Source organism: Haliaeetus leucocephalus, unplaced genomic scaffold, assembly GCF_000737465.1.
Source record: "Haliaeetus leucocephalus isolate CR32 unplaced genomic scaffold, Haliaeetus_leucocephalus-4.0 Scaffold184, whole genome shotgun sequence".
Classification (NCBI taxonomy): domain Eukaryota; kingdom Metazoa; phylum Chordata; class Aves; order Accipitriformes; family Accipitridae; genus Haliaeetus; species Haliaeetus leucocephalus.
The window spans coordinates 4,224,356-4,365,448 of NW_010972620.1; the positions used below are offsets into that span (position 1 = coordinate 4,224,356).

The 141,093-nt window shown below is 40.4% G+C and overlaps 1 protein-coding gene across 1 annotated transcript; it reads left to right on the forward strand.

The window, feature by feature from the left end:
• Positions 1 to 26,526: 26,526 nt before the first annotated feature.
• On the forward strand, positions 26,527 to 121,236 carry ABLIM1 (actin binding LIM protein 1). The gene is given in 21 exon segments (XM_010564719.1): positions 26,527 to 26,698; positions 29,301 to 29,410; positions 44,016 to 44,142; positions 45,776 to 45,869; positions 69,068 to 69,155; positions 73,791 to 73,862; positions 76,858 to 76,922; positions 83,593 to 83,688; positions 86,565 to 86,720; positions 91,530 to 91,565; positions 92,855 to 92,984; positions 104,792 to 104,839; positions 107,150 to 107,290; positions 109,495 to 109,586; positions 109,721 to 109,826; positions 111,996 to 112,057; positions 112,365 to 112,425; positions 113,423 to 113,430; positions 114,700 to 114,774; positions 117,807 to 117,887; positions 119,223 to 121,236. Coding segments are annotated over 21 exon segments (1,869 nt in total). The 5' UTR covers positions 26,527 to 26,591; the 3' UTR covers positions 119,337 to 121,236.
• The last annotated feature ends 19,857 nt before the right edge of the window (positions 121,237 to 141,093 follow it).

Below are 141,093 nucleotides of genomic sequence, written 5' to 3' on the forward strand. Positions count from 1 at the left end.
GCAAGGGCACCTCAAAACAGTATTTGATGGATTTCAGAGCATCAGTTTGCTATCCAGCACTTGAAGTGCTAGCCAGAGGAACAGACTATATTCAGGAGGACTGTATCAGTCAGTGCTTTCTATATGATAGTCCATTTACCATATAGTGTTAAAAGTTGATAGACTTTCAGAACACACCGTTATTTGTTGTTGAAATAATATACCTCAAGGAATTGACTTCTATACTGCAAATGTTTGTAAGGTCTAGGTGCCAACATGGGCAGTTAACCACAGGGCAGGGCCTCTGAAATGTCAGGTTTATCAGCTCTGTACATGGCAAGCTATCCTGGGAGTCAGGAGCCACGTGAAGAGTTACGTTGCTCATGAACGTGGCTGTCTAGTTTTACTTTAAGGCTGCGTAGCTCAGTCCTTAGAAATGCCAGAAGTGAGGGTTCAAGATCCTTGACTGAAGGGGAGATTCGAAGTGTGGGCGACAGAGCTTCCATGGTTTAAAAACATGTTTTTAGAGGACAGGTCTCTGCAAGGTTCTTGCACAAAACCCTTGGTGAGTTTGCTGGTGGTAACGGAGGGGAGATTTTCCTACAGATTCTGTTTTGAAAGATCTTTATGACAGGCCTATTTCTGTGCAGGCTTTCCCTTATTTTTCATACACACATCAAACTGCAGCAGTGATACATCATTATGAAGATACCAAAAGCTGTCTGGGAGACCACTGTCTTAAATAGGTCAGTGGTCCTCCTCAGATAATCTCGGGGTAAACAGCAGGAGAATTGCTTTTTAAAATTAGCATTTTTATATTGACTTACCTCAAAAGGGAATTTAATTCCTTTTACTGTACAGAATACTTTTGGCAGCCTCAAAAAGGAAGCATAGGGGAACTCTAGTTAGAGTTTGCTGCTGCTGACTGAAATCCCCACGTGGGTTGCTGTTAAGGTAGCTAAGAGGCCTGTTTGACGTTTGAGTGCTATTAAGGGTAACTACTACTCATCAGTAAGCCAGAATTTCCATGCTGTCTGGAAAAAGCAATTGCTTTTTCTGCTAACTTCAGCAACTTGCTTTCGTGCAGCCTTGAGGATCCTTGAGGATTTCGCAGTGAATAGTTTGACACTTCCGTTTATTCATTGTTTTGAGTAAGATTTTGATATGGACATCAAGTGATGTGTATGAGATGGGTGCTCAGAGTATTCTTAGGAGCTCTTGAATTTCTCACTACCCCTGCCTATGTTAGGAAAAAAAACCCAAACAAAATACTCTCTTGAAATAGTGACTGGATCTTCCTATGTACGGCTGGTGTGTTGAAGGCATAACTCAAAATTATTTTACCACTTACCAGGCTGATAAACAGTTGCTACATGTTACACACTTGCAGATGTTAGGTGTGAGAAACACATGCTTAGCATGATCCTCCAACTCCTTCAGGAAGGAGTTTGAAGGGTGAATTGACTATCTTGAAATACTGTCCCTTACTAAGTCGGTTGTGTAAGTAAATGCGGAGAACTTTTGCAGGTGTGATGAAGATCAATAAGGGTGTTCTCAGAACATTAGATAAGACAGTCTGGGTTCACTATCTTTTTATCATCCAATTTGTATCATGATCTGTTTCATGAAAAATTACTCTGTACTAATGTAGAAATATGGCAGACTAAATTCACTTTATGCTTCTTCCCTTTGGTTTGCTAACCACTCATCAGTAATCCATCTGTTAACAATCATGGTGAGTAATGCAGTTTTTGATTCAAAGACTGGCTTAGCTCAGTCAACATTTGTTTCACCATCATCTGTTTCACAGCACGTCTTAGCTTGCTGCATACTTCATTAAAAGATTAGTGCCTTTTCATTACTGAAAATAGTTTTAAAACTGCCTATTGCTTTCCCTGTTTGAGTTTAAAACAACTCCTGATCGTGCTCGTTAACAAGCTGTTCATAACTTTTCTTTGAAAGGATTATAATTTTTCTTAAACAGTAATTGTCATATATGTCATGTAAAAAAATAAATGCAATAATTTTGTCAAGTCATTTTGTTTCTACAGTATAGATGTTACAGAATGTGCTCTTGTTCACCTACCAAGTGACCAAAGGCAAACGTGTGGACAGACATGGTAGAAGTCATTGTTGCTCAGCAAATAAGTATAGTACTGGTGCTGTTTTAGAGAATGACAAATTCTTCTAAATAAGATCTGATGCTTTTGTATGGAGAACAGCATCAATAATACTGCTACAGTTTAACTGGATTGTAGAACTGAGTTAGCCGTAAGGTGTGTTTGTACCTGAAAAACTGAGAAAGTGCTCAGGCTCCTGATGGGTTTGAAGCAAGAGTAGAATATCCCAAGGTGCCTCTAGGTAGTTGGGCATAAGTGCCTACTGAAAACCAGTAAGATTTATGCTTTATCACTGAGAAACTGTGAAAATTGTACACTAAAGCTATAGAATACCAGAATCTGTGGTGTAATCCTCAGTGTGTCCAGATAAGGTTATAACCCTTAAGTAAATGTAACCAAATTTTCTTAATCTCTCCATTGCCATCAAAAGCATGGTAAGCTAGATCCATCAAGCACATTTATTTTAATCACAGAACAATCCCAAGATTTATTCTAGGACACAGACTTTTTGTGTATGTTGTAGAAGGTGATCACTTTTCAGACAGGATCAAGCAGGTGCTGGTGTTAAATACTTCCCTTAGTACTGAAACATTCATATGCATAAATCTCTATAGGGCTGAGGCCTTAGGCCCTGATCTTGCAGGCTGTTCTGTGGGGAATTGATTGCCGTATCAAACCTCTAGATAACAGAAGAGGGGTGGGAGAAGGGTAGAAAACAGCAGGTAAAATATAGAGAAAATATAGAGAGAAAGCGTGTTTCCAATTGTCTTTTAAAACTATGAAACATGTAATATTTTTTCCCCTGCTGTATTTTAAAGCTCATTATTTCCTAGCCTTTTTACACATATGTATGTATGTGGCACAAAGCTTTTTATTTTTGTTTGTAAATAACATAGGAGACTTCTCAATTTGTTTTCAAGTTACAGTTGTTAATATTTTGGGTTATTACCTGACACTTGTCTCTTAATTTTTTATTTCACTCTGTTAGCTGCATTAGTTCTATCCATGTGTTATGCATGCTTACAAATATTTAGGACAGTATTTAAGTACTGGCTTTCTTATTTAATATAGTGTATGTTTCATCTTTTCTTTTTAAAACTTGATTTCTGGTATTGAAATCTTTGCATCCTATTTTTGTGCAAATTAAGTTTGATATCTTTACTTACAATATTTTCTCAACTGTTTTCTTATTAACTACCCTAACCTATCATCCTAGTTTAACTAGTTAAACTTGGTAATGTCTTTATAGCTTATTTTTCCTTTTAAAGAATCTATTTCTCAAGATAGCAATCCAGCCCATTTCTAGGCTGGACATGTGCCTTGTCCTCTGCTTAGTGTTTTGTGAAAATCTTTTAGTTGCTACAGTACCTGCCAAGAGGTTTGGGCATATGTGGAGAGAATTGATACAAATCTGTTCATTACTATGTTGTAGTCAGCCCTACCTCTGGCCATGAGGTGCTATTTTGAGGATAGATACCTCTGGTGTACTTTGTTTATTCTAGCGGAAGAACTATGGCTGGGAAGCATACATTATGGTGATAACTGAGTAGGATACATCAGAAAAGTGTCGGTTTTTCTTAGGCCTTCTCTTTGTCAAACAAGTAGAGAATAAGACCAGAGACAAAGAACTGGGGGATTAGTAGTATTTCTTTCTGGATCTAAACCAGAACAGACATTGGGCTATGCTATCCATCTTTACATGGCTACCTTGTATAATCCAACCTTCTTTCCTTCACTGTCCTACTTCATAAGCTTTACCCTTCATCCCACCAGCAACCCATAAAAACGAGCGTGAGTTAACATGGGGGAGAGCAGCTGGTGCCTTGCCCTATCAGTATGAATGCATTGGCCAGCTACTATGCTCTCACATGTATGTGTGTACCATGTATCACCATGATTAGGGCACTAGCTTCTACGGTGCCAAAAGAGATACTGTCCAGCAGTGTTCTGATTGCTACTGTGGTCCTGTTTGCATCTGCTGTTTTCAGCAGCAGGCTAACTGTAAGGGGAAAATAACAATACTTTTATGGAAAATACCAGAAAACATTTTAAATTATGGAAAATAACTAGAAGTTTAAGATTTTTTCCTACCCTTTTAAAAAATAGCTACTTTCATTATATGTAGACAGCGAAAATAGTTTTAAGACAAATTGGTACACTGTAGGAGTGATACAGCTAAATTTACAGGAAGAGAGAGTTTTAAAATGATTCTTCAGATTATTTGAATTGCAATAATAAGAGCAAGCTACAGTCTAGGATTTTGCCTTAGGCTTTTTCATACATGTGTAGGCATGCAGCTTATTAGTATCTCTTTATGGGAGTGCCTCCTTCCAGGATATCCTGGAATTTCTGAAGATTCCTGTCTGATACCTGTGGGTAGTGACTGCAGTAACTTCTTTATCTGTCCCTGACAGCTGGGAGGTTTGATTTCAGTCTCAGTCATGGTTTGGTCACCTTAGCTGATAGGATTCTTACAGATTTAAGATTCAAGAACTGAGTCTGCAGATAAGCAAAATGACACTGCATTTTTCATCCCTTCTTCTTAATAGCTAGTTCAGTAACTCCTCAAGGCTCCACTGTGCTGGGCTTTTCCTCAGAGAGTGTACAGGCTATAGACGGACAGGCTTTACAAACCAGAGGTTACAGACATTCACCTCTGCGAGAAACACAAAGGATGGGAGAAAATTACTTCTTCTCCTCTCTTTACAAAGAGAGCACGGAGAAGAAGTGATAAGCCAGATCTGGTTCTTGAACTTGGTTCTCTGGTGTCTCTCTAGCGCCTTTCATCCCAGAACAGCTTTTTTCACAGCTTGTAGTCCTGTGCACAGTGCCTACCTGCCTACCTCCGTCCTGTCCCAAGCAAGCAGCTGCCCAGCTGGAATAACTACAGCCGCTTGACAGCATCGGAGACTGAGGGAGTTTTGATTTTGAAACCTTCAAGTTTTGAACTTCAAATCCTGTAAATTAATTTAAGAAATGATGGCCTCCAAAGCCATATCAGGTATTATGGAGAGAGATGGCAAAGAGCACTGTGGCCTGTAGGAAGATTTGGTTGCATTTACAGTCTTGGCAGTCTCTAGCACAGTCATTTTACCTTCATTCCCAAAAGCAGTAAGGAGTGAGGAAATCTAAAACAGGCTAGCAAAAAACTATGCAGTAGTTTCACACTGTTAAATCTTTGGTTTATTTTTCCTTCTTAATAGTCTTCAGACAAGAAAACACAGCAGCCAGTTTAAATTTAGCATTTCAGAGCGTGCTGTCTGTATTAGGCCACTTTTAAGATATAAAGGACGTGGCTGTGAAATCCTGAGAGTCCCCTTGTCCATGCTGCTATGGGCACAGTATGATCTCAGTGCTGTGCAAAAGAGCCAAGAGGTTGTGGAGCTAGAAGTCACAGAAGTTGTATATCCCAGCATGAAGTTTGAAGTTACACCTGCTACAACGTGGTTAGAGTTGACTGAACATAACTCCAAGTTTATTTGTGAAGGTAGGCATGCAAATGTGAAAATGACAAAAATTCACTTCTTAAAAGAACAATAGCCCTCCTGTTTAAATTTAGAGGAAGCTGCTTTTTACTTCGGTTTAGAGCAGAACTGAACCCAGCATATTTTGCTGTGACCTCTGATTTGTAGCATACGCATGGCAAGGCGTTTCCCAGAAGCTTCTTTCTGACTTCCAATAAAAAGCTGAAGTATTCTGTGGCTTGCAGCAGAGACATGGAGTCTTGCCAGCAAGAATCTGCAGCTAAGAGTCACTTAGCCTGAGTCTTTGGTTTCCTAACAGTTCTATGTTCACGGAGAGAATCATCAATAAGGGAGGCTGCAGTATTTATTTTCCTTGTTTTCTTTTATTCAGCAGCTGTTGCTCTTTAGGTAGTTGCTGTAATTTCCATTTCAGAAGGGTTTGGTATGAGTACTGCAGTCCTTTTTCTGGCTGATGCAGCAAAACATCTAATTGCTCTTAAACCTTTGTACAATGGTCTGCTCTGCATAAAGCACCACTGACAGGACAGTATTAAACTTTGCACAGCAAATTAATTCCTTCATTTTGCTCAGAAAGTGCCTTAGGTTTCTCATACAAACACTGGGTTGTTATTGGTCTTTTCTATCTCTTTTTCTTTTTAATTGTTTATTTTTCTTTGGAGATCTGAGATTATTTTGAGATGTTTTGATAAAATGCAGTAACAAGTACTCTCAAGCTGGTAGAGTTGCTTTGAATTTACATCGATACAGTGCAGTTGCAAAATTCAATGAAATGAACTTTGCATGATTCACAGGGGAATGTAAGGAATGACAAAAATCATGGTGATATGTCTATGGAGTGATGTTAGCACAAAGCAATACTCCAGTGACAAAGACTGTCTTCCTCATAGAAGAAGGTGCTATTGATGTTTGGTGTTGGGTTTTTTTTCCCCCCCCCCCCCCCCCCGAATTAAACAACATAATCCAGACTTTCCAGTTGTCCCAGTCAGTGAACATGTTACTCTGGGTAAATTGGATATTTAATGGGACATTGATTTGTCTTATTGGAAGCCCAAATGAGCTTAAGAAAGCATTAATTATTCATTTAAGCTGGTCTTGTAAGCAAGAGTGGAAGTCTCAACCTAGCTTGTCTTGAAAAGTTCTTCTGTGTATACCTCATGTTATACACCTTTACATGGCTCACCTTTACATCTCTCATGTATGTTCATTAATAAAGGAAAAAAAAATGTCTTCAGGCAGTGCCCAGCAACATTGCAAGTTAGAACTGTTATAAGGCAACCTGAAACTTTGGAAATTTTTATTGATGATCTTTTGTAATTAGTCTCCGTAAAATTGTAAAGACTATGACAACTTAGACTTCTGTAAGTACTGTAGCTTTCATAGTTAATCTTGAAAAATGCTGAAGGAATAAAAGTAAGATTAAATATTCAAAGAAATTGTTGCATCTGTTTGATCTGTATGCCTGCTTCCAGCACCCCTTTGTTCAAGTGTAGACACTGCACTAGTTTAACTAGAGCCAGTTTAAAAAATCAGTTCACTTAGTAGCCTAGGTACTTTTGATGGAATGACATTTGTTTGAAACTAGATCCATTGTGTTGGTAGGCGTTTGCAGCTTGCTGATGTGAGCTATGCACGTCTACTGGTTGGGCTAAACTGATATAAAATCCCGTCTTGACTTAATCTGACATGTAGACAAGTATCAGTTCACATCAGTATACTGGAACTGGTAAATACTTGACTTGTGTTCATATTGCACTACCCATGCAGTAAGTGTGTACTTTATGGTATGAAGACAATTGTGAGCCCTAGTACTGAACCAAGAATGTGTTGCTCTGGTAGCATCTCTCCCTCAGAAAGCTGTTAATTCATGTTCTTTTAATTTGGAAGACAGTCATGGTGTTAATATATTTGGATTTGAAACTTCATTAAAGGCAACACAGCTCCTCAAGTTAGTGTTTGTCCACTCACACACTTTCCAATGAATGCTGCTTCCAGAAATACGGCAGGTGTGGAATATGTAATCCGTCAGGACTGATTTACTGTCTTAGGTACTTACGTGACTCTTTCCATCCAAGTGCCCGGGAACCTTGTCATCTGTATTTATTCTCACAGTGGGGTAAGGCTAACAGTGCTGTTACACCTGGTTTACAGGCAGGGGCACTCAATACACAGAGAAACTAAAACATTCAGATAACCTGATTTTAAGCTGATAGGTTACAGGCTCAGAGACTTAGCTGAACTTCACTGTCTGACCTTAGTCCTTTAAGAGTTAGGGGCATGCCATGCAAAGAGCCCAGATATCTGTTGTGAAGCAGGGGTTGGAACCTGGGTTATCCAGATCCTGAATTAATGTCCTGTCACTAATTATACTGGCTAGTCTGTTACTGTCTTAGTCATGATATAGTTTCCTTACTGCACCACTGCTGCTGGTGCATAATGCCTGAGAATATATCCTCTAGCATGCAGTTGATATTGGGAGGGTTGGAGCAGGCAGAGCCTGAAATAGTTACTGTCTCAAGATATGAAATCCTTGTAAGGAGGTGAGCCTAGCTCCTAGCTCAGGGTTTTCAGACCCAGAGGAGCTCGCAATTTACATGTCCAGTAAGTTGGTTGGACTTCAGCCACAAACATTTAAATAAGTTGCTTGTAAAGGTATTTCTCTTTCTTCTTCTTTAGTTCCCTGTTCTGTCCTCACTGTTCTCTATAAAGGGTAACCTCTGCCACTGAGAAGCCTTGTGTGTATTGCATATATCCAAAGGAAGAAGCTTACAAGCAATTCCTTGCAAAAGTCAATTACTCAATCTTGACCTACAATGCTAAATTGAGGCCAGTAAGACAAGCACCATAATTAGCTTCACTTAAGAGATCAGTCTGGAAATAGCAACTAGCAGTATTTATATTCATTTAAATGGCTGTAAAGGCAGAACTGGAAAGAAGTTGTATCATTGGACCAGTCTTGAAAACATTTATCTACTCTCTAGTAAAGAGCAAAAACTTGTCTTTCAGATCAACAATGGAAGATCTGGATGCCGTCATGCAGAATATGTTAGGGTGTCTTCCACATGTGAGTTTGAGAGAGCAGAATTTTGTGGGTACAGATTTCATATTGCAGCATTTACATCCTAGAGAGCATTTGTCCAAATCCTTGATCCAGTTCCTCATTTGAGCAACTTAAAAATTCTGTTACCTTTTCTTCAGTTGGCATCAGGCCCATCTCAGGCTGTCTGGATCTGAGAGGGAATTTTCCTCATAATAATTTAATTTGCTAGCACTTGTCTCTATGTTTGTCTCTTATTTTCTTTCTTTCTTTCTCATTGCATAAACTATGTGTTTCCTTGGTTACAAGTTAATAGTTAATAGTCTTGTTTGGAAGAATAATAACTTCCACTGCAGAAATAGTATTGCATTGCAGGCTATTAGATGAGGTTCACTCAAGGCAAGGCATTTACTGGGCTCTTATTTAAATGGAGCTGCTAATTGAAATACTGGTTCATATTGCCAGCTGCATTCTGTTCACCAGTATGGGCTGAATAACTGCTCAAGGGAAATAGTTGAAATGAGGCTACCAGAGGAGGAGGTATTCAAAACTTTGAGCTTGAGTAGAATTCAGCCATTTTCTTTGAAGACTGGGGGGGGGGGGGTATGGGGGTGAAGATCAAAATAGCAGCTGCCATATTATAGTTTGGCTAGACTTACAGCAGAAATTATTGCTTGGAATATTTGTTATCCTCTATTCTTGATGCTGTTACTCCTGTAATCACATATTAGGCTTTTTTATTATTAATCTTGCATTTATATAATGCAGAATGATGACAGCGTTTCTTCACTAGGTCATTTATAAAGGAGAGTAATATGGAAGGACTTCATGAAGCGATGGGGCTTTTTCCCTAGAAGTTCATTGAGGAAGGGGAGGAAACTGGTGCAGTAAATATGAGCAAGGTATCCATTATGCTGCTGCATAAGCAGTAACCTGAAAAAAGGCATAATCCTGGCTGGGGAGATGTCAGGAGTTGATCAGGAAAGAAAAAGAGTTCCAGAAAACACCAAGATAAAATAATGAAGATGATTCCCAGTGACAGTGAGAGTAATGTGTATCAGCAGTCAGTCCTTTGCAGGCCAGGAAAAGCAGGACAGGAATGGTATAAAGACAGAGGCGTCGGTAGAGAGGTATGTTTTCTCTGAAATGTTCTGATGAGCATCACTAGTTTGAGAACAATATTACAAGGAGAACAACTTTCTACTGCTGGAATGGGATGTGGGAGGGAGGTTTGAAAGAACGTTGTTTTGTTCAGGAACATTCTGGGTAATATTTTCCACTTCAGACAGTACAGCTGAGACTAAATCTTGCTGTAGCTTACACCCATGCATTTCTATTGGGGCCTCAAGCTGCCACAAGACACATCTGAAGAGAATGTAAAACACTTTTTACGGAAGCCAAATGTGAAGCAATAAAACTTTTACTACGACAATGAAATATACAATAAAGCTGATAGAAACCTTTCCTGTTCCTATCCAAGCTCTGCTCAGGGCTGTGGGATAGCTGATCAATTACCACCACCTGGAAATTTGTTTCCCTGACTATATTGCAGATGCTTTGGTCATTTCTGTCTACTTACAGTATCTCTAATTTGCATGCAGAGAGTTGTTTCTGCTAGAATTAATGGGAGTAGAAACAAATAATGTTGGCTTCTTTTCTCTTCAGATGTGCTTTCCCTGTGTTAGGTATGTGCTGTAGCAAGATGGAGATATTTGTAGTTTGTATTTAATATAGTCATTTGCATGCAAAGTCAGGCTGCCTGGTTCATCTGGTTTCCCCAAACATGATTTGGAATTGCTTTCCTTTCATTCTTTTTGCTTGGATTGTATTCTTTCTTGGATTAAAATAACCCAGTTCTTGTTGCCTTGTGTGCTCATTGAATGGTTTGCACACACTCATGTTCTTGGAAAGAAAAGCTTAGGTATTCTGAAACACTCTGGCACTGAAAATGCAGAGGCAATTTTTGCTCATCTTTCTGTGGCAGCCTCAGTGGAAGGCGGTAGTAGCTGATGTGAATGGCTTAAACTACTGGTTTGTGAAAAGGCTATATTTAAAAAAATGGTGGTGACTTTTTAGATCAGTGTAAAATGTGAACAGATACATTTGTATCGTGATGAAAAGTGTCTGAGAACACAGATTTATGTCTGTACAGGAGAAAATACTCATTTTGTCTGGGTTTAAATTTTTTTTTTTATTTTTTTTACAGTGGCCCATCCTCAGGAGCCTCACCACCCCTCTGAAAAGCCAGTCATCCACTGCCATAAATGTGGGGAGCCATGTAAAGGTGAAGTACTCCGTGTTCAGGCCAGACACTTTCACATCAAATGCTTCACCTGCAAAGGTAAGACCTTGATATTCTTCTGTTAGAAATGAGTCAATTTGCGCAAATGTACCTTGAACCAGTGATGAGAGGTCACACTTCCTGCAGTTGGCCAATTACAAGATGTTTTTGTTGTTCAGTGTCCAAAGAATTTGTGGGTGGGAAGGGTAAAGAATGGGGGGTGAAATGACTGAATAGCACATGTACAAGCAGCAAGGTGAGCAGCACCACACATAACAAATTGAATATGCAAACATCTATGATTTAATTGAAAGGAAAGATTATATGAAATGTTTGATTTGGGGAGGGGTGTGATAAATTTGCCACCACTAGAAGACTCAAAATAGCACATTCTGCTCTGAATACTTATGCATTCATTCCTTTTCTTTTCTACTGTTCACTGGGTACAAGCTACACAATAGATAATTATACCTGAAAGAGATGAAAAAAAAAAAATCTTGGCTCTTTTTAATATTATTTTCAATTTTATTTGCTTCATACAGTTCTATGTAAACAGTCAGTTTCAGATATTTCCCAAATAGTAAATTAGGCCATAATTAGACTCTGGCTGCTTTGGTGATTTTTTTTTTTTTTTTCTGTTTGTTTGGGAAACAATGGAACAACACTAAACATCCAAGATGAAGTGCTTTATGGAGAGTCACAAAAGATAGGAAGACAAAGTATGGCCCTAGCAGCCACTGAGAAATCCAGTGTAAATATTTGACTTGCTTTCAAATGTTGTGTTGTATGTATTTCCTGTTATTTTCATATATGGGGCAAGAGTATGTTTAGATTATACAGTGTGATGGGGTGAAAAGGAATATAGCATAAGAATACTTAAGAAATTTCTGTCTTTTTGTAGTTTTTGTTCTAAGTGCTTTTTCAAGGATTTGAATAATCTAGATTATTATTTTTTTAAAACTGTTAATAGCAACCACTGCCTTTCATTAGGGGTAGTTATGAAAATTAAGCTCCTTTTAACTGAATCGATTGCTGAAAGTAAGTACCTGCCTTCAAAAAAACCCACCAAAAAACTGCTGAATACTGATGTCCAAGAGAAACACGCAGGGTGGTCACTGAGGAGTATGTGCTGGGGCGAGGGGGAGCCTTAGCGACACGTTTTAGGAGAGGTGCCTTCAGTGAGCGAGCAGCGCAGAGTATCGTTACAAAAGGGAAAGGAGCAGGAGACAAGGGATATCTATAGCAGCCATGCTGATACCGTGACCCTCAGAAAAAGCCGAGCTGGAGCTTTTAAGCTGAGTGGCCGAAAAAATTTTCTTTACTTGCTTTTCTTGTGGTTCAATTTTGCCTAAGTTTGAGAAATAGCAGTATGCGTGCTGACGTGCACACTGTGTATGTGTGCGTATCTATACATACTCGTGTGCATAAGTATATGCATACACGCACAGACGCTTACTGGGGGCCTCTGTTTTGCTGGGCCTTCAGTCTGTGGGGCTGGGCCTCCTCTTCCTCTGTGTGAGCCTCCCCCTCTCGCTGGGTCTGCGCTCTCTGGGCCTCCCCTCCCACGGGCTGGGATTCTCCGGGCATCCCACTCTTCTCGGCCTCCCACCCGCCGTGGCCCTCCCTGACTCCCTAGGTCTCTACCTCCATGGGACCTTATCCTCCAAGCCTCCCACCGCTTCAGGCCTCCTTGTGTGAGCCTCCCTCCCTTTCTGCCTCCCCCTCGCTTGGTCTCCCATGCTTTTGGGGCTCCCTGACTCTCTGGGCCTCCCCTTCCATGGGCTGGGATTTTCTGGGACCCCCAGTTTTATGGAGGGCTCCCATTTTTGGAGCCTCTTTCACCTGGGGGCTCCACTTCTGAGCCTCCCACTCGCTCAGTGCTTCACTGACTCTCTTATTCTCAGCCTCTGAGGGCTTTGAGTCTCTGAGCCTCCCAGTTTTTTGGGGGGCCTCCCAACAATTTTGGGCCACCCAACTCTCTACAAGCCTCCGCTGTGTGAGCCTCCCGTCTTTTTATTGGCTTGTCCTGCTTTCGGGCGTCCTACTCTTTTTGGGCTCTGCTCCCGCCCCACCCTGCAGTGGGCCTCCCCCACACACTCATGGGTCTCCCACTGTGCAAGTCTCGCCCCTCTCACTGGGCCTCCCCATCCGTGGGCTGCCATTCTCTGTGACTGTCCCTTCCTTTTGGCCTGGGCCTCGTAATTTTATGGACCTCCACCGTGTGAGCCTCTCCCACCCTCTGGCCCTGCCCGTCACCGGGCCTCCACTCTGAGCCTTGCCCTCAGATGTAAGTATCTCTATATTTGTATTTATATTTGCCTGAAAGAAGTAAGAAAGCTGCATGGCGGGCAGCTGGGTTCCTGGCAGAGCTTTGTCTCCTGTCAGGAGAGGCCTCCTGTCAGTCCCAGTTCTGCAAAAGAGTTCTAAGGTTTTGGGTTGTGGAGCCGCCTTGGGAATGGGGAGAGCCCTGCCCGCTCCTCGGAGCGAGGACCTGAGGGGCTCTCAGCAGCTCCAGCTCATGCCACTGAGCCCTCTGACCACAACAAGGACTCACTGTGGCTTTTTACAAAAAAGAGGCTTAATGAAGTGTTAAATAATGGTAAAACTACTTTTTCTGAAATCATCACCTGTGAAGTTGGGCGTTCTGAAGCAGGAGGCAATCCTGACTCCTTCATGCAGTTTCTGTTTAATGGACAGCAATACAGTTGGCTGAATTAAATAACCATAGTACATAGAATGACAGGTAAGAATATGGAGAAATACACAGTCCTGTGTGAAACAAGGGAAGAGTTGCATCTGTACAACCAGTGCATGCTGCCTTCAGTCCTAGCATAATGTAGGATAGATACAATGAAAGGGCTTCAGGCTTGAGGTGAATGTGGTGGAGCTGGTGGCAAACATGGAGAAAGGTGCTGGAGTAAATCAGAGTAATTGAGTAACTAAAACAGAGTAGCGGAATCTATACTATGGAGCTTTTTGCTTCCTTTAAAGCTAAGTCATGTTTTCTGAAAGTCCATGTCTAGCACGTATACTGCAGATCCAGATTTTGAGAAGTGCCTCAAGCCTAGTGCCTGAGTTTCAGTTACATTTTTCATGTTCCAAATACAGGTGGAATAGTATAGTAGTGTGATTGCTGTAACTCTGTTCTTCTGCTTCCTAAATAGATGGGATATAGCAGAAATTAGAAATACTTGTCTTCCGATGTTACTAACGTTTTTTTTAAAAAGTCACTTGGGTTATTTGCATGTTGAAAAATGAATGGCTAGAATCTAAGACATTCTGTGTTTTGTGTTACCTGTGTTTTTTGGTTTAATACAGCTAGATAGCTCAAAAAATACTGAACTTTCTCCTGCATATTGATGTCTTTCATATGTGTCAAACTGGAATGGTATCAGCCCATCATGGAAAGCAGAGGGGAGCACTACATGCACTATTCCTGAAATGCTTGGGGTAATGCAAATGCATTCGTCTTTCTGTATTACAGTTGCTGTATTTCAGGCAGTATTTGGTGTTGTATAATCCCTAAGCAGTTCAAAAACAGCAACGAGTTGTTTCTTCTACCGTTTCTGCCCAAAGTGAGTCGTGGTCTCAATTTATAGAAGACACTGGATTAGGGTGTTTCCAGCAGCAGACCAGCTGGGACCCTTTGAGTCATGAAGAAGAATGGTAATTCAGGCCAGGCAACAAACAGTGTGCCTGGGACCTCCCAAAAAAGCAAGGGAGCAGATGGAACAGGGCTCTGGAATTGTTCTCCTGCTGATGCACCCATTAATCTTGCTTATTTTGGGGGGTCTAATTTCTTCTTTCACTTGTGTTTTAGTTAGTTACTCATACACTGCTTTTGTGCTTTGACTATTCTGTTGCAAGGCTGGGTTTACAAGGATACTCCCCTGACCACCCCAGGGCAGTATCTAAACTCGTTGTGGCTTCTGTTTATGGATATATTTCCAAGCTGATGACAGTTTAATATTCTGCAATATTATTGACCTCATGACTGCTTGCATGAAGATCACCAGAGAAAGGAGAGCTGTAGAAATACCTCTCTCTGATGGAAGTGAAACTGATTTTTATCATTAGCTTGTTAAGGAAACTTTGAACTTGTGGCAGGTGACGGGTTGCATGTGTTCACTTATTATTTAGGAGAGGAGGGCTAACAGTGTAGCTTCTGCCTGTTTGCAGTATCTGCACATCCCAGTTTGAACTGAGAGGGCCAGTGCTGAATCTTAGAGACTTTTGCTGTTCAGTCAGTCTGCGCCTTATTAGTTGGGTTTGCCAGCAAGTGAGTGTCATCTTTTCTGTGTCCATTTGTCTTTCACGGAGAGAAAGGAACCTCCTGTGTACAGGAGGTTACTCCAAGTGCTGTTTCAAATCTTATACCTAAGCTGCAGAGCTTATTTATTGTTGGCCTCTCATATTTAAGTGAATGCAGTTTTTGTTTAAACCATATAGTTATTTACTTATATTGCATGTTGTCTGACCATATGGTTCATACAAGTGGGACACAGATGTTCAAGTAAATTTTTTTTTTCCTCTCAGTCTGATGGGTTTTTAATCTGACATGACTGTGACTCTACAGGAGATGGAGTTAGATCCCCTCAGTTTATACAGCATGTTGTTAGCTAGAGGAAACAACTGATACTGGGACCAGAATGTATCAGCTGCATCTACAGGTGGCTTGGTTGTCTTTCCCCTTTCTGTATACTAAAGTTTGATCTTGAGACTTCAACTCATACATCTACAGTGTGAAAGACTTGAACAAGCTTGTATTTGCCTGACTGCTGTCATACCTCCTGGAAATGTTTAAGTTTTTACCCATACACTTGGTCTGATAGTCTAGTGAAGATTTGGAAAAAATCCATTCCCTCATAAAGCTGTCACAGTAGTTGTATAGTAGCAGAGTTTCAGTGTTTTCGGTGTGATCCTGTTCTTACTTTGCTCTGTATGAGATTCCTTTTTTTTTTTTTTTTAGTTGTCATCCATGCTATCAACTTTGTGTCTACATCATACTGTTAGGCGTATTTGGTATGATCATAATCCTGCTTCCCTAGGTTATGTCAGAGATACATAGGCCCTCCGTGATTGCTTGGCATGCGTGTCAGTGGTCGTTGTTGCACTGCAGGAACATGGTGACTTAAGGCTCCATGCTGCATCAGCCAGCTCAGGACATGCTCATGTGTCATGTAATGTGATCAGACAGTCATCTATCCCTGTAGTTTGGTGCTGTGTCCATCTCTAGAATCTTTCTCAGAATAGAGTAACTGCTTCCTGAAAAAGATGACAAGTAAAACCTCCACCGATTGATGTGTTCCCGTACCCCCATGATAAGATGCAGCTAGCTGTTACTCTCTGCCTGTTGAGAACCAAGTGTATACAGCTGGTTTGTCCTATCTGCCTGGAAAGGCTGGCTAGTTCTATTTGTGGCTCCAGATAAGAGCTGATCAAAAAACAAAGAGCTGAAAATGGTGTGGCCTATCCCCCAGAAGGTGAGCTCTGCCAGCCTCCTGATAGGCAAAGAATCTCAGGCAGTCAGCAGCTGACTTGGAGCTGGAGTTAACAAGGGAATGATGGACAGGGGAGGGATAAGAGACATTTAGGAGTGCAGCTGCAGGAGCACTGTTCAGAGCAGTTGTCTTTGGCTGTGTTATAACAAAGTCACTTACCTTGCTAAGGAATTACAGTGTGTTACAAATGCAAGCTTAATTGGATTCTGCATTACCTCCAATTGTAATAAGTCTTAATTTCTATTTTACCAGGAGCACACTACTCTTACATAGCAAATTGCTAATGGTTACCAGGCAATGGAAGCAGCAGGCTGAGAGGAGGGAGGGTTAGATGAGGAGGTTGAAGGGAGAACAGACTAAGCTGGAGACTTCATTGTTTTACTTTTTGTCTTTAATAAGCATTGACATTAACAAGAATGAATTAGTAGCTTATAAAGAGGTAAAAAAAATTTCTTATAAGCATCTACGTACATGAATAACTTTTCTGGAAAAACTAAGGCTATTCACTGCAATGTCTGTTACATATGTAAATGTGTGAGGGATTAGGCCCTAAATTACGATATGCATGACCAGAGATTTTAATATCTCTATTTAAATTTTGATCTGATACAAATGAAAATTTTCTGTCATTGTCAGTTGATTACAGTTCCTTTTACCCTATTGCATGTACTAGGAGAGGAAACTTTGAGGCTAGCAAAACTGTTGTAATAAGACTTTATTATTAAGCCTGTGATTCATCCTCTGGGTTAGAGGGAAATGTTGTTTCAATACTCTGTATTGCTTAACAGAACAAGCCTTAAGCTTTCATAGTAACAAAGTAAAAGTTTACATAGCTTGATTTTGGTACATGTAGAGATTGGTTGCATTATCTTAACAAGGTAAGGTAGTATTTGTGGTAGGAGTATTTCAAATAGTAGACAGTGTCCCTGTTCTTGATGTCAAAAATAAATTGGAAAACATAGTTAGCTTCCATATGGTAGCCTAAACTAAAAAAAAAAAAAAAAAAAAAAGTAAATAAATAAAGTAATAAAATAAGTAACCCTGCCATGAGAATATGGATGGTGTCCTAAAGTTTTCTAGTCCTCACTATGTGGCATAAATGTCTGTAATGTGATTAGGCTATGCCAGGTGGAAATGTTTCACTGTGTATGAATGTTTTACATACTATAGCGATATCAGATATCAAAAGGCAATTGCCAGCTAATATTCTTGGTAATTATAAGGCAAAGCCAAGTCTTGGCATACAGGAAGCATTCCACAAACCCAGAGTATCCCACGGAGAAGAAACTTTTAGCTTCTATTAAAACATTGTTATAAATCAGCATAAAGCAGTTTCTTAATTATGGAACAAATGTACTCATTTTCCTCTTTTGAGGTAGCTGTCTTTGAAGCTTATTTGGGAAAGCCCCACATCAATATGTACTTCCAGGATCCTTTGTGGTATGTGTACGTTCCAGGCACGGGTCTGTTTCTTTTATGTGTTGACTTTTCCAAGGCTACAGCATCTGTAGTTCAATGAGCTTGACAGGGAAGGGGGAGGGTTCCTAAGTTTGGATTTTGGGATGCTCTGTAATCTTTGACTTTGAACTGGATCTTCCTCCCTTGAAGGACTGGGAAGAAGTTAGGGTCATGTAAGCAGACACTGTATCAATAGGCTGGAATGTGTTTTAAATTATTAGTTCTTTGACCTTTGATCTGTCATCAGATTCCTTCAGTGGCAGCAGGAGGAGGCTGCAAACTGGCTTCTGGGTAGTTAGTGCTATTAATAGTTAGGTGTCAGTGGATGGAAAGTTTATATATGAGGACATTCTTGTAGTAGATATCCAGTGCAGTGTTTGAAAAGATCTCTGCATTTCCACAAATACTTCTGACACAGAGACTGATCTGTGGACACAGTAACTGGTGGATAGAATGTGCTCCTTCCTGAGCATCAGGAAATTATACGAGATCCCCTGAAGCTCTGAATCACTGAACCAAAGAGCCTTCTTTATCTAAAAGCTCTCCAGGCTTGTAATTCTCTTTCAATATACCATGGTACTGTTTGCCCGCTTGTGAACTTCCCTTTTCAGCTTGGTTATTGAAACAGCCTTTAACATTATTAAGTCTTTTGATTTTTCTCAAGAGTGTTTGTATTTTCATTTTTTTCCTAAACCTGAGTATCTTGGCTTTCATTTACAGAAAAGGGCATTTCTAGTCATTAAAATACAAAACCTCGGAAAAATGTGAACCTGAAATGCTCTAACAAACAGCAGAATACAGATAAAAAGGACAGAAATATTACAATATCCTGGTTTGGACCATCAGGACTTTGGGGATCTGACTCAAGATCTTGAAGGTTTACAACTCTGCATCCTTTACCCATGGTAGAAAGTCCCATGGAAGGGAATGAGGAAGAGTAAGTTGAGATTTTAAGGGTGAAAATGAAAGAGAAGTACTTGTTGCTGAAGAAATTAGTACACAAATAAGTGAAAAGGCAAAAAGGGGGTCATGCTGTTATCTGTGTGCACAGGGAGACCTAATAAGGGACAGTGTGAACTTGTTTAAGGACAGCAAATCAGGTTAGAACAGTTTGGAAAAAACAGGGAGCAATGGGATTCTGCTGTTCCTGGGAAGCTAACAGAGGTTAAAATTTCTCCCATGACAGGAAATGGGATTCAGATGTGAATTCATGCATTCAGGTAGCTTGATATGAAAGCAAGCCTCAGTTGCAGCTGTGAGAGTAACTGCATATCTTAGCTGCTGTGTCTTGAAGCCTGTTCTTTTTCTTGCAGTGATGCTTATTGGTGTGTCACTTCAGGTTCAGGTAAGGGCCTGGGAAGTTTTCTGTAAGACAGGCTGGTTTCCTGCAAAATGACCCTAACCCTCCCGTAACCCATAAGCAGCAGGGAGAGCTCTGTTTCATTAGTGGCAGTAGCCTTTGGGATGGCAATGGGCTGCTTCAGAGGTGCAGCAGATTTTAAACTGTATCCAACCCCTTGGCAGCGAAAGCTGCCAGTCGGCCTCCACACTTGTGGAAAACAGTCTCTATAAGAATTCCTGAGGATCCCTTGCTCCTTGCTGAAGAAGCATGGTGGGTGAGGTGTCTGTGGGCTTTGACAGTAGGGCTCAAGCTATACCCATAGATCTATCGCACACTGCTCTCCCATCCTCTGAACCTTTCCTGCCCTTCTACTTGTTTTCAGTAGCAATGTCTTATTTTATTTGGGTCTTTTTTCCAAATTATTCTTTCCATTTTCATATAATACACTGAATTGTTAATTTTTGCTTTAGATGTTAACAGGAAAAAAATTCCAAGCAGTTTCATCCCATTCTGAAGTGGATCCTTGGTTTGCGCTTGTGGTTTTAATGCTATTAATGGCAATTGGTTGACACTGATCTTAGTTTAGTCGGGCCTGAAGTCTCTTTCATATAAACGTTTGACAGGGAATGAAATTAATTGCACTGCTTGGCTGATGTTGATGAATGCTGACAGATGCCATGTCAGATTTTAACAAGCTACTGGATCCCTTTGAAAGTACAGGGCCAGCAGGATGCTTTACAGGTGCTTGATGAGTGGTACAGAGCATCCTTATGAAAACATGGAAAGTTGCTTGGGTTTATTGTCAATGTATCTTTCATTTGCCTGGCTTGGATGAGGTTTATTTTTGTTCTATTCTTACATCCTTGGTTTGCTTATTTATAATCTTTTTAGAGAGATCTCTCATCTAGATTGTTACAGCCAAGCTATACCAGGCTAAACTTTGACATTTTTCCACTGTTTGCATTTTCTTCAAGGTTCATTTCCCACAGACCCATAAATGACTTTGATCTCCACCTAGTGCTTAGTTTAATGTGAAAGGTGTTTTAAATGGTTGAATGATTCTTGCCATTGTTTCCATCCTGGTGCACAAAACACTGATATTTCAGTTGGGAAGCTGTCACATTGCTACATTATATATGGCTGTAGTTTGCTTGCTGTTGAACTCAGGTACTAGCTATTGTCTGTTAGATTGCTAGAAAGACTGAAATATATGCATGTCAGGTGCGGACAGGAAAGTTTCCCTGTGCAGTGTTGTTGTTATCTCCAGCGTTAAGGAGAAAACCAAAGCAAGCTGACCTCGTAGGACTAAAGGCAGCATCGTGGCATTGACTGGGAAGTTGATTAAGTTAAAACTCTGAGCTCATCTGAAACTCTGTCATCACTAGTGGTTTCAGCTCAGTGAATGAATGCTTGCATTAAATGCTTAAAGGTTTCACTCAAGTACCCCACTGAGAATTACTTGTGTCATAATGACAGTGGCACTCAGTAGTCATGCAGGCAAGGTGTTTGAAATGGAGAGTCAAGGTTTTTCAAGGGAAGAGGAAAGGGGCCTGGCTGGAGGCTAGAGGATGCTTCTCAGGGGGATCCCAGACTGATTTAGGAGATGAAAGAAATGCAGCCTCATCTTTTGCTCAGGAGGTATTTTAGCTGCTAATCCTTTCATCCAGCTGGTCACTAGATAACAAAGCAGATTTTAACATCACCTGTATTTGTCCATGTATATAAAGCTCTTTTGACTTCCCAGGGTTGTTTTTAAAGAAGTCAATCTGTTGCAATGAGAAGAGATTCTAGAACCACTGGGAATGCTGGACACAGTTCCAAATAGCTTGGATCAAAATGCGTCTCTCATCAGTGTATGGCAAAAAAAATCTCCAGTGACAGGACTGTGACAAACAGTTATCAGGATCTCTGTTACAGCTTTTGCAAAAAGCTGTATGCAATTTCTTAATGGTGGCTTGTAATCTTTCTGCAATTGTGGTACTGCAACATGGCTTCTGAGATTTACTGTTCTTGTGGTCTTCTGATGATACTTTGACGTACATTCATTCTTTAAATGATTTATGCCATCAAGAAGTGTTGATAAGAGGAATAAAACAAAGGCAGAGAAAGACTTAGTTCATTTGAAATGTAGAAACTTAAAATTTTAATAAGAACATGAACCTTGCTTTCATCAGTGCAGGATTTGTTAAGCTCTCTCCTAGGCAAAAAAAACCCAACCAGATTTTTCCTGTGTATTTGCTTAGATGTAGGTGATAAACTGAAACATTGCCAAATTAGTTTTTACTTTCAAACAAGAAATCCATTATGTCCTAAGAAATAAATGTTATATGAACATTTCCCTACTTGAGAACAGCACCATTATTCTATGAAGCTTAGAAATACAAGAAAGGAATAAAACCCCAACAGGAAATTGAATTTGCACATTATTTAATGCATGGTGACAAAACAGATAATTAGACTTTTCTTAATGAATAGTATTCACTTCTGCAAACTGAGAGCCCATGCTTGTAGTCTGCTTGTGTGGTTTTGTTTCTTCAGTGTTGAAACAATTTTTCAATTTTTAATGAACGTCAACGTGGAGTTACTTTATGAAGGGCTTGGTTTTTCAACACTCACTGACAATAACCCTATGGAAATCCTACATATAATGCTCAGTAGGATCAAATTCTACTTCCATTCACTTTGAAAAAATCTGATCTCTTCATTTTCATCATCTGCATTAAAGCTTGGAAGTGACTCAGCTTAAGAATCGTCCTGATCCCTTGGAGATCCCAGGCAGCTGGATTACACTTGAGCAGCTACATTTTGTCAGACCCTGTAGCTTTGAGAGCTGACAGCAGCACTGACAGTATCTCCTACCTTTTTGTGCTCCAAGGATGCAAAATAGTAGCTCCAGAGAGTAGTTCAAGAGAGAAAAAGCTAGTAGGTTGGTGTTTTCCATACAGTGGGAGGCAGAACTGTGTTCCAGCTTATTCCATTCACAAGAGACGCAGAATCATCTGTTTGGAATATGAAATTCTTTCATATACAGACTCGGAGAAGAAGGCTGAGTTCCTCCAGGAGCTGTTGAAGATAATGGTTTTCTTTTTTCACTTAAAGAAAAATGCTGATTTTTTTTAATCTCTATGTTTGTGGTACCTCAGGGAATAGAAATGCTCCCCAGTGTCTCCTGTTTCAGAAGGGAGGTTCTGGTCATGTAAAATTGGATTTCTTCCATCATATTGAGTAGGAAGGGTCTTGGGGAAATGTTATTCTCCTGTAGAACTATTTCCACGTGACGGATGTTTACAGAATACCTCTTGCTTTTTGCCTTCTCAAGTATGATTTGTGCGTCACTATTGGCTCCACGAAGTAATTCTTTTGAAGTTGTTTTTCCCATCAGTATAGGAAAAAAACAAAAGAACATAATTTGATGTTTCCTATAAACTGTCGTCATTTTGGTACTAATTTTTCTTTGACATGATACTTGTATCACAGCACTTGCCTAGATCACACTATTAGGATTTATTGTACGTACGCAGCAATCACAGCTGCTTTCTCTTCATTGCCTGTGCTGTCTGTGGCATGAACAATGCTGGGCAGATGGTCTTTTTTTTAATAAAAACAATCACAATTCGTCATCCATCTTTTCTGTGGTATTCCTACAGTGGTCATAAATATGTGTGCTAAGGCAATATGTTTAAGCTTGAGGGGATTTGTTGTCAGAACCATGACTTGTGCACTGTTGCAAAAAGGAGAAAAAAAAAGAAAAGCTGTTTAAATCCCATCCTTGTTTGTACACCACATTGTACACCAAGTGTGGATACAGTCATGTTCATCCTTTCTGATTTGATCTCTGAGTCAAAGTGAAAGCAGCCGGCTGGAACAGCATTTTTCCAACCATGGATGTTAATACTCTGGGTGACCCTTGTTTCGCCCATGTACTTTAAAGCTGTGATTAGTGATAGGAACACGTGCTAAATTGACTGCAAAAATCTGTTGTAACATGGGGTTGCCAGGACTTGTCTTTAATTCGTATAGGTTGGTGTGTGCTTCGTGCTGTGAGTGTGCCAAAGATGATGCATCTGCTGGTGGTTCACATCATAAGCAGTTCTGGTTGTGCCTGAACTCATGACTTGCCAGTATGAGAGAATTTAACTCATTCTGAGTTATTGACAAAAAGAATAAGAGATTGGGTGGAAAGGAGACTTCCTAAAGAAAAGAGCAATAGAGGGAGCTTCTTTTTAATAATAGCATTTAGGGTCATTAAAAGACTTGCCAAATAATTCTATCCCCCATTTTCATCGCTAGACTTTAATCCCTGTGGCCACACAAAAGGGATAGAGCTTAATAATCGTGAGTGCATGAACCCTTCCATTCAAAGTTTGTAGTAGTTTTTGCAAGCAATGATCTGCCACAGACCTCCGTATGATATGTTGAAGCTGGATTTTCAGAAGAAGCTAGTACAGAGGTTGCATTGAAAGTTACTTTTGATCAACCTACCTCATCAGACCCATTGCCTAGGCAGGTAGAGAAGGCCATAATGACTAAATGAGTTTTTCAAAAGGTGACTCATTGGTAGAACTGGGGACCATAGTAAAGAGCCAGAGTTCATATATGCAGCTTCTGAGGCAGATCCAGCAGCATGCTGAGTGTCTTTAGCTTGAAGCTGAAGTATATATATAGACTTGGACGTTAAAGCTACAAGCTGAATTGCAAAGTGTAATTTAAATAATCTCATAGGCGCATGAGTACTCCATAGCCCTTGATGAAATTTAGCAGCTTCTGAAGCATCTAGTACTGACCCCACTCCTTGACAATATTCCAGTTCATACACTGTAACCACAGGATCTAACAGTCTGAATACTGAAGTAATCCCTAACAATTTTTAGACATTAAAGTAGAATTCTCAGTTACTCCATGATTTAACTGTAAGGATCCACCAGAGGTAACTTAGAAAACCAACCTGTTGTAACTAGGCTTAGGTTTCACCTCTGGAGCTCCGGTGGAAAATGACTAGATGGCCCACGACTCAGGAAGAGTCTAAGATGATGTGGTGTAGAGGTCACAGTATCTTCTGCCTAACGGTTACATGATATTGTACCATTAGTTTGAAAATAATTTTTTAAACAAAATGGACATCAGTAGAAGAAAACGGAAGAATGAAAGATGTTTTTTTTCTGGAGGTGTACCTGAAAACCAGCTTGGAGCATTTTGCAGCATTATAATAGAGCCTTAACAATAGTTCTCTGTAATTCTCCTAAGTCACTGATAATTGAGTTTTGGTTGCTTGTGGATTTAATGCCACCATGAAATGTAATTTGTTTGCACATGGAATATTAACACTGTTTTATGCAGAAATATGAAACCAGAGAAATGCTAGTACTGATACTGCTTTTATTGTAAGCTGCATTTTAGTGCATTCTGTTTATTGCTATTCTGTTAGTTATTGTTACAGTAACAGTCATTAGACCTCCAGGGCTTGGCAACAGGCAGACAGAGAATTTGCAATCCCTGCCCCAAACACATTGCAATTTTAGTTTTCAAGGCAGTAGTTAATAAGATATTAACCAATTATAATGGAGGAGAGAACGAATGTTGTGCATAATATCGTGCTTGGAATTTGTGGCAGAGAGATGAACTGAACTCAGGTCCCCTGAAAATCTTTCTGTATTTCATATTTTCATTTTTCAAGGACTCTGTAACTGCAGGGACCTAGAATCCTGCTTATTTATTTTTCCTTAATAATCAGAATTTCTGATATTCGATATTTCTGATATTTGATCTGAATATACTTGAATGTTACAAAGAGGGATGAGATGGAATTGCTTGCAGAGTATGAGTTAAGATAGCATCCTAGACTGCTGTGAAGAGTAGTTTCTCTTACTGAATTACACACAGTATACAGAGGAGCAGTAGGTGTGGCTGAAACCAAAATGCCTGGGAGCAGCCATGTATATATTTGTCTAAGAATTCATCTAGCAGCTCCTATTTATGCTTTCTCACTGAGGTGAATAAAGAGGACTTTTTAAAGCTCGCATGAAGCAAGTAGTATTTTTGGTGCTACTGTGGGATGTTAAATAGGTAGGTTCAAATCCTTTGTTCAACTCAAGCTAAAGCCAAAGTGTGAAATTCAGTTTCCCATCTCCTATGGCACTTTCTCTTCATAAGAGTTGGCTGTTATAAGATGGATTTCTTTGTCTCCTGTGTCGACCAGAAATGCCAATGTAATACTATGAATATTTTCTTAAAGCAAAACAGGCACCTGGTTTTGATGTGTTTTGGTTTGGGTGAATAAGCATTTAACAGTAGAAAAACTGCCAAGTCACAGAAATCCTTGGCTGGTCCTTCATCCTTTTACTGATATAATTTTTTTTCCCAATAAAGTTGTACATGACCACAAGTCTATATCCAAATATTAGAGTTGTTTATCTAATTCATGAAGTACAGGGAGTATAGTATGTAAAAGACTTAACACAAGATCAATGCAGATTAGGTACTCAAAGGTAATAGTAGTTCTTAGGACATTAATTTGTTGAGAATACAGGTGGGGAATACTCTTCCTATTGGCTTTATTCAGTGTCCAGTATACTGTTGTATAGTTTGGCTGCATGTATCATGAAATGTATATGTAGTGGAGATGTGGCTATATTTTTAATGCTTGATTGTCTTTTTTCACTGCAGCTTTCTCCCACTATTTATGTCTAAATTAATACTGTAAAATCACCCTGAAGATTTGAAAGATAATACTTTTTAAAGCAAAATGAAAATTATTGATGCAACGATGGTGAAGCAACTCAGTGTTATCTGAGGACTGGAAGAGTTAATCTGAACCATACAACATTTCTGAAGTATTCATAGTTTCAAAAACAATGAGCACCTTGAAAGCTTCTTAAAGCATGTGGTTGCAGGAAAAATGTATGTTAGTGTATAAAATAGTAAAATCTGTTGTATTTATGGAATCACATCTTTTCTTCTGCTCACCTCCAGTCCCAGAAGTCAAAGCAAGATTGCATTAGTACAAATAACTCTGATAACAGCATTAACTGGGTGATGTGAGGTAACTGAGGTCTTGGTGAGGACCAAGTACACGAAAGTTACAATAAAGTAGATTCCTCCAAGGAAAGTCTTTATTACAAGCTCTCTTCTAGCCAGAGAATACCAACTATCTCCTGGGATGTCAAGGCATGTAATGACAGGAGGAGAAAGCAAAAATCTGATAGAAGGAAGCAAGACCACCAGGGTCATCTCATTTGCCGGCAGCATAGGCTGTTGCTGACATCCTTAGTAGCTATATTTTTCCAATCTATCTGTGTGGTTTTTTTTTTCTTCCAGTGTGTGGCTGTGACTTGGCACAAGGAGGCTTTTTCATTAAGAACGGGGAATATCTTTGCACCTTGGATTACCAGCGTATGTATGGTACCCGCTGCAATGGTTGTGGGGAGTTCGTGGAAGGCGAAGTAGTGACAGCTCTCGGAAAAACTTACCATCCAAGCTGCTTTGCCTGTACTGTTTGCAAGTAAGTCATCCCTTTCAACTAACATGGCATGAACCAGTACAAGGAAAACAGGGAGAAAGGTATCACCATGAGAGACAAGCCTCAAGACACATTTCTCTTTGGGAGGCGTTTGGTTGGAAAAGATCTGCTGCAAGTCTGATTTTGAGGGTCTTCAAAATACCACTCATTTATTTGGAGGGGACACCTTCTCTGTTACATATAGTTCCCTGTTCTCAGAAAGTTACTCTCACATATCGAAGAATTGAGTATCAGGCTTACATGTTGAGATAATGGACATGGGTTAAGTTGAGTTCAGATGATCAGCCGAGCTTGATGGGAGAAATGAGGTAAAGCAAAATTCTGCATGCTACAATAGAGAAGTCATTTGGGCTACAAGAACAGTTAAACAATTGAAAACATACTGGAGACTCATTTTCATATCATGTAAGAACACATGGCTTTGGGACAACTGTGATCCCCCTCTTCTTCCCAAATGTTATTTGTTGTTCCCAGTTCTACAGGGAATAAAAAGAAGTTAACTGAGGCTGGGTGGATGGACCAAAAGGTGGCATTTTTAACTTGTATTTTTGTTTAAAGTCTCACTAAGATGTTAATTCAGAATTTAGGAGACTACTGGACAAATATTCCACATGCTCTCATAGCCTGCTCATTTGAGCAGTTCTATACTTGAAAATCTCAGCTCAGCTTTACAGCCTGAACTCAACCCAAAGTCCCTGTGCATAGTGTTCTCTATTAGCTGGCTGTAGGCACTGAGACTATGCTAGAATTTAGGCTGTCTTAGCATGTACCTTATTGCTATGGGGATCATGATAATATTTTGGATACACTAGGGGAAATAAAACTTCTGTAGGTTTTTATAGAAGTGGCACATTTTTATAGTAGTAAAAACAATCTTATAAAGCAGAAGTACAGTGATATTATGGTGCCATGATGATTCTACAGAGAGCCAACTGTTATGTGTGTAGTTACTATTTACTAAGCTGGAATTAAGATGGCCATCAGGTTGTTCATTTCTGCAGTTCTGAGCTCTGCAAATAAAACAGAAGTTTTCTTAAATAAGTTTCAGTGTAATGGCCGAGGGACACATAACAAGCATCACATAGAGATGTAGGTAGATTTCATAGAGAGGCACAACTCAAAAGACAGGACCTGTTCCTTTGTAGTCTTGGAGGGAGATAGTGGAGTTCTCTAGAAATCAGAATCTGACAGCAGTTGAATTGTCTGAAACTTAATGCAGGAGGATGATATGAACAAGAAAGGCAAGAACATACGTTCTGAGATATTACCTTGTTGGAGAACCCATCATATGACGTGCCTGAGTATTAGTGTGGCAGACTTGCCAGCTGCTACCTTAATCTTTCATAGCTACCTCTGATGAGTGGCACTTTGTCCTATAGCCTGGTATGTTTTTCAACACCTTTTCTATTGGAAGTATTTTGATAATTTTTCCGTTTGGTTTTAAAAAGTGTGTGAATTTCTGCATGTTGGTAATCATATGATGTGTATGTTTCCATTTTATTTTCCCAAGGACAGTGTGAAAGTAGATGATACAGTATGAAACATGACATCAATATTCTCTACATTGACTTGCATCCATCTTTTTATGTTGAATGAACAAAAGATGAGTCATTGGAATAGATTCATGAAATGCAGTATTGCTGCTGATTTATTTATGGCCCACTTAGGAATGGCAGTGGAAAGGAAACTAGAACAATGCCTTAAACATTTTATATTGTGGAAATGAGCAGATGTTCATTTGTTTTGGAGTGAGGTGTGGTGTAGGGGGGTCTGTACTCAGCAGCTGAAGCTACTTAGTAAAGGTTTGGAGTTACTAAACCTTCTCATTTTAGTGAAAAGCTCATAAAAAAACATTGTTCATCCTCTGTTTTATACACCAAATAAGAGTTAACAGCAATGTCAACTTCTGCCTAACGCATTTTGTTGGGTTAAGCAAATCCAACGTTTTGTTGGGTTCAGCAAATAATCTCAAATTTCTGTAGTGCATTCAGCGTTTACCTTTCTCCTAGCACCATCTGTACAGGTAGCAATTACTGGTGGTTCTGTAATGTAGATACCTATTTTAAATCTCTAGGAGAATGAATGTGGATAACATCTCAATTTTTTTGCAAACTGCTACATCCACTGTAAAGTAGTCATATATTTCATTGCTGAATACAGATGAAATTAGTGTATTTATGAGTGACTAGCTCCACATTCCTTCACTAACCTCAAGGCCAATTCCGCTTCTTCGAGTTCTCTTCTGTACCATTTGCTATCCACAACATCATGCTGAGACCATCATAAATGTAGCTGTTGTGTCTAAGCGGATTTCACTGTCGTCTACTCTTTAGATAAAGTGTGTTTGATAACTTTTGAAAACCAAAATACAAGGCAAGTCTAACCTCTGCTCTGCTTGCATCCGCAGGTTTGATTTCTTCCAGTGCCTGGCTTTGCCAAGGCCACATTGCAGAAACTATTTGATCTGAGTTTCTGTAAAGTAGTGATTGCACTGGCGAAAGGCAGCAAACTCAAGGCATAGAGAACAGAGGAAAACTTCTGGCATAACCTTTGCTAAAATACATTTTTCTCTTTAACTCTCTAGGCGTCCATTTCCACCAGGCGATCGAGTTACCTTTAATGGAAGGGACTGTCTCTGTCAGATGTGTGCTCAGCCAATGTCCTCCAGTCCAAAAGAATTGTCTCCCTCAAGCAGTAAGTATGCCATCTTCTTTCTGAAGCCTCTCACTTTCCCAGGTTCATCAGCGTTTGGTTGAAACTAACTTAATGCAATCTTTTCTTTTGTTTTGTTTTAATTTTTCCTCACCTTTAGAAATGCAAACTATCTCTGAGAACCATTGTTTTTTCTTTCTTTTTTTTTTTTCCCCTTCATTAAAAGTGTCTGGTACTACAGGTGGGAAAAGACACTTACACATTTCAATATGAACAAATGACTTTTCCCCAAAGACTGGATTTTTAAAAGGCCTGATTTTCCTTTATAGGCACTGGAAAAGTATCTAATTGATGAAATCTGAGGTTTCAGAGTTGATAGATTCCATTTTTTTCATGTACAATTGCACAGGTTTAAGTATTCAAAGGAGGACAAAGTCAGAGGAAATTAATTTTCTTGTACTATTTAACACCCTAATTTAATTAAATTATCCTTTAAAAGGAGTATCACCAGGGTTATGCTTCCAGTAGACTGATACCACAATGATACTGTGATCAGAACCTCAACAAACCTTTTTTAAAAAGAGAGAGAGCAAGTTAAGGGGAAAGAGAGAGAATGAAGAAAGTTTGGGAGGGAAATTAACTTTGTTTGCTGTTGGGTTTTAATGCTTTTAAAAAATAATTTGTAAATTACTGATATTAATCTCTGCCTCTGGTAGTTAATTTTTTTAAATCTTTGGGGATTTCTGATTCTTTCTGTGACTGCTGGATTGTACTCAACACTCTAATCTGTAATGATTTACCCAGTACAGTATTATAATTCAGAATGGCTAGAGATTTCCTTGGGACGCTAGGTTGTTTTCCACCAGTGTTGGTTTCCTTCAGGAAGACTCTGTGTATTTTGTACTGGTTTGAGATCCTAGGATTATAAAGTGCAATGTGAAGGCAAAGTTGGATAACGTTTGTGCTCAGTGGGCAAGTCAAGGGAATCTCAGGTTATCTGATTTGCCTGAGAACATGTAATCAGACACGTAGCAAAATGGAAAATGAGAGCTGTTTTTTTGTTACCATGCCTTTCTGTCTGTTAAGTGATACTTTTCCGCTGTAACTGTAGATTTGGAGCTGAAAATGCACAGGCCTAATCACTTAAGGAAGAATTTAGGAACGTGAAAAAAGCCTTACAAAACTTACAATCCAACATAGAGGTGTATGAGGTACTTCAGGCACCCAGAGAATCCTTCTGAGATAAAAGAATGATGTGGAAATTGTATTTGTTTGAATTACTGATATTTAGGAGGTATAATTGGCACAGAAATGCCAGGCATAGAGGTATTGGACGGTACTGATGTTCTTTTTCTAAGCGTGTCACAGCACTGATTCCCAAACAACTGGTGTTCAGTATCGAAGTAGCTGGATCACACTACATCTGGTTCTCAAAAAGTGGCGCACTCATCCAGCAGTGTGGCAGCTTCCTGGATACGTGACTCCAGGTGCCAAAATGCCTCCTAGCAAATGGTGGGCTGAAGTAGTCTGACAGTGAACAAGTGAAAGAGCTGGAGTCACTTCTTGATAGCCATAGTCTCTGCTAGAATTGAGTCTTGGGTTTCACACTGAAGCCATAGGTAGCAAGGATTATAAAACAATCTTCCCTGATACTTGTGATAAGATTTTTTTTTTTTTTTTTTTTTTTAAATCAATATCGGATCCTGCTGGGCAAACTGCCTTACCAGTACACACAGCAAGAGAGCTCCTGCTCTTAACAGTTTACAAGTACCTGCCACTGTGCATCTTGTACTTTTATGGATAAAGACTTGTAGAAAGCTATAGAATAGAGTTTCTTGTCATTTTAGAGCAAATGTCTGTCCAAAACAGACAAATAAAAGTGAGACCAGCATGTGTTTATAAGTTGAGAAAAACTCAATTAAAAGAATACTAATGAAGCGTCCTTTGTCTTCAAAGACATGCCAGCTACTGCTTTAGCTTTGTGCAAAAGTTGACTTAGATAAGGAGAAGTCTTTCTTGCTGGCACTGAAGAGTAAATTTTCATTAGTGTAAGCTGTTCCAGATTGCTTCAATGTCTCTCCTGCTGGCTGAATCAGACACATCAATTTTTTCTAATGCTTTGCCCTTTTTTGACAGTTTTGGTTTTTTTTTAATACAAGTTCTCTTAGAAGAGAATCTCATTCATGCTGTGCATCTATTTTATATCCTATATTGCTGTCAGTTTCCCCTGATTACTTCCAAGTAGATTATTAGAGGAGGCTTTTCTTAAAACAAAGAAAGTTGGATGTGAGGAAATTCAACAGACTGAAGGTCTATCAGGTTTGATTGGCTTATGTAATGTAAAAGGAAGCCTTCTATCCACTAAAATGTCTGCATTAATGTTGACATGCCATTTTCTAATGTCTGTTACTTCACATAAATGAAAGGCTTATTGACAGCTTTTCTTGGATGATTTCAAGGAAAATCAAATGCCTCTAAATACAGGGGTTAACATCTTGAGTAACATGAACCTGAATATTGTTACACTCTTTTATAGTGCACGCTAATGAAAGCCAGAAGCAAAAATACCGAATAATTAATTTCCCTTTTTTTTGTTTAATATTATTTGGGTCCGTGGTACTTATTTCTGTTATTTATATTAATAATTTATTTCTTTCACTGCACATGTATTACCTGGAGTAGTTATAGCTATTTTCTTGAAGAACCATTTCAGTGACTCCTTTTTTATTCTAATTTGCTAAGACAGTCTTTTTCAGTATACAGATGCTATAGAGTAATTATAATTCACAATTTAGTCAGCCCTGTTCCTTAGACACTGCTAGAAGTACACAGTGTACTAGGTTTGGGATTTTCATTCATTCAGCAGGAAATCTAATACCAAATACCTGTAAATAGCTTTGCAGACAAATGAAATGGATGGTGTTCATTTTTGTTATTGTTTTATTTCATATGACAGCTTGATAAATGAGATGTGATCTGTAAAGCAAAGTGACTGGGACAGATGTAGAGCAGCACAGAAGCAGGGCACAACTAGACAACACTGACTAAAAGTGTGATGTTGATGGCTTGGGTAGTTCAGGGTTTTCAAGATTCTGCCAAAGACAGAAAGTTATTTTCTTTGGAGCCCAATAAAGGAGTAATATAAGTAGTGTATCCTGGTAATTACTATTTATGTTTTAAACAGTGTCCACGTTTTGTAGACAACATCATGATTGCCTGGTTTGTACTGTTTTAAGCTCTTTCTACTTTCTGTTGTGTTTTAGCTACACAATAGCACACCTGTGTTTGTTACGGTCCATACTGGCTTTCCTGAGATGCAGTTGTACAGGCATCTATTATTTCTGAATTTTAGGCAAGACTGCAACTTGTGCGCTTGGCTATTTGGTGATGGGTGCCCTGCTTCCCCCCGCCTCCCCTCATTTTACCTTCTATTAATTACTGTCTCCTGTATTGTATCTCTCCTCCATACGTGACAGCCTTATTTCATTGTCCCTCAGCATTTTGTATCACGTATTCTGTAGACTGTTTTCAAAGGCCACCTTTAAAAATCTGCAAATTATATGGGGTTTTTTTCCTAATTTCGTGCTGTAATTTAGAGTGAAAAAGAGTCAAAGCCAAAGTCAAACTTTTGAATTTTTGTTGTTGTTATTTTATGTTGTTTGGGGATTCATGGTTCATTGTTTCCATGTCGTCAGAGGAATGTTTATCTAGTGGTTACTTCCCATGCACCTAGGAATTGTGAGTGTAGCTTTCTGGTTTTTTTCATACATATTTTATATATCAGAGTTGGTACTTAAATTTCAAGGGGCGGTTTTCTTCCAGCAAAATGAAAAAATAACGCTGCCGTAGCTTACTAGTATGTTGTGGTTATAAGCAAATTGAAGATGGTATGGTGCTTAGATGGTGCAGTCCTAAGTACTGTACTACTGCCTGACCCTTACCTATTGATGCTAAAGTCATTAAAATTAGAAAATTTGTGTAGTTTTAACTTGTATAAGGAGAAATTCAAGAACCTAAGGTCTTCCTAAATCCTTGTTCTTCATCCATTTTAGGGTTAGGTACCTTTGGAAGAGTAGTGTGAGAAGTGTGAAGGCACAAGAGGTGTCGTGAAAGGTACAGCTGAGAGCAGAGCAGCCATAGAGAGATTCCCCGCGCTTGGGGTGGGCGTGTGAGTTGGTGCCACCAGTCTGCTCTGGTGGAACTCGAACCAGCAGTCTTCTGGCTCGGGGGTCATCTTTGAAATTCTGAAGAGACTATGTGTCTTTGACCACAGTTTAATAAATTTCCCTCTTCCTCAAACAGAGATTTTTCCCTTAGGCATTCCGCTTCACTATTTCCATGATAAAGCACTTCAGTAATAAGAGTGTTATGTTACTTCCCTACCTGAGGTTGAGACATTTCTCTGTTGGTTCATTGTCTGGGTGCTGGTTAGGAAATTTTAGTTATTTCTGATACCTTTTTGCTGAAATGTTGGATCATTTTAGTGGTGTGCATGAACTAATTAAGAAATTGCATTTCAAATGAAAAGTGGGCTTTCTAGATGGATAGCAAAAAACTCCCTATCCAAAAGAAACTGAAGCGTTGCAATTACCTATCAAGAGTTTTCGTTTGAAAAATTAATCTTCTTTTAAAATGATGGTGGAGACTCTCACAGTTTCCTCTTCTTCAGTGAAATAGATACTTGTGTCCTGTATATGCCAAGATATCCAGTGATGATACTGTTTGGAAGGAAGCACGGGGAAGATATTTCAACTCCCCTTTCTTTGTAACAGCCTCTCCAGTGAGTTAAGAGCATTACAGTACAGCCAAGACGTGGACCAGAGTTTTCAAAATGACCAGTGTTACATGTGCGTAAATAATCTTTGGTGCAGCTGTTCCCTGACCAGCCGGCATCCACATGGAGATTTCACAATACTGTTTTGCATGTTTGTCCTTGTCTGTTTTGCACATTATGTTCTGGTTCAAAGAATGTAAGTTCTCTGGGACAAATGTTTTCATGCCCATCAGTACAGAGTCTAACAGAGTTACATCCTGGTTCACAACTGGGGATCTTAGCTCTATTGTAATATAAATACTGAGCTTAATGCTTAATGAACTTGTGGGAGAAAGGTATCTTTGTTAATTATTCTATAGCCATATCTCTTCAAATAACCTGCAGCTAAGCTCCCAGTAAATATCTGAAACTTCCAGCAAGGTTTCTGGTAATGTTGAAGTAGAGCAGAGCCAACATACCTTACCTATTGAAGAAAAAGGTGGCCAGGAAAAAATGAGAATCATCTTTTTCCTCACTGCCCCGAAAGTCGGGGGGAAGCGAGATTGTTTTTGAAACAATGAAGGATGAGGATGGAGAGGCAGCAAATTTGCTTTGCAGTCCTCCTTCAAAGACTCTCTAATTCTTAATGCAGTTTTATATTTGGGACATAAATGTCCTTTCATTAGATAAAGATATAGGTGACTGTTGCCAGTATTCAGAAATAATGTGTGTGCTGATTTATAGGCATCACAAACTTCTCCATTAGAAGTTAGCTGAGTGGATAAAATGGTTGCAAAATTCCTTTTAATCTTAGTTCTTGTGAAAAGTCTGCAGCTAGATTTGTGACTGTTTAGCCACATTTGACTCAGTTTTCGTTATTTTGTTCTTTATCCTTCTTTCCTAAGCTGTCAGAAAATTCCTTCAAGTCCATAGAAAAGACTTAAAAAATGAAGGGGAAGAGTTGGCTGGCTATTTGTAAGCAAGCTATCTGCAGTGATTTTTGGCTTTAAAGGATATTAAGCAACATCCAACACAGGATTTTGAGCTAATTCTTAGGAAATATCCTACAATTTCACACTGTGTGTCAAAGCTACGTAGTGTGTATAGGTATTGTACAAATACTTGGCACAGATGTGGACAGGCCTTAGTGTAAGACACTGAGCCCAGTTTTGGCTTAATACACACAATATCCATAAACTTCAGTGAATGCAGTGGGGAACTTAGACGGGCTCAACAATTATGGTTTTGAACATGCATTTTAAAAATGTAGTTTTTAAAATCCTCTGTATAATTTTGAACCTTAAGGGTTTAATATTTTTTGTGTGCTATAACACAAAGATTTTCTTGTTTCATAATTCCTGGCTTATTTGCTAAAGATACAGAAACACTCACATATCTCTGTGGCATTAAAGCCTGCATACCTATGTTCAGGTACTGGAGATTCAGTTGAGGATTTTGGGGACTTGACAGAAGGGACTCATGTCTTTTTTAATTTACCATAGAATAAAGACATACCACAGACATCATTGTGGATTGATTTCAAACACTGTGATTTAAATCACTGATTCTAATCATGGTTTACCTGAGAACCCAGGAAACCTTGATTAGAATAATTGATTTTAATCTTGTTTTACATTTAGATTTTTAATTATAAAAGGCTAATTGATAAGCATGGGGATATTCCATATCTGTACACATTTACTTAAACTAATATAGCTCCGCATAAATTTGTCATATTCTTTAACATCTATATTTTTCCCTAATGACTGTTTTTCCTCATGATTTACGTCAAGCTCTGTTTGAATGGAAATTGAAGTTTAATTAGAATGCATAAAATAGCATTGTGGATTTTTTTTAATTTAAGAAACTACCTGAAATCTGCTAGACACATGAAGAAAGTAAATGCATTAAAATATATTTTAATTTTGGAACTGCTGGTTTGTCAAGGGTCTGTAGCTTATAAAACTATTTACTTTGGATCACCATGTTTTTAAAGATTTTTAAAATGGCAGACGTTATCATTCCTGGTTTTGTTCATAGATAGGAAAAGGAAAACAAGTTTCTTCTCTCTGTTTTCAGATCCCATTTGGATTTTTAACTTGGATTTAATTAAAATTAAAATTTAAAATTCTGATTTAAAATGAAATAATTTATTTTTAAATATCAGTATTTAATTCTCCTTACTTTAATCTAAATTTGATTGTAATAACCTTGCAGAGCAGCTACATTTATGACTTAATATATTGAGCATACAGTGGATCTAAAATTATACCCTGCCTCCCTTTATTAAGAAAAAAATAAACAAATCAACACGCATGAAATGATACAAAATTCAGAGAAATTATGCAAACCCAAGCACAGTTCCTTCCTGGCAAAAGTGTTTAGATTACACCTAAGAATATGCAGCTCTTCCTTTGATAAATCCTTCCAATGATACAGGCCCATTTTTATGATTACTCCAAGAAGATTTATTCTTTTGAAGAATGTTTGCAATTTTTGAGGCATTTTCATCATTTGAATTGCTTTATTGGATTGATTTTAGTCCTCGCTTATATTTCATAACAATGGCTAAATTACTTGAGTAGCCTCCATTTACTCAGCTATTTCTTATTTTACAAGGACGGGTATTTTCACTGCTGCTTTATAAATTGCCTTAGATCCTTCTCTGGAGGTGTATAAAGCATTGTTATAGAGTAACTTTTGGGTGATAGAGACAGAGCAGCAACTGTATTAAGAATATAGTTGTGGCAGGGAAGGAAGTTTCTGATTTACAAGTTTTCTATCAGAAAATGTTCCTTCACAAAAATTGCTGTTTTTCAGGAAGGTGTTTTCAGTCCAGTTTGCCCATTTTTTTTTGTATACTTCTGTGTTACATGTAAATTGGGCAGAAACAATTATGAATAGACTATACGAGTGTACTAAATAAGTATTGGTTCTTATTTGTCTACGTGTAACCCCATCTTGAACTTGGAAACTGAAACATGTCCAAGTCCTTAGCTTTTACCAGAGAAGTACTAATCAAAAGGTAATTCCAAAGAACGTTCTAGGGAAAGTGCAAGAAATTGCTCAGTAAATGGGTGTTGCATGAGAAGGCATCACTAGCTTGGAAAACACAACTATAGGAGGAGATCCCGAGAGATAAGAGTATCTGGGAATTGTCATGTTCAGAAAGCCTTCCAGGTAGTCACTTAAAAAGAATGTGAAAACTGAATTAGTTGTCAGCTAGACCTTAGTTTGCCATGGGTTATCAGGGCATAAAAAACTTCCTAAAAGTTGTCATATGTTTCATTCCATGTGTTGGAGGTTGTACCCTGTTGGAATTGCTTGTTTTCCAAGAGTAACAATTGAAAATTACCCAAAATAGTCTGCAGATGAAGAGACACAATGTGCTATCCATGAGCTGAGTGTTAAAACAGTGAAGCTCGTTTACTAACTGAGCAACTCACTTGGGGTACTGTGACTTGGAATTGTGAATTCGAATTCAGCTGGAACCAAGTACTGAAGTGTGGTAAAAGAAATAACAGTGTAAAGACTAGCCTCAGCTTAGACATACCTGGCTGTGGTTTATCCATCGGAGTAGTTTTACAGCTGGGATTCTGGGGCTGCTAAGCTGGGCAAAAAAAATTTAAAAAAATCTTTATCTTTCCTTTACAGGACAAGTAAAAACTCTTCTCAGTTTGTAGCATGTCTGTTTATCCTTCCTCTTCCTATTTCATTCACCCTTCGGTTTTTAGTTCAGACACCTGTATGAAAGCTTGGGTTGAAGAAGGGACTGAGGTTGATGTTATGGCACAAGGCTAACCTGGTAGTATGTTGCTTGCAGGGACAGTTTGCAGGAGTAAGAGGTTATAAGGTCAATTGGTTTGGCCTCCTTTGGGAGGGAGGAATAGAAATATGTGGAAAGAAGGGAAATACCGTTTCTTTTTCCTGTGTAGAAGACTAACACAAATGCTTACATCAATACAGAAGGGAAAAATAAAAACACCTTTGATAAAATAATGTCGTGTTAACAAACTACAGTTGGGGAAGAGCATTCATCTTTCCAAATCACTTTAAATTACATCAGATGATGAAAGAGCTATTTACAGTAACAATACATCCAAGATATATATTAACCTGTTTCTTAAAAAGGCAAGTCAATGTTAGGCACTCACAGATGGTTAACAGGGACTTGTGTTGCAGGCAGAGAATGCCAGTTGTTGCCATTGTGATTTTTTTCCACATTTAATCAACTAAAATAATTTTATTTTCTTTATTTTGAATATATCAATTTTTCCAAACTTGCCATTTATAATAAACTGTCAGAGTTGTACTCCACTTCCCATGGGAAATTTATTTCCCTCTATTGTATCCGCCCAGCCTCTTATTGTTAGATTTCAGGAGTACAAGGCTGCCCGCATGGGTTTGTTTTGCCTTTAGCAAAAGGGCAATAGTGCCTTTTGTTCTAACAAACATTTCCCATCCTTGTGTTGGCAAAGAGGAAGGGTCTGGCAGCAGATTTCTTGAGTTACATACTGAGATCTAAATCCTGGATGTAAAATTCCCAATACTGTATGTCCTTCTCTGACTTCCAGAACTCATCACTGCCCTGATGATCAAATAGTTATGCTTTAAACTTTAAAAGCATTTATCATACTGTAAACCAACTAAATGAGTTTGTATTTTCAGCTTTGACAGAAATATCTGGATGATCTGGAAAAGCCTGCGTGATATCATCAAAACTTTTAATTTTAAAACAAGGCGTTAAAAGGCATTGCCTGATCTGTGGTTAAAGGGTGACTGAAGAAAAACTCTGATCTTCCTAACTTTATGAGAAATGATAATTGTGCAACCTTCAAATTGCCACAGAAGAATTATTGCAATCTAAGTTGTTTTTCAAGGTGGCTAAGAGTTATTTATAATTAGGGATTTCTTGACCTTGACTCCAGTGATAATATTTGGCTCTTTCTTCACTTCCAAATCACTGTTCCTTGTAACTTGCTCTTTAGGTCCAGCTATGTTTGACAACGTATTTCTGTGTAAGTTCAAAGAAAACTTGTTTGTTTCTTTTAAAAATTAAAAAAATAATAACAATAAAAATCCCCCCCATTCTGCCCTGCTTTACCTGTTTCATGGCAGAAGCCTGCTGGTGTTGTCTTTATAAAACTAATGTATCTGTGTTTTAGAGGGAGGGGAGCAGCAACAAAAGGTGTGTAATAATAGCATTACTCCTGTGACTGGTAGGGGTTGTGGCAGCTTCAGACTTTATCTAGACATGTGCTACTAATGGCCATCAGGATTGAAAGGAACTTTTTGGTAACTTAATTATGCATAATTAAGTCAGACTGCTATTAACTCTGTTCACAGAGCTAACCCTGTGTGGAGCAGAGTTGGTATGCTCATGCACATGACTTTGCATAACCATATGCATTAGGACAAAAGCAGGTAGAGAAGATTTCCCTTTCATAAGTTATATGGGGTGAGCAGAGAATGCGAGATAAAGGTGTATTTGCTAGTAAATTTTCAAAGCAATCCAAATGGGAGTGGGTAAAGTCATATGCAGTGTGGTTAGGGTTAATACAGCTGTATCAGCTCTGAGCCCACCATCTGTGCTGTGATCAGGGCTCTCTGCTATTGGCTGAGAGCAGGGGAGGAAGGCAAAGGAAGAAAATCCACCGCTTAATTTAGGCAGTGACGAATGGGTTGCTGTGCAGGATGCTTCACTCCTGGATGTCTGGGATGATGCAGACACTAAAAAGGGAAACGCGTTTTCTCATCATATATTTACAAGCAAGGTGTCATGTGTGGCAGCTCACCCTGGCCTACATCTTTTAGTGAGGCTGCTTAAGGTGCTTGGGAGGGGTAGAGGTCTTAATCATATATAATATTATAGTGCCATGCTACTTTCCCTTGTCCTGTCCCCCCACTTTTCCATGCTTTTGGGCTGGCTGACTCCACATCACAGCCCTTTTGTCCAGGCATTGGCATTTGCTTCTGTATCTGGACACAACAAATATGACACCCTTCTGGGCTATTTTATTCCAGAGCTGTAGCTTAAATATGTTAGGATACATCTTCAGATTGAGCAGGCCTAGCCAGAGTATGCAAAAGACACAACAGGTATGTTTAAGCATCTCTGGCAGAGAATCGTGTAAGAAGCTTTTGCTTGGCTAAAAAATGGTGCTGTCAGCTAATGCTGTTGTTATGAGAGAGAGTGAATTCAATTTTTATACACAATGTCTGAGCAAGTGGACATTGCTTGTGGAGGCTGCAGCTGCTGGCATCACAGGAAGCCCCGGGGGGCTGCACCATGATTTGGGTGACTATATTTCTAGTGCTCACAGATACAATCTTCTTTTCCCCTGCTTAGGATGGATTTTGTGGAATACATTATCTTCCTGACATTCCTGGATAACCTTCTTCTGATTGGGTCCTTATTGAAGTCATACTGCCATGCTTTTATTGAGAAATGCCTGTCATACAGCTGAAGATTCTAGGCATGGACACAACACATATGAACGTGTGTTACTTCTCATTTCTTCTAAGATTCCGTGCCGTGGAATGTCTAGTCTTAAGTCTTCCTTCAGATCAAATGTAATTTCACAGTGTTTTTTGTGGTATGCTTTTCTTTAGATCTTAAGTGCATATAGGAACTGTACTGCTCACTGCCTTTTAACCAGTACACTGCACTTTCCTCCTCCTCCTCTTCGTTATCCTGCCACAACTAGATGTGTGGATGTGCAAGGAATGTGAGTAGGGAAGAATTGGGGTTATATGACAGAAAGAAAGCACAAGAAAGCTCAGGGTCAAGGGATGCAGTCTGTTAGACCCACAGGTATGAAGCCAGAGGGAACCGTGGTGGGAAGCATTGCACAAAACTTGGGGAAGGGTTTTCAGATTTTTGGTACGTGTGCTCTGGCATATGGCTGTGGACCACTAGTCTTACCTCATGGCCCTTTTATTTGCAGCATGTGCTGGTTATAGGTTAGGCTGATGCAGATTGTGCTTAGTGTGATACTGAGATCCTGCCTGCATATATGTGTGCTGATGACATTCAGCCAAAGGCTTTAATGTGCCTCATGCAGGCCTGAGATCATAAATGGCTTTTATTTGTAGAATTTGGATGAACAAATGGTCTTTTCTTAGCCCAGCCCAGCCTCATTTGCTTTCTATTTTAGGACATAATGATAATTGCTAGCTTTTCATGTATATACCCAACTGTTTTGCCAGAGTTAAAATCAGGTTTAGTTAAAAGCCATCTCAGCCTAATAAGACAGTACTGGGCTATTAGTTTACTTTGATTGTAGACATTCAACATATCTGTGATAGTAGCAGAATGGAAATAATGATGTTAATTTACTCTTGCAAAATACCTCAAGGAACCCAGAAAGAGTAAGTAAATGTCGTTGTTGCTATAGAATAATAAAAGCATGTTGTCACACATGAGCACAAGAGTAAGTGCGGCAATACCACCTTTGGCTTAGAAAGAAGCAATTAAACAGGTAGAGATACTTCATGGATCCCTACTTCCTCCACATAACTAGTTTTGGCACCAACAGAGATGAAGATACTGGACTAGGTAGACTTTTTGTGTAAGACAATTTTTCTATTCTGACTGCTTCAGAAATTCAGTTAGAAGCAAAATTAAGTGCTTTAAAAATCTCTTTCTTGGTTCCATATCTGAGAAATTTCAGCTTCATGGAAGCTTCTTGGATAAAGCTGAAAAAAGGATAGAAAATACAGCAGCTTTTTTTAGGATTAATGCAGTAGGGAATAAATCACAGTTTGGCAGGACCCCAGGTCAGGAATGTGGAAGCTGGCACACTACGGAGAAGCAGTAGTGCTAGGAAGCTGAGAAATGGGTGCTGTTTAAAACTGCAGTTCAGCACCCACTGAGACTGGAGGAAAGATCCCATTTGTTGTCACAATCGAAAGGCAAATTGCATGGTTTCAGATTTAGCATAAGAAAACTGATAAGAGAACAGGCTGAAAGGGACCTCAAGAGATGATCTATCCTCCCAAAACCAAAGGCAAGATCAGCATACCAAAGCCATCCTCACAGATGTTTGCTTGTCCCCTCCTCAGCCCCGTGCTGGAAATTCCAGAGCCTCCCTTGGTGACCTGTTCCAGCCTTTGCTGTCATTACAGAGTGGCATGGAGCCCTGAGCTGGCACAGAAGAGCTGAGAGATCCGTTACATGGTGTCAGTCTTTGTCATTTCGTGATTTCAATTTGTAACATTTGTCCTCTAGAGCAAAGTCCTGGTATTAGGACATCTCAGTATTGCTTTTCAAGTCCAAGTCATGTCAGCAGTCTGTGACTTGCATTTTATCACAAGATACCACAGTGCTTAGTGCCCCCCCCCCTTTTTTTTTTTCTTTTAAGGGATTTGAGAAGAAGAACGCTGACAGAAAGAGGGATGTGCTGCAAATAGTGACCTAGATAGCAGGAATGCACAGCATGTATTTGGGGCTTTCTTGGCCCATTATCCAGGAAACAAAAGTCAGGCCCTTTAGTGTCAAAAGGAGTGACTCTCCTCTCATTATCAGTTGTGATAAAGAACTTGGACTTGCCCTTTTGCAAGGTGTGATGTTGCCTGGGCTGTAAACCCACAAGGAGATGAAGGTTTTCAGGCTGTACCTGTTCAGTCGGCTTGAGCAGTGCAGCCAGGATGATCTTTTTCCTGGTGCCTGGGCTTTAACTGCTGAGATTGCTCTGTTCCTGTTGGTCTCCCTTTGTTGCTATTTGTTGATGTTTCAGGACTGTGGAGAGGATGTTGCATTGACCAAAGGAACACCGAGTTTGGGGATAATAAAATACGGAAAATGCTTTGTTCCAGGCTGTCTCCTCTGTGGTTTCCATGTGTGCCTTGGCTGATGGGCATTCCCTTTCTGCTTCACTCGTCTTCCAGGCCTTCCCTTCCCTCAGTCCCTCTGTTCCCTGAGGCTGGGCACAGAAGCTGTAGCACAACCCTTGCAGTTCAGTGCTGTCTGCCGCATCAGTCCCTTCAGATCTTACCATGTGCTGAATTGCCCCTTACTGGGAAATCTCTTTGAGTATTTTATGTTTGAATGGAGAGGAATGGGAGCTTGGGGCTGAGCCAAAGATTTCTTATGTGACATGAGACATTGTGGCATCCTCTGGGACAGAGGGCATTCAGTGCTCCTGGCTTCAGGTTTGCATTCTGCCATCAAAGAGCCTTTCAGAATCGCAGCGAAAAGTGAGTGTCGACTACCAAGGTAGTACCAAAATCCCTGAGCGAGAGTCCTTATGCCGATTAGAGTCCATGAGAACTACAGTTTACCATACCTGCAGGTGGAAGACAATATGCCCTGCCACACAGCCTTCACTGCTGTCGTACTGCTGTCACCCGTGCCTTGGGCTCTCCCTGAAAAAAGGTCTCTCCTCCTGTTCCTGGCTGAGATGTGCCACCGCCCCTGAGCTGGGTGGACACATTGGGCTTTGCTGCCACCCAACGGGGAAGTGCAGCATCCTGATGATGCTCACTCAGGCCTCCTATATTTAGTTTCATGTAAGCAGTCAAGATCTTGCTAACAGCAAAACTAGAAATAACACTGATTACTTTAGAAGACAGCAACTTTTTGCAGTGATGATTTCTGTAGCTCGTTCCTAAAAAAAATCTGAAGTTTGTACAGAGCTTGCCCGGCAGTCTTTGAATCATAAGCAGCATGAAAAACCGAAGAGGTATTTTCCGTCTTCTACTGAGTGTGTATAGGATGCCGAAGACCGAATCTTTGTACAGGACCTGGGAAGTGTCTGAGGAAAGGAAGATGTACCTTTTTCATTGCTGTGCAATTCTCTCCTTTGGTTATCAAGCGTTGCAGTGGGTGTGTGGTTAATGAGGGTTAATGAACCAAGTAACTGACAACAAATGCATTTGTTTGTTTATTTGCAGATTGTGCTGGCTGTGGAAGAGACATAAAAAATGGACAAGCATTGCTAGCTCTGGATAAGCAGTGGCACCTTGGGTGCTTTAAGTGCAAGGCCTGCGGGAAGGTCCTAACTGGGGAATACATCAGCAAGTAAGTAACCTCTGCACCTCTTCTGCACTCTTGGCATGAGTTCTTGTTGCCAATGAAGAAGAACTTGCAGCAAAGTTCACCTTTCAAAATCGAGTTTTCACCACCTTTCCATATACACCAAAATCTTTGTTTCCAGTGAGACCTGAGTTGGGAAAGAGAAGTAAACTGAAAAGTGCAACTGAAAGGTGGTGTTTACTGATAGTAGTCTATATTTAATACCAATATGGAAGAGGATATATCTCCAGGTTCCCACAAAGGATTAGGTGAATTCCTGCATGTGTTTTCTGTGTTAGCCACATAAAGCTTTGTGTCATTTTGCCTTCCAATGTGTGATTTTGAGGAAAAAAAGTAGGAATTGACCTGGCACTGTGTTTCTTATCTCTATATAAGAAACTAATGAAGAGGGTTTTGAGTGGAAGGAAGTGTAGAGGAAGAGAATGGGGAAAAGTGGTGTAATGATAGAGGGAATGAAGATACAGTCTCTGTTTCCCCCCTTCAGGTATATAACAAAGACAAAAAATAGGGTAACAATGTATGTTTCACAAACCTGTCATTAAGGGTGTCGTGGTTTAACCCCAGCCAGCAACTAAGCACCACGCAGCCGCTCACTCACTCCCCCCCCATCCAGTGGGATGGGGGAGAAAATCAGGAAAAGAAGTAAAACTCCTGGGTTGAGATAAGAATGATTTAATAGAACAGAAAAGAAGAAACGAATAATGATAATGATAACACTAATAAAATGACAACAGTAGTAATAAAAGGATCGGAATGTACAAATGATGCGCAGGGCAATTGCTCACCACCCGCCGACCGACACCCAGCCAGTCCCCGAGAGGCAAATCCCTGCCCCCCCACTTCCCAGTTCCTAAACTAGATGGGACGTCACATGGTATGGAATACACTGTTGGCCAGTTTGGGTCAGGTGCCCTGGCTGGGCATGAGAAGCTGAAAAATCCTTGACTCTAGTCTAAACACTACTGAGCAACAACTGAAAACATCAGTGTTATCAACATTCTTCACATACTGAACTCAAAACATAGCACTGTACCAGCTACTAGGAAGACAGTTAACTACATCCCAGCTGAAACCAGGACAAAGGGTTGTATAATATCGAATAAAAAGTAGCATCTGTAATTTCTCAAAAGAAGTTCAGTGCCTGAGAAATACTCCTAAGATGACTAGTGTTTCCACTTTTACTCTGTTCCTTGTTCATACTAAAACACTATATAACCTTAAAAAAAAAAGTGACTGCTTATACTCTTGAATCAAGACTACCAAAGAATTTTTTGCTGAAGTGAACAAAAACTACCTGCCTATGATAAAGACTCTGATCTCTCATCCCCATAGACATAGTTTCACTGATTCCCTAGAATTGCACTGCCTGTAGGCGTAGAGAGTCTGTTCTAAAGAATGAGATTTACTTCAGTGGTTTGTAATGGATGCCTTTTCTTGATGGGAATTTAATGAGAATATGAATTTTTTTCTTCTACTACAAAATATTTCTCTTTAATTCTCTCCCATTTGCCTATTCCTGTGTGTAGGAGTTCCAGACTGAAGACAAGGGAAGAGTGTAAGTCATGCTGTAACCTGTTTATTAAAAGGTGGTTTGTAATTCGTGGATTTTCTTTTTCAGAGATGGTGCTCCTTATTGTGAAAAGGACTATCAAGTTCTTTTTGGAGTCAAATGTGAAGCATGTCACCAGTTCATTACTGGGAAAGTCCTAGAGGTAGGTGTTTTGTAAGCTAGAGTTTAGGAATTGGGCCATGCCCCGTTATGTCCTCATGCAACTGCAGAGAATACAAAAATTCACATAAGAAAGTTTTCTCTGCTGATTTTAGAGTGAAGTTGCTAATTTTCAGAAATACTTTCAGTGTTTTAGCTTTGCAGTCATCAGGAAAACTGTGATAGGGAATTAATTGCACTAGTTTCTATGGATCTGTGGTTTCTATGTTTCTCTTTTAATGGTGATATGCAAAGTCTATTGCACTGCTTATTCTGTGTCAGATGTGATATATTTATAGAGGTAATCTGAGTATTGGAATCACCTTTGGCAACCATAAGTTTGCCAAAACTAACACCGTGAGATTTCTCTTCTTAAATGAGGCCAGATGATCTGAATGATGCTGAGAAGGTGAGAAGGAGAAATGTGCTGGAGTGGTAAATTATATGTTCAGAAACAAGAAGGCAGAAAACATCTGAACCATCTCTTTTGTTGACTCTTAGTTGGAGTCCTCAGCGTTCTCATTGAAACTGACCAAATCTTTATAGAGATGTGTATCTTTTGTTGTCACTACTGGTCTCCATCTCCTATGTCTGTCATGAGTCCCCTTTGAGCTGAAATCCTTGAACTATGCGTGGATCCCTCTATGTCATCATTGAAATGTTTAAGGGGCAAAAATGCAGAGGACCTTCCTTGTCACACTGTCATTGAGATATGAGAAGCAAAACTGTTAACTCACTTCCTTGTAGGAAACTCTGTTCAATGGAAAGAACCTAAGCTTTGAGCCCAGGTCTGGAGCTGGGCTGTGTGGCTTGACTCCAGCTTTAGTGATTTTTAATACTCCACTTTTCCTGGGAAAAAAAGCCTTTACATAATACAGTTTGTGGAAGAAATGGGGAACCACAAAGGACTTTGGTTACAGGTGTATTTTGTGAAGAAGAAACTGGATGTACTGTATGTTTTACAGTGAATAACAGAAATAAACCTGAAAGTGTTATGGAAATAAAAGTAGCTGGAATTTGCTAGTGAATGTGTATTACAGGTTCTCTTCTTTGTGTCCCATCTGCTACAGATATAAGACTATGTCAGCAGTCATATGAGAAGTTTCAGGTTTGACATAAAGTGGTAACAGCTTGTGGTTTTAGTTCTGGAGGTTTCTCTGGCTCAGTATTCAGAATATTAACCAGGATGGTAGCCACCAAATGAGGGACTCGGAACGCATGTGGACACCTGGTGCATTTGTCACTGCATCTACTGGGAGGAAGTACAATTTTTTAATTAGCCAGGCTCTTAGTCTGCCTCCTTTGCAATGTGTATCTAGTTCCTTTAGAAACCCACATAGATAATTAGTGAGAACAGTCTGAGTTTTTCCTTGAGGAGGAAGGCTGTGTCCCTGGCTTTAATCTAGTGGTCTGCTACCATCTGCTTACCTATTCCTATCTACTGATGAGTTTTTCAGTTTAGTACTATGTATTGGTGGCACTGTAGTTGCATTCCAGTGCAGGAAGCACTGGAGGAGAGAAGTAATTGGATTTCTGAGATTGGGAAGCATAAAATAATTCTAAAATTATTTTAGATGCACATGATAGGTGCTCTAACCTACAAGCAATGCAACCTATTCAGAGGCATGGAGATGAAAATTATAAAAAAAGAAGGTTATTGGAGTCTGTGGAGAGCTGGGAAGAAATAAGGTATTCTTATTTGGAGCCTTTTGTGTAGTGGATGTGAATATAGCAAGGCTGCACTCATGTTATTCTTCCTAGCATCAGTGAGAAAGAAAACTAGCTTTTTGAGAGGATCATGATCTGTATCCTTTCAGAACTGAGTAACTTAAGACTAAGGAAAGATTAGTTCAATTAAACTAGGACTTAACTGTCCATCATAATCTAAGCTAAAGCTCATGTTATCAGAGACATTGTGTCCTGGGCAGAACCCTGATGCAGTCATTTTGGCCCCAAGGCTGCTTTCTCACTCCATAGTTCTTGCTCTTCTGATGGCTATTTATTATCAGAAGAAGAGGAACATTTTGCTGCAGCAATGAAACATGTCCATCCTCTTGCAAGGATCCACCTCTTCTTAAGAGTCAAAATCAGGTATAAAAGATAAAGATTTTTCCATTTGACCTAGCCCCTGCAGAATCAGAATATGCTGATGAATTAGAAACAGACCCTATGAATGATCTTATCAATATATGGAAATATTAAGCATGCTAAGTTCTGGGTAAGACTAGAAGTTTTGCTTGAGTATTTGTGGCTCTCATTGATAATGAGAGGCACAACCCATAATAATACAGTAGAGGGCAGCAGTAGTTCTCAATATGTAACTAAGACCAAACTCCTCTAAAGCCTGTAGAAGTTGAATTACTCATACAGTGCAACTCTTGAAGACTGACTGCTATCTGAAAGGTGTAGATTGGACAAGTCCTTAGAAACTTTCACCGAAAAAATAAGTACTGTGTAGTCAGGGAAGCCATTCAAACATTGGCTTAACTGCATTACAGTATGTATTAGCAGCCTGGATAGTATATGAATAGAGTTCTCCAGGTATCATCTGGGAATGCAGATGCAAGAGAGACATTCAAGCACTTTCTGTCATTAAGTGGTGCTTGAAAAGATTAGAAGATACAGGTGAGCAGCTAACATTCAATAATCAGAGCAATTTATCAGAACCGTGGGCTCATCCTAGAAACCTTTTACATTGTCAGAGATGCACAGTTCCAAAGGGGCAGTACTAATGCCTCTAAATTAGACTAAAGGAACTAATAAGTCAAAACTTAGGATGAGAAAGTCATGTGTCAGCATGTGTGTTCCCTTTGGGCAGAAAAAGTAGTCTAAAGGATGGGGTCAGAGCATGACATAAATTCTCTGGTAATAATGGAGGTGAGAGATTGGAAGCAGCCACAGTGCCATGGAAAATAATTCATAAAGCAGGATGCCACAGTTCAGGGAGGGCTGCAGACCTATTTGAGGCAGGACAATTAACAATCTCCTTATCTTGTACATGAAATCACCCACAGCCTTCCAGTACACCTGAAGTTTTAATTTAGATGAAGCTTGAAATTCTCACAGGAGGATTACTGTCTTCCGTTTTTGTTTTCTTTGGCAACATTTCTTTGGAAAATTTGGGTATTTTTGATGATCTGTTTCATGTGGGTCATCTCTTGTCCTGCTGCCTCTCTTGGGAAGGAAACTACATTCTTGGTGTGAAGCAGCACAATTATAGGAACTGTCTAGGTAGAGGTTATGGCATCACTGACTAGCCCAAGTTATCCTTACTGACAACCAGTGGGAGAGAAAACAAAACACTTTGTACTTTGCCTTTGTTAATAAAAATGGTAGTAGTAAATTCACTGATCAGTATCTTTCATTTTATTTGTCAGTAAAATAATTTGTTATGTCAGGAGCAGAGTGTACTATTTCATCGTCTTCATCCAAAGAAATGATTAAAAGAGATTGGAGGGAAGTATATAGTACATTGTATACAAACACTTTCTTCTAATGGATCAGAAGCGATGAGCAGCATGCCATTGTAGTGCTGCTTTATTTTCTGCTTATTGTTATTACATCTGGGACAGTCTAAAGAAAAACTGAAAAACTGAAGGGAAATGAAAGCATGAAAGTTAGCTTTGGGTTCACAGAGGCTGGTGGTATCTATTTTTCCAATAAAAGATAATTTTTTTTATTTAAAGAGAGATTCTTTGCAACATTGCAGGCTTTCAGCTCCTGCTCACTTTTGTCCCTCAGTGTGGCTTAGCACCTCTGAAAAATCAGGTTTTCAGTCTTCTGCAGTGAGCAGCCAGCAAGAGAGACAACCACTCCTGATGTGGACCTGAGTCTTCATCTCAGAAGCAGCTATGCTGTGCCCCTGGTAGGCACCCTCAGCAAAGCCTGTCAGAAAGGCCAAGTTTGAGATTCAAGCCTTGAGAGGATGGACTCCCTCCAACCATTCTGTAGAGGTGATCCCTCCCCTTTGCTCAGTTAGGAAATGCATTACTCAAAAAACAGTACTCATTTTGCTAATATCCACTTATCATGGAAGAATGCTCTTTTTTCTAGGCCATAGATCTAACAACTTTCAGTAGCCCTGAAAATATGAAAGAAAAATACCATGTGCATTTAAGTCAGTTCAAATATTTCTCATGTATTATTTGACACAGAACTTTGTGACAAATAGTCACAGATAATAGATGAGTGCATGCTAACACAATAAATGTGGTATTATGCAATATGAAATAGATACTGCAACTTTCTTGAGGATACCAAATACTTTAATACTCGAGTGTTTCAGGAAATGTTGTCAAGGCAACAGAGATCAGTGTTCTTCCTTGGGTTTCTCCAGCAGATAGGAATCTTTATTTATGAAAAATTACCCATTTTCCATTAACTCTGGTGAAAACGTTTTTATCGGGCAATAACGGCATAGTGAGAGTGAGGACTTTTACATAGACTTTCCACTAAGCTATTGTTTTCATAGCTTCAAGGCTTGCCTATTGAAAGTGCCCATCTGATCCTAATCCTGCAAGTTTCTGTGTTGACATGTGTAACTCCACAAATCTAAGTAAACTTCAGCATATATTTAGCTATTTGAAAGATGCTGGCCTAAATAATTTTTGTCTAATGTGGTTATCATACACAATATAACTATTCCTCCAAGGCTTAATTCAAAATATGTTAAATCAATGAGAAGCTTTCCATTGACTTCAGAGAATGGTGGCTCGTGCCTACATCTGTGTATTTCGTCTTTGCTTATCTCAAGTGGTTTACAAAACTTCTATTAGTATTCTTTTAGTTCTGCAGAAAGAAGACATTAGGGTAGAAACAGGTGGATATTTTCAATGAAATCATACAGAAAGCCTGAGAATAAGATTTAGGTCTTAATGATTTTCACGTTTTTTGGCTGTTACTGATATGAACAGGATTTGATCTCGTGACCTAGAGATAGAGATGTATATATCTGTTATCAAATTCCTCAACCATCTTGCTACGCTACCCATTTATGTTTATACTATTTGCTTAATATTCATTTGCAAATAAAAAGCCATTGTGTGGTTTCTCCTGACTGTGCATAGCTCAAGTTCCTGTTCTAATGGGCTGCTGCCTGCTCTGTGTTTGTTTCCTGTGCACTGTTGAAACTTGCACCCCACCTTGTAAGCAGTGGCATAACGCCATTTTAACAGATGGACCTGAAAAGAGAAATGCCAGAGCACCAGAAGGCTCCCTTGACTTCAGCCTGCAAGGTCAAGTTCTAAATGTGTTTTTGATATTGTAATTTATGCTGAGCTTCCCCTGATTTTAAAGAGGAGTAGTAATTTAAGATGTGGTATCTAATGTGAAGGAGATTCAGTACTTGTAGATACTGTTACTGTAATGTGCCAGCATTTTAAGGTGTCTCATCTGTGCTGCAACTAACTCTGAAAGATTTCAATTTTGAGACACCTTGACTTCTGAAGTTAGAAATAAATAACAATAATTAGGAGAGGGGGGGGACAGGACAGGGATGACATGACCAAACAAACAGTAAAAGCTGCTATGGTTGTGTAAAGAAACTGTATCCATATTTAAGAGGCAAAGAATGTGAGCCAGAAGAGCCTGTAAGTTTCTTCAGGTATTGTTTTCAGAGCTAGATTTAGAAACCTGTGCTGTCAGGGGTTCAGAGAAGTTTCTGCTGATTCTTTACATGTAAATGAGTCTAGACTGTTTTAAATAAATAAATAACAAATAGATGACAGAACATTGCTGGTTCCCATACTGTAAATTATTTATTCGAACAATGCCTGTTTATGTTGTTCAAGGATATGCCTTCTGCCAACACTTACCCATGCAAGCAACTTTGCTCATGTGAGTATTAGTATTCGGATGCTTCGGTTGATTGACTTTCAGGGAAGCTCAGTAGCCTACACGTTTAAGTAATTTATTTTAAGGAGATTTAGGCTCATAGCTTACATGAAAACATCACCATTCTCTGCAAAGATCCATGCAGTACAGAGTTTAGTTAGGTACTTCAGTACATTCATGCATCTGGTCCTGTGTTTTAATAACAGTACGCTTTCTAGATTGAGGAACCATGTAGAGAATCTCTTAAAACAGACAGAGATTTCTTTCAATTCCATTCAGAAATGTTAAATGAAAGGCTAACACATATTCTTCTGCTGAACAAAATACTTAGCAAGGCTCTTTTCATAGTAGTTATGCAGGAAGTATCACAAAATGTGTCATTTACTGGATTTTAATGATGGAGCCTGTACTGGTAGTACAGGTTGAGGTGATGTAAAAATTCAAACACTTTTATAAATGAAGCAATTGAGCTGAACAAAGACTGATGATATGATGGATCCAAATGGGTTTGGTTTTGGTAGTATGTTAAAGTTGTGGTAAAATAATATCCCTGAAGAATGTATTACCATTTTGTTTTCATAGCACTTGGTGTCTGCTGGTTTGGGTGTCTCACAGGCTTGGGAGAGTCTTTGCTCTTAACCATTGTCATCTTCACACACCATAAAAATGCAGGGGGAAAGGCTATGGAGCAAATGAGAAGAAGCAGTGGAGTTTAGTGCATGCTCTGTTAGTTCTGTGATTTGCTTTGTGTTTAATTTTACTGCTGTTACAATAAATGAGAAAAATGAACATGTTGTTTGAATGTCCCAGGTAAGTGATAAGAAAAAGCAGAAGCACATGATGTGATTGTTTGCCCTCTTAGTCAGATAGATATATACAGGCAGACCACAGCACCTTTTTCATTATGGAAAATACCTGTTGAGAGATCAGATAGGGCCAGTGCACAGGGCCCACTGTAAATTCATCAAATGTTCATAGAGTGTGTCTGAAGCGTAATCTCACCCAAAATGTGCAAATAGGAGAAAGGGATACATGTACCAGTGTGGGAAGTGGCTCCAGCACTCTGCCTGCATTAGTCTCAATTGGACTAGAATACAATCTCAGTGTAACTAAGTGCTTGTGACAAAACTAGACTAACACCCTGGAGGCTGTATAAATTCTTCAGAAGCCATGGAAGTAATAACTTCCAGAGAAAGAGAGCACTAATTTCATACTCAGGAGACACCTCTCCCCAAGGGAAAAATGTTCTGAGTTGTGTCAATGTCAAATAGTGACACACGAGTGATGAGAAATGGTCCTGCCCCTGCCTGGGCCGGTATTCATCCCCCTTTTCCTTTTTCAGAATGGGTTGGCCGAGTTACTGCCGGAGTTGGTTTAATGTGCAGGGAGGATTATTTGCTTGGTTTGGTGGGTGTGTGCAGGAGAGTGCGTGAGTGCGAGCAGAGGAGGAGTGAGACTCAGGGCTGGGTGCAGTTACAGGCACTTCACTGTGGGCTGGTTCAGTGAGAACACGAGCAGTCTGCACATCGCTTCTGGTAGTGCTCAAATTTGAACAGAGGTGGAGGGAGTCTGCCCGTTGGGCTGAGGAGGGAATGGACTTAGACTGAAGAATTATTATCAGAAGGTAAACCCTTTCCTGTGAAACTAGATCTGAACTGGAAGGAGTCATGGCTTGCTTTGGGGGGGGAGAGGGGAGGTGCAACTTTGTGATGTAACTGAATAGCTTTCCAGTGGTATCATAATAGGGTACTTGTACTTTTGTTCCTGTGCACCAGAAGGATTTTTTTAAAAGGCTGTGTGTAATTCTGTGGTTTAGATAAGGGGAGTACAGATAACATGTTTCTAAACTGCCAGGAAGAGAGGAGAATGGCGCAGAGCTTGGGCTGTTTCTGATTGCAACTGATTGCTGGTGTATGGAGGAACAATACAATTCTTCATCTCAAATAATTCTAGATATAGTTTTGTTGGCTCTTTTGATCACTTCTGGACATTTGTCGCATAGAAATAAGGTTAGAGTTTGTTTCCAGTTTCCCTGCCTTTTTGCTGAGAAACATGCTTTATCGGTTATGTAGAAAGCTGATTTTTTTTTTCCTCCTAATGTGGGGTTTGTTTGCATAAAAATGGGGAAATGAAAAGTTTAATAATAACTCAGGATATGGGTAAATGGTTCAGACAGATTGTCTATGTAGCTGAGTAGCAGCATAGATTTAACTTAATTTAGACTACTCTTCCCTGATGAAAAATATGCTAGTATAATTGCCTGGAACACCACACCTTGCACAGAGTCAAAAATCTAGAATAAATAGATTTCCAGAAAAAATAACGTACATTGCTTCATGTAAAAATCTTTCTAACAGGATTTTGGTGATTGCACGTGCCGCCTCCCCCCCTACCCCACCCCCTCCCCCCCAAGATTGAATTTGGCAAGAGGGATATCTGTAGTTGGGAAAGACTTGACATATAAAGATGACAAAAGAGTACCTGAAGTTGACAGAGCCCTAACAGAAGTTCAGTTGCTATGGCAGCATAATCACAAGGCATTAACTTCTCAGCAGTGGTTTGGAAACCATCCTTCGGTCAATTTGAACATCAATAGGAAGGGAAGGAATGTTAAGAGGATGTAGGGATGGTGAATAAGAAAAGCAAGTTGTAACAAGTAATTTAAAAAATAACCAATTAAAGCTTCCTTATTGCCACAAAGGGATTTGCGAAATCTTGCAGGTGCTTATAAGAATATGGCTTATCTGTATAAATTGCTTTTGTGAGTAGGTGCTGCTGATTAGGATCTATATTGCCTAGCACAGCATCTTTAGCCTGTACCTTTTTGATTTAGTTAAATATACTCTAGTGTGTTTCTTGCACTAAGTATTACTGAAAAACTTTAGCAGGCTGATCAAAATACTTTAAAATGACATTTCAGTAGAGTCATTTATATTAGTATAAAGTTTCTTGCCACCACCAGCAGCCCTTGTGATATATAGCCATTGCATGTATGCCAGTAACACACAACAGATACTTAAGTAGCTTTTTTATGTCTTAGAGGTGCATGTAACACACGCCAGTTTTTAGTAGAGGAGTACCTTACCTGCATGACTCTATCTTTCTTGTTACATAGCTGTATTAAGAACTCAGTTGCATGGTTGTCACTGCCAAACATGTCTTGTTCTCTTCTTGGAACAGTCTGCTTTAGGGAAAACTTGCATTGTGCTAGTGCTACCTGCCACAATCCCTCACAACAGCGATATAAAATTAATAGTGATCCCTGCATCAAAGTACTTACACTGAAAATAAAAGTTCCTCGGTGTCAAAGTCTCACTGTCAGTTGGGATGTAATGATAGGGGAATGTGAGAATGCACTCTGTAGCAATGTGGAATTATTTCAGCCAGTTATTTTTTGTTTCTCCCAGACCAAGATCACAATGAAAAATGGATTAAGTTGTGAAATACTTTTTTGCAGGATTGTGATCTTTCATTTTTAAGTCCTGCTTTAAGTTCTCCTATCAGTGGAAAGCTTGCCACTGACTTCTAGAAGAGCAGGATAGGACTTAGACCTGTCACCCGTAAAAAGTAATTGTTGGGAAGAATGCAGGAATAACATGTTTGAAACTTGAGAAGTGGAGAAGAACCTGTTGGGGCAAGTCTATAGCTGTCACCTGTTTGTAAGAGGCTCCATCCAGGTCTTGTGCTCAGGACTCAGTTCCCTCTCTCTTTTGTCTGCTTTGTCAGGGTGCTTTTGTGGGACGGGAGGGAAGGAAAGAAAAAGCAAAACCAAAAGATATGTCTGGAATCTTTAGGGACTTTGAAGTCCACAGAATTAACACGTGTGTTTACTGAGCAGGTGCTTTACAGATGAAGAAATATGATACACATGGGTATTTTGTGGGTGATTAAATGTTTGAAATGACCACCTGGAGCACAAAAGGGGTAGATTTTAATTCCATGCTCATGCTACATTAGAACATCATACAGGTCTAATAGTTCTTTGGATAGATATGGGATGTATGGCATTTATTACAAGCCTTTTTCTTTGTAAGAGGTAAAAATAGCACACAGCAAGAGATGCACCTTTTCATCACCAGCAACAGAGATACTCTGGCATTTCAACTGTCTGTGAAACTAGCTTGGGATGTTTTGTGGTTTGCAGAGGTCTCTGAAATGAGCATCATAAATCATGTGAGTATGAGTTAAAATGTTAAGAAATTGACTTTTACATGTAGGATTTGGAGAGAGACATTAGTTATGCATACAGATGGATCTGCTGTTGCTTTGAATTCTGTAACATAGTTGCATGTTGGCTGGAAAATGTTTTCTCCTAGCAATGAGGAGAGTAACAACGGAGGCAGTAAAAAACTTTAAGCAGACTCAGCAGTACCCTTGAACTACTGCTGTTGAGGCAACAATTGTGGAGACCCTGTACTCGGTTGAAAACTAAATGGCAGCAAATGATGTTAGGTATCCCTTTCTGCTTTATGTCCATCACCTCTTTCCTGTTCATCACCATAGTAATATGTTGTATCATGGTTATTTTGTTGGAATAGTTTTCCCTTGGTAACTAGAAATCTTGATTTTATACACAGCTGAAGAAAGCAAGGTAGGGAGTAAAATCCCCGTGTCTTGGCTCTGACAAACATACTCTAATGGGATGTTTATGCCAGCTAGGATTCAAAAGTATGCTTGCATAGTTTTGCATCTCTAATTGGAAATCACATGTATCAGCAGTGATAAAACTGACAAATAGGATAAAAAAATGGTCTTCTGCCAAAAATAAATGGCTCTGCTTTTAGCAGAGTACATGTTGGTAGTCTGATATTTATTCAAAGTTACTCTATTTGAAAAAGAGACAACTATTTCTCTGCACTGTCTATCCACTGGTTACCTTGAAGTCCTTTGATATTTCCATTTTAAATTTAATGTAACATAAACATTTTGGCCGGAATTACACCATGAGGATTCCTGAGAAATGCCTGGATGTAGTTAAATCCAGGCTCATAATTATATATGGGTGACTATGGAGTTAAGAGCAATGTGATTGGGAAGAAAAATATTTGAAGAAAATCTGTCCCTTTCCTAGATTGTCATCTGTGGCTTGTTGTGACCTCTTGCTGGAAGAGATTTCCAAAGGTGGCAGGTAGCATTGCAGTTAATCAAGGATAAACCCCATTCTTTAGACTTTTTAAAGCATGACAGTGACTTTTAGGATCAGTTTGCTACAAGAGCAGGCTCTAGTCACTAAAAGAAAAAATATTCCCTGTTTTCCTGTTAGAACAATCTGTGAGTCTACCAGGTACAAATTATCATAAATTGAGTGTTTCATGTCTACTTTTTCTTACGGGCTACCTTTGTTTTATATTCTCCGGTTATTTTCTATGGATGTACTGCGTCTGACCTCATGCTTAGTTTCTTTCGCCCCTCCTTTGGCCTTCGCAACTTGAACTGTTGTTCTTGGGGCACTCCCTCTGAACTCAATGCAGACGTCAGAATGGAGACCAGACTTTGCTAAATTGCATGCCAAAGGTTGCGTGGTTCCTGAAACAGCCTTCTGACAGAAAACTGGAAAGACAGTTTTGTGTTAGATGAACAAGAAAATCAGCTACAGTTATTTGGATCCAATGGTGCACTACACAGAGGTCCGGCAGGGCTGGGAGTCTGAGAATTTGAGTTCTCTGCTTGGCTCTGCTGCAAGCATTAATTTTGATCCAAGGTGAGTTGCTTAACCTCCCAAGCTCTCACTTGCTTCATCAGTTAGAAAGTGGTTTGCACTTGCCTACTGATTCGGTTAACAAGAGTTTTGCCTAGTGCTACAGTGACCTGTTTTCTCAACCTTCCCCATACTACAGAGCCCTGTCACAGTGCTGGACATTCTGGGTCAGTAGCAATTCTGGTGCTGGTGCAGCACACCCTATACCAGAACTTCTGGCGCTGCACTTGAACTCTCTGAACTACAAGCCACATCAACAAAGGCTCCCTTCTAGCAGCAAAGCCCCTGCTATACCAAGAGTTTTGCTGCTTAGCCAGGACAGGTCTCAGTGAACTGCTTTAACTCTACTGGAAATTTTTCCAGTGTAACCTTAGACTCTGACTCTAATTATTCTACTGGTTTGGTCCAGACCTGTGCTCCCTAGGAGCAGCCTGATGCATGTATAAAAGCTTCTCCCTATGTAAAGCCCATTGGAATGGATTTTAAGGTCAGAGGAACTGCTAAAATCATCTTGCTTGACCTTATCTTTTCAAAATCATAGAGCTGTTCCCTAGAAACCAAATGAAAGCTTATCCTTTGGGAAATTATCTTGCCTTGTCATGAAGACTGCAGAGTGATTGTAAGGCCAAAAATTTTCTCTCTTGCTGCTTAAATTACCTTTACTTTTTAGAAACTTCACCTCATTTTGAGGTTAAATTTGTCTAACTTCAACTTTTTGATGTTGCCATAGTTTTTTCAATGGGATTGGAAAGCTCATGCTCTTTTCTGCTATTATCTACTTTCTTTGCTTTTAATCACCTGTCTGTTGTGATCTAGCCATCTCTGAAGCCTCTCACTGAATAAGGGTTTGACTCTGAGTCCTTCAGGTTCACAGCTGAAGACTCACATTGTTTTGATGGTTCTCTACCTAACTCTATTCTGTAAATCCACACATATGCACTCATCAGTGTTATAATGGTGATGTTGCAGTATCTGTAGTCAAAACCAAAACCTTTCTTCTGCTTTTCCTTTATATTCTGTGTATACATTAAATGATCAGAAGAGCCAGCCCTTTCAGGTACTCTGGGAGATTATTAATGATGTTCTCAAACCACCTGCCTCAGTTGCTGTTGCCCACATGGCCCTCAATCTCACAGGGCCCCAGTTTCTTGATTTGCAGGCATATTACGTTAGACTGTTAAAACATACTTGTTGGGTTTACATAGCTTAAACAAGCATTGTCTTTGATTCATCAGCAGATTTCCCAGGAAAGGTTTTATATTCTTGTCTTGGCCAGTAGTAGAAGTACCTCATGCTGTGGGTAGAAGGAAGTAATCTCTGAGGTATCTGGCTCACCAGAGCCTCCCCTGCTAACACATCCATCTGTCAGAGAACTGCCTAGCTATAGTTTTCTGAAGGCTCTTAAGTACAAATTATTCAAGTCTCCCAATACGTAAATGTTGACTTATGGCAAACACTATTTAGATAAATCTTGCTCAATAAACAGTATCAAACAGGAAGAATATGTCTTGCGGCATCGTCAAATGCAGACCAGAAGGATACACCTCCTGAATACTCCTGCCTTTTCTGTGTTCTCTTTCATCATTTTTCATCTACTGCTCACAAGACATCTTTGCCTGATCTGTGATTTTTATTTTTTTTTTATTTTTTTTCCCCATCATGCTTTAATAAAGACTCTTATTGTCTTTAAACATGTAGCGCATAGTTATTTCTTTGGTGACTTTAGCCTTCTTATTGGTTACCTTTATTTCTAACTTAGTGACTTAGTCATTGCCTTTTTTTTTATGTTAATAGTATCTCAGTTCTTATAATTTTTCTGTGCATCAAGCATATGGACCATGATAACGTTTTTCTTTGTATTTTAGAATACAGGAGTCGGGACGTCCAGTAGGATGTCTTAAAAATTCCTGGGTTTATCCTTTTATGGTTACTTTAAGATCTAGGAAGACGTATGTTCCTTTAAAATTCCACATACACATGTATATGTATATGTATATGTATGTATATATAACACTGCTCTTTATTTCTGTCTGTCTACAAATGCAATCAAATCATGATCAGAATGGAGATAACTGCTAATTTTTGGAATTGCAAATAACCTTTTTATGTTAGGATGACATCTAGTATTTATTACCTGCTGTCAGGTACAAGGCTTTCTGATTTATGAAATAATTCTGTTGGTGTTTTTTTATGATACAAAGGAGATATGCTACTGACTTCTCTAGCTAAATTTCAGCAGGTTGAAGTCAGCTGTAGTTCTACTGACTGAGAAAGTTGTTTCTTATTAAATAAACTAGTAATATCTCAGTCTTCCAAGATACTTCCCATTGTTTTGGAGATATCATTGCAGTGCTGCAAATACAGCTTCAGTTAACGTGATCTGCTAATGCATACACGTCAAGCTCTGTTATTCGAAGTTCAGCCAGAGGGACAAGTCAAGGGACTAACAGTCACTTCATGCAGAGTGTTAAAAGGAGAAATGTGGTTGTGTTTCACTCTTGAACTCACATATTCCTGATAACTCAGTGGTCCTGTTATCACCTAATGAAAGAGAACATGAAGATGACTTGGAAAGTGGAATATTCCTGGTGTTACGGAAGATTGCATATCGTATGCATCCGGTACATAATCCATTCACAAGATTCCATGCTGTCCCTTGACCTGTGCCATGTAACTAACACTCAGCAGCAAACCAAGCTAAGGTCTTGGCTTTGCTTTCAGCAGGCTAGAGGCTGTAGCTGGAAAGGCTTTCTCGCCTTGCTGCAGAGAGACCGATCACTCAACTGTGCAGCTCAGCAGACCTACACAACACTCTCGGTAGTCAGTAGAGGTGTTTTGCTGGCTGGTTGAGGCAAAGTTATAGTTATGCCAGTATTAGGCTGTTTGAAAAGGCCCTTGGCACCATGGTGAAGTTACTGTAAAGTAGCTTTGCTGGTTGATTCTGGTTCCAAACTAATCCAGCAGTATGAACGTGGCTGTAATCAGGTCCTTTAGGTGTATTTTTTAATGTCAAAAATCCATGCCGGACAAAATGCATACAAGATAAAGGAATGTTTAGTTCTCTAATACTTTGTGAAGCCTAAAGATTACAGAAGATGTAGAAAGTCCACACCTGTACTTATAAACTGGACCTGTTCCAGCATTGTTAAGAAATAGAGGAGGGATTTGTATCAGGCCTTGCCAAATACTTGCTGTTGAGAAGTTCAAAATTAAAAAAAATAATCTGTACAATACACATGGTTTAAAAGAAAATTAAATGCTGGATGCTGGATTTTGCTCTCATACGCACCTAAATAAGGGTAATGAAGGCAGTGAATTCAGATTTGTATTGTAATTAGATTAGAATGAAACTTAATATATTCTAGTGCATATATTTCCTCTGGATTGTTTCTGATTAACTACATGTTCAGTCACTGGAATTAGGTTTCTCTGTGCATAAATGTAACCCAGGATCCTAACAGAGATGTTGCTGAAATCCTGGCAATAGGCAATAAAGCTGTGTTTGCTGTTGCTTTGCTCCTCTCTACTGACCACAGTATTCTAACCAGCCACTTTGCGCTACTGTGGGTACATTTCTTAGTTGAGTGGAATTACCTTCTTTGTACTGACCTCCTGCTGTTAACTGTGTAGCTAATGTAAGTTCTTAACGTTGGTCCTGTGTGTAGCAATAGGTGGATTTGCCCCATGAAGACAGAATGAATAGCTCCCATAAAGACCGTAGTTGGTAGTTAAGAATTTCACCTGTGTGTGCAACTTGCTCAACATGGGATGTTGCAGGAAAGTAAGAACTCAAAGCAGAGCTGACAGTGCAGTGAAAAGTAACTGCTAGGATCTTACTAAAGTAAGTCCAGTTGATTCTCAGCTGCCCTGAGAACTGTTTCTTCATGCCAGCAGAGCAGTTGCATAGCTGGGAATTTAGCCTGAATCGTTACTTGCATCTTTGCTATAAGGAAAAATTATATTCCAAGCAGCTAATAGTTGCATTGCTATTAACAGCAACTAATGGGTACAACAATAGTGTATGCAGATGGAATTAACACTGTGTAAGTTACAAAGTTTATTACAGTCCATCTCTTAAGGAATATATTAGCATGAGATTGGCAGTCACTGTTGAAATGCTGGGAAGTATTTTTGTATAAGAATCAGAAACTGGACATGAATTAACAGTGCAGGTGTTCATAGCAATAGGACAGCTGCAGTTCTGGCTTACCCAAGGCAGCACAGCAATCAATGGAAGACTCTGAGGGTCTTCCATGTCTCTTGCATGCACATTGTCATTCAGATTTACAGTCACGGCCTCACGCTCCATTTCCCACTTTCCCCCAGTCTTGTGTCTTGTGTCTTGCAGCCCCATCAGCCTGGGAACTGCCAGTGTGAGCTCTGCTTCCCGCTGCTCTGTCCTGTCTCAGCTTGAACAGAGGCAGAGACTGTGCTGAGAGCTGTTGCTATTGAGATGTTGTGACAGTAGTGTTAAAAACAGCTTTAGAAGGTCCTAGTTTTAAAGATACATATCAAACAATGATTTATCAGGCTAGAATATTTTCAGTGTTTAAATTTTGTTACACTTTCCTTCCTTTGGCAGTAACAGAGAGAATTGTGGTAGATTCTGAAGTCCTTTGGAAGCAAAGGATCTGCACAGATATCTGAGCAAAGATATTTGCAGTGACTTGCTACACAGACAAGAGCCTGGGAAAAATGAGTGGACAGTTTGGGTCAGGATGTTATTAGAGGCCAGTTTTGGTCTTCATAGTGTTTGTGCTGTTCCAGCCGCTCGTGAGATCACAGAAGCCTGCAGAGAAGGAAACAATGGAATTTGATGTTATACCGAACATCAAACAGGGTTGAAGGTTCTGTGACCTCTGCAAGTAATTAAAATAAAGCTTCGCTGGAAAATGGTAGGCTACTGCCACAGTTCCTGTTTTACAATTCACAACATTCCTTATGGGATTTCAAAGATGAGTCTGAGTTATTCTTTGTGCTGCTCCTTAGTCCTTAAGAGAGTTAAGAAATCAGGTCATTCTCCTCAGAGTCATGGTAGAACTAAATATTTGATTAGGTTTGGCCATCAAATGGGCCCATTATACCTGTTCATAAAAATTTAAAAAAAAAGAAAAGGGGGAGGGGCTTTTACTCTTAAAGGTACTCTTTCAACTACATAGCAGGTTTTGTGGTATTAAAATAGTATTAGAAAACTAAAGCTTTCTACATGTTTAATAGCTGTTTGTCAGGTGACTGCTGAGATATCTTTGAATGGAGAGTGAATGCAGCTGTGCAAATGTAACACAACAAATATGCACTTAATTGTGTCCTTTGGCCAGCAGAAAATGTCTGTTGGTAATTAGTTCTTCCTCTACCAGACCCACTGGCATGTGAGCTCTCCTAGCGGGATTCTTGTTATTGTTCTCTCTGGCTCTTGTTCACTGTTTTTCTGGAAGGAAGGACAGAACTGAAGGCATGAGTAATAGGAAATCTTAAGCTCTCATGTTCACCAAAGAGGAAAACATTTATTTAATCAGACTAGAGCTCTACAAGCACTCAGAGAATAAAAATTAGTCTTGTGGCAAGTGGGGACAGAGGGGATGGACTCAGAAAATACAGTCCTTGGCTTTTGAAGTACTATTACCATGGGGTTATAGTTGTATTTTATGCTGGGTATCTGGGGCATGTTGTATCAGCTTGCATGCAGCTGTATTTGTAGCTCCCGGGTTAGAATCGTTCTTGCAATATCCACCATTGCCTTCCTTGACACCTATGAGTAACAGCACAGTTTTGGCTTCAGGAGGTCCCCAATGGCATTTTGATAAAGTGAAGGCAAATGAGTGTTGTGCACATTTGTGAAAAGGTTGGAGCATCGGTGGTGTGAGAAAGGGTTGTGGAGGAGCTCGGTGCGTTGTGTTTAACTGGTGGTTCAAGTAGCACCCTACCTCCCAGCTTTTTAGTTTACCTTTTAAACTGCAAGAGGTCTCTAAGCTTGATGCATGCAGTGTGTAATGCAATGACTGTGTTCTGCGACCTTTCTCATACTGGACAATTGTACAGGGTTATTACCCCCCCATTAGAGGGAGCCTTCAAAGCCCTCTGTGAACAGTACACAGTGGCTTTCAAAATGGCATTGCAGACTGGTTTAATTGGCTGAGGAGGATTTGTATGTCCCAGTTGAAGTTATTTATGAGAATAGTATGCTGGAAGAAGGCTGAAAATTGATAGCTGCTGAATCTGAAAAGGTGATCTAAGGAAAATTTGGTGTTACTTATTTTTAACTATTATATAGGTCTTGGCATTGTTATGATACATAATAGAGCGTGTACTTTTGCTAATGTTACTTGGGACATGTCCTCTGCAGAATGTACACATCCAGCTCCCCTACGTAGCCCATCCTCCGTGAATCCTGACTACTGAACCTCTAACTGTCATTCCTAAGCCTTAGAGGAGAGGCGATTACGTGGATTTATTCTCAGGACTGGTCATTAGGAATACATTCTGTAATGGTTTTCCTTGGTAGTGTTTCTCCAAAGTATTTTATGAAGGACATTAACCTTCTTTGTAGATTGGGAATCTGAAGTTCAGTGTTGCTAAAGACTTGATTCCAGTATGTCTTGAAATTACCAGAATAAATAGAACCTTAATACTTTGTAAAATAATGCTAAAACCTATTTTCTTTACATGAATATGCATATAATGCACATATTGTGTATAGCGTATGTATTTAGTAGTATATAGAAAATAAATAGAATGCATATATCACTGGTCAACCACAGTTCAGTGAGACTTGCAGAACCATGGAAAGCTACTCAAATTTAACATCAGTATATTTAAATTTATAATTACACTTATAATATACCTTTGGCCACTGTTCCTTCATTCTGCAGTTCTAAGACTCTGGAAGTGTTTGGTAAATGAGACTATACTACCACTTTTTTAAATCTAAATTTTTCTGTCTACGGTGTTCAAATGAGATTTAATCTGAGAACCTACTTTAGGTTTGTCAGTGTGGGTAGAAGATAAATAGGAAAGTCAGAAGAGATTGTATCTTGTTATAAATTGATAACTGATGTTCTTTGCTTCTACTCAAATGCAAGTGCCAGCTGATTTAACAGAGAATGTATAGGCAGTGACAGTAACACGTAGGTTTAATATTCTATTTGACAAGAAACTGCTGTCAATTCATTCAATTCCATTTAAGAATTTGTATGCAAAGTAAGAGCAATAATGTTCAATATTATTTTGGTTGGTTTTAGCACTTCTAGCTAAGCAAAACCAGGGTATTTACAGCTATTAATTCAGCTTACTCAAACTTAGTTTAGGGACAGTCCTCTAAGGTATGGGTTATAGTTTGCACTTGATGGTTTGTTGTCCTAAAGACTTCAACTAAAGCTGAAATAATTCAGAAGAGATCATAAGCAATATGATATATCAAATCCTAGTGGCTGAATAGCTGTATTTTGAACAGAAGAGTGTTTTGTTTTTGCTGGCAGGGTGCAAGATACCACTTGAGAAGTCCTTGTGTAGCAAAGCTAACTGTAAAGGATTTCTGGACATGAAGTGGACTTGAGAAGGGGTAAGGAGAGCTAGGAATAGCGAGAAGGCAAGTGCCTTTAACCCTCTTGCACTTTAGCTGAAGGATGTTCAGGGCAAATGTGCACTGAATTAATGTTACTTGTTACTGCCAACATTGGATTGAGATAGAAACCTTACAGTCCACAGCACAGTAGCATAAGATTACAGGAAACTGCACATTGGACATACTGAATGAGGGTTTAGTAGCCTGAGAGCAAGATGGACAAGACCAGATGTCTAAAAAGTGGAATATTTCATCCCCTTGTAGATCAAAAGGTTTTCCTAATACATTGTAAATGACTGACTTTTAGCAACTAGTTTTCTCGGATGATAACAGCAAATCAAGCACAGCAAGATTTGCCCTAAGTTAGTTGAGATGCAGATTGTTTTCCAGTGCATACCCACTGAAGAAAGGCTTGCAATCCTGAGCCATAGAAATATTACTGAGATAGAAAACTCATGAAACTGGTTTGGAAGCATTCAGCAACAAGTGCAGCTGCTGTGATATGTAACTCCCCCCAAACCTCTCTTGTGCAGGATGTATTAGCACTTCCACTTAGCAAGGTTGTGTTACCTGGGGCGTGGTGGTCATTCGTCATCACTCACACTAGACTAAAATTTGGGAAGTTGTTTCAGCCTTGGGGAAAGATCTGATAAAATTGGTCTCTTTTGAAGAGACAGGTGTACATTGTTTAAACTGTATTCTCTTGACAGTAGCGTATCAGAAGTTTTTCCAGGAAAAAAATCTTCAGAGAGGCCACAGGTCTACACATAATATTGTGATGAATTCTGGATTTGTTTCTCCTATAAATAGCCTGGCTTTTAAAAACATGTAAACTGCTTATAGCAATTAACAGGCGAGTACTTGAATCTAGGTGCCCTTTTCTAAAGGATCCTCAAGAAAAGCTTTGTGTTGAGGAGAAAAATAAGTGGAATGTTTATCGTATGATCACGGCAAGTGAAAGACTCATCAATATTGGCACTAGATGGACCAGATACAGACCCTTTTAGGACAAAGTATGGACCAAGCTAGTAGAAGTAACTGGCCTGTGAATTAACTGCAAAACAAGGAACAGGAAACTCAGAAGCCTGGGGTAGGACAGCCAGAGTAGCTGTGCAAAACCCAAAGGATTGGCACCTTTTGCTTATGATAATGAAATGCAGCATTTGATTAAAACAGAGGTGCAATATGGCTTTCTTGTTCCTAAACAAAACCCACCCAACCAAAACAAAACCCTCAAAAAACCCCAAACCAAAACCACCACAACTCAAAGGCCAGACTGGAAGAAGAGAAGCTGAAACTGTATAGGTGTGAATGCATGATTTTCTTTGTTCACATGCCATGGTCCTTTCAATATAGATATCTCTGCTGGATCCTAACTGCCCTTCTTAAAACTACATTTGCCTTAGTTGAGCATCAGGGTGCTTGGTAGGGAATTATTTCTTTATAAAACCTACTTCATCTGGTAATACTTATGTACCAAGGTTTCAGTCTTTTGTGTCTGGGAATTTGGGAAGCATCTCAAAAGACACAATCGCACCTCAGATGGAATATCTCAGAGGTTAATTAATAATAATATAACAGGCCCTGTACTTTTTCCAGTTCAGACTACGTAGCTACTCAGCTACCCTACTGAATAACTTTCGAGAAGTTATGAATTTTATTTCAGAAAAATCCATGTGCCTACTGAAAATTTGAGCTCTGTTAAGCAGCAGCACAGTTATGCTGCAGAGATATTCTTTAGTTGGATGAGACAGGCAGAGCCCAGAAAAGATTCCTGTTTTATTATTTCAAATGTATTTTTCAATTATTGTCTTCCTGTTTAGAGAAGATCCTTTCTGGCAGTGATTCAGCCACCTTAGGAATTTTTTATATCTCATTAACTGGGAGCAGTTCCCAGGACATTAGATTTGCCATCATCTTTAAATCAAATACATCTGAAATCACTTGTGACAAGCAGCTCTGTGGGCCCCATTCTGCTGAAGAACTTCAGGAATGCTCAGAAGTTGGGATATTTTTTTTACTAAACACAGATAAAATTGCTGTTCCTCTGTATGTACAATATTGTTTGTGTGAGGCAGAAAGTACAGAAAAGGATGTTGGCTTCTGCTGAGTGCTGAGCTGTCTGAATTGGAGATCCATCTTTGAACCCCGTTCAATATTCACAGCCCTAAGCTTCATATATGTACAAGTACCTGTTCTTTGCACGTCTGCATTCAAGATCAGAGTAGCTGTGGTTTGATGCCAGCATTACATTTCAGATACAGTTTCTTCATTTTCTTTTTCTTAAATTCCAGTGTTGAATGGAACTGATGGGACACCTCAGGGGTTAAATAATTGCTAGAGTCAGATTGAAGAAGACAGCCAATAATGAAAATGATGAAGATAAGCATTAACTGTGTTTTTCCTTCTCGGTTCAATATTGGTTTTGTTGCTGCAAGTCAAGCATCAATTCTGCATTTCCTCCCTCATTAGCTTTTCTTCCCAGAATAGGCATATCTTGTAGTGACCTTTTCATTCTCCCTTTTACCAGAGCCCCTTTTTTGTCTGACAGGTCTAAATCTGCTGTGCAAAAAATAAATACTAAATCACATTAGTCTCCCTGTCTGGTGGATGCTGCCCTCTAAGGAGTGGGAATCAACAGCAAAGGCGCTCTCTGAGTAAGAGAAGTGCAGGTTTTTTGCAACTGAAGAGTGAGTGCATGGCTAGAATAACAGTACACTGAGACCTCTTCTCTGGCCTTGTATTGCTGAAATTCCTTGACAGGAATTGGTCTTAGTGATAATGAAAGATAAATAGTCATGTCCACAAACACCACTGTCTCTGTGAATAGCTGCCTTTCCTGACCTTCCCTAAAATCAAACCCAGGTACTGCACTACTAAGGAACAAATGAGAACATTAAAATTAAATGGTGCAACTTTATCTGTAGAAGGGCTGGATGGTAGACCTGGTTGTCTGGTAGTTGTCAGGTACTTTAAGCCATATACTTCATCATCTCATATAAATACTTTTAAATTCTAAGCCTGTATAGTCAATGTTGAATGCGAACCAAAAATATGTTGTTGTTCATCTCAGTAGACACGAGGAAAGGTTGAATTTAGTAATGTTACAGTCTCAAGTATAATGAAGTAGGAAATGGATTTGATGACATTTTACAAGTCAGCTACAGAGTAAACAGGTATTTTGTGCATATAACATCTCAGTTGATAGGGAATCTTTTGTGAAAAAGGATTTGAGGTTAACTTGTTTGGAAAGCCAGATACAATTTTAAAGACTTTTAGAATTCATTACTTGTCACTATTAAGGGGTTTTTAGGGTTAATTATTTTTTGATTTAAAAAGCCTGATGTGGTCATCGCATGCTTAGTTTCTGGAAATCTGATCAGCTTTGTTTTTTATGGGTATCGATGTATTTAAGAGAATGAATGGCTCAGTGGATTTGGATTTGCATAACAGGATCTAGAGTATTTAGCATCTTTACATCAATAGTTCAAATTCAGCTCAAGCTGTCTGTGCTAGTGTAGCCTCTCAAGTCAGGCATCTGTGAGTTAAGTTAGTTGTCCCAGAAGTGGCTCTAGAAAGCTCTCTCTATTAATGCTTATACCAGCAGTGTCAGGAAGAAGGCCAAGGAATGAAATGGCAGGTTGAAAACTGTCGTTCATTGTCTAAATTCATCCATAACAATGGAGCAATTGAGAAAAAATGTTTGACACAACGAGGAGGCAGCAGGTTTACACAAATATCTAACAGAAGTGTGACATTTGTTGCCTTGGACTGTTGGATAGACGGATATTTAAAAAGGTGTTGGGCAAATCATGAAGAGTAGATACATTTTGACATAGCCTCCAGTATTGTCTTGTTTCTTACAGCCTTTTACCCTAAGTAGTCACTGCTGGCCTCTGTTGAGGACAGGATACTGGACTAGATAGACCTCTGGACTGAAGCAGTATGGCAGATCTTACATTCTTGTCGCTGTTGTCACATCATGAGGGCAATGTTGTATCATAACAGGTGAACTAGAAGAAAAATGGCAGTGGTCTGTTAGCAAATAGTGAGTGCTCACAAAACAATGCAATGTGTTGGTCACTCATTTCCCGTTTTTATTTTTGTTTAGGCAGGTGACAAGCATTATCATCCAAGCTGTGCACGATGCAGCAGGTGCAACCAAATGTTCACGGAAGGAGAAGAAATGTATCTGCAAGGTAAGGATGTCTCCATTCCAAAACAAGAAAATTGGACTTCGTAATTTTTCTGTCACAGAGCTCAGGAGTTTATAAACCATCCCCATGTAATAAAGGCAAAGAGGACTATAGCCATCCTCTCTTCACTAGTGTTCTCACTTGAAACCCTTTCGTTCTAGTAGGTGGCCATAACAGTGGCATTGCAGTGACTCTACACCCTAGCTGAGACAGACTGTTTTCAAAAGCTGTGTAGCAAAAATGAAATTTCTTAGGCTGCCTCTGAATTTGGCATCTCATGGATAGCTTAGTACCCAGGCTGGTATATGAGATACCAAACAAAGTGAGAGGGTTTCCCCTGAATTCTGCTGATCAGTTTCTGGACCACACTCCAAACTGTAAAAGACAATGGAAAAACTTCCAGAGGCTGCAGTGAGCTTGTCTTGAGTCATGGCAGATCTCATTCCCCATGCGCATTGACATTGTCTCCTCTGGTTCTTAACCATATTTGCTTGCCTTGCCTATTTCCCTTTTATCTGGTCATGTCTCTCTTTTTATTCCCATTTACTTTATTTTTATGTCTTTCTACAGTCACTTCTTTCTTGTATGTTCATTTTCATCTTCTCTTTCTTATTAACAGTCTCACACTCCCAGGTATTGCCAAGCACATTTTTTTTCATGATCCTTTCACATAAAAAAGAGTGTGCTCTTTCCATTGCTTGAAAAGTATCCTTGATCTGAATTCCACCTACTCTCCCAGAAGGTAGCATGTTAACTATTAAGCTAGAGTTATTTTTATTACTTGCTGTAGTATTAATTAATGTTGGTAGAAAGATGTATAATACACATTTATGCAAGCCAGAAATCAAAGTGAAAAAGGCAGATACATGTTGGGATTTTATATATTGTACTTATGTTAGAAAACTTGCTTGGTATACCTGAAAGGACTGTAAAAGAGTAGGAAGGAAACAATGAAAGTGTGGTGGCAGCCATCTCTTGAAATTCTGAGGAGGGATTCCTTCTGGAGGAATTCCAAAATTAAGATAATACTGTTAAGGAATTCCTTTGAAGCTAACTTATTATTTTGTAGTTTGTCTTCCCTTGCAGTCCATCCCTCTCATCTCTCACTGACCTTATACCTTAGTCATCTTATTCCAGTGACGCACAGAACTGGATATTGAGTTGTGTAGCAGCTCTGCATTGCAAGAGCAAGGAGAGGCTGGAAGAGCCCTGAGTAGGAAGTACTGCTTTCTGATGGCAAATTGGAAAGACTGATTTGAAAGCAGCAGTTACTGCATCTGACAACTGGTAATCTTAGTTTCCTCACATCATAGTATGATAAAGTACAGACAGAGTTCAAGGTGAGCATCAGTTCATCCTTTGCTGTTATTAATAACAGCTGTTTGCAACTGAAGCCGTTTGCACCAGTCTAGCAGAGAGTGGGCGTTCATGTTGATTGGGCAGGCTGTAGTGTAAATTTCTGCAGATCCAAATAAGACAGAAGGTATTGCTTCTAGTTAAACAAGGCTAGATTTTGTCCTGGCCAAATTCAGGTGATGTGAAAGATGAGAGACACCTGGCTCCTTGATCTGCCATCGTTCTCTTCTTGGCTGTATCTCCCTTTCTGTGGTTGTGAATTAGTGTTCTTCATGCTCACTCTGTCTCAGAGGAGGAGCAGCCCTAGTTGCATTGTTTTATTGTCCACAAGCTGTTTTCTGACTAAATAATGTATTGCTGAGTGTGTTCCAGACTGTCTTGCCAAAGCTTTCCTTGCTGAATTCAGCATGCTTGTAAGTGTAAGGGACCTAAAAGCCTTTCCTGTGGAAAGCTCTCAGCTGAAATGTATATCCTGTCTCCATCCGAATTGTTTACCCTAGGGTGCAGAATAACAGCATTCCAAGCATTTCTCTGAAATAAAAATACAACACCACAACACTACAGCTAGAACAAAAATCACATTATTGATAAAATATATGAAAATAGGCAGCTTAAATCTCACTTCTAATTGTCCTCTCCACAGGATGTGAAAGCATTGCGTTGGTATTGCTTTCTATAATAGAGAAGCCTGTCAGGTTTGTGGTAGCTACTTGTGTTAGAAGGGTGTGGAAAACCTGCAAAAGGAGAACATGGGAAAACAAGCTGTCTATTTGGGGGCTTTCTATGTTAAGGATGGTTTGAATAATGCTAGCAGAAGCACTCTGGCTTTGCCCTGCTCCAACACAGGAAAAAGAAGCAGCATCAGAAACTTTCTCTTTCCCATTAACTTCCTAGTAATATATTACTGTATGGACTGCCCCAGAAGACTGTTGCTGAGCTAGGATGTTGCTCAGCATTTAAAGGGATGCTTCACTTGATTCTCACACAGGCTTTCAGCCTTATTCAGTGTGTCAATAATAGCCAGAGTTACTGATTTTTAGGGTGCTGTATATTGAAACAATGGTATGTGCAAAGTAAAAAGCTGAATAAATGAATGTGTTGGTTGGTGTCTGCCAAGTGAGCAAACAAACATATGTTAAGAATGGGAATAACCACAATTTGCTGAACTGTTTACGGTAGGAAAAAGAGGGACAATGCAGCTTGAGAATTTGCACTGTTCCAAGCATTTCCAAATTGATTGGCATGTTTGGATGAATAAAATCTACAAGTTGTAGGTGGCTCAGAGTTCAAGATCATGAAAAATATTTACATTTAACTTCTTAAGCCTGCTCTGATTGGTTTTTTTTAATTTCACATATTTCAAACCTCTTACTTTGTAAAAGAAAACTCACAACCATTAGCTAAGTTTCACCCTGAAAATGACATGCAGACTCTCTTGCATTTCTCATTCACTTCCAGCAGCTGCAGCATCCTCCTGGGGTGTCCCTAAAATTGTGCCAGTTTGTGCTAAATACTGCCCAAAAATGTAGTGACAGCTTTTTCTTTGATGGTGGGTATAGCTGAATGGAAAAGAATCTGAGGTACAGGGGAACAGAGATCATTTTTCTCAGGGTCACACAGGAAGCTCACAGCTGAATTAGAGAGTTGAACCTAAACCTTCTGAGTCTTAGTTCATCAGCCTTATAACATGAAGTCCCTTCCTCCTGAGTGCTTGGATCCATTTGACCTCCTAAACAAAAGCACAGGGCATGCTTCTCTCCTGATCTTGCAGGCTCTGTGGGTTCCTGGCTCTGAGGCTGCTGTTTGTTTACAGAGAAGGCTGTTGGTACACTTCTCCCTGTTGTCTGATGGTTTCCCCCTGCCAAATGCACAGTTTCTTCTTCCTCGGCTTGGACTCAAAGCCAAACATCTCACACCCTTGATCCAGAGTCACGGCGTTCTCTCCAGTCTCCTGAAGATGATTATACTGTGTGCTGCTGAGAAGTGAAATCATTCCTGCTGGTCTTTACTTCTGTACTGAGCCATGTAAGGGCTCGTTAGAACAAAATTTCCAGGGGCCCTGACCCGTACCTCTCCTGGGCTCTGAGGGTGGGGTTTCCTCTGACTGCACTTGAGCTAATAGTCACCAGCAGGAGACCTGGACTTTGCTGTGTTTGGTTTCTTTGTGGAGAGAGTGAAGAGGTGACATTCCCCCCTGCAGACAGACAAGGCTCTGTATTGGCTTTGCGGTGACTGGAATGAAGTTTGAATTTGACTGCAGCTGCAGTCAGTGTTAAAAATCAGCATTAGCTTCTGCTCCATTTCAACTTGGCTAATACGTGCCAGGAGCTTCCCAGCAGTGACCACAGTTTACACTCTGTTCCAAAGGAGAGCTGAAATGGGATGGAAGTGCTCCTTGCCCCTGACACTGCTCAGCCCCTTGGGGACAGCCAGATATTTCCATTTTTACAGCATAAGAGAGAATCCCACGTTTTGGGACACAAACAGCAGAGACCTTGCCTTTTTTAGTAGGATGTGTAGCTGGAATATGCCGTGTGGAAGTGCCAGTGCAACACATGCCACTGACTTTGCAGAGCAAGGGGTAGAAATGATATGTGTGCCAATGGCAAGTATGGTACACTGTGATCTACGGAGAGGCTCTTTCACATACTGCTTTGTACCACTTGTGTCATACGGGCTTCTCTAGCCCAGTGCAGTGGGTGAGATACAGCCCTGAGTGCTGCGTTGTGAATTTTCTAATTTTGCTTTTCCTGTTGCATTTTGCATAATTGCAGGGAAGAGGTGATCTGAGTAATGCTTTACAGTAACTGAATGACACCTATTGCTCAAGGAAGTCACAGGACTTTCCCAGTATTAATGGACTTATAATCAGAACTTCCTTTTTACGTGCAGTGCAGTATGTAAGGGGAGAACAAATCAGGTAACCATGGCCCAGTTCTTTTGCTCTTACCCTCCATCCTGCCCAGAGGAACCCTCTGTCTTTCAGTTCCTCCAGCTGGTGCTTACTGACTTCCTTGCTGCTTGAGACTGTTTGAGTTTTAATTAAGAATGTGTGCAAAGTGCTTTGACAGCCTCAGGAAGATGCTGCTGTAGATGGGCCAAGGATTTGAAATTTTTTTTTGTTTCACTTGTATTTCTTATGAGCTAGAATTGAATGTGAATTACTTGCATAGTTCATACACATTCACCATGCAATGAAGGGATTCTCTTTAATAACTGACTTGTCATGACCAGAAATCATCTGCTTTGCTCTGAATAAAGATGGTTTTTTTCCTCCATCAGGTTCCACTGTCTGGCATCCCGACTGTAAGCAATCCACTAAGACTGAAGATAAGCTACGGGTAAGCTGAATTCATGGCAATGACACACCAGATATTTTGCGCACACAATAATGGAATGTTGTTTTTAAAAGAGTGACTTTTTCCATGTGTTTTTCACATAGCTGTCACCACACTGGCAGAATAAACAGTGGAGGCACTTCTGAGGTATTGCTCTGATTTTTAGGCTCACCAACCTGCACATACCTGTCTCAGTGCACTGCCTTAAAGGTAGTGTAATTTACTGACATACAGACATTGCAAAGTCTCTAAGGCACTTCATATCTCAATTATTGTGAGAGAGACTCTTGAGGAGAAGATGTGAACAGGGCAAATGCTATGATTTATTTTAGTATTTTTGCACATCTGTGTAATTGCTCTATAGTTACCCCTGTTCTGCATGGTTATTTACAGCATTTAGATAATATGGACTCTTCTTCCTTTGCCATCCAAATAAACCTCAGCCTAAAGTGATCCTAATTTGAATGCCAAGAAGAGCCGCAGTTACCCTTGGAGTCACCTCAGCATATCCAGACAAACTTTCTGGATCAAATACTTGATGGCAGTAATGCTGCACTGATAAATGCTGGAGCCTGGCTTTTTGCATGCACCAGGCAATTCTAAGCCCATATTCACTAATTCATCTTAGAATCATAGAATCATAGAATCATTTAGGTTGGAAAAGACCTTCAAGATCATCGCGTCCAAAGATCATCGCGTCCAACCATCAACCATGCCCCCTAAACCATGTCCTGAAGTGCCTTGTCTCCGTGCTTTTTGAATACCTCCAGGGATGGTGACTCAACCACTTCCCTGGGCAGCTTGTTCCAATGCCTGACAACTTTTCGGTGAAGAAATTTTTCCTAATATCCAATCTAAACCTCCCCTGCTGCAACTGGAGGCCGTTTCCTCTCATCCTATCACTAGTTACTTGATAGAAGAGACCAGCACCCACCTCGCTACAACCCCCCTTCAGGTAGTTGTAGAGAGCGATCAGGTCTCCCCTCAGCCTCCTTTTCTCCAGACTAAACAGCCCCAGCTCCCTCAGCCGCTCCTCGTAAGACTTGTGCTCCAGACCCCTCACCACCTTCGTTGCCCTCCTCTGGACACGCTCCAGCACCTCAATGTCTTTCCTGTAGTGAGGGGCCCAAAACTGAACACAGTACTTGAGGTGCAGCCTCACCAGTGCGGAGTACAGGTGAACAACCTTCTGGACAATTTTCTCTTTTTGATGTCTCAGCTGGTCCTTTGAACTTTGCTAATTTTTCTGGATATGAATATTAGAGACTGCGTATGAATAAAATGTCTTTCAGACAAGGAAACTAAGAGGTACTGGCATGGAGATACCTAGGATATCCTGTGGGTTGTGTTCTACATGTGGCTTATTCACAGGAAGCCACGGTCTTTAGAATTTATTCAGGTGCACTGGTCTGTAAAACATCCCCTGCAGAGAATTTACTATGATTGTAGGTAATGTGCAGATAAATTTTTGTTGACCAGAGTTCATGTTAGTGTGGGCTCTGCCGGTAATACAGAATTATATTTGGCCCTAGATGGGCATGTGATCTAGCATGGCCAAGCATCACTGTAGGTACCATTCAGCATTTGCACATTGTTCTGTCCTGACTTTCCATAAGAAAATGGAAAATTATGCCGGACCGGATTTTCTTCCTCATTTAACAGTTTGAATGTAAGACAGTGTTTTGGCCCTGCTTAAGCGTCAGAATGCTTGTGCTTTGTAGTGAATAGTTGGGGTACAATACCTCCCTTTCACTTGGACCCAAGAATCTTATCAAAGCACTCCTGGCTACATTGTAGCCCTTATGAACATTCTCCAGCTGACCTTATAAATCAGTTGGCTTATTTCCATTCCGCATGGAAATGGCCAAAGTCCTCTTCAAATATTTACCTTTTTTCCATCACACATTCAAGCATGTCAGTCGTCTTCTCCCTCAGCTAATTTTAATTGAAGTGAGTGAAGTAAGTCAATTCATCCACCTGCAAGACTTTGCCTAAGTGAGTTCTTGCAGGAAAATGAAGTGAAGCGAAAGAATGCATATTAAGGGAACATCTGAGAAATGTTATGGCACAGCTATCCAAGGTTGCCTTTTCCTAGATGAGAGCTTCTATGCAGAGGTTTAATATCTTTAAAAAGCATTGACAAATACACTGTACTGTAGCTAGCTGGAGAGATGGAGAATTTTTAGCTTCAGCTGTCCATCACAGATCATCTCTATCTACTCCAATGCAAAGTCAGACACCTTATTTTAAAATAAGTTTGAGTTCACTTTGCTGACGTTGACACACGTTTCATTCTGCTGACTCAAATGAAGGCAATAGCAAACAGGTAGGTACAGAAACAAATGAAATGGGGAACTATGTGCTATTTAAACATGTCACCACTAAATTATGTACTTTGATTGACTTTCAGTTTCTTATGACACACATTTAGACCTGATGTGAGAATTGGAATCTGCTTTATGAGTTGACAAATATAGCCACTTTCAGGGTCAGGCCTAGATTTTCTGGTGGTTCTGCAAAAAGCCAGTGATATGGCCTATTTGCTCTGCTAAGTTTCCTTACCCTATAGAGCAAAACAAAACAAAAAGCCCTTTTATCACTGAAGTCACTTCAGAAGTTTTCAGCAAGTTCTGTTTTCTCTCAGTAACTGAATTGTGATATAAACTGATCGTCATTCTAGCTGGTCAAGATCTGAGAGGGAGTTCATAAAAACAATGGTTGCTTTAGATCTTCCCCCCACTGGATATTTGTGGAGGATTACAAAGCCAAAACAAGCAGAAAATAAAGCAACCATATATATGTTACAAAAATATACGTTGCTTAGGGGTTTTTTTTACAACTGTCTGGCTGTTCGTGATTCTGCAGGGATCAGTAAGTAACATAGATATTATAATGTACAGATTATTACCTAGCAAGTAGATATTAGTAATTTGGTTGAAAAAAGAGCTTAACCACTGAGCTGGTGAGACTGCTTTCCTTTTCACTCATTTTTCCCTTTTGTTTTTCATGACAGCATTCCTCATCTGAGTTCTTTTATCCAAAGAGTCTGGTTCTGCGCAGGCCACGCTCTGCAGAGGTTTGCTGTTGTGTTTTCATAGTGTTGATAATGGTCTTCTTTATTGAGAAGATTCTTCATTATTGTCATTTGCTGTGCTTGCTACTACTTCTGCCACACAGCTTTCCTGCTATCACTTGCCACCAGGGGCACTGACGCTGTATTTTGCATCATGTGGTGCAGTGTTGTTTGTTAACTCTCACATTTTTTATTTTGCTTAATGAAATGCTTTAAATTAATTTATTTTTTTTAGATTCAGATGAGCTTTGGGGGGCTGTAGTATTGTTCTTCCAGCATTACGGAAAGTTTTTCTTCTAAAACAAAAAATTGGAGTGCAAATATGAAGCAAATGAAAATGGTGAAAAGCATCTGACTTTAAAGTGATGGTTAAAAAGAAGTAGTTTTCATGAACAATGGCTCATGCTTTTAGAAAAAAAAATGCCATCAGTTAAATAAGTTCCTTTTTTATTTGTATTGACCAACTACACATGAATACTTTAGTTGAGAAAATATTTACAAAATTCCAGGTTTGGCCATGTTCTGTGTGCTGCCCAAGAGCATTTGCCCCTCTCTAATCTGGGGCACATCCACATCCAAGTTGGGAGATCCTCCCTGTCCTCTTGATTCTGGACTACATGTCTACTTTCAGACTTCCTTGAATTTGCTTTGCACCTACAAACACCACCCGCTTCCATTTCTTCTCCTTCAGGGCAGTTTATTCAGGGCTTATTACTTGTGTCTGCTGTGGGGGCACATGTGGCTGTACTGCATGCAGGCACACCTGAGGCAGCTTTCAGCTGATAACAAAGAAAGAATGTGCTGATACGGGCTTAGTACAGGCTAGTGGTGGGCAGACAGGCTGATAGAGTCCGTGCCACTGGATTTCCATTGTGTTTCCTGGTGCTGCCTTCACATCTCTAATTGCAAAGTAGCTGTAGTCATATTATCAGCCAGGGCGGGATATTTGTGTTAGATTGTGTTAGTCTGCAGGGTGGCATTATATGGTTGAATCCAATGCTGTGATTCAGTAGGAGTTAATGCAAGCCCTGTGCCCTTTGTCCAGCACAGTACTTCAGTCAGTTAACTTAGGATGTTGCAATGTATTAACCACTCTTGAACGCTGTGCGCTCTGTTAGCTACAGAAATATGTATCAAGAAAATACAGCTATAAAGATGTGTTATCAGTGCTCCTAAAGAGGGCAGTGTCTCTGCAGTCCTAGGCTTTATGGAATCGAGTGTTGGAGTCTGCGAACAGCAAACTGTGGGACCATCTCAGTCACCTTTTAGGCAAGCGTAGTAGCTTTTTGCATTTAGCTTAGCATGCACGAGTCTTGAGTTTCTGGTGCTGAAATCCAGGAGCCTTAGGATTAAAAAAACAAATCCTATCCCATGTATTAGAAAAATATGCAAGGCAAAATAGGAGCAGCCCATGTCAAAATAAAGGTATGTTCTTCTTGATTTGTGGACTGTGTAAGATACAAATAGCTTAGGGTCAGATGAATATACTCTTGTGTAAATTTAGTCAGTATTAAATTCTGTTTAGATTTACATGATCATTATACAAAGTGTAATTGAAGGCAGATTTTGGCTTCGAGTGTTCTTCTGCAGAATAGACACAAAGATACTATCATTGCTGTTGCTACAATGATGGGACAAAGGCTTGAATCTATGTGAAAATTGTAGGTTGAAAATTGCGGGGTGAAATCCTGTGAATTCTCTGAGAAGTTTCCTGTTGAATTCAGTATGTTCTGGGCTTCCCACTTTATTTTCTTCTGCTTTCTCCTTAACTTACCCTTGGTGAAGGCTACATTTGCATGAGTAGTCTTGTAAAAGTTTGTTTAGTAGCAATGTGCCTTCAGTGATTATGTGCTGAAAATTCATTCTCCTCTCTAGTCTTTGTGTCTAGAAAGGAAGAAAAATTAGTTGTAACCTATTAATATGTGTGTCTGTGTGAGTTTGAACTAACCTGTTCACTAGTTTTTGTCTTGATGCTTACATAGTGTAGGTTTTTTAGGCAGAGAAATAATGAATGCATGCATTAGAAGGAAACACTCTTGTAAGGAGAAGGGTACAGTTAAACTAGCAGACAGGCACAATGAATGCTGTAACACTGAGGTGCTTTACTGGTCTTGTACACGTCCACTGAAAATTACTGAAATCCGTAGGAAGCCTGTGTTTCATGAACCCTGGTTCCAAGTCCTAAATAACTGTAAAAACTTGCAGTTGATGAAGCAAGTAGTCAGAGTAGTAAGCGTTGTACTGAGAAAGCCAAATTCCTTGCTATCGCAAAATTGTGTCTGCCTAGTAGAATAAATTACATCCTAGTCTTCTATTAGTTTATTTTAAAACATGCTTCACTTAAAGCAGCTTCTGAGGTTTAGAGAATTTGCTTAAGCTATAATGTTAAATGTTATTAAGTGAAAACATATTCATTCTTCTGCAGCTATTATCACCGCCTTGCATAATGAACTCTATCAAAAAACTAAGGCAGGTACTGTAAACAATGCTGACGATGCCTTTGTTAAACAATAGTGCATCCATTTGGCCAGATGTTCTTGGGATCAGTTTTGATCTGGTTGCCTGCACTTCTAAGTTTTTATAGAGCATGATTCTGAACATCTGTACTTGAGAAAGCCAGAGCCACCACATTGTAGCAGCATCTGGACAATGTGAATGGCTCTAGCGTAGATTTTTTTTTTTTTAAAAGCTATTTATTTAGATGATGTGCCATGCATGATGACATGACAAACTGAGGTAAATGCAGATGAACATCTTAAGCTTTGCAATCTAATATTAAATAGAAAAGTTAATCATTTTGGGGCATAAGCATGGGTGACACGATAATTCATGTGAACCTGGTAGGATGAGCATGACGGTGTTACCTGTGCCAATCTGCAAATGAAGTTCGTAAAGAACTTTTGCACTCAAGACAAGTGCATGGAATGAAGAACAAAAACATAAAGATAAGAAGTCTGTGATGAAGTGGAAAATATCTGAGAAGTCTTGCAGATACTTTAGATGCTTTGTGATCTGATTCTTTTCTTTGGCTCCTTTAGTGACTTGCATGAATTTCTATTGACTGAATTTCTGTCGATTTTTTTCATACACTTCATAGACTTCCTGTATCTGGTAGAGAAATCCCATATTGATATATTTACTACTGTTACATCCCTTTGGGTGGAAGAGGAAAGAAAAAAAAGATGACTTTTCTACTGTCAGAAAATGTGGAGAAAGGCCATGCACCACAAGAAAAGAAAAAAAGATTAGTTGTAGTTCTTCATAGAAGTTTGCTTTAAATTTCTCTGCACAAAGGTGGCATTATGAAAAGCTCTATTTGAATCCTTCAAGAACAAGAACAATCATATAAAGAGTGTTCCAGATCTGTTTGTAGAAGAAGTAAGCAGCTTAACTTGTTTTGTTGCTGGGAGTGTAGAACAAGTGTCACAGGACTATTGTGATGGAAGGAAATACCTCTAAATTAATGCATTCATATTAAAGGATGTTTCCTCTAATTTCTTTACCTGTCTCCTTCCAATAATGTGTGCAAGAGATGCTCACATGGTATCTCTACTGAAGGTTAAAGGTTAAATCAGGGATAGCTGCTATTCCTGTTTTGCCTGTGCTCTGATCAGCTGTCCTCTAGGATGGAATTTACACCCCACTGCAGTTACATCAGTAGAGAACTTGACCTCAAGTGTCTCTTGCCACCTGCTTAAGATATAAAGTCACAACAGTGGTACACAGGGTCAGGGATTCTCGACTGCTAGTGAAGATGTAATGTACAATCTAATAAAAGCCGTACATACCCTGTCACACTTTTTCAGTCAGGAGCTATTATAGGTCTCTTAGGAGAGGAGCCAACCATAGCAAGTAAAAGTATGCCAGAGGAACAGCTTATATCAAGGAATCTTTAGTGTATATTTGTTAAGGCAAGCAGCACAAATGTTTTTAAGTACAATGCAGTTGTCTTTAGGGGAAAGTGCAGAGCTGTGAAGGATTCCAGACCATATGGGAGCAGCAGAGTAGGAAATAGCCATCTGTGATGGAAACAGCCTGTGTAATTCAAAACAAGAAATAGGGCAAAGTGAGGCAGGAAGGGTGAGAGGAGATGTAGAAGTTCTCTTTTTCATGCACTGTCTTCAGGGGTGTGTTGTGAACTTAAGCAAGATACAGGACTGGAGGTGAATAGAGGAGCCACAGAGTCCCAGGTCTGCTTGGATTAAGCTCCTCAGGAGAGGAATGGTGTGTGCTTAGGCAGTGGCTGGCAGGCTGGCATCGTGCCCAGGGAGTGTGGAGCTTTGCAATAGACGGAAGGTAAAACTGATGTAAGCAGGAAGAATTACAGAAAATACAAAACTGGTTTTAAAGGCTCATGTCATATCTGGCTCATGGCTGTGTTAATGGGATGGTAATGAGGAGCTTGGAGCAGAAACACAGTGAGGAAATGAAGAACAGATGCTACAACTTGCCAGTCCATCTGACAACTGCTCCTGTACTCCAGGGTTAAGAGCACCTAAGTAAGTTGTTAGTTAGCAGGATTTGGCTGAAACTATCTCAAGGTATCTAACTTTATTTAATAAATTCACTGAAGTGATAAATACAAGTGAATTTTCCTTTGCTGGAAAGGTTTTTAGCAGTGACACTAAGAGATGAGACTAAGGAGATGAACCAAGGGCTGAAAATTTCTTGTTTTCTGAAGTTATTATGAAAGATCCAGAGCAAAGAGCAACCCAGAGGTCCTGCCAGGTGGGAAGAAGCCATAACTGCCTCTAACGCTTGTTTTCCTACAACAGGGAGAATTGAGCAGACAGAACTCTTAAAGTATGTCTGCCAAAAGCCAAAGGTAACAGAGAAACCCCTAATAGTACCTCAACTGCTTAATACTGTTCCGTATGTTGTCATGAAAACAATTGTTTTCCATAGCAACTGCAGCAACATGTTACATGTGTCTCCACTCAAACAGACAGTGGTGTGAAATGGCAGAATGGAAGGGGGAATAAAGTGTTTCTCAACAACAGCCAGATTTTCCAGCTTAATTCTTGTAACATTTCCATGAAACAGGTGGTTGTTGTTGGTTTTGTTGCTTTGATTGCATCATGGGAGGAGCTTAAGGGCAGCTGAGAAATTTCTGTTCCTTTCTGGGATGTAGGAATTTGCAGCTACAGAGAGAAAAGGAAAGAAACACATAAAGGTCCAGCTGAGAAAGTGTTCTCAGACATGCTCTGGAGAGGATTTGTGATTGTGTCAGTCCATGGCCACATCTGCTCTCTGATCTGAACCTTCATGTTTTTTTTGGTGGAACATGTTCAAAGCCTTTATACCTCTGACCCTCCCTGAATGTGGTGATGTCATTTCCACAAATGAAGTCAGAGAAAGCCTGCTAGTCTTTGTAGTCTTCAGCAGTTTTTATATGGATGGTTCCAATAGCTTTCCTGGCTATGAAATAAAAGGTAGAAAGACTCTGAGGTCTGTTGAAAGATCCTTTCAGGAAATGCATGCTGTGAGATAAGAAAGGTCCAGTAGCCTTGCGTTCAATCTAGATATTTCCTAAGAAAAATCAGCAAGCCAGGCTGTCAAGCTTTGTTTCTCTTCAGTGTGTGCCTGAAGGTCCCTTAGTTCAATGTCACAAGCTGATGAGGTAAGGACTATTTACCAAGATTTAATTTTCAGTGACTTTGAAGTATCCTGCAGTAGTGTCATCGGAGTCATCTGCTGATACGTTGCTTTGTGATGGGATTTGGTCTTTGCAGTCAATTAGGGAGCAAAAATTGTTCATGGTTTCTCAGTTGCAAGTGGGATATCGTTGACTACTCTTCTGTGTCTGCTGTATGCCAAGTTTAGGAGTAATGGCCAGGGTAGCCTGGGTGATTTTTGATTGAACAGATGTTTTTCAAATTCACCAAGTTTTCAGGATCCCCACATCTCAGTGATAAGTCATTTTGTCTCCTCTCACAAAACTTTCCCCAGGGAATCAGAGTCTGTTTAGTCCTGATGAAGTGTTGGAAAATCTACTAAATGTGTAAAAGCACTGGCTCTGTAGGAATGTGCCTGTTCTCATGAATTTCAGTTTGTAAGACATTGTCATTAAACATCAGGACTTTTGCAGTATGGGGAATCATGAAATTTCAATCAACAGTCAAGCTTTCATGTTGCATCTAGATTGTGCTGCAATTGTAGGAACAGCTCCAAGCCAAGGATTTCTGGTCCTTCTACTTAGAAGGACTGAATTCAGTTCTGTATTTGTAATGGAAATCCAGTGATTGAACACCTGGAAAGTGATAACATGTGTGCTGTGCTCTTCTCAATGGTTTTGTCTGCTGAACTGCTGATACCTCTAGCTGTTTGTGAACTAACGTTTTGATAAAATGAGCAGCAGGACTATCCTGGGTTGTACTTTGTATGGCTACTTGCAGTGTCTCTGGCAGGTGTTGTTTGATTTTGTTCATTATTATTAATGAACAGTCTTTTACATTGAGTGATTCAGAAAACCTCTTTGCCCTCTCACAGCACTCCTTCCCCTACCAAAAAAAAAAAAAAAGCCTACTTGCCTCACACGATTGTGAAATTTGCCAGAATGCTTGCATTTGTGTCAACATTTTTTCCTAAATTCAGTTAATTTCAAGATGTATGCAGATTTCTTCACTTAAACCCCAAATTACCAATGTTAATGGCTTCAGGTTGCTCTGAAAAGTTACTTTTTGTTTTTCAGCCTACAAGAACATCATCGGAAAGCATTTATTCCAGACCAGGTTCCAGTATACCTGGCTCTCCAGGCCACACTATCTATGTAAGTATGCCTTCTGATGAATAAGCTGCCGATCCCTTGCTTGCATGTAAAATACTTCATGCTGAAATAAATCACTTTTATACTGATGCTAATGCCTTTATTCGAGTGGTTAAATTGTTCAGACTCTCGCCATGCAGTTTTTATAACTACAGAATTCCAAGAGCAGGGTAGGCCTTTTCCAGGTCACATTTCCCTTAGAAAGATACAGTAAATCTCTTGAAGTCATTTGGTGGTGTGAAGAGGGACAGAAGGCAGACAGGTCATCTGACTTTGTTAGGGGTTGTGTGAGGAGATGTGTGAACCTCAATATGCAGTTCTTGAGAGATCTGCTGTCTGCAGTTGCAGGACATGGGGAGGAGGGTCAGCTACACTAAAAGGAGCCTGGCTGGTACAATACCTTCCGTTTCAGAAGTCAGATGGTTTGGTTGTGGAAAGAAATGTGTTTTTTATTTAAGAACAAAAATGATACTAAGCATCCTTCTTTTACTAAATTAACGGTGCTGAAAATGCAAAGCTATTGATATACTATTTTATTTGTGGTTACCTGAGATGTAGAGTGTTAATATGATTCCTTCAGTAATTGAGCCTCCTTTTTCATTATTTTAGAGGATCTCTTTCACTTCTTGGCCTTATTATTGGTACCTTTTGAGCCCATAGGATCTTAGAAATTGAAATTGGAAATACATCAGCAGAAGGTTGTCCCCAAATTTTCAAAGGAATAATGTTTTTCTCCTCTTTTCATACCACTTTTCCAGGCATTTCAGTGTTGTAAATGTCAGTACCTTTTTTTTTCTTGGCAAAGAAGTCCACAGGGTCAAAAAAAAAAGTCATCTTTTGTGGCTGTACTAAGCTGGTTCTAAGGAGGAAGAAGATCAACTCAAATGTACTTGGGTGAATAACAGAACAACTCAGCCTTCTCAAACTTGCTGTATTTCCATGCATATAACCTACACTTCCAAAAACTCACATCCATTTAAGAATTCTGTTCCTTGAAAGTCCATATAACCTTTGTTCTCATATAAAGCATGCTCACAGATAACCTGCACAAAACCCAAGGTAGAAGTGGAAGATAACAGCTAAGGAAGAGAATCACAGGAAGACAAGTTAGTGAGAGAGAGTCCCTTATGAGGGGAGCAAAGATGAAGGTATGCTGGGAAGAGGCAGACCACAGGGCAAACTTTCTTTTCTGTTACCTATGCATAATGCTGAATCACTGACTTCACAGATAGCCTTAGGATTACATAGGTAAAAATGTAGTGTAAGACACAAATTTATCAGTTGCTTGTATAATAATGCAGAAAAATTACCAAAATTACAAATCTCGAGTCCTGAGTTTGAGTTAAATACTAGTTCTTCAGTGCATTTCAGCAACAGCAACAAAAATTATCTGATACATTAAAAATGTTCACACTGCAAATATCAAAACACAGAGCATGTCCTGGAGAACTGCTGGTCTGCTGGTAATATCAACTTCATAAGCTGTAGGTTATGAAATTTAACTGCTGCTCAACAGCACAGTCTGTAAGGGCAACATGGTGGCCTAGACCAGGGTCTACAGAAATATCTGTGGTAATTTATATTGGATTAAGAATATCCAGACATATTTGCAGCTCATTAACAGACTGTGGTAAAAATATTACAGAAATAACATGCCTTAATATACCTACATATTTTAAGGGTTAATTCGCTTAAGGTATTTTGTTATATCTGGTGAATAAAAACTGAACAGATTTGAGGCTATTTTTAGAACGTGTATTTCCTAACTATTTCAAACCTTACTTCTCTATCAAAAAATGTTTTGTGTTGCTTCTGATTTATGGCATTGCTTAAGAACCACCAAGACCAGTGGTTGTTACGAGAGCTTGGGAAGGCAAATGCACTTTACTCTGAAAATACTAGGTGCTAGTACTCAGCAAGAATGGAACTGAATGTGAGTAGAAACAGATCAGCCTTGTTTCCTTGTGCAGCTTGCTATGAATAAATAAAATATCTAGTAGAAGAATTGAAAACCAATTTGAATATTCCCTTTTAGTTTTAATCATCAAATCTGTTTCTGTAAGGTGGGTAAGAATATATGAGGATTTTTTTAAAAGCCTTTTTTAAGTAAGGAAAGATATTAGCTATCTAAACTATATGCAAGGTCTCTTTCTAGCTTCTTCTAATGGGTGCAGCTGTCTTTGGAACTGATTTCCTACTTCCATTTTTTAACTAGTCAAGAGGTCCTTGCAGTTTTAGTGGAAAAAATAGTCTATGTTAGTACTATGTAGTATGCAGTTAGTAAGCAACATATGCCTTAGTCAGAAGCTTGGGTATAGGTTGAGCGATGAGTGCAATATAATAATTTCAGTTGGAGTTCGGACACTCAGTCCTGACAAATAGTCCTGCTTGCCTTTTTATTTCCTTGTAATAAGTTTTATTTCCTCTCATGTGCACAGTTATAAGTTGAATTTCTGTCTGTGGTCTTCTGCATGGAATCCTCTCATAATCTCTGTAATCTGCAAACTAAATTGACGTTATCACACATTTTACATATGGGGAAAACAAGAGCAGAAAGGTGAAAATACTTGCCTGAGGCCACAAAATGAGTCATTTGCAGAGCTGACCTTTACAGCTGACTACGGGGGATAAGAAACTTTTGTATTAGGTCTGTATATGCCATGTTCTTTCTTTCCTAAACTGAGAAAACACTGTGTGCTTTTGCAGAGGAGGCTTGCTGGAGAAGAACAAGATGCAATCACTTCGCAAGTAGAGTGCCAGAAAGGGTTTTCCGTAGCAACAGTGTGACAACAAATACACAAAAATCATAAATTCTGTGTAAAACAAAAATTACCAGTGCATTTGTTTAAGTTAATTTATCTTCTGTCTTTGACCTTCAGGCAAAAGTAGACAATGAAATCCTTGATTACAAGGATTTAGCAGCCATTCCCAAAGTCAAGGCCATTTATGACATTGAACGTCCAGACCTAATTACTTATGAGCCATTCTACACTTCTGCCTACGAGGACAGACAGGAGAGACAGAGTCTTGGAGAGGTAATGAACCGACAAGCAACTCATTCTGCTATATGCTTTATTCAAAGCCTGCTTCGCTTCTATCCTCTTTTGAAACAGTTTCTAATTGACACTCCTAGATATTGTTGCTGCTGCTGTTCACAGTGCTTTTTGTCTGTTTGATCTGGGTTTAAATGGGAACAATCATGATGATGCCTTGTGTGAAACTGCACAATTAATCACACAGTTAAACACCTACGTTAACACGAGCCACTGGCAGAGGAATGGCGGGGGAGCAGGGGGAGGCTTGCAGGCTGTCTGTAGGTGCATTCTTGTAACTCACATGGATATCCTAGTCTTTGGGTACAGCAAAGTCCAGAATGTGAGGCAAAACCCAACCTCGTGGTGTGTTGTGGAGCACTGATATTCACAACAGAATATGAGGAATACAGGGCAGTAAAAGGATTAAGAGCAGCGGGATGCTTTCTCTTACACATATTGAAGGGAAATATATTTCCAGAGCACTTTGCTAGACATACTGGATAAAATCTGAACTGGGTCAGAATGAAGTGCTCTTCCACCTGGGATAGCAAGTTAGTTGTGTTATGTAAATAGCTGCCTCACATTTAGTAAGGATTCTTGTATCCTGCAATGATGGAAAAAACCCCTATTTAATTCATTCTCTTTAATTTGTATTTAAAGATATCTTTCAGGTTGTAAGGTCCCCCGGTTTTCTCAGGTGAACTTCCATAGCTGCAATTACTATTTATATGGTTCCAGTGCAGATAGTGAAGCAGGTTTTGTCATGTAATACCATCTGACTGTAAATCAGACTTCCTGAATCCAAACCTAAATAGACATGGAAATGGATTTACTTTCTTGCAATCTCAGTGACTTTACTGACTGTAACTGAATGGAGTATGAAGACAAGCTGAGGAAAAAGGAAGTACAGTAAATCATTCGCACCAGTGGTCTGAAGATGCCCAGATCAGTGACTGATAATCTGCTTTCTTAGCAAAGTGTTCTGCCCACCAACAGATCAGAGCTGCCTCCGTTTTTCTCCTTTGTTCTTTAATGTTTCATAGGGTTAGTCTTTTGAATTGTAACATGAGTTGGAAATTCAAGAGACTGTTCAGCTCAGGAATAAAATAAGAGATTAACAGGTCAGAATATTACACAATTTTCCCCCTCAAATTTATGTTGGTAATGAATCAAGCTGACATCTGGTTCAAAACTACTGTGAGATTCATTGGTGACCTCTGACCAGTTCCAACAGGCCTGACCCATTCCACAAAACCCTCTACAAACACAAGTCTCTTGTTAGTCACAGAAGAGGAACTAATTAATCTCACCCAGAGAAGGTGAACTATTTGTTAATCCTGAAGGGGAAGCTTCTCACTTGCAAAGCAGTATGTTGGAACTTGTCTGCTGTTATGCTTGTTCTGGGGATAAGCAAAAGCCTTTGGGGTTTTCTTACCCCGTATTTTCACCAGCATTAAATCCAATTAATTTCTGGTGACTACAGAAATTTGTTCTGGAAACAGAAGGGCTCTCACCTTCTTTTCAGAACATCTGGGTTTTCCACCCAACGCTACTGCTGCCTTCTGTCACCTTGGGCAAGTTACCTCACCTCTTTGTACCTGTTTTTCCTCCCTTCCCTTGCCCTAATGAGAACACAAGCCCATTGGGGTGGAGTGATCTCTTACTTTGTGTTTGTGTTGTGGTAATTGAGTGACAACAATCTTGGTACATCATACATCAGTCACCATCATCTTTAAAAAGCAAAGGAGGTGACATGTTTAGTCATGGCAAGGACTTGCAGACTTTGAGTGATTTAACCTGCATTCTTTTTGCAAAGTGTGTGTATGTGGTGGTGTTAAATAAAAGGGGACCCTGAGTTTAAGCTTATACACTAGAAATGCCCTTCACCATGATTTAAAAAAAAAGGAAAAAAATCACTAAACTCGGCTAAGAAAGATTTCTGGTGTACAAGGGAGATGTGCAAGAGCCACCAAATTCAGTACTGGAGACAAACCTTAATTACAGGGAATGGGCTACAAGAAAATTGTATACTTTAGCCATAGAAAGTGAGAAAACACAGCATGAGACTTTCTTCTTTATTGCAATGGAAGGGAAAATTTCTCACTCCAGTTCAGTTAAATCCCAGTCTTGTTTTTCTGGAAGTCTGTGATGAAAAATGTTTTCACATAGCACCATCTAGTGGGACCAGGCATTTTAGTTATAGACCCACCAGCAGTTAGCGGGGGAAGAGAAAAGGAGCTCATGAAGAGGTGGTTTAGCTTCTGAGATAAAAGAGATTAAGACATATGAAATGAGATCTGTAAATAAATTTTCTGCTACTGAGGCTGACCCTTAATGTAGTGATAACGTTTCCAGAAACTGTCAGTTACTCAGGTTCTTCATGTCCTATAACTTCTGCCCTGCTAGCAGCAAACTGATTAGGACTGAAATTGTCTTTTCTCAGCTCTGACTTTTGTTGCATAAATAATGAGAGAAGCAGCGTTTTACCTGCATGTCCTTTGTTTCTAGTATTCTGTCTGCTGAAAGCACTGAATGTGTGTAACAGCTTTCAGTAAACAAGCTGTTGTAAAATGAGAAAAGGATTTTTTCTAATGTGATGCATGCTTCAAAGTGGAGCATCCTACCTGGTAGTTCAAGAAAAACACAGTTAAAATGAGGTTGGTGTGAAATGCTGGAACTTGTGTTATAAAACGACACCTGTAAAAGTGTGCAGAAATTTCCCAGAGCACAAGAAGACCTGTATGACTTAAGGTATTAGAGCAACCCCATAGATCTCAAAGTGGTAGAGCATTGAGCCTGTTGCAGTGAGTAGAAGTTTTACTGTAAATTTAGTCAGAACAGGCTCTCTACCCAGACTTCTTCTTTTCTCTGCCTCCCCTCCGCCCCCCCCCCCCAATCTGGAGTCATCACTCTGTATTTCCACTGGCTTACTATTCTGTTTCTTCTCAGTCAACTCCACAGTGTATTTTGAACTACGACTATGACTAGTGTAGACTTCTGTGATAGACCAGATTTTAAAAGACCTCATAAACCCTGAAGAAACAAGCGTTCCTTGGCAGACTCAGAGTCTGAGATACGGCAGTTCACCTGTGCATGATAAAGCAGTAAGTTGGCTGCAGAGTGTGGTTCCATTTCCTAAAAAGCAACAAGGTGATGTCAGATAGTGATGGAGTGAAAATACATGAAATGTTAGTCATGGATTCAGCACATTACTTTCTGGGATGCCTTCCCAGTCTTAGATTCCTGTCACTACCTTTTACAGTAGTCATTACCTTAGCATCTAGGCAACCACAGCAGATTATGGAAATTTATTTACAGTAACACATAAATTACTAGTAGAAAAATGTGGGAACGTGCATCACAATATGTGCTTTTTTCATTCATATTGAAAGTTTTAGATTAGCTCTCAGGTTTTGTGGAGAATGATGCTACAAAGCACCGTATACGGTATGTTTCATGGGGAGCAAAGTTTTTATAGCTGCTGCTGTTAGATATATAATGAAATGGTGGTTTGCTGTATAGAACTTGTGCAGTTAAAAGGATTAAGGAGGCAAGAACGTAAAAGACATTCAAGGCTTTGGTGGAAAGAAATGAAAGCAGTCTTTAAAAAGCTTTATGGAAACTTGCTGAAAAGGAGATGTTCTATACCCAAATAAAAATGTCACTCCTTTTTGGATACTTTGCATTCACAGTGTCACCAGCTCCATGAGAGTTAATGGTCTCTCAATGCAAAATGTATAGCTGGATATTTATTACCAGAAATTCTGCATATGTTTTACACTACTGCTGTTGTACAGTATTGCAATAGTTGGACCAGAATCAGCAGTTCTGCTTCTGAGACATTACCTTAATAGTTGTATCGTTCTATAATAATTGTGGTCTTATTTAAAAGCATAATCTTTTCCCTCATTTATTATGGCAATTAAATAATATTGAAGTTTAGTGCATAAAGAAAATAATTAAATCCTGATCTTCCAGCTTCAAATTGTCTTGTGATTAAAGGGCCCATAACTGGTAATTATACATAGTCCTTATTCTTGTTTGTACCATCAACGTATGCATAATCCTATGTTTGATTTCTAAAGGTATTTCTTGTCTCAGTTTCCCTATCTCTGTAATAGAAATTTTTCATAATATTGTGCGTAATATTTCTGCCTGCTGGCCCTTGCGCAGTTCTTTCAATATACATGCTTGTAATTCCTGTCTGTTCTCCTTATGTAACCATGGAAGAACACAGAGATTAAAAGGAGATCATATCAAAGAAATGTTGATCACAACTACGTACTCCTTTGCATGGGTATGAAATGTGAGGCCTTGGGGAGAAGCACATTTTTGCTGGAGTATGTGTGCTGGAGGAAAAACATGCTTCATCCTGGAAGTTGTTCTGTATTTCTGATTTTCCTTGCAAAGCTCTGAGTTAAGATTATTTACTTTTGATTTCCACTTTAAAGACTTCTTCATAACAGGCATGGTTATTAAATTAATAACCCTTCTGATTTTGATCTTTACAGCTATTTTTTAATTACCGCAATGATTAGATGGCTGAGAGATGATGTTGCATGATATTTGACCAAATTAATCATGCTTATAAAGATTCTCCCAGAAACTTGAATTGCTTCAATGGTTTATGGACCAGTTCCAGAACAATTTGGAAGAAACAAGTTCCAGTGCTGCACTGGCCTCAGTAATTTGTGCATTGCCATTTTACATTGCCATATGTCAGTGTATCTTCAGCAATGTTTAGATTACCGTTTTCTGGCCCACCACATGCAAAGATGTTTTGCTAACCTTATTTTTATGTCTTTGCAGTCTCCAAGGACATTATCACCTACCCCTTCTGCAGAAGTAAGTTTGGTGGAACCTTTGGGGGAGCAGTATCTTACTGTAATTAGAATTACTCACTCCAGCAGGTGTTGAGTTTGTTATCAGTCTGATCCATCTCTGTTTGCCACACAGACACTTTTTCTGAATATTGAAAGTTAACAAAAATTAACTCTAAAAAGAAAACATTACGTTCTTATTGACAGATTGTACACAAAATGAAGCTACCTCTCCTACCCGTTTGTTGTTTATAAAGCAGAGTAATTTGTCCAGCAGAGGTCACTTCTTGTACATTAATCCTTCTTGTGGCATAGGCAGACTCAGATCTCAGGAGCTGGGTGATTTACATGAGCTAAAATGCTGCTCTAAGCATCTAAGTAATAAGCTATGTTTGCTACTAAAACATTTGCAGTTTTGTCTTGAAGAAAGCATAACTATGGTTTGGTTTGGTTTCGCTTTTCCCTAAGAGTTAATTTGAACATCACAATAACATGAAACATTTGGAAAATCATTTGTCAGGATACAATAGATGCCATTGCAGAATAATTATCATTTTGGGGGGGGGAGTGTTGTTTATTTGCAACATAAAAGTTGTAGTAGTTGTTATATGTTAAAAAAGTTACTTAAAATTTCTTGTAAATCTTCATGCATTAACATCAGTCCTGCGCCTTTTGTCCTGGTTTGGTTTGCTTCGTGGGGCTTTGGGGGGGTGGGGGAGTGGGTTTGTTTGGTTTGAGGTTTTTCTGTTTGGTTTTTTTTTTTAATTGGCTTTTTTCCCCCAGGAAACCAAGTAAATTGATTTTTGCTATACAAGAAGGTGTCATGTTTTCAGATACAACGGGAATCTAATTTGGATACTAAATACCTTTTGATGTAGCTAGTTGACACATGTGGTAAATGAAGCTGCAGAGAGCTATGTGCTGCAGCTATTGGATTCTTGCTGGTCTCCAAGTTAGCTAGATGAAGGCTAGCTCATGTATCTTGTGCAGTATGCTGCAGGAGAGATACTCTGAATGCAGCTTCTCTTATAGAGTCACAGGAATGTGGGCAAATCTGGGATTATATAGAATTTAATAGAAATTACATTTGGAGTTGGAACCTTCCAAGACTGAACTCTGACCCAGACTATAAAAATGGATTGGAGTCTTTGGAACAGATCATTAGAGAACAGTAATAATGCAGTAGGTTGAAATCTTACGGGATTTTGTTATTTCAGTAGCTTCTGCTGATGTCTTCAGATCCATGAAAGTTAAGTGCTGCTAAAAATGTGTAATGTGCATTTACATTTATTAGTGAATGCTTCTATTCTGCAGGGTTATCAAGATGTTCGGGATCGCATGATTCACAGGTCTACTAGTCAGGGCTCCATTAATTCTCCAGTGTACAGTCGTCATAGCTACACACCCACCATGTCACGTTCCCCTCAGCATTTCCACAGACCTGGTAAGGGCAACTGCATTAGAAGTATATGTAAAACTATTGTTTCTTTATTATGTCGCTTAGTGGCACAGTGAAGCACCTGTTTCTCTTAGCAGTGAAAATTAATTGAAAAATTGTTCCATATTTTAATATCTCCTTTTCTACCTGTTTTTTATTCGTGATTGATGCAGTCTTTTGTACTAGGCTGATGAGTGTTTCTTACATCATAAATATGGATCTTCTGGGTTTGTTTCTGATTAATTATTTTTTAAATCTTTGTATGTTTCTGAAAGCAAGGAAGTATTTGCAGCAGCAAATCACAAACTTCATTCTGGAATTTGAGAAACTTATCACATATTGGAAACAAAAGTTATGGCTTGACTACACAGAAGTTAGTAATGTAGGATTCCTCCCCCCTAAAAACCAATTCATTTAAAGCTTGGTGCAGCCATAGAATATCAGATTCAGCAGCAAAACCCCCAGATATTCCAAATTGCTAGTCATTTTTTTAAACATAGATTCATGGTTCATAAGATAGATTTCTTTAATTAAAGCCATAGGCAACTGCCTGGGAACATTTAAAAAACACAAACTTCATTTACTGGTTTAGCAGTGATGTGCAAGTTCTATGTACAATATAGAAAATGTACAGGTCATTCAGGTTCCCAGCACGTTCAAAATTATTGGTTGTGTATATAAAAACAAGATATGAAAATGAACTGTTCATGCACACCCAAATTGCATAAAAATGTATCTCTAAATGCTATTCATTGAAGACTTTTCAAGACTGATTTTATTGTTTATGGTAGTGAATTAAATCTTTGTGATCTGCTTTTAAATTAAGCGATACAATCATGCAGTTTCATCTTCCTTGGTGATTACAGCTGAACAGTTGGGATGCCAAAAGCCCATATACAATAGGAGCTGCATTTTTAAAATTAAAGATTTATAATAGAGCCACCACTGTGGAACTTGAATGCTGTAGCCATTTCCTAGTGGGGGTGGACTGAAAGCAGCTAATTGTGTCTGTCAGTGAATGCCTTATTTAAAGGACCCAAGGGAGGTGGGACAGAAGCAAATTGTGTCTGATACTTAGTGCTGACAACATGACTGTGTTTTAAGATGACGTTACAACTGAAACCGAAAGAGACTTAAAAGCATGAAAAAGCTGCAAACTTCTGTCTCTTGATTCTGGCAATTCTGAGGGAATTTTTCCATTTGTATCAGTTGTATCAAGGATATGAACAAATCCAGGCCCTATTCCACACTTTACTGTAATTTGAGTTTTACTGTCTGTGTTCAGTCAAGGACCTTCCCCAGAAGCAGTCTCCGTTTATGTAACTTGTGATGGGCAGATGGGCTCAAGCCAGAGTTTGGATCCAAATGTAAAATCTTCAGAAGTTCACAGCCTGAGGGATTTTCTGAGAAGATACTTGTTCAAACTTATCTCTATTCAGATGATCTCATCTTTGGCTCACCTGTTTCTGTTTCTTATATGACACAGAATTCTGTAGAACTCATCATTTTCATCTTTGCTACCCTGCTTTGGGGTAATTGTTAATGCTACTTTATAATTTTCCTGCAGTAGTTATTCGTGTTGAATAATAGCACATGTATATTTACCGTTTTTCTCCTAATGGCACTTCTTATCATCATGTTATTTGCAAGAATAATTTCTCTGTGAATAAACCCAGTGGCCCGAGATAACTTCTCTTTGGCTCCCGGTTAGCCCTTAAGAGAGAAGTGAACCACTGTGTTGATGTTGTCAGCATAAGGTTCTTCAAAAATTTGAGTGCTACAAGTTTTGAAAAAGTTTGCAGCCTTTTCCTCCCACAGTGCCCTAGCTGATGTTGGCAGCATTTTTGGAATGTCTTAAAACAATAGAAAACAGCTTGCATGCCTCTTGACTAACATTTTTTGGTCAGGCACTTTTCAAAACAGCTGCTTTCTTAACTAATTGAGCATCAATGTTTGTGATGTTTGCATGGTGGTATCAGGCTACTTTTTGGTAACAAGGCATAGATCAGAAGCTCATTAAGCCAATAAATGTTATGCTAAATTAGTGACGCAGTTAAAATCTGAGCCTCTCTTCTAATATTTCCTGTAATTTTGTCTAACATTTATGAACCCTTCGGTACGTCTTTAACCTTTTTTTTTTCTCCTTCCTTCTTTTCAGAATCCTAATTGTTCAATGCCTTTTTTTTTCTTCCTTTGAAGCCTCCTTCCCTGCCTTTCTCTTATTGTTTTTCTTTGTTTTCATTTTGTTCTGCCCCCCGATTCCCTGCTGCCGCAGAGCTGCTCTCTACTGGTGTGCAGCGGTTGTCATACCTGCGCACTAGCAGTCTCAGCTCCTCTCACCATGACTCCCGCCCCAACTCCCCCTTCCGACACCACTTCATCCCCCATGTCAAAGGTAAGGAGCCAGGCCTCCCCAGGGAGTACCCTCCAGGCTGGAGATTTATTAGCCTTCTGTCAAAGCTAATAAGGTGTATCTCCGTAAGGTTGTCATTGGCTGTATAGCTGAGCATGCCTCGAAATGTGCCGTTACACTTAAAACTACGTTAGAATAGACATAATGTCCTTTTTTCAGAGGAAATATGTCATTTCTAAGGGCCCTAGTTGAAGAGTCATCAAGCCATTACCTATTAGAAATATACAGGAAAGCATTTTCATTTACTATTTAGAACCTATATGTGTCTAATTTAGCTTTTTTCTAAAGCAGTACATAACAATCACTACAGCAGTTAGCATATCAAATTTAATTATTATTTCCACATTCATAAAATATGCATTTAAAAATTGACTACATATACTGCCTGGCTGAGAACAAGGTGATCAAAAATATGGAGAAGGAAAAAAAAGAGTTCATATAAAGATCAGTGGCAACAAGGAAGTTAATAATTGTTAATCCCATTGACAATAATTAGTGCCCAACAAAGTAAAATTAAAATCTCTAGGCCTCTCCTCAACTAGTGAGAATCAGCAGACTCTACTGAAGGCAGTAGAGTTGCAAGGATTTACACTACCTGAGGATCTGGTCATTTCTGTTTTTTTCAATCTGTTATTTTCCATGGTTTGATTTGGGGGAGGGTTGTTCTTTCATTGTGTTCCTTCAAGCGGCTCATTCAGCTCAATATGCTTTTAGTTTTGTTTCTTGCTTTCTGTGAATGTGGTTTTACTTTTATTTCTATTGGAGCACTCTCTGGCTGTGCCATCTCTTCTGTTGGGGAGAAGGTCATAGCTTATATAACCTACAAGAGCTCAAAAAGAGACAGTTGAGTAAGTTGAACATAGATTCTATTCTGGCACCACTGATTGATGTAGATAATCTTAAACTGGAGATAATCAAAAACAGTTGCAAAGAAGTTGTTGCCATGAACTTTCAAGAAATGCTAATACATCTCAATGTTACAACTCTTCAAGCATTCCGATCACCATTACTAATTTTACCCCTGAATTTTCTTAGACGATTTTTGTGAATATGCACTTTCAACTTTCCTATTTTGTCACTACATAGAAAAAAATCTCACTTCAAACTTAAAACATTGGGACCCTTAAAAATAGATACACTGCTCATTTCAGCATGCAGTTAATTCATAATCCTTGCAATTTCAACATTTCTTTGCTGTAAATACAAATCAATGCTCACACTCTTTCAAGTGGCATTTTCATTCTTTTTCTGTTGAGAAAATAGCTTCTTCAACAGATAAATCAGAAGAACTATTGGAAATCCATGCCTATTGTTTTCAGATTTCAAAGAATTACCTGGCATGTAGATTAGGTATGTATCTCAGTTATTGGTACAAAAGGCTAAGTGGGATTATAAGCACTGTAGACAAAGGGGTGGGTATGGTTCTTCTCAGATATGTCACATAAGACATTGTAAGAATCCGTGATTTTCTGAAAAGAAACACTGCAGAAGCTTCAGAGAAAGACCATCAAATAATTCTAAATCTCACAGTGAAAAAGTTATGGCTGTATTAACACTATCAAATGGAAGGATTTGGTAGTGATTTATTCAGTGTCTATGTACCTGTGTGGTAACAGAAGGTTCTCCCACATAGCAGGCAAAGATACAATAAGATCCTATGTTACACTTAAATTAGATAAAAATCATCTTTATTTCTATGACTTGTTTAAGGTGAAGATAAGTAGCTACTGAAACAGCTTAGGAAAAGCTTTTGTCTTCCCATTAATGCAAAATATTGAAAGGTACAAAAGGTCAAAAGGCCTGAAGACCTTTGTAATTTTTCCAGCATGTTAAGTGATCAACGAAGTGCTCACAAAACATTAGATGAACAAATGTTCAGAATGTTCCCTAAGTCAGAGCAAGCTCTGGCTTGTCCTCTAAAAGGAATATGATGGAAGATAGTTCTTAATAAGATATACTCTGAAAGTACATATAGTGTGTATATGCGTATATGTACCAACAGTGCACATGCACTTAAAGAAAGACAAGATGATAGGGAAGGGACTGGTAATATTTTTGTTAAACAAACCTCTCTACTATTGCAACTTGTAGGTGTGTTTTCATAGGAAGGGTTAATACAGCTTGTTCAGTATATAGTTCGAGGGGGTTGTGTGTTTTTTCTTTTTTAACATTTGAGTAGTGTTGAGTGAAGTCCAGTTGCACTATATTGTTTGTCCTCTTCACTACTTCATGTTCATAAATAGGTATTTTGTTATCAACTGATGAGGTTAATCTGGGTTTCCCACATGGTTCTTCATTTATCCTCCTTGCATACCACATTTGTCCAAGTACCCCCTTTTTATGTCTGTGTGGCAGAAAAAGGAGATTATTCTGGCACTGGCTGCATCTAATGCAACTCCTTGATATTCTTATCCATAGGGGTTTGTTTGCCTTGGGTATTCTAGGCGTTTGTTTTCAGTTTAAAGAACTGCATTATTTTAGCTTGAGAATAGCATTTCTGTGTCTACTAGGGAATTGGACCCTTGTGAATATATCAGAAATGAGAACTAGAGCACTGTCTGGGATTAATTAGACGCGATAGATACATTTGCAGTGATGCAAAGAAGAGGCATCATGTGATCTCCTTTTTACTTGGTCAGCGTTTCTCAAAGCCACGTGTACTTTTAGCAGGAAGGTGAACTTGGTGTAAGTTTGTAAGAAAGATTTCATAAAGCTATAGTTCTGGGGTTTTTTTTCCTTTAGGAGTCAGATAATATGGATCATGCCAAACGTAATTTCCAAACAGCATAATGATAATGAAAGTGGCATATGACACGTTACGTCTGTGTTATTTTGTATCATCAAGCCACAAAAATAGACATTTAGACCAGTTTCAGTGAGTTTTCATAAAACATAATGTTTAAACAAGCGTAATGCTCAAGCCTTGTAGATCAGGCCAAATGTAAAGAACTTTGAGGAGTGAAAGGGCTAAATATGCCTCAGAAGGTCTTAATCAGAGTTTGTTGATGTAACATGTATGTTGAATGAGCTGGAAGAGGGTGTAATATGCATCAGCTCAGACTTCATTTAATCTCCATTGAATTTGGTGTTGTCTCAATAAAGCACTGTCTCTGCTATGAAAGAATCAAAACAAGTCCATGAACGAAAGAAACCCTGACCCTGCTGAAATCAGAGACAAAACTCTCATTGAGAGCCAGGATTGCATCTCACATGCCTAGAATTTTTCAGAGGCATTCAAGAATATTGCAAAGCCCCTGTAAGACTTCCATGTAAAAAGAGCTCCGAAGTAATGTGTATTCCTCTGCTCACAGACCTTCCTATAAGGAGTCTACCCACCTTTGTAGTGATTTTGGGCCTTGGTTTTCACAGGTTCCTGCTTTCTTTCCCCGAGGCAGGTCTCTGAAATCAAATGCTCTCTGTGTGTGATCACTATTTCCAGGGTTTTGTGGATGCAGCTGAAAGCTCTGCTCTGGAAAACAGACGTGCTTTGGCTGTTTCATGACTTTCGGTTTTGTGTGGGAAATAAGGGCTACACATCTGGACAAGATGATGAATGATATCATTCAGAACAAAACTTGAATAGGACTTAGGGTTTCAGGTGGTATTGAGCTCTTTTTCCTACGTGTATTCAGAAAAAGAGCAACTAAATTGCAAGTTGACAGAAGGCTCAGTGTTGGTTGCAAGTTGACAGAAGGCTCAGTGTTGATTGCATATGGGTTTTTTGGCCTGATCCTGTGAACTTACCTTGTGAATCACACAGTGAGCCCAGTGGTGAACACTTCAGAAGGCAGCAGGAACCTGCATTACACCGTGCTGTGTATAGGCAAGCAGTTATATTCCTGACTGCTAGGGGAACCTGCTTAACAAATCAAGCTATAGAAAATGGGAACTACCTGGTGGAGCAAACAGAATGAAAGAAAAAAAAGGCTCTGAATTTCACTTCTGAGGCTGCTGTGTTAAAGTGATTGATTTTTACATTAAACTTACTCTGTTATCTCTTAAAATCCCCCACCCACCTACACACATGCATTCAACTTCATGCCAGGGGTGTGGGAACCAGTTTTTCCTACAGTGTTGGCGAACTGGAGTGCTTGCTGCTTTGTGGAGTTAACACTAGTTATGGCATATCTGAGATAGTAAGAGAGACTCTCCTGTGCAGGCACAGCAAGGAACCCAAATTCAGAGCATGCACAGCCGCTACTTTTATGTAAAGCTGCAAGCAGGCTGGCCAGGAGGCCCTGGGAGGCAGGTGCAGGCAGTCTAGCAGCTCTGCTTTCCTGTGTGCATATGCACATTCTACAGATGTTGGCACTGCTTTCATAAAAAGTGGGTGATTTTACAGCTGCATCTGAAGCACTTAAGCCTTGTTACAAGAGTGGGTTCCTCAGGGATGGTCTAATGAGAATCTAAGTAGATGTACCATTCCCTCCCACAGTGGTTGGAGGTAATGAGACTGCCATCCTAGAAAGTGTAAAGGAGAGTCATTTGTCAGTACTAGTAGGAGTCATTACGAAGAGAGAGACTGCACAGGAACCCCAGGAAATACAAGCCAATGGAGACATTGATAAAGCAACATGTGCGGGATTATACCACGCTAATTGCCTGCCTGGTACTGTGTGCATTGTACAACATTACCAGTTCTCTCTAAACAAAATATCTATGTACAGATACAAGATGAGCAAGCGTATATTTATGGGTGTGAGCATACTTAGTTGTGTCTAGTTGAGATAAAGAGGGGGCTATAGGAAGGATTTCTTCCCTGTATTTGTAGTGGTGATGATAGAGGCATTGTAAATTGAACACACTCACATTTTGACTGCTAGTTCCCAACAGGTAAAATGTATTTGTGACTCCTCTGTTGTGACAAGTCCACAGGTCAATAAATCCCTTTTGATTCTTCCCTTTCATTGAATATGCTAATTGCTAATGGAAGCAGAAAGGCAGAATGACATGTCTTTATAAAGGCTATAAATTTTAGAATTAACTATATCTTGAGGCCATCTCAATATTGATGGTTTTTTCCCTATAAAACAATGATTTTGCTGAAAAGTAACTTAAATAGAAGCAAAAGACATAAGTAAAATCAGCTTAACCAAGTTAGGTGTTTCACCATCACAGTATCTCAAAGGCTGGACAAGTAGAACTCAATATTGGAATTGCCAAGTAAAGGACCATAGATTGAGAAATGACAATATTGTTTTAAATAATTGTTCATACTGCTTTTCAGAGTTAGTAAACCTAGCAATTACTGTCACCTGGCCAGAAGCTCAGCATTGCTGTACCCAAAATAAAAAAACATCATCAACTCATGTGGCTGAAAGAACATCATGTCATTTAGGGCTGAACTATCCAAGTGGTAAATGAATTTTGCACATGCATTCTTCTGGACGAATTTTTTACAGCCAAGCCCCCTGAACTGTGCATGTAATTTTTAAAACATGTGTATGCAGATGGATTAACTTGTGTACTGGCAGAGGCCTCTGTGGCACATCTCTCTCAGTGAGGTTTGTACAGAGCTTTTTGTTTTTTCTCCCTTTTGGTGCCTTTTAGATTGACAGATGACCGTTCAAGTAAAAGAGGAACTTTTGTGTAAAGACAACTTCCTTTTTCCTTCCCCCTCAGCCTACCTCCACCCCTCTGCCCCAAATATATAAATAAGAAGCGTGCTGAGTCCAAGGCTTTGGGTCCTCTAATGGGACATAGGAAACCTGCAGCTGAAAGGAGGCCTGCAGTTTCTTTTTTGTTGTGTTTTATAGCCCTCCTGTACTTGTGTCATCCTTGTCCCCCCATTTTTTTTCCTTACTCTGTTAATCAGCTTTTCTAGGATTTTTTAAGCCATTGCGCATACCTGAAAAATGGAAGGGGTTTGATGCTCCCCTACTTCTCACCATTGTGGTCACCCATACCCATGTAAAATAAGCACCCATGTGGACGGTTTTTGCTTGCATGAGTTTGCACTAGTGTGAAGAATGGGACAGAGTAAAAGGCAGCAACATTATTTTGTGGTACACACAGTCATGTGTTTGGATATCTGGCTGTTAAGCCTTGATACTTGGGGATCAACCAGCATGATTCTGCAGCAACCCTCTTGCCCTGACAGACATGGGAACTTTCAGGGCTGTTGGATTGCTGTGGTGGATTGTTAGGAGGCAAAGAAATAGTCCTAGTAAGAGCGATCCTACAAATGGAACAAACGGTGTGCGCAAAATGGAACTTAAGTTTTAGACATTAGATTCAGATTTGCTAAATCAGCAGTGGTGAAGTATTGTCACCAGAGCCAAATTTGGCATTGACAGAGATTTGGGGTGGCATCAACGATATGGGCTCAGCCACCAGATGGGCTGCATTACTTTGCAAATGATTTTGCCATATCAAAAATTTCCTACCAGAGAGCTAAACCAATGAAAGAGTGTAAGGAACAGTTTTGCCTTTTGATATGGGCCAAGTGACCTAACAGCTGTTTTCCATCTCTAGCTTCTGTATGCTTTTGGTTTAGGGAACTGTAGTAACTGCCAGCATCTGCTTCTATCTGCTTGGGAGTTGGTTTCATTTTGGGTTTGCGTATCAGCTGCTATACTTTGTGTCTGTAACTTTTAACTTCAAATATGAGTCTCCGTACTAAATCATTGCCAAGTAACCTTCCATTCTTCTTTTCCACGCTGCCCATCTAATCACCAGCTACGAGCACACAGCTCCTGCCTGCATGCCGTCAGAATGAGTCTGAGCTGCTCAAACCTCAACTCCAGCCTGAACATGAATTTTTGTCTCTGCAGGAATATCAGGGGAAAAAAGTCACCAGGGCTACCAGTTCTCGTTATTGTTTGTATTTATATTTTTGGTTCAACTTCTTTTCTCCCTGGACGTTTTGATTCCACCAGTTTTGTTTGGGTTTGATTGGGCTTGCTTTTTTTTATTGCTCTCCCTCTTCTCATTTTGTTTTCTCCATTCTTTCATTGGAGGCAATGAGCCGTCCAGCGGTCGGAACTCCCCTGTCCCCTATCGGCCCGACAGCCGCCCTCTCACTCCAACTTACGCTCAGGCCCCTAAACATTTCCATGTTCCAGGTAGGAGCTGGCACTGTATGTGTCTCGGTGTCCTGTCACAGTGTAGAATGTAGCCTTTGTAACTTCTGTCTTGTCTCCATTGTTTCACGCTGTTTACCATGGGGTGCACCCTTAGGGTTTGGAACTGTTCCTGGGCTTGCTGAGAGGAGTAGTGCATTAAGAAATGGGGGGGGGGGGGTTCATTGTGATTTTTACCTATTCTGTTGTTCAGGTATTTCACTGTTAGAATGCCTTGGTTTTCAGGGTCTGTCGGTGGCCTGTGAGCTGGATATGAGCTATGCAGGGCTTGATTTTTCTCCCAGTTGCACCAGCTGAGCACCAGCATAACTGCTAACTTTGGAGGAGTTGGTTTTGAGTCACATGCGGAAAAGAGTTGACCAGTGAGCCATTACATATGTTTTTCATTCAGATTGTTGTAACTTCTTTCAGTCTTGAACCCAACAGTTCTAGTTTAGTGTTTCCTTTTTTTTTTAAAGCAGATGAGGATGTTTCTTTACTTGTTTTGTGCAATGGCTTGGTGTCCTCAGAGAGACCTGCAGATCCACAAGGATATGTATGCCTTAGGATGCCTTTTCTATAAAGGGCAGGCTTTGTTTTGAAGTGAGCTGCACAGTTCTTCCAGCCTCTGAGAAGATCATCTGTCTTGGATTTTGATGGGATGAGGGTAGGGTTTGTCCCTAGCGTTGTGGACATGCATCTTCTAACTGCATCAGTGCTAGCTGAAAGCTTATTGTACCCAGTTATTCTTCAGGTCCCCTTCAGTCTAGTATCCCTTCACACTGCCAGAGGTTACTGCTCTTCCTCCTTTCCTCAGATCTGGCAGATAAACTGTTTGTGGGAACTTCCCTTTAAATAAGAGTGACCTGGCTTGGCTAAAGTAGGCTGTTTTAACTGCTTAAGCTAACCTGGCTCACTTTGACTTGCGTAAGCTAAAGCTCACTTACTTGCATGAATAGCTCTGAGTAATAATCTCTAGCATGGTGGGAGAGCTGTCCTCTTCAGCTGGCGCAGTGCAGCCACAGAAGGAGCTGTGTTCCTGTCCTCCTTAGAGCTTTCTGGTGTAGATGTGCGCAGAAGTACTGCATGACTACCCTTGCAATGTTTATACCTGTTTGCTGGTCAAGTAGCCATAACAGATCGCTAGCAAGACACCTCAGTGTCTTTGTGTGCAATGAATTTGCCTGTTTAGTCAAGGATGTAGGGTTCTGCAGAGTAAGATTTGCCTCTGTTTCAATAGAGTTTTAAAGTTAGCTTTCCTTAATGCCAAAGGCTAAGTTGTCTCCTGTAGCACTTTAATTGGATCTGTGATAACAGCATGTATTTCTAAAATGCTTTTTCATCTTTCATTCTAATATAACTGAAAACTTTTTTCAGGCAGTATGAAGTAGCAAAATGGGTTTCTGACATAAATTTTCTAGTTCCCAGCAGCTCATTTTGGTCTTCTAATAAGTTTTTGACAGATTTTTGCACTGTAGCACTGATTTTGGATTAACTTTTGTATTTGTGGCTGTGCCGAATACATGAAGTGTTGGGCCTGGGTGGGAGGATAGTTTAGAACAAACTGGTTCCTGTCTTAGATTATTATTTGTAAAAATATGGTATCTTTAGATATGTTGTAGATTTACTGCATTAAAGTTCTGGGAAGTGCTTTTATTCTGATTTACATTGATAATGTGCAACATGGTAGGCCTTACAAAAAAAAATCACGAAAAAGAAATAAAATCTATCCTTGTGGTTTGAGAATTAGTAGTCTGTTAGTTAACAGTGCATAAAGCATCCCTTCGACTCACTGAAGTATAGCTGTTGTTGACTGTTCAAACCAGTGTATTAGGCAGCCATTTTGTTCTCTGGATTTTTAAGTGAATTGTAGGCTCACTGCATTCTCCTCTGCTCAATCCAGCCAGTCAGATGGAAAGAAAATTGAGCTGTTATGACTGAAGCACAATTTTCCACAAAAGTTATTTGGGGTAGTTTTCCCCAAATGGCTTGTATCTTCACCATTGAAATGTCTTGCTTGTTTGCATTTCTTCTCTATCTTTTATCCCACCGATAATCTTCTGAATGTTTAAAATTAATGGTTCATGACTTGGATGCATCCACATGTTACAGAATCAGCTCCAAAGGACTTCATACCACATGTCTTTGACTTTTCACTTGTTCTTATGTTTTCTTTTCTTTAAACAATCTGATTTTGTATAATACTAGAAATAGCTTTCTGGCTTTTTCTTGTGCTACATCCTTGATTTGGTCTGTCTGTTGTTTTAGTGTTGGAGTTATCTTTATCTACAACTGAAGTAGTTTTCATATTCCCATTTTTCTGTTTCTCAATTTCACAGATCAAGGTGTCAACATTTACAGAAAACCACCCATCTACAAACAACACGGTAAATGATCTTTCCCTTCTTATTTCAAAACTGGAGTGTCAACTAAATTAAAAGGCATGCAGACTAGTGAAAAGCATTCAGTTTTTACTTTGTAAGCATAAAAAATTAGTAGTCCAAGCTTGAAACAGCTGTTATTGCATGTCCTGCTGAGTGTTTATGTTTTAAAGCATGTTGTTTCATTTGGATCATATGGTTTAAATCTTGGCCATGTTGATATTAATGGCAAAATTGCCATTAACTGGGATTTTCCTGTCTCTTTAGCATTATGATGCCTTCCTGTATTTCACTTCTTTAAGTTTATGTTTTCAGAATACAGGTATTGATCATGATCAATGTTAAAATGGATTAACAACAGACTGTTCTCTGACAGGGACTTCATGGAATATCCTTATTTTAAACAGACAAAGTATAATAATTTATTTTAACAGCAAAGATGGAGATGTTATTATCAGACTGGAATTCCCAATGTACCTGTGGCTTTAAATAAGAATCTTTAATTGTTGAAGATAATACAGGTGACTTACCACTGGCAGGGCTATTTTGATTGTCAAGCCCTGTGATACAGCTCAGGTAGTACGCTGTACTTGTTTTTCCAGGTGTTAGGATTCTGAGTTGGACAGTAGTGTTAGTGCTTTAATCTTTTCGGTGTAGACGTCATTATAGCAAGTCTGAAATGACGATGATGGCAGAAGCCCACTGCCTTGCCAGTCTTCAGTACTGCAGAGCAAGGTCCCCCTTATAACGGAGTGTGTTCATTCTTCCCTTCTGCTGTGAACAGAAAACTTTGAATAGGAGATGATTTTTATGTAGTGGGGTGAAAGAAGGATGACTGCTTTTTAAAGACTGAGTTTGCATCCCTTTGCAGACCCTTTATCCAGTGAAATGTATTTAGGGTTAAGTTGCAAATTAGCAGTACTACAGGGTTTAGATGAAGGGTTGGCTGAGAGCCACTGAGCTGAGATGATTAGGAAAGCCCAGGAAGTCCATTCTCTAGTCAGGAACAAGCATTGCAAATAACACTGCTGTGGTATTTTGTCAGGGTTTTTTCCTTTTTTTTTAATAAGTTTCAAACCATATGCTAATTTTGGGAAAAGTCTTAACATTATTTTTGTTTATTTTTATGGTTTTAATGTATCTCCTCACCTCCCATTAACATGTGAATGTTTAACCACTGACATCACCAATTCTAATACGTAAGTACTGTTTGAAGTCATGCTTTTGTAAACTCTGACCAGCTTCCTCCGTACTTGCAATTATGCTTAGAGTTTCCCAGTCATAAAATGCTCAGAATTCCCAATGATACCTAATACTGATGTTCCTAAACTACCCTGAACATGTTGGATGAGCAACACAGTGCTTCACTTTGTTAACAGAAGTCTTTCTGTTTAAAAAAAAAGAGAAAAGGGGAAAAAAAGTCCAGAATCCTTCCTTCTGATCCAATAGCTTCATATAAGAGAAGGTGATCTGAGCTAGCAGTTTGCAGATAAGATGTAGTTAAGGCTGGTTTTAATGTAAATTGAATCCTGTTGGAATTTATTTTTTTATATGTCAAGAAGTGAAAGCCATAATGCACATCCTCACATGCTTTTAAGAGACTTTGGCTTAGACTGGAATCTTAAGTGGATGCCCCACTGATGAGATATTTTATTGGTGAGGTTCATTTCATTGCAAGTGCCTTTCCCTGCCAAGTTGATCTGAATGGAGTTTAGTATTTATTAATAAATTCACATCTGCTTTTACTACTACTGCATGCTAATAAGCAAGGGCATGCAGCAGAAAAAATCCACTGGTTAAATAAATATATTTGTTTCAGATTTATTTTTTTGTTTGTTTTGCAGCTTTTCACAGAAACATAGGAAATAATTAGCATCAGTAGAGCTAAAATTAGTGCTGTTCCTTTGACGCATTTGTTTTCTTGCCCTAGAGGGAAGGCAGATCAGTACATATATCTGGTTTCATCTTCATTAATAATCAGCTGTCCTTAGGAGATATTGGCAAATACTGTTAGACTGAATTTTCTCACTCTTGCCTAATCATTCTAACACTGTGCAACCCTAGTAAAATCCAAAGCTGATTTGAGGTTATTTTGGGGGTGGGGATGGGGGAAGATAGGAGGGTTTGATTCCAATCTATTGGCAAGAGAAAGACATTACTTTCCTTCAAATTGCAATTAGAAAAGCAAAACATGAAAATGTTTGCTTTTGAAAATTAACTTCTTGTAAAGTATAAAATTTTGCCAAAATAAGGACAACCTTTATATTGGTACAGATTATTACATAGCTAAGTTCCCTGATTGCCATCTAGATGCAGCTGCTTTGGCAGCACAGAGCAAGTCCTCCGAGGATATCATCAAGTCCTCCAAGTTCCCAGCAGCTCATGCACCCGCACCCAACGAGATACCAAAGATTGAGACGGACCACTGGCCAGGTCCTCCCTCCCTTGCGGCCATAGGTATGCAAAAAAAAATGATACAAGCGATGCGGCTTAAAAGGTACTGGTAACCAAAGTAGATTAATACTGGAGCTGTAAAAATGAGTAGTGAAGATTGTGTCCACTCCAGGTGTTTACCACAAAGTGCAGTTCTTCTGGTGAGACCTCTGAGTGTCTGTGAATTTAAAACTCTTGAATAGCGCTGAGTAGAAGAGGTTTTGCTAAAGGGCTGATCACACTGATACTAACCTATAGACAAATTATGTGAACTGCCATGCAGTAGCTTAAAAAACGTGGTGTGTCACACAAGCCTGACTTCTTTCAGTCATTGTCTATTTAATCTTTTAGTCCTAAACTAATAGCAAATATTCCACAGAAAATATGATTGCTTCCAACAAGAAGCAATGACTGAAGTGGAAAAATTAATGGACTAAAAAAGTCCTGATTTTCAGAGTTACTGTTTCTACAGACTGTATTTTTCTTCTGTGTTGTAGCACTACAGGTATCTTATTTTCTTTTCTTTAAATCATGTGCATCATCATTTTAAAATTTTTTTTGGTTTTGTACTTTTTTCTCTCTGTTAATTTTTATTGACCCCTATAGCATAAAATAAGCTATCTAACCTAGTTCCTTTATGAAGTCATGTCTGAAACACTGAACGTGTTGCCTGTTTCAGGTTTCTCTGAAGGAGTGTATGGTTTTCATCGCAATGGGATTTTTGTAGAAGTGCTAAGAGAGGAGACAGAGGGTGGGAGAGCTCAATGACCAATTGAAGGGGCTGCTTATGCAGCGGCAATTTTTTTAAGATGTCCTTTATATAGGATTGCAACCTGACAAACATTACAGTCATGGTGATAACATCTACATACTTGAAAGTCTCCTGACAATGCTTGTGTTAACTACAGCATTATTATGTTGTATGTCTGAGGTAGAGCCTTTGTTGGAAATTTTGGCTCTCAGCTCAGTCTCTAGGCAGTGGATGACAACTTTTAATTGTTTCCAGTAAAAGTACTTTGTATATTGGCTATCAGGTGATTTTGTTAGAGAAACTAAACAGGACTGGTTGGACACTATAAAGATAAAAATGTGCTCATGGAAGTATTTTATTCAGAAATAAGACGGTATCACACAAGATTGATCTCTAAAAAACAAACCCACAAGCCCCAGGTTTTTCAGCTTCTTGTCTGATTTTCTGAGTGTGATATTTTGCTTACAGAGCTAGAATGAGCTCAACTGTCAAAAAAAAAAAAAAAGAGTATTACTGCCACTGTATTGAAAAGTCTTGCAAAAGCCTGAGACACCAAAAAAAAAAATTTAAATACAAACAAATAATTTCTCCATAACCTTTTGTCTCTCTCCATATTAGCATCAATTTAACTGCTGTACAAAACATTTAATTGATATAAACCTTTCTGATACTTTAGTTGCACAATTTAGTTTTCATTCAAATAAAACACTCAGTTTGTCTAGCATAGGGTTGGTGAATATATCAGGATATAGCCTGTGTGGAAAAAAAATACAACTGCTGTCTAAATGCTTGCAGCAATATCATATTCTGTGCACTCATGGGAGTGTCCTGGTGTCCAAATTGGACTATTTCTTAAGAAAATTCAAGAAAATAAAGATTATTGAATAAAAAGTAAGGAACTAAAATGTAGAACACCTGTGTCTTAATTAACTCAACTTTATCCAATGGATCAAATCAGTTTGCTTCATTTTAGACTAAAAATAAGGCCTTGTTTATTCCAAATATGAGTGCCCATTTAGGAGATTAATGTAGTTTAATTTTCCATTTGAAATATTAATTCAGATTTACTTTTCTGAGTCTAGATAGAAGTACAAATGTAAATCAGACTTTATGTTTCCAGCCACTGATACAGTTACTGGTGCAATTAAACCCCATGGTTCCAGAACTAGCAATCTGAGCTCCTTTTTTCTATTACATTGATTCATGTCTTTTGTGTCCAGGACTGTTTCTTGGTTTGGAACTCATGTGCGGTTTAACTTCTTAATGTTATAAGAAGCCTGATAGCCATAGGGCAGGCTATTTGAGTGAGTTTTATTAAGAGTGAGTTTTGAAAAAGTCTTTTGAGTCTGTAAGAGAATACTGCTTTGTTTATACAGTAAATCAAACTGACCAGTACTTTGAACTAGCATTGAAATCTTCAAGCTGCAGTTGAACTGATACACAAAGCTCTCTCTGTACTGTGATTTTATGGAAGCAGGAGCTGACATGAGACGCAGATCAAGTGGAAGAGAGGAAGATGATGAGGAGCTACAGAGACGCCGGCAGCTGCAGGAGGAGCAGCTCATGAAGGTGGTTATAAGCTTGTCTTCATGCCATTTCTGAACACCACCCAGAAAGTGCCCCTTTGTTTTCTGCAAGCAATTTCTACTAATGCCCTGATCAGCTTTATTTTATTGATTTTTTTTTTAATTGCCATTTAATAGCTCAACTCTGGTCTCGGACAACTGATATTGAAAGAAGAGATGGAAAAGGAGAGTCGCGATAGGTCAGCCCTTTCTGCCAGTCGTTACGATTCTCCAGGTAATACATGTAGGCAATAAAGCTAATAATGAACAGTGGATAATGAACACCACATATACACATATCAAGCGGTCTCCCAGAAGAGACCACTGGGAAGACTGCTTCGTATGTGTATGTGTGGTATTCTCCCCTCAAAGAGTGGCCTAATTTATTAGCTGGTTTTGGTGACAGGAGGAGTGTTGTGGTTGTTTTTTAGTTAGAAGAAATATGAGGTTGAGAATTTTCAGGCAATTTTGAGGAGAGAGATTTTCTAATATAGATAAGCAGTGAAGTAAAATATTCAGTGACTATCACATCACACATATGCTAATAGGCTGGGTTATTAAATTACAATAACACGTTTTGCTTAAACTGGTGGTTCCTATCACTGTTTAATCTCTCCTCCCAGGGACAGAAAATCAGCAACATTTACCAATGGGGCTGCATATTCTGAACACAGCTAGTGTTTTGACCTTGGCTGACATTCTGATTGGGTGTATTCTGTTCCAGAGCAAAAGCACAAAAGTCAACTTTGGTTAATTGGTGGCTCAGATTCTTGGCCTCATTGCAGATTTTGATATACATCTGTGGCCTTCTCAGATCTCCAGAGAATGGTTTGAGGGTTTTATTTCACTGTCTTCATCCCCCTGCCATTTTAGCACAGCAACTGTACTTTGAGCCAAGAAGGGACAAGATGAGTCTCTTTGGAGTCATCCACTGGAGTAGCTGCCAAGCAAACTAAGATTTCCTTGTGTTCCCTGTTGCATAAGTGTGTTGCCTCTATTTATGGTCTTGGAGAGGATGTCTGTGGCTCTCCCTAACTATCTGTAATTCTTACAGGGCTGGAGTCTACCTGCTCAACTCAGAGCTTATGACTTTTTTATTAACGTTAGCGCAGGTTGGAGAACTCCTTTATTGGAGATGTGTCCATCCCTCTTTGCAGTTGTAATCAGTGCAGTCATCAGTTGCCTTTTGTGGAATCAGTGGTACCTTTCCCAAAGCTGCTTATTGCTGGCAACATCAGTGCCTCAAGTTCTACATTCCATGCCCTTCTGTCATAAAAATAACATTTAAAAAACCAAAAATTGCATTCCTATATGGAGGATCTTGTCAGAAGGAGCTGTATTAACTCTAGAGGTGCTATTGATCATTATGCTGACAATCCTTCTATTTATACATCTTTTTATCTGTATTTGAAACACACCCTTGACATTCCCATGTTGTCTTTGTCTTGCTTATGCAATGTCTGAGGTCGGTGCAAATACTAAGTTGAATGCCCCTACATACCTTATTTCATTTTCATTTCAGATGAAAGCAGGGGTCACAGAGCTCTGTTGAATCATGTCATGTTCTCAGAAGTGTCACATGTGCAGGATAACTATAATTTTGGATCAGAATGCCAAATTCTCAAACTTGTTTGAATTCACTCAGCACTGCCCATTCTGATCATTCTCCTGTTGAAGTCAGTACCAAAACATCTGTCAATTACAGTGTTACAGGACTAAAACTAATAGCCTTTTCTCCTTTGTAGAAAAAAATAGCAAACTGAAACATCTGAATACAGAGAGGATGTAGTACGCTAGTCATATGTATCTTGGCTTGTGCCGTAGCAGAAGCTGGGAGCATGAGTCCAATAATAGTTGCAGTAGAAAGAATAGAAAGGAAATTCATGAAAGGTTCAGAGGGTATAATGATACATAAACCACGTGTGCCACTTATGGGAGTGGAATTGAATGGACCTGCATGGGAGACTTAACAGGGAACCTATCCAGTCAAATACTGCTGATCTTAGATTCTCCTTGTCCTTTACCTTGGTCCCTTTATAAGATGCACAGCAATACTTTATCTAGCTAAGGACTAAAAAGTTATTTTGCTCTTTTTTCTGATCCTCGAGTGTTACTTTCAACTCAGTGGAGACCACTTTGATTTTGAGCCTGGCAAAATCACAGTGTCCTTTCTTGATGACCTACCACCATGGCATGATAAAGCTGCATGTAACTTTCAGAATGTGTGGAAGGTTGTGATGTGTTTGGGGCTGAGATGTTAGTTTCTTAAAGTCAGTGTGTCTTAGTTGGTTATGTATATGCTTAGTTCTTTTAATTGTGGTTTTTTTATGCCAGTTGATTCCTCAAATGTTATTGTTTTTGAGTTTTCATGGGATGTCTCCAGTAAAAGATTTTTCCCTTCCTCATTCAACAGCACATGCTTCAGCCTCCAAAACCTCTTCTCTCCCTGGCTATGGAAAAAATGGACTTCACAGGGTAAGGAGATGGTGATTTTGAGAAGCAAAAGTGGATTTAATTATCCATGGTATTTATTTCCATATTAACTGTATTGGATTTTCAGTTTGATCAAGGTTTTTTATAAGACCATCTGAAGTCAGACAAAACTTAATTTCCCTTCCCACAAACTATATTGTTAAAAAGGCAAGAAAGCAATGCAAGAAACATTGTGAAAATTGAGGGGGAAATAAAAGGCTTAAAGGAATTTATTTCTCCCCATATACCAACCTGCTTGTGAAGTCATGAAATGTGAATTTATGTGCATGTCCCTCTTTTCCTGTTACAGCCGGTGTCTACAGATTTTGGTCAGTACAACAGCTATGGGGATGTGAGTGGTGGTGTTAGAGGTAAGGCTAACTTTACCTAAAAGAGGAGCCTTTTTAGATGCCACTTCATTGCTGAACATGTTTGATTATTTCTGCTGGTTTATTTTAAGGTTGTGGATGTGGTTACTTTGCATTTTCTCAGTACATTGTAGCTTCCTCTGGTAAACTCAACAATTAACTCAAACTCTGCAAATACCTGTTAAAAAGTTTGGGTTTATTTTGATAAATCTGCTATGTGGAGCTGATCCTTGTTTATGCCAAGGGAGTGCTTTAGCATTGGTGCACATGGAAAGCAGGTAACATGTATATTATCAGGAATATGTACTGAGTTCTGTTGTGGTGTTTTCTTTCTCTGAAAATTACCATCCACTGCACGGTCTGAAAGAATGTGCCACAGTGAAGAAAGGAGGATAATGCCTTCCAACCCCTGTTGCTGCTCATGATTTTCATTATGACTTTGAGCTAGGTATCAGTCATTGCCTAATAAAAACTGACAATTAATATTTATGAAAGTGATGTAACTTTGAGAGTTAATGTTTTGAAATGGTTTGAGCTGAGAGAGAGGGAGGCTAGTTATCACCAAAGTGAGATTGATCCCGATCATCTTAGATACCCTATGATCAGGCATCTTCTGTTGCTGCTTGCGTCTCTCTATAGGCTGTGGAGGAATCTAGACAGCTACCTGATGGAGAGGTTAGGTGAGGTGAACCCTGCTCTACACATTTGAAATTTAGTTGACTATTTAATCACTTGATTATGGTTTTGTTTTTCTTAATATTTCAAAAGTGACTTGATTTTCCTGAATGAGAAGCCTGCTCGAAATGAAAAGGGCTGCAATATTTGGAGTGTTTGACTCTTTACAAAGTCCAAAAGTAGGAAGGTTGCTGGCCTTAGAGAATTGGGTGGGATTTTCAAAAGATCAGGTGAACCAGAAGACACAAGGATTATCTGGTAGATTGTGACAGATTCCTGTTCTTCCACACTCTAAAACTGATGAGATTTCTCTTTTGCTTTTCAGATTTCCAGGTAGAGTACAGATTTTCATCAATCAACTGACAACAGAACTAAAAGCATCTACTTTTCTTGTCGAAGTCTGAATTTCTGCTGCAGGGAAGGGTTTCTTAAGACAATAGCTTTGATTTTCCTGCATGTTTAAGCGTAACCACCAATGTAGATTCTTATCAACAAAAAAACAGGCACAGCCTCAGATTCTTCTTTGTTACGTCCCCAGAGCTGGGTTGAGACAGTTCACACCAGTTCTGTGACTTGCTCTGTAAAATCCACTGTCTGTTAATACATGAGTTATCTGTAATAGTCCTCTCTGGACAGCTGAGGGTGGGTTTATTTCCAGCCTCTCATACCGACCCCAGAGACATAAAGTCTCTTCTGGAGGCAATTTTCTTCCATACCAGGAGCCTTAAACTCCTCATTTTTACTCTGAAATTTGCCCTCCAGACAAGATGGCTGATCAATAGTTTTCTACAGTGCTGCCATTACAGATGAGCCAGTAAGAGGTGTGCTTTCAAATATAAACCCTTTTATTCCAAATCCTGTCTGCAGGGCTTTTTCCAGAATGATTTGAGTCTGGATGGCTCCTTAGCACAATCACAATATAAAATGGCAATTTAAGAAAGGGTTTAATTGCTTGGGTAATTTTGTTAATGGTGTATCAAAATCATGATGATTGGAAAGAGAATAACATTATGGGAGGAGAGAGGAGTTGTCCATGTATTGCGCTCAAAATGTTCTGTCATTAGGAACAGTACCTGTGTGAAAACAGCACCTTTTTACCCTATGCCTGTTTGTGGTTGTAGTAAAAATGTCCCGTTATAGAGACAAAAAAAAAGTATCTCAGCTGATACAGTAAGTGACAGGAAGGAAAGCCCAGAGGTGTTAAGAGTGCTTTGTATGTTTTTGGGTGGGATCTGAATTAATACTTCTGAGTATTTGTCCAGAGAAGAACCCTACTTAGTCACTGGGGTGGGAAAGGGCCCACCGCTCTCTTGGGGTCCAGAGGTCTGCCTGGGAGGTGATGTTGGTAGGCTCAGTGGGGAGCTGTCGCTAGCCTTAGCAGTGACAGAAGGCTGTGGTGGCAGAGAGGATCGAAGGATCCCTCCGCATGCCTCACAGAAGTAGTAAACGGTAGCCATGGCAATGATCTATATGATAAGACTAAATATTAAGACTTGAAGGAAGTCTTAGAGTGAAGTCACCTTTGTTTTCACCGCTACTTGAGTGCCTTTACCCTCTGTGTGTGTAACCTGTGTGTCTGATGTGTACCTGTATCTGATGCAGTCCCTTCCGGATGGTCATGTCCCTGGAATGAGAATGGACAGAGGAGTATCTATGCCTAACATGTTGGAGCCAAAGGCAAGTGCAGATGTTATTCACTTTCCTTCAAGACAGTGAAGATTTGACTGTGAAATGCAGATAAAATATGGGAAATATCTTAGTTCCCCTGTTTTTCTTTACCTCACCTCAGTCCCTGCTCCTTCTGTGCCAAACCTCTCCTTTTGTTCTGGACTTTGCCTGTTACAGATGTCAGTACTCAGGCAGGCTGAGGGCAGCCCAGGTGTGCTTCTTGGGTTAAGGAGGCTTTTCTAGAGACAAAATGAAAATACTGAAGATGCTCAATAGCTAGTTCTCTGTCAGGCTTTCACTAGCCAAAACAGGAGGCCAAACTTGATGGGAAGGTCTCAGATCTGTCAGGCTGGAAAAGTGATGCAGGATGTTGTGGCTCACAACATGCTGTTGAGGCTGTCTTAATTTAAAAATTAATGAAGTACATGGATCTTTGTTACAAATTGGAAGTTAGATACCTACATGTCTGTCTGGATCTGTTCTATAGCTCTCAGCGCTGTTAGCCTGACACCTTTCAATAATGTTGAATTCCCTATATAAGAAATTCCTCAGGAGATTTATTGGAAATAGAGGCAATGTCAGCTGAATATAATTTAAGATATAAATTAAAATGGGTTTGCAGCTATGTCTCAAGATGTCTGAGTCAAAAATGAACATAGTATATAGAGGGGATTCAACCAGGTCTGTGTTTTAAATCCAATAACTTTCTCTATTGCTGGTGAACCTTCCGAGAAATCATGATTTTGCTAAAGTTACAAAGATCAGCATTTCTGCAGTTGAGGAGCTCGTTTTGCAAACCAGATTACTACTTGTGCTTCCGAGTCACCTCCAGACAAACTGTACAAAGCAATAACCCTAGCTTTATGAGCTGAGACCCCAGTACAATATATATTAACAAGTGTTTTTATATATTATATAAATAAGACCTTGGGGACATCCTCAACTCCTGAGATACTACTTTTTATTCCAAATAATTTCTTTTTCAGTGCAATAGAAATTCTTAAAGCCACTACTGCTGCTGCTGCACCTGGTGATTTGGAGTGTTATTTTGGGTGACAAATTCTGTCAGTATTATTAGTGATAAAATTTATGGGAATTTTCCTGAGACAATAGGTCACTTTCAGTTGATGTTTATAAGGGTGATGCCAGACCTTCAGCATGTGTGAATTGGCAGTATTTTTATTCATGTCAATGGTCCAACACCAACTTAAACCTGATAAAGTAAAAGAAGCCAACTCAAAGTCAGCATGAAACACGTGAAAATCAGTAAACTCAAGAATGACCAAATCTTACCAAACAGTTCTCCAGAAAGGACAGAATTTGTGCATCCTGCCACCCCAGATTGAGACATGCCTTGTTGTGAATATCTAAATATAAAATGTACTTATGACCGTAGATTTTGACTTAAATTCTGCCTGTTTAAATATGAAAAGTTACATTTTAGTTTCCTATAATGCTGTATATGGTAGCCATTTCCAGTATCAAACATAAACAATGTAATTCAAAGTATAGGCTTAATTGTACAATTGTGGCAATGTCAGAATCTCCTAAGAATCTTATCTTACAATTGGTTTGTAAGCACACGTTATTTAAATTATTATTACTTACAATAAACTCAGTGGTGTGTTCATTGATGCCTGAATCTTATTTATTATATTTCTGAAAAGTTCATTGGGATAATTGTTGACAATGCAATGAGCTTAATTGCCTAGTACTGCACAAAAGTTGATTAGGTTCAATTTCATCTGATGTTAAAACAGTTGAATTAGTAGCATTTGATAATAGCTCAACTATCTCTCGAGGAGAGTTTTGGTGTCTCACTCTTGTTCCCAGTGGGCAAGTAAAACAAGACCCATAAATAACAGTAAAGGCTGAGCCAATTGCCACTGAAGTCTGCAGAAAAACTTCATTGACTTCAGTAGGGGTTGGACAAGGACCTCACTGGGAATGCTGTTTTCCTACTCGGCAGAGACATGCAATGAGAAGGGCTACAGAGGGGCTCTGTCAGAACGTGAGCTCTCCTAAGTCATTCCAGGCATTTATGGAGGTGTCTGCCCGAGGGAAAAAATCCTAAACCAGAATTTTATTTGCCAGGGATGATTACAGAAACTGATTTTAAGGCACATGGTTTTCTGAAATCCTTTCTAAGCAGCATTGTTTCTGTTGGATTAGACTGATTTGAGACCCACTGACAGTAAACATTTTACTTCAAACAAAGAACCTGTACACGTAAAACAAAAGTAAAATCATTTATGCTTTCAGGAATAGATTATTGGCCAATAACTGATATGTTTAAGTTCTGGACATTCTTTGCAATGTGAAGGGAAATCAAGGGGAACGTTAATGGGAAATGTGCTAGAGGCATACTTTTCTGAAGCAGATGAAGGTGCATAAGAAAAATATGTCTACAAAAGTATCTCCTTTAATCTATGTATGTATGGCACAGCCAGCAAGCACAGTGGGCAGTTGTTTTAATTTTTTAACTATCCAAAGAGGCAAAAAAAAATCATGCAATGACTTCTATTGAATGCCATAGCCCACATGAATTAATATCTTACTTGTTTGGAGTTGCTGCCTTTTTTAATGTACTTCCATCTATTTCATCTTTTAAAAGTCCACTAAGTGTCTGTTTCCTTAGAGCTGTCCACACTTTGGCAACCATCAGTTAGACCAGTAAGTGAGAAATACATTTACCTTAATAAACTTACACATTGATGGCTGAGAAGGTATATTGACTAGAGAGGACTCTGTCTGACCAAAGCCAGCTGATGTAGTATATACACGATAAAAATCAGCAGAACGGACAAGTACATAGTGGCTCTACAATATGAGACAGTTTGATACTGAACAAGTTCTAGCTATGTCCAGATTGGCTTGTCTTTTGTGCAACTTTAGGAAAAAAAAGAAAAGAAAAAAAAGCTGTGATTTCCTTTGAAAAAGAAAACAATGTTTGTGTGGTTATGAAAATGAGAGACATTTTGTTCTTTCTGCTTTAGAATATAAATACATCTCTTTCTTCCCCTTTTATACATTGTTAACAGATTTTTCCATATGAAATGCTCATGGTGACCAACAGAGGGCGAAATAAAATACTAAAAGATGTAGACAGAACCAGGCTTGAGGTAAGAGAAGCAAGTTCCTAAATGCTCGTTCCTGCTGAAGTTGTTTGTTGTTGCACACTTGAAAGCTCAAACACTGAAGTGTGGGTCGTTGTTAGACTGGGAAGATTTCTCAGCACTAAGCAGGGAAAGAGGAGTCAGACGGGGGAGGAAGCAGCCGCATCTCCACAAACAGTGCTGGGCCAGGAGTCCGACATCTCTGTCTCCCTGCTTATGGACTGAGCTTCTCACAACCCCCTTATGTTTTCAAGCAATTAATTATATACTTGTAAATTTGTTAAAAAGCCCAAAATTGGGGAAGTGCTTTGTAGTCATAGGATCCATGTTGGAATGGAGCAATACTTTCTTTGATCTTGGATCATCTCTTAGCTAAGAGTCAGTGTCAGCCATCCTGGAGGATCAAAAGTCTAACTTTCTTTAGCTCATCCATGAGTCCTGTGAGTTAGTTAGACTGGCTGATATCCAAAAAACTGAGGATTTAAATCTCTGCCAACAGATAAAAATTGTTTACAACTTTGTGGATCAGAAAAACTTAAGCAGCCCAGTGGAAATCTGGGGATGTTTAAGTCATTTGTAGTTAGTTAATCTTCTGTGGAGGTGAGTGGAAGGGGCCACAAAAATTTGGGTAAGTAACCATTTATGCACATTTTATGCACTAGTAGATACGTGATCACTAATCAGAATTCGACGGTGTGTTACATTAGTGCCACAGGGAGACTCTTTCCCCATCCAGTGCACTGTAAAGTGGCTGAACAAGAAGTAACTTGTGCACAAGACAGCACCAAAAAATGTTTCATTGGCAGTAGAGAAGTGTGCTGGACAGTTAGTCTGGCCAGACATCTTCCTTTTCAAAACTTTAAATGTAGCATGTCAACCTGCAGCCCCTCTGCAAAGCTCTCCTGAAACCCAGTGTCTGTTTGAACTTCCAGATGTAAGCAGAAGTGACTAGCCTAAAGCCTGGGACAGGGGCATGCAGGAGCTGGTTTTGTTCTCTGGTCTATCACTGCTTGTTGGGTGACTTCAGACAAATCATTTTTCTGTCTCTTGCTTATTCAGCAACTGAAATAGTTCTTCTGATTTCCTTTGCAAACTTCTCAGACTTAACAAATTGCAAAATTTTATTGATTCGTTGAGCACAAGAGTTCACGAGGACTTGGATATGGGTATTGCCAAAGCAGCATTATTTCCTGCAATGGCTCTTACACAGTGATAGTGACATTAAATCCCTAAGGCACTCCTATCTCCTGTTGTGTGTCTTTAGCTTTGACTGACCATTGCCTTTTCTCCTTTTTTTTTTTTTCCCCCTTCCCCCCTTTTTTTTTTGTGGGTGTTTTAAAGCGTCACTTAGCACCTGAAGTTTTTCAAGAAATATTTGGCATGACGATACAGGAGTTCGACAAGTTACCTCTCTGGAGACGCAACGACATGAAGAAAAAAGCAAAACTCTTTTAATCTCCCTTTAAACAAACCAACAAAAAATGATATTGTATTATACAGTCCAAACTATTTGGAAGCAACTACTTATCCACCAAAAAGGGAAAATCACATAATGGCACCTCTGTACACAGCAATTGAACAAGATGAACATTTGCCCTCCTGGAACATAGGGAGAAAATATCTGGGCTCAGAAACAACAATGATAGTTTTCAGAGGTGTCGACCTGTTACATGATATTATACAAGATAGGAAACTGTTCTGTTCTTCTCCCTCAATGATATTCCCTTTACTTCTCTCCACAATATGATGGACTTTATTGCTAGAGCCAGGAAGTGCCCTTAGGATGCCTTGTAGACTAAAGTAGTTGTAACCACTCCAAGAACTGGAAAAGAATATATATATATATAAAAATATATATATATGTATGTGTGTTTGCGTGTGTGCGCACATGTATTTATAACTATCCATCTATCTATGTGTGTACGTGTATGTATGTGTATATATGTGTATATATATGGAGAGGAAGATAGATGCTCTGTAGTGAAGGAGAAGCCCTTTGTAACTTATCTACATGGTCACATTAGGTCTTTCATGCAACTGTTTCTTAATTGGCACTCTTTTGAAATGGCATCTTCTTCATGTGATACAATCTGCAAATGTGGGCACTCTGCTCACTTACAGTACATACCAGTTGAATTTCTGGAAAATGGACTCCTTGTATATATTTGCTAGAATATAGGAAGTGAATTGCTGTGTGTTGTCAGTCTTCCCTCTTCCACACTTTCTGCTTGAATTAATAAGGCTGGAGCTTAACCAGTCCTTTGAATAATTTAAGATCACTTAAGTAATGGGAATGGTGGAGAAGAGTCAGTTTTCTTGTAATTCAGTCCAGGAGATGGGTGGATGGGGGTGGGCGTGACAGAGTGAGAAAATGCTTATTTAAGTGTGCCCTGGTTCGCACCCAGAGATTTCGGGACAGACTCCCTGCTAGTAATTACTAGTACAGCTCATCAGACTGCAGTGGAGTCGTAGGATTTTACATCAGCAGGGAAGATGGTTCTCTGCAAGCTAACACACAAATTCATCCCTCTTAGGGAGGAATGTTTATGAATTAAAAGGTACCATCAAGGTGCCATGCTCTGCCAATAGAGGCTTTTTGATTAAATTGCAGTTGCTGTTGTCAATATGGCACAGTGCATGGGGCCAAGCACTCTTTTTAGTTAATGTAGTTTTTCACTTGTGCTTGGAATAGAGGGCACAGGCTTTCTTTTTTTTTTTTTCCCCTCTTTTGAAGTGTCAAAGCTCCAGCCTTGGTTATTTTTATTTCCCTTTGTGCCTGACTTGGTTTTTGAAGACAGAGTAATCATGCAAGACAGTTTCTGAGCTGCATTGAACTCCTTATTGCTTTCAGTCTTCTTCCAATATGCTGCAGCTTAAAAAAACTGCCTGTATATACCTTAACTGCTTCTGGGCAAGTCCTATACAGAGGAGGACATGAGCACCAAAGTAATTGAATTAATTCATTGCGGCTGCAAGGTCAGCTTTTTCTCTTCCTTGGTGCTTAACTGCCAATGTATACTGCACTAATGAGCCTGTCTCCTGATATGGGAGAGGGTCATTTAGGTTCTGTGTCTGTCAAAGAATATCAAGGTTTCATTTTTAATGCAGAAACTTTTGGCACTGGAGACATCAGAACCTTTGTATTTTCTGTTATATGAGACATTGGTGTTAAAATCTGGAAGTCAGGAAGGGGAAACAGTCCCGTGTAGTTGTGAGATTCAGTACGACTGTGTTGAGCTCTCTATATCCCCAAATGGCATTTCACCATGAAATGTGCAGGACAGCCCAAATCCTGCCTCTTCTTTGCTGGTTTAGGAAGTCCTGTTGCAACAGATCACTGTGGTTCCTTTGATAAAATCTGAGTTGAAAATTCAGTATATAAGAGACAGATACAGGGGATCAGCACCTGCTCCATGTCCCTAGACATAAGGGAATGGTGAGTCTATGGGACAAGCTGGAGAATATGCTACTGTGCAGATACAGCATCACAGTTCCCACTGAACAGAAGAAGCCCTCAGTGAACACTGTGACACACTCAGTTGTGAGTAAGCTCTCTGGACGTTACTGAGATTGCAGCAAGGATCAGTTCAACATGTTTTCCTTCATTTTTCAGAAGAAGCATCTGAAAGGGTTTTAGAGAAACACTGAGAAGTAAATGAGAATGTTAGGGGCACTGGCAGTTTGAGATGCATTTTTAAGTGACTGCTGAAACCAAATCCATACAACAAAAGAACAGCAGTGTTTTACAGTCACAGGCTTTGAGAATGCTGGAGTCTCAGAAATTCAGTGTTTGTCACCTGCAAGGTGTGGCTTAACTTTGAGATGGCTTAACTGAGTTTTAGTGCACTTAAATATTAAAATTCTCCAAATTTTGCCAGCCCACATCCTACAGCCAGTACTGTGCTTCTGCCTCTCAAACATAGTAGGCATCACGGGTCTTTTAGCCCAAGTCACCTTGACAATAAACCTTTTTGATCTGAAGACTTGCTCTCTCAAGGATGTGAGCTGCCGGTCTGCGTTTTTCTGTCCCCATCTCTAGATCACTATTGAATTTCTCACAGCATATATGAATACAGTACACAGTCATTTCAGAAATGACTAAGCCAGGTTGTTTTCTCTCCTCTCTCTCCTCTCCAAAAGAAAAAAAGAAAGAAAAAAAAGTAAAAAAAAAACAACAAAAAACCCCAAAACTCAACCTCCTAGCCTGTGAAGAATGACAGGGTAATTTGTATCTGCTTCATCAACTGAGAATTTAAAACTGCAGTTGTGGCTTGGGAAGGAATGAAGAGAAGCCAGTTCAGATGCTGCAGAAACAATTAATCTCTAACTGGATTTTTGGGCCACTGCTGGTTCACATCTCACTGGAGTGGAACATAGTCAGTTCACAGCCCTCTGCACTAGACTTAATACTGCATTATTTCTGAGTAAGAACACGAAGAGTTTTTTGAGCTTCAATTTCATGCCTATAGTTAATTCCCCTTAATTATCCCAACCATCTACATGTAGACACAGCTGAAGAGATCGCCTGTCCATAAAAACCATGCTGCATCCAGCCACAGGGGGTGTGTGTTTTCTGCAGTGGGCTTAGCGATTGTCACTGCAACATTTTCTATTCTTTCATCTGGTCTTCCCACCTAATAAAACCAGAAATGTAGCCCCAGGGAGAATTTTCTGTGTAAGCAGTGAATCATTTTCCTAGTTATCTATCGAGTAGCACTTTCTTGGGCAGTTCTTTGTAATTCTCCTCTTCAGTATACCCTTGAGACATGTTAGGGGTTGGACTAGATGATCTTTAAAGGTCCTTTCCAACCCAAACCATTCTATGATTCTGTGAATATGCCTTAAGTACATGCTTACATTCTTCTATCTCCTGCAAAGCATTTGAGCTTCTGATAAAGTCCCATCAAACTCAGTGCTGTCAACAGAATGTCATTGCTAAGAGGACTGAGAACTGATTGCTTTTGTCTTGGTTTTTCCCCCTTTTCTGCTTTAGGAGTGATGTAAGAGCAAAGACCTGTCAAAACATTGCAAAATAACCACACGTGTAAAATGGGATTATGTACACATGCAGGTTCTCAAACACAGGTGCACATGTAGCACGCACACTCCCCATTTGGAGTTGAGATACTATGTGAGTAGTTAACCTGGAATTTCGAAATAGTATGTAGTGTTGAATAGATAGTGGTCCATTAAGTTAGAAAGGTTGTCACTTCCATCTGTGCTTGTATCCGGGGGGCTTGTGGATACCTGAGATGTACTGAGTGTGCAAAAGGCAGGGTCAGTTTCCCACATCATGGAAGTGCCAGGTTGGCCACAAGTGATATCATTTAAAAGGCCTCCTTAGGCATATGTGACCATTTGCAGCACCCATCCCTGGCACTGCTTAGATGGAAGGGTAATACCCTGTGCAGTAGTTTTCATATTAACAGGGAATCCAGAGATCTGACTTACTCGGTTTTGTGCCCGCTCCAGATACTGGTCTGATAACTTCCATATGAACAAGTAAAGAACTGGTCTGTGTTACAGTGGGAACAGCTGGCCATACCCTCTATACCCATGCCTTAACTTAGCATAAGCTCCAGCCTACCGTGAGTCAGAAGTTGAAATAAATATGTTGTTCATCATCTCTGACGATAGTAGAATTAAGCCAACTTGAAGAGCAGATTTGGAAATTACTAAACTCTCCACTATTTCTCAATGAAGCAATGTGATCTATTGTGGCCTCAGTTCAGGAACAGCATCTCAACTCTGCCAGCGTCCTATCCCAAACCTGCTAAACTTTCTGTACAACTAGAAGAGTTAAGTTCTTGTGAAGTTTGCTCACAGAATTTCTTTTTTTTTTTTCTTTTTGTTTATTATCATCTTATGCTGGTGTCATTTAAGACAGGTTTTAGAGGCATCTCAGAAACATAATTGTTTTCAGTTTGGTAAGTAGCCTTTCATTAAATATGGCTTGTGATGCATTATGGACATAGCTGCAGTGTGCTGTGAAAGGTTAGACTAGGAGAACAGTAAGTTTCTTAATAGCTGTATGTGGGACAAGATAGCTCTGTGGCTCCAGTAGTGCTTTTATTTCTGTCAAGACAGATGTCATCTCTCCTTACAAAGTCCTATAGTCCTAAGTCTGTGGGCCTAGCACTGAAGTGCTTGCTGCCCTTTCCCTGTTGCAATTGGGAAATCCTTTCTCAGCCGTGTAGTTCAGAGGTCCTGCTGTTTAGGGGAGGTCATGAGGAGTCTCTTTTGTAAAAGTTTGTTATGGTGAAATTAGACACATTTTAAAGTGAAATGCCTTTCTGCAAGCCATGCTTCTCCTGGTCAGGTAATATCAATGGATGGAGAAGGATTAAGTTCTGGGAAGGAGGAGGGCTGGCATACACTCATTTCTCCAGCGTTTGCCAGGGTGGTGTTTAGCAGACTTAGAGGAAAATGCGGGCATGAGCCTGCGGTTCCTATGTCAAATTGTGGGGAAGTCAAGTTTGGAGCCCATGGCTAACAAGCATCTATACTGACATTAATGGTATGAAGCTGTTATAACAAGTGACAGAAAAATTAACTTCCAACCCAGTAAAAATACAAACATCCTCTAAACTCCTCTTGGAATGACTTATCTGGGCTCACCCTGACTTAGGAGGAGATCTTGGCATATTTGGGCCGTGGCCTCGTAGAGCAGACTAAATGGAAACCGGCCTTTCTCCCACTCCACGATTCATTGCTTTCCTTCAGAATGTGTTTGTGGAGGAGGATGTCCACGTCCTGGAAGTTACCCATGGCAGTGAAAAATACCAGTCAATGATAACAATGATGCAATAGAACACGTGTAGGAAACAGGAAAATCAACTAATCTGTCCTGAAAAGCCACTCATCTTTCCGTGTCAGAGAGACACTTAGGGCTTGACTCCACAGCCCCCTTCCCCATTCGGTTAGCCCCAGGTCATGGTCCAGTTCATGCCCTGTCAAACTTTTTGGCCCTGTCAACACACCTGCTAGAGTCCAGCGTAGTCTTCAGGGTAGTTGCATAGCAAGGGCTGGTCTTGACAGTATGTGGTATGTTTTTACCCCATTGCTATGTAACGAAGATCTAGAGAGAGCTACTGAGCACTGTGATAGTAGTACAATGCGCCTTTCTCTTTTAATTTAGAAACACCCTTATCACTGTGGGTTGCAGGACTGCTCTGGCTGGTGAGTTTTGCCTTGTGATTTCTCCCACACACCTTTTTTGTGCTTAATAAAATAAGAAACAAAAAATCTATCACAACGCAAAGATACAGAGTTTTTAGTCAGACAACTCTGCTGGCAAGAGCTATGTCATGCCTGTATTTGGCAGGGAGATAATAAGTATTATTAATTTTAATGTAAGCATCAGTGCAGGAAGTGGGAATGTAATTGGCCATTAATGTTGTTTGCCTGTATGCAAAATGAATTATTTGTTGCCCAAAGGGCTTCCAGCAGGGAAATAAGATTTCTGCTAATGATTTCCTAAAAAATGCTTGTCCATGTGAAGAGATAATACTTCCACGTGCATTGCAGTCTTTCTTTTGAGGTAGAAAGACATGACTGAAGGCAAACAGTAACCTGTTTTGTCAGGATCACCACAGTTAATACAAGTGTTGCTCCCAGGACTTGCAAAGCTGAGTCCCATGGGACTTGCTCCTAGGCATTAGGAAATGAAGCATTTCAAGCAGCAGAAGCAGCTACGGGAATTCCAGCGGTGCCTTACCAGGCTGAGTCTCTAGCTCCCTTAGGCGCTTTGACAGGTCCCACTGGACACTTGCCTGGGCTTTTGTCACTGAACACCCTCCAGAAAGCACTTCCCTCCAAATGCAAAACACTGCAATCAGTGGAGCCTCTCACTGACATCTGCACGCTTTGGAGCAGGCTCTTTCTCAGCTGGCTAGCCCAGGTAAGTCTCTGACTGCTGTGTATGCCCACAGCCAGGAGCTCTGTATTGCATTACTGGATCAGTCCTGTCCAAGCAGTGCGGCTTGGTGGTTGCTGACAACTCTTCCTGTAAGGGGGCCTTACAGCTGGGGTCTGGTTTTTTTTAAGCTTTGGAAACCGAAACTAATTTTTCAAAGGTATATTTCCCTTTAAATCAGTAGATTTTGGCAATAGGATTTTTTATTATTTTATTTTTCTTTTCTCCTCCCTCCGCATGTTACAAACCAGCGTTTTGGGGAGGTGTCCCTGTGTTTTCCATTCATCTGTGAGACAGCTCTCTTTCTGAGTCTCTGTAAAAGTGAATCAATGTCTTGTCTGTACAGTAAGTCTGCTTGTAAGCATAATGAAAAGTTGAGCTGGGTTGCTGTTCTGTACAATTAGTGTTTCCACTGTCATACCGCAAACAGCACATATTGCACTTCTGTGCCACTGTAATCTGCATCACTGTTGTATTCAAGTCAATGAATAAAGTTTGGAGCTTTATTCTTAATTGCTGGATTCGTGTTGCCTCATTTATTTGGCTTTTTTTTCATCTTGCAGAGTTATATCAAAGTCCTCTTACAAAACAGGATGTGCTCTCAAGAAGGAGAGAGGTGAGATATGAATTACCACAGCAGGACAGATGAACAGTTACACAGCTTCATTGAAATTATCACAGAAGGTTTGAAAATGGTCACAAGGCTTCTTGTAACTTTGTCACTAGAAATAGATATTCATAGAAACCATGTAGGAGCGTTAATTTTGTGTGGTCAGTTTGTGGTTTAAAAGGACCTGAGGTATCAGCAATGTCAGCTAGGACATGTTGTTGCATCACCTTCATAGGCTAAATGGTTTCCTGTCTTTATCCTTGCGAGTTCAGCTAAAATTTTAGTCCCTGACTTGAAAACATATTTACATGCATAGTATTAAAGTTAGGTGTTTGCTTAATTACCTGGAACCTGCCCAGTCTTAGTCTGGGTGTAGAAGGTAGGGGACGATGCCACTCAAGGAAATAGGGCTATAAAACACCTATGAATGTGCTGAACGCCTGGGTCTCCAGCAGACCATAGTAGCAGCAGACCTAAGCACGCTGCACCTCAGAGGAATCTGTACCAATTCCTGTCAGTACGTCAGAAGAAAGACATGTCAAGGGACTTCACTCATTATTGCATGTAGATATCCCCTGGAAAAGAAGCCGCTCATACACAGCTCTCTAGATGACCTGCTGAACATCATCGCTGAATTAATTTGAGCCTCCTGCAGTTATGGGACCTGGAGCAACCAGAGCTGGAGCCTCATTAGGATTGGCCTCTGGGCTTGTTAGTTAAAGGGGAGGAGAGGTGTGGCGGTGTTACTATTTGAAGTGAAGCCACTGGGGATCCATCCTAAAAAAACCTCAAAGGGGGTGGGAAAGAATCGTGCCTCAGGCTGTTGATGATGTGAGCTGCAGCCCTCTGTTCAGGGGCAGGAGCGATGCAGCACACATCTTGCGCAGCGTCCTTGAGCCTACAGAACGCCCCTGCAGCATCAGGATCTGTGCCCTGCAGATAACATGTTCCCCATCTTCTCTTCTGCTCCTCAGCCCTCTGAGACTTATCCCTGCCCTTGCCCTACCTCGATACTCTGCACAGGTTCTCCCTCACAACAAAGGTAGAGGTTTCCCCAGGGTTTTACTGCAATATACTGTGTTGAGTATATCTAAGGACTGAGTCTCAGATGAGATGGGGGCTCAGGTTCCTGCTTGGAGAGCAAGAGGTGGGGAATTCAGCACCACCATGAAGTTGGCCTTTAGCAAAGTTCATATCTGCCCCGTTCACTTCCCAGGCCAAGCCTAGATTTTTGTTGTGTTACCTGTGTGCTGGAACTTGCACAAGAGAAACTCTTTTGTGAACAAATCCAGCAAAGCGACCTGGTGGCAGTTAGATGCTTCCTCTCTGTGGATGGCTTACTCCAGAGATTGTATTTTTGCTGTAGGTGGGACAAAATCAAATCAAAATCAGAAAATCAGATTCATTTATTGCAACTGCTGGAAATACAACTCGTTGAGGGGCAGAAGCACCTCTTCAGTAGAGTGTTTAAACAGAAGTTTTTTGCTATCTATATTGCTGCACTGCCTCGCTGGAAGAGCCCTAATCCTGAACTGGACGATCTGTATATACAGAGTGGAGATGATCCTTGCGTTGCACATTTAATTGGCTAATTTTCAACAGGCATGTAGGCCCATGGACTTCAGCAGATTGGCGCATGTGTTCCAGTATTCCTCGATTCCTCGTTACTCTGTTTTCTCCGTGTTTACAGATGTTTCCTGCCAGGCCACTTCACAGCCCTCAGAGCTGTCAGACCAGGTATGAATGAGGCCATAATGACCCATTTTCTATCCTCTTCTTTTCAGGACCAGCACTGAGAAACTTCAGGTTTTCTAGGAAACCGTAGCCTCTTGTGAGCAAACCTTGGCTGACAGCACTTGTTGCTGTGGATGTTACTGGTGGGGAGTGCTCGGCAAACCTGAGCCAGAGGAGTTAGGAAGACACAGGGACATTTTTGAACATCTGCCTGTTAGTCTGAAAGGCAAACATAGAGTCCAAGAGAAACCTTCTGTCAAAAAAGTTTTGCGCTGCTTATTTGCCCTTCCCCTGGACAACCAGACATCAGGGAGATGTTTCCTTGCTGCTCAGCAGGGCAGGACCCCATTCCCTGCCTGCCAGCCTGCAGCCCCCAAGCACTTCCATGTTAGGTGCTCCCCAGGCATCTCCTGTTAGCCTCCCTGGGCATCTCCACACAGTTAGGGAGTAGGGAAGGTCTGTGCATGGAGTATCTGCTTAAAAAAAACACAAGTATAGGTCTAGGATTTGGCCTCGGAAATTTTCTTGAAAGTTTCCCAACCATGGAAGAGAAAAAAAAGTCTCCCTTTTGAATCAATGTCACTTACTCTTGAAAATCCACTGCCTGAGTCTCGGCTCCTTCCCTGTAGCAAGTTACGGTGTCGTGCCAGCCCTAGGACGTGTCCTGCCAACCCAAGCTCTGGAGCTCCTAAACAGCAATCCCCCAGCTGGGGATCTTTGACCCAGCAGCGTAATGGAGCAGTTGCTCCATTACAGCCTTCCCCAGCACAGAGCAGTTGGGAATATTATCGCCGTGAACGCACTCCTGTGTGTAGAGCAAATTCACAAGGATCTGTTGCAGTCATCAGCCCCACAGTGTGACAGTGCCAGCCAGGCTAAGCGCATTTTTAATTTCCCTCCAGTTAAATACACAAGCCCAGTGAAATCTAAGTCCAGAGGTTTGGGGATTTTTTTTTTTTTAATTGTTAGACCATTTTTCCCTCCTCCCCTCCTCCCCACAAATAATGTGAGGTTTATGACCCCTGAGTAATGACTGTGGAATGCACTGCATCCTACAGCCATCTCAAGGCATCTGGCAATGGGAATCTTCACAGCATGTCAAAAATACACAGATAATACCACTGTAAATAGCTCAGATCAAAACAAGTCAAATGTCAATGCTAATTTGCTGTCAAGTATATAGCTCAAGACCACTTCCTCCTGCAAAAAGAGAAACCCAGTTCCCAAGTGTGACTTGCTCCCCACCAAAAGAAGCTTGTTCTCCACCAAAAAGCTCCCCAAACTCTGAATGAACAAGAGTGGGGTTTTTTTTTTCCCCTTGCTGATTTATTTTTCTGTAGCTTTTGTGCCTGTCTGCTGCTGAGTCTGAGGCTGGGAAATGAAACTTCAGTTTTGCCTGCCATATTTCTATTGTAAAAAAGGACTCTTGGGAGAGATATTTACTGTTTTCTATGGCTCAGTCAGAGGGCGAGAGAGAAAACTTGTTCCAGGAGTTCCCATTACAAAGCATTTTTTCACATAGGCTCACTTTTATTTTTTAAGGAATGGGAGATTAAAGAGCCGGCAGCACTGGAACAGGAAGTTTGCTGTACGTCCAAAGGTCAGGTGGGTCTCAGACAGCCACTGGTTCCAGCTCTCTTTTATATACACGCTGCAGACTAAAATGTACATCCCGGACTGGATGTCGTCGTGGTAGTGATGGGGGCCCAAGGGTTCAGGGGGAAAGAAAGAGAGGGGGAGCCGGAAAACGGCACAGCGCAGCCTCTCCTTGGGCTGTGATTTCCTAAGACAAAGCGCTGGGGGGCTGTTCAGCGAGCTTAAGGTATTCCCACGCCCCCACAGCTTTTTCCTGCCATCAGATATGTCAGCATGACTGCTTGTGGGGTCGCTCTCAGTGACATTCAGGAACTGATCCTGCTTAAAAAAACATTTTTTACTTTTTATTTCATCACACAGAGTTGGTTTTTTTTTTTTCCTTTTTTAAATGGAGTCAGTTCCCTGCTTTGATTTAAGCATTGGCCTCACAAAGCAGTTGGGCTGGCATGAAAAATGGGGTGGGCACAAGTGGACAACGGGGTCTGAAGAAAGAGTTGGAGCAGAACACATTAGACTGCCAGGGATATTGCACACTTTGTGTCATGAAATCACAGTCTCGAGTCCATGGCAGAGAGGGCAGGTGGTGGCCCTCCCTTAGTTCCTTCTATTCCAACAGTACCATCTCACCTTCTATTACTAAGTAGTCAATTAAGGGTATAATTGTCTCCAAGGCCTTCAAGGTTCACACTGCTGGAGTCAGATGTTTTTGCAAAGTCAGGAGTGTTTCAGCTGTCACCCCAGCATGAAAGAGGGAAGCAAGGAGGTGGACTAAACCCCACCTTCGACTTGCATCCTCTGGAGGAGATGGCTGTTCTGCTGGGAGAGTAAGCCAGGTGCAGACTGGCCCTGCTTGGAGAACCACTGTACTGGCATGTTATCCTGTGTCCTGAGTGTTCCACTTGCTCCAGGACCGTGCTCGAGTGCAAGGCGATGAAATACCGATGTCTTTTTTTTCCCTTTGGGTATTCCTCGTTGTCTTGTGGCTGGACAGCAAGTCAGGAGACATAAGTTCAATGGTTTCAGCTTTCTGAACTTGGGCAAGTTACTGAAATTCTCTACACTTCAGGTTTCCCTCATACCCTTTGTGGTCTGTTTTTGCCAGAGATAGCCAACATGTGTCCCATGGATCAATCCAGTCTGCAAGGCAGGTTAAGCCCCGCTAAGGCCTTTGGTTGAACAATGCGTCAGCAAGTGTGGCCAGAAGCTTTTGCCTACTTCTGCCACTTGCCGTGATAGACTCTGGTCAAGAGGGGACAATGCAGGCAGGGTCTGTGGGCCAGAGGGCTAAGGCTCACGTTGGATAGTTAACTGTAGAGAGCGCTGAAGATTTTGCATTGTCCTTGCATTACTGACTCTGCAAGTGTCTTTGCTAAGCTAGAGAGTCTCCATCCCCTGTAAGGCTGGGGGAGCGACGGCCTGAAGAAGGGTGTTAGAGTGGAAGGAGAATGGGCTGAGTTCTGAGGGCCGTACAGTCTGTGCTAGGTTCGTGTTCAGGGCAGAAGATGGGATAGAGCCTCTGCTAGGCACGCTTGCCTTCGTGGGTATTATAATGTCTTTGCTAAAACTGTGGCAATATTGTTTGGATCTCAGTCCGGAGAAGATGGTCTCTACAGAGTACAGCCCTTCTTACTGAAATTCTCAGTCTTCATAGTTGGCAAGAATAAGGGGCTGGATGTAAATTAATAGTGCATCCCTGGGCAGCCCAGTGAAGAAACATCAAAAGGCAAGTCAGGTCTGGCAGGAGCAGACTGACTTGGAGGCTGACTCTGCTGCTGGGGGTCTCCACGCTTGGGAGTAGTTCCGTGATCTAGTTCCTGTTATTTGGGCTGTCCCAGCCCCCACAGCACCAGGTATTGGAGAGAAGAGTGGATGGCAGGACCAACCCTCTCTTCAGGACTAGCCCAGTAAGGCTGCCAGAGAGAAACGGCGCTCCCCCTTTGGGCTGACTCTTCTGGGTTTAGGCTAGCTACTGCAGAGAAGACAAAATGCAGCTGAATCCTTTCAAGGAATTCATTCACAAATGCTTTGAGGTCTTTATGCGAACCTAAGTGTTTGCTGTGAAACAGGAGACAAGATAATAATCGAAACAGGTTTTACAATGAATGAACTGCTGCTGAGAAAAGCCTACTTTACAGCCTTGATACTATGCTGGATGTTAAATGACTGCCAGGAGCAAACTCTGTGGTACCTCAGTTAGCTCTTACCCTAATTATCGTTTACAGAGGAGTCCCAGCTAGATGAATGCGGACTGCAATATAAAAGACTTAAGTAAGATTTACTGATGTGACTACATGAATAATTCCCCTTGCAATGATGCATTTAAAAGCACAGTTATTGTGGGAGGAGGAAAGCCAGTGTTTGATATTTTGAATCATTTAAAAGCGTGTGTTTTATGTTTTGGCTTTTGCTGTTCCCTCTACCTGCCCCCCTTCCAAAAAATAAAAAAAATAAAAAAAGGTTTAATCCTCTTACTGGCCAGGTTTGTAAAACAATAGTAGGTAATTGAAAATAAACCTCTGCTGAGGCCAATAGATACTGGATCTAGTAAATGGTCTGCCATGGTGCTCAGGCAGCCCTGAGCACACCACTTCAATGCTTCAACATCGCTCCGAACTCTTGGCACTCAAAGTTTGGTTTTTCCGTAACTAACTAATTGTTCAGCTTCCTGAAAAGCACGTTTGTGCTCTTTCTCCCTTGGGAGCGATCCCAGCAGAGGACCCTCCGGAGAATTTTCCTGTGTTCTGCCAGTTCGAGCGACAATGGAGTTACCACCAGGGCAAGCAGATCACCCATCTGATCAGGGGAAAAGCTAGCTGAAAACCTGACCCTGTGAGGGAAAAACGAGTAGCTTTTCATCATATCAGCAAGCCCGTCAGCCTTGACGTGCAGCCAACCTGTCGCCAGTGCTGACATAAGGGAAGGGGCGAGGGAAATTACCATTCAGCGGCAACGTGTTTTCAAATAACTTGCAAACACCTCTGGCGGTGCAAGTCGGTAGACATGTAAGCTGAAGCCACAGCTGCTGCTCTCCTGCCAGGCAGCCCTGGCCCTTCCCAATCCCGCCGAGGCCATGATGGAAGAGTGCCCTGAGCCACCGTGTCGGCGGGCACAGGGAGGGCTCTGCCCCGCGCCCCGTCCCCGTGGTGACCGCACTGCTGAGCCACCTGAGTCTTCAGAGGAAATTGTAAACCATTCAGTGAAGACTGGGGTCAAGAGTGAGCCTTCAGGAGAACATCTCCCTAGAGACCATCTTGCCCTAGTAAGGGCTAATGCTGCCCAAAGGATCCCTGCCTGGTGGGGCTGCCCCCATTCTGCTCTTGCCACTGGAGTCACCTCCCTCCAGGAGGGACATTCCTACGACTCTCCTTTCTCCACAAACCCTACTCCCCTTATCTCATCTTTCTTTCCTCAGTCAGGCTGTTACATACGGACAAACTTGCCCATTACCCTGCTTTATCTTTGCCTGGCAGACTCCTAGCAGTCTTATGTCTGCTTCCACAGGTTTGGCCTTGCCCCACCATAGTTCCACCAAAGCAGAATCAGCCCTTTTGCAGGTCCTGGTATTCAACTCATTCTTCTCCTCATGGGGATACCCAGGAAGGTTTACCCAAAATTAACTAAACTAAATTTACTAATCACTGCCCCTCCTGGAGTTATTTCTCCTTCCCTCCTTCTCCTTTTAAGCTTCTATTTATATTCTCTCAGTTGTCACTGCCAGAAGATTTCATGTGAATACATTAGGCCTTTTCAAAAGGAAAGTTCGATTACAGCGATTTTTCTCCCCGTAGGACACGACAGCTTCATCGTTCATAACAGAGCAATACACTATAACTTCATTATAGACGGCATGAAGCTGGCCTTGGTGGTTGAACTGTGGTAGCTTTGTGCTGAGAACGAAGTGCCACAACAGCGGTAGTATTTGGTGGGTGGCCAGCGAGAAGCAAGAAAAGAGCAGAACCTGCACTGAACAGGCTCCTGGACAAGATCTCTTGATACAACTTCAGTACCGACAATCACCCAACAGCAGAAACCTCTTCCTGGTAGCAGGAACCCACATGTCCCCTTACTCTATCTGCTTGTGGGGAAAGGTATGGTCCAAGATGGACCATATGCACTTGTACCTTCCACCCCACATCATCTGCTCTCGCTGCGGCTCTGTGCTCCCTGGGGATGAGCAGATGATGGCTTGAGTATACAGGGTCCTCAGGCATTGCTGGACACTCTTTGCTCCTGCCACTTGTGCATGAGGTGACTCACACCGTTCCCTAACTTGGCCGGTAGCGACCCTAATGTCCTGTGCCCCTGGGCGGCTCTCCCAGTTGCTCCCCCCCTCCAAAAAACCCATTTCTGGGCACCTGGCCTGCAGTGTGAAACAGCCTTTGTGTGATATTTTGTCAGCTACAAATAATTGAAAAAGGCCTACATAAAGTCCTAATTGTGTCACAGAACAGGCTCTTCAGTCATCCATCTTCCTATTAAACTTGTGAATTTCAGCTACTCAGCCCTGTTGGAGTTATTTTCCCTTTCCCCTCCTTCTTTCTTTTAAGCTTCTATTTATATTCTCTCAGTTGTCTCTGCCAGAAGATCTCATGTGGATACATTAGGCCTTTTCAAAAGGAAAGTTCGATTACAGCGATTTTTCTCCCCGTAGGACACAACAGCTTCATCATTCATAACAGAGCAATACACTATAACTTCATTATAGATGGCATGAAGCTGGCCTATTTAAACAGAATACTTAATGATAGTCGGGAAGGCAGGAGAAATTCAGCTCCACCGGTCTATGTGGGAAAAGGGAAACTGCATTTTTTGGTATTTACTGAGGTGGATTTCCTGACTCTTAATTAAATCTCTTTTCACAGGGACAAAAAAAAAAAGAGAAGTGGAAGACTCAACTGGCATGGGTGAGATCTGTTACCTGGTAGTTAATTCCACTTTGGTAGGTAGTTTGACATACTCTAACACCTAATATTAATAGTAGATGTGGGGGCCAGGAAGGAAACTTGGACTCCTCCGTAGTACTTAGCCCCCACTGAAATAAACTGCAGTTTGCTGGTGCTTTCCTGTACAGACCACAGGTTCTCCTTCTTTTCCCTTTCCTTCATCAGCTGCGCTGAGCTCAGAAGCATGCTCTGTGTATTGACTTCAGCTGAGTAGAAGTGGTTTAGGCCTAAAGAAGAGCTGCAGCCTGAAAAAAACCTCCTTTTTGGGAGAATGCCAGAATAAATAGCATTCTGTGGGCTCACAGTTGATATCAGACCACAGTTTGTGGTGATGATGGGGGAGGCTTAAAAAAATCCCGGTGAAAATGTAGCAAGACCTAAAAATTAATGTTTTCCCTTATTTTGATAAAACTCGTTTTTCCTCTTGCCTGGGTAAGTTTTAGTGGTGCTGAAAGGCGCCAAGAGTTCAGCTCTGTCAAGGCAAGTCCTCCATTGACAGCTTGATACTCCACACAAGGTTTTTTTGTACCAAGTTGGGAGAGATTTTGATCAATATTAGCTTACTGGTAAAATCCATAAGTGTGGATGAAGTTTCTAATATTTGTTCAGCTGAAAGCCATGATTTCCTATCCAATCCCCTCAAAAACTAGGACCATGGCTAGTTTTGTATCAGAAACCTGTATCAGAAACTCTTAGGAAGCTGATAGCCACGTCCCGCGGTGCCTGTGAGTGTTCCATGCCGAAATGCTGTGTATTGATACCCTATGAGGTCTGCTGGTGTGAGCATCCCCATGTGGAGTTGGGGGGGGGGGAACAAAGAAGGCTTTTTACTTCTTCTACTGGTATTGAACATTGTCAAAGGAAAGCTGAGGGGCTTCTCTGGAGAGGGGAGAGGGTCTGAAGTGGAAAATAAGTTTAAGGAAGAAATGGCTCCAGGAGGAACAAATGCCCTGGCTGTTGAGCACACTGTCTGGTCAGTATGTCTCATGCTTTGGCCAGAAGAAGGTACTCTATCTGTCAGGGGAAAGAAAACAATTCATGCTATTAGAGCTCCCTGTAATTTGGTCTAGAAGCAGTTTGGACTCAACAACTGAAAAGGAAATGTCAAAGAATGAGAAGCCAAGAGAAGCTCATCAAAAAGACATCTGGTCCTGCTGTCCTTAGTGGGAAATCCCCCCCCCTCCCTCCAGCCACCCTCTTCCCAGCCACGCTCTTTTGAAACAGTTAATGTCTGAGAGAATCTGAAACATTGCTGGAATGTATCAGCCATGAAGCTGTTGTATAGCTGAGCAGCTAACAGCTCTGGTTTTGTTTGTGTTAGGGGTGATTGTCTTGCCTTTCATCAGTGAAAGTCAGAAATGGTGGACAGAAGTCAGTGGAGCAACACCAGTGTCAGGCCAGTTTAAGCTGGGGGAGAATTTGGTCATCTCTCTTATGGCCAGAATTATGAAGCGCTTCACAGGGAAGCAAGAAGACCTCAAAAGGGACATCCATAGACAGGATGCTTGCAAACCTCGTAAGGTGAAAGATTCATGTCCTGTCCTTCTCCAACAGAGCATTCACTCCTCTTGCACTGAGCAGCTTTGTTTGCAACAACCATGCCGTCCCAGACAGTGACCCACCTGCCTCTCTGTTTCTTCTGGCCCTTTCTTCACTGATGGAGCCCTGGTAGGCTCCCAGTGCCTTCCTGGAACCAAGGAACTAGCCTGGTCTGCTATAAAGCACCCATAAAGGTTATTTCTGGGGAAAGATGTTTCACTGCTCCTCATGCTCTTGAGCTGGTAGCCTGGGATCCTTAACACATTTCTGCAGTAAGCCTGTGGCAATGTCATTTATCACAGCTCCTCTCTCAAAACCACGTTCTGGGGGCCTGGGTGGCCTAGGGCTTTGGCATGGGATGTGGAGTCCTTGACCACATGAATCAGGACAGTTGGCGGAGTCCAACTATTTAGACCTCCCTGGGGAATAAAGAGAGGCCTCAGTGTTCAATTTCCCAACACCAACTGTCCCCTTCATCCCCCAAATCAGAAATCCTGGAAGACAGGCAGGCTTCAGCAGATCACGGGCCAAAGACACTGGTGGGAGCTCCATAAACACACTGAACTCCTGTCAGTGTCTGCTCTGTGCTCCTGGCTAAAGGGAAGATCAGGGAGGACTTTCAAGAAGACAGGTGAGCTTGTGACTGGTGATCCCTCTTAACTAGTCCCAGCTGGGTGGTCCCACCCACCTGCTTGTGTGGACATGTTCAGGTGGTCTCCTCCTTCCTTCCAGCTGCAGGTGCTCACCATTTACCTGGTCCTGCCTCAGTCCTCCCTGACTCTACTGTGGCCCAGCTTGGCTTTCTCAGCTGGGAGAAGAATCTGCCATTTTATTTTTCCACCGTTTCATCATGGAAGTTGGTCCAATAACTGTGAAAATTATACTAGGAAGAGAGAGATCATTTGGTCAGAAGCAGGGGGAGGAGAAAGAGACTTCCCCCTTTCAGAGACAGCAATATTGTTCTGCTGGCTCAGCTGTCGCTAGGTCCGCAGGCTTCATTGCCGTTCAGAGGGATCCACATAAGGACAAAAGTAATTCCCCCCCTCAAATTATGGCCGCATTACAGCCCAGCATTGTGGCCAGGGGTGTCAAAGAGAAGAAGACTTTGGCTTCCTCGTTCCTTGGCATTTTGCAGGACACACCTCAGCTTTAATCTCAGCTCAGATCTGTCACAAAACCCACCTCCGCTCAGATCTCTCATGTCAACTGCTCTGAAATAGTTTTATGCCTGCTTGACCACAACTGTCCACAGAGACATTACGCCCTTATCTAAATGGGTACCTGAGATGATATTTGGAAGAAAAGAGGACACCGGTGCACCACCGTTGATCTGAGCACATCTCACTGCTAACCCTGGTCTGCCAAGCCATCTTCTTTCTCCATCTGTCCTCCAGGGACCTGCACACATGGAGTATTTGGCATGGCTCCCCATCTTTCAGGAGCTTAACAAGACTAAGTTAATTTTACTTCTGACTGAGCTTGGTCTTGCTGAGTAGACTCCTGAACTAGGTTTTCACAGCCTTCATAAGTGCATGGGGAAGAGAGAAAGAAAAGCCCTGTGAAACGACAGATACCCTTCGTGTGTGGAGGAAATTTCTACCAGCTGGAATATTTTCCCTGAAGAAAGGCAGAAGCCTGACCACTCTGGACTGCTGCAATTGGGATGATCAACCTCTGGGAGAAAATACCCCAGAGAGCAGATCCGCATAGTACACGTCAGGTGTGATTCTTCGTGACAGTCTCCATCAAGCATAACTTCCCTGAAGTCGGTGGAGGGCACCTGCACACAAACTCTCATGGTAGGATTCCCCCCAGCTTTCACAACGGAGAGGTCAATAACTTTCACCAGACTTTGACTCATGCTCAAACCAGGGAATGAGCAAGTCAAATGCAACCAAAGAGAAGAAAGGCATAGCAAAGATTTAGGCAAATATTAGACACTGAAGACTTTGCTGATGCAAAAGGTAAGTGTTAACAGCAATGATATTAATGAAGCAAGTACACCCGCTTAGTGTCAATATTTGGGGAAAAAAGAAAAGCATTTAGCATCACCAGTGGATAAAAGAGAGGATCAGGATCATGCTTCTGCACAAGGTATTTAGCAAATCATTGTAATTTTTTATAGAATTTGTTTAGGCTTCTAAATTTATACTTGATTCCTTCTCTGTTTCCCAGGAAGCGAAAGTGCTAAAATGACAGGATTTAAGGCCAGACAAGCAGAATCACATGAGTTGAAAGCCACAGCATGGTACTTGAGAACTTTAGCCAAAGGTGATAGATAATGTCACTACCGGTCAGGCTGTCTATTAATACAGCATGAATAAGCAAGGAAAAAAAAACATAAAAATGTGTAATCTATAGTGTGATCCTCTGCACTGAAGGATAGGATGTCAGCCACATAACAAGACTGGAACAGGGTGAGCTTGGCTGTCAAGGCTTGTCACACCTGAGTCATCACTAATAATAAACTTCACTAATAATCGTCACTAATAATAAGCAGGAAAAAAGCAAGGAATACATGGGTACACGGGTAGATGACTGTTATTTTATTGGCTTCAGGAAGCTCCACCAGGAAAACCAGTTTGCATGTATTTGCTCTAGCTGAGCGTAGTGGCAAACATCTAGACTTCAGCACCAACACTGGGAACGTGAATTCCTCGCACTAAGCAGGGTCTGAGTATTTCCCACTTTTATTAAACCCCAGAACACAACAGCCTGTTTGAAAAAGAATATCCCAAAGTATTTTAGGTACTTCCTACTGCAAGAGGAAGGGGACAAACAGGAAAAACTTGTATTCCTCTGGCATTAGTATTCGTTCCATTGTCACTTGCCCAGCAATTGCCATGGGCCTAACCAGCAGTCCTGGGATTCCAGAGCATCCTTATCACGGCTGGGGAGGGGAAGGAAGGGACAAGCAGGGGATGTAAAGGCTCTGGGGCCTGAAGACAGGAATCACAGGTATCTGACGCCGTGATCTTTCAAATCATCTTTAATTAGTTTGTTTAACTGGTATTATCCTTAATTAGTCTCGCTGAGTTCAGAATGACTACTCACCTGCTTCGAGGTACAGGCACACTTCAAAAGTTTGCAAGATCAGGGCCTACTCTGCTAGATTTTGAAAGCTAGAGCCAAGAGGTAGCTGGAAAGAGCTCTAAGAGAAATATTCCTACATGACAGATATATTTATTTAACCTGTGTTTTCTCCAGTCGTTGAGGACTGCTATCTGCTTGCTGGATCTGACGGTTCAGGCGTTTGGCTTGCCTGTCTTTTTGTGCGGTAGTTATGTACCGGCGAGAGACAAGACGTGCTCCAGCTTCAGCTTCCTTGAGTGGCAATAACCCTTTATCTAAACTTGGTCTCATGTGGGAAGTTTCCATGCGGCAAAAGTCACTTTCCGGTTCCACCTGACGCACAGATCCTCCGTGAGGTGTCACCCCCTTACTCAGATGGGTATGCGGAAATTACCCGTTCGTGAGTACTCCGAGCTCTTTAGGTGTGGGTTGATGGCCAAGAGCTCGGCTTGCAGAGCAGAGTCAACGTGCAAGGGGCTGCGTGGTTTGGGGAACCTGCGCGTCTGTCCCACTGCTCTCTCCAAGAAAAGGTTCGTTTCTAATCCAGGCCACACCACCATCTCCCTGCCCGCACTTCAAACCCCGAGCCAGGCCCAAGCCCTGTTTTGCCCAGACCCCAAAGCCTGTGAGTCCCTTCAGCGTCAAAGCAGTGGGATGAGGATTAATTTCAGACCAACGTGAGCTCGGTGTGACCCTGGCGTGACCGTCATCCTTCAGTGGAAGGACTAGATGCCCACACAGAGACCCAGTGGATGCAGCTCTGGTGAATGATGCAGAGCTGACTTCTGGCTCCTTATTTTTCAGCTCCCAAGGAGAGCGGTTGATTTTCAAGGTAACGGTTCTATCTCTTTCCACAGGAACAGTGGAGCTGCCCGGCCAGGTTGGACGCCTGGCCTCTCCTCTTGCCAGAAAGGCCTTGCAATAGGCAGGTATGGCTCCCTTGTCCCCACACCGATGGCTTCACCTGAATTCTGAAAACTTCCTCTGTAATCCTTGTGTACCTTGTCTATTGTAACTTTTGATGTTTTCATTATTGATATAAACATTAAATTCCTGCAGTCTCTCCAAAATACTGGCCTCAGGACAGCCTGTCACCTGTGCCTTGTGTTGAGGTCAGACTGGACGCCCACTTCTCCATTTGCTATTGCTTGTGCACTTTGGGCGCCCTAGCTCTGTCTGCGGTGGTGGAAGTCAGGCAAAAATGTTACTGGAACCCAGGGAGAGGAGCATCGTCCTGAGAGACCTGCTCTAGCCAGGAGACAGGTCCTACCTTTGATGAGGCCGCTGGAAAGGGAGAGTGCAAACCCACTGGCTCGGTGTTAGAACCCCGGGAAGGCGGAAGGAGAACGCGACTTTTCGTGCTGCCAGCCCAGAGCAGGGCGGGAGGTGGGTCGCTGGCGGACTCCCACCGGGGGTCTTAGCACCGGGACCCACCGGGACCACGCACGGCTATCGCGGGACGACCGAGGCCTTTCTCTGACCGTTCCCGAAGCCCCAGAGCAAACACCGTCCCGAACACGGGGAGCAGACGGGGCACCCCCGCCCCGGGCACAGCGCTGGGGAGCAGCAAGGGACCCCAGGAGCCACCTCACAGCCCCAGCCCGGCACCCCAGGCACCCTCCTCCTGCCACCGGCCCTAACCCTGCTCCTTTCCCCGGGGACCCACGCCGAGGGGGAGGCTCCGTGCCCTGCCGCGCCGTGCGGGACACGGCGAGGGCCGGGGGGGGAGGCCGGTGCCCGGATCCCCTCCCTCCCTCCCTCCGTCTGTCCCGGGCGGAGGTCGCCGTTCCCCCCCCCGGCGGA